This window comes from Odocoileus virginianus, chromosome 8, assembly GCF_023699985.2.
Source record: "Odocoileus virginianus isolate 20LAN1187 ecotype Illinois chromosome 8, Ovbor_1.2, whole genome shotgun sequence".
Lineage (NCBI taxonomy): Eukaryota > Metazoa > Chordata > Mammalia > Artiodactyla > Cervidae > Odocoileus > Odocoileus virginianus.
Window position 1 is genome coordinate 14,434,072 of NC_069681.1, and position 121,873 is coordinate 14,555,944.

The 121,873-nt window shown below is 44.7% G+C and overlaps 2 protein-coding genes and 2 non-coding genes across 7 annotated transcripts; 1 reads left to right on the forward strand and 3 right to left on the reverse strand.

Moving 5' to 3' along the window:
• Positions 1 to 10,260: 10,260 nt before the first annotated feature.
• Positions 10,261 to 10,390, reverse strand: LOC139036380 (small nucleolar RNA SNORA31). Its single transcript, XR_011489176.1, has one exon. It is a non-coding gene; the product is annotated as a small nucleolar RNA SNORA31 (small nucleolar RNA).
• A 209-nt stretch (positions 10,391 to 10,599) lies between these two features.
• Positions 10,600 to 14,696, reverse strand: TPT1 (tumor protein, translationally-controlled 1). The gene is made up of 6 exons (XM_070471206.1): positions 14,551 to 14,696; positions 14,224 to 14,297; positions 13,466 to 13,656; positions 12,995 to 13,100; positions 12,116 to 12,232; positions 10,600 to 11,351 (listed from the first exon to the last, which is right to left on the reverse strand). Exons 1-6 carry the CDS (start codon positions 14,576 to 14,578, stop codon positions 11,349 to 11,351), a joined length of 519 nt encoding a protein of 172 aa, XP_070327307.1. The 5' UTR covers positions 14,579 to 14,696; the 3' UTR covers positions 10,600 to 11,348.
• Positions 11,421 to 11,552, reverse strand: LOC139036379 (small nucleolar RNA SNORA31). Its single transcript, XR_011489175.1, has one exon. It is a non-coding gene; the product is annotated as a small nucleolar RNA SNORA31 (small nucleolar RNA).
• Positions 14,697 to 14,898: 202 nt separating the features above from the next.
• Positions 14,899 to 99,695, forward strand: SLC25A30 (solute carrier family 25 member 30). 4 transcript variants are annotated; one of them, XM_070471202.1, is made up of 10 exons: positions 14,901 to 14,979; positions 86,364 to 86,478; positions 88,535 to 88,682; positions 90,979 to 91,073; positions 92,066 to 92,151; positions 93,939 to 94,034; positions 94,692 to 94,816; positions 96,558 to 96,696; positions 98,062 to 98,142; positions 99,115 to 99,695. In XM_070471202.1, exons 1-10 carry the CDS (start codon positions 14,977 to 14,979, stop codon positions 99,154 to 99,156), a joined length of 930 nt encoding a protein of 309 aa, XP_070327303.1. In that variant the 5' UTR covers positions 14,901 to 14,976; the 3' UTR covers positions 99,157 to 99,695. The 4 variants fall into 4 exon arrangements, with proteins under 4 accessions (XP_070327305.1, XP_070327303.1, XP_070327304.1 ...); XM_070471203.1 differs by lacking the exon at positions 14,901 to 14,979 and adding an exon at positions 78,622 to 78,729; XM_070471204.1 differs by lacking the exons at positions 98,062 to 98,142; positions 99,115 to 99,695 and adding an exon at positions 97,416 to 97,827 and having other exon boundaries at positions 14,899 to 14,979.
• Positions 99,696 to 121,873: the final 22,178 nt, after the last annotated feature.

Below are 121,873 nucleotides of genomic sequence, written 5' to 3' on the forward strand. Positions count from 1 at the left end.
GAGGGCTATGCCTCCAGCTGTGTTCCTTCTGCTCATGATTACTTTGGCAGTTCTGCATCTTTTATGGTTCTATATAAATTTTAGGATTATATGTTCTAGTTCTGTGAAAAATGTCATGGGTAATTTGATAGAGATCACATTAAATCTGTAGATTACTTTGCAAATTTGAAGATAATTCAGAGAAATGGAAAGCTATTTTGGGTAGTATGGCCATTTTAACACAATTAATTCTTCCAGTCTCCAAGAGCATGAGATAGCTTTCCATTTCTCTGCATTATCTTCAAATTTGCAAAGAATATATTTAAATAATAGACATCCTCGGAATCTAGAGATAGCGTATCCCTCTGAAGAGATTTGAAGATGTAGCTCCTCAGAGATACCTTAAACTAGAGATATCTTCCCATTTCCTGCAGAGATTTGCCTATATTCCAGGTATGTAATGTGCTTATCCAGAGGGAAGGATGGGGAGATGTGTTCGTAGCCTTGTAAGCTCCTAATTTCTGCTGTGGTGCACCCCACTGCAAGCACTGGGACCATCTGGCCCTCACCACGTCACTCTGTTGGGGGTGGGGGATGGGACCCAGTGCAAGGTGCTGCTCTGGCCACTGTTTTTGCTGTGAGTGGTAAACTGTTATCTCTGACCTAGAGGTCTTGTGTCTTTTTAAGTATTTTATTTATTTACTTGGCTATGCTGAATCTTAGTTACAGCATGCAAACTCTTATTTGCAGCATGTGAAATCTAGTTCCTGACCAGGGATCAAACCTGGGCCCTTGCATTGTGAGTGCAGAGTCTTAGCTGCTGGACCGCCAGGGAAGTCTTTTCATAAAATGTACATGGAACTGTGGTAGGCTAACTTGTTAGCTTGAAAATAGGGTAAGATTCTTTTCAGTTTCCAACTTAATATACAGAAACTCCTCTGTCAGTAATGTGGCGAGCAAAGAGTTTCATCTGTATTTCAAAAAATCATACCAGGTAATTCTGAAGCAGGGATTAGACAAGGGTGCTACAGTTTTCAAGACTCAGCAAAATGCACATCTCCTACTGTGGAATCACACATGGGACATAACTTGGGAATCCAGAATGGGATAAGAAAAAGCCCGTCATGCAGTAGCCAATACAAAGAGCATAACCGTTAATTCTAGACACTAGGGGAAGCTAAGCATTTACACATGTGAGGTGCTCTGAAAAAGAAATATTTCACCATTAAGACAGAAAAGAAGCATTTTGCATTCTTTGCTATTAGGTACCTTCACCTTTGACTCCATTAGGGACTGCTGGGACCAGTGGCTTGTGATGAAAGCACTACAGGAAGAAGATACTGCTCTCCTACAGACCACACATTCTGGTCTGGTTATCCACTTTTCCAAACTTAGAGACTGCATTTGAAAACAGGAGCGACACAGGGACATGTGGCTCAGAACACTCAGGGACTGGTGAAAGCTCACTATTTACTCCATCAGCAAATCTGGACGGAATGCCATCGGCAAAGAAGGGAGACTGACAAAACCCCCTCCTTGATTTGAGGAATAACAGTGATGCAGAGACAAGGGATTCGGTGACTTCAGTAAAGTGGAGGACAGTTACCACACTGGAGTACTGAGGGTGGATGGAATGGTTGGAGGAATCAATAAACTCTTCCAAGATAAAATGCGGTGCAGTCTTTGAGAAAAGAACAAGACTTCAGTGCAGAGGGTCAGAATCGCGCCACCTGCGCTCCACCTCGAAGCGGAGGGTGGATAGTAAAGAGAGGCAGGGAAGCTTGAACAGGTAAGCAAATGGCCCAGCTATGAAGGGTTTTGTACAGAATTTCATTATAAATTTATATTGAAGGAAATGGTGGGTGGCTTCCTTAAAAAAACAACTTTCCATTGGCATCTTCCCGTTTTACACCCAGATGTAAAGTGCATGCGTGCATGCTAAGTTGCTTCTGTCATGTCCAACTCTGCAACTCAATGGACCATAGCCCACCAGGCTCCTCTGTCCATGGGATTCTCCAGGCAAGAATACTGGAGTGGGTTGCCATGCCCTCCTCCAGGGATCTTCCCAACCGGGGATCAAACCCGCATCTCTTATATTTCCTGCATTGGCAGGTGGGTTCTTCACCACTGGAGCCACCTGGGAAGCCCCAGACACAAAGTAGAAAGAGTACATGCAGTCCCCAGCTAGCAGGGTTTTTGTTTTTTGTTTTACTATAGATAACACTTTATTGAATAGTTGAAATTTGTTAAGAAGGTAGATCTTAAGTGTCCTTACCCCCAAAAATATGGTGACCCAGCTGGCAATTTGGACACACCCTCTTGGTGAATAACCCTGTGGGAATTCCCTATCAGTCATTCCATCAAATGGGTCATTGTCACAGCCTTAGCTATGACTGAGAAAAAAACAGAAGTTGGTCAGGAATGGGAAGACTCTGCTCAACCCTAAAACCCTCAGGTTCTTTGTAGGAGTCCACAGCTTTTCTCACATCTTGGAGAAGAGCCAAATGTCAGACTCCATCTGGTCAAAGCTCACACTTGAACTTTTAGTATACATGAGTGAATCTGATTATATATTGGCCAGCTGCCTACTGAGGAAGGCAATGGCAACCCACTCCAGTACTCTTACCTGGAAAATCCCAGGGACGGGGGAGCCTGGTGGGCTGCTGTCTATGGGGTCGCACGGAGTTGGACACGACTGAAGTGACTTAGCAGCAGCAGCAGCAGCTGCCTACTCTCTGCACAAGAGAACAAAATTCATTGGGACCAATAAGCCCCCTCCACTTCTGGCCATCTTACCCTGCTCCACCTGCCTGGTTACCAGCTTCCAACAGAGCACACACCTCTCCCATCCCCCTGAGGCATGAATGCAGGCAGATGGAGAGGGGGTGTAGGAAAAGGCTTCAGGCACAGGCACCCTGAGGGGATAGGACAGAATATCCAGCAAAATTACCACAGCATTTTTTTTGCCTTTTATTTTATATTGGAGCATGTTCATGCATGCTCAGTTGCTAAGTCGTGTCCAACTCTTTTGCGACCTCACAGACTGTAGCCCTCTGTCCATGGTGATTCTCCAGGCAAGAATACTGGAGTAAGTTGCGGTGCCTTCCTCCAGGGGATCTTCCCTACCCAGGGATCAAACTTGAATCTCCTGCAGGTGGACTCTTTACCACGGAACCACCTGGGAATAGCCAATTAACAATGTTGTGACAGTTTCAGGTGCCCAGCAGAGCAACTCAGCCATACATATCCATCTATCCATTCTCTCCCAAACTCCCCGCCCATCCAGGCTGCCACATGACAATGAGCAGTTTCCTGTGCTCTGTAGGTCCTTGTTGGTTACCCATTTTAAATTTATCAGAGTGTACACATCAATCTCAAACTCACCAAGAAATAGCTAGGGCATTTGACACATCCCACAGGATATTGAGAGAGGAAGCTTAGCAATAGTTGGAAGGGGTTTTGCACAACTCTCCGCTCCATAAACCATAGGGCTTAATAACTCCCTCAGAAACACAAGCTTCCAGGATGCTCTTGGGATGCTAAACTCTCTGCTGCTCCCACATTCACACTCAACCCTCCTCCTCCCTTGTCTGTGGAGCAGAGAACAGGTGGCACATTACTTAACCAACTTTCAAAAGCTTAGTCACTTTTGCTTTTAATAGATGCCAGCAGTTGGTACTTGCCATCCTGCTATTATAGCAACAACCAAGGGTTCTGCCACCCAGCCCTTGTTCCACCTGACAGAATCCATCCATGTGGCGTCAGTACAATGGAGGCTTAGGCAGGATGGGGTGCTTGCAAGGTGATGGAGAAAGATATAATGCATCACACCAAGAGTTGTTGACTCGGCTTCCAATTTTGTACTTGCCATCTGCTGATATACACTATTCCTCTTGTGTGTGGTAGTCAAGAGGTATATTTTCCTTTTAACTTCATGTGCAATAACTGTCGCCCTTTCACCTGCCAGTTTTCCCCCCTAGGTTGAATATTAGTTTAGATATCTGACTCAAACTATAAATTGGCGGTTCTTGAGGGAGACTTCCAAATTACTTAATAAGGAAACTGCATGTTTAGGTCTGCTTGAATAGATGTCCACAAAACACCAACTTTCTCTGTGATCTGCCGAATTTCTACCGGCTGCTCAGGGAATAGTAGATTATGCACTTGGTGGAGTAATTTGATAACCTTGTGCTGTTGTCAAGACCGTAGGCAAGCTGCGTTTGATAATAAGCTAGGGTTCTCCCGCTGCCTTTAAACATGAGGAAAATCACCAAGTACACAACTGGACTTCTGGTATCAAACTAAATGACACAAACTCGGGACTAAGTAATGGCTAGTTGCTCTATTAGACTATTTAAAATACTGCACACTTAAAAAAATTTTTTTGTTTTAAATTAATTTCTATTAGAAAGTGAAAGTTGCTCAGTCATGTCTGACTCTTGTGACCCCATGGACTGTCTTTTCCAGGCCAGAACACTGGACTGGGTAGTCTTTCCCTTCTCCAGGGGATCTTCCCAACCCAGGACTCCCGCATTGCAGGTGGATTCTTTACCAACTGAGCCACAAGGGAAACCCAAGAATACTGGAGTGGGTGAGCCTCTCCCTTCTCCATCGGGTCTTCCGGACCCGGGAATTGGACCAGGGTCTCCTGCATCACAGGCGGATTCTTTACCAACTGGGCCACAAGGGAAACCCAAGAATACTGGAATGGGTGAGCCTCTCCCTTCTCCATCGCGTCTTCCCGCCCCGGGAGTGGGACCGGGGTCTCCTGCGTCGCAGGCGGACTCTTCACCAGCCGGGCCACCAGGGAAACCCAAGCATACTGGAGTGGGTGAGCCTCTCCCTTCTGCATCGCGTCTTCCCGCCCCGGGAGTGGGACCGGGGCCTCCGGCGTCGCGGGCGGACTCTTCACCAGCCGGGAAACCCAAGAATACTGGAGTGGGTGAGCCTCTCCCTGCTCCATCGCGTCTTCCCGCCCCAGGAGTGGGACCGGGGCCTCCGGCGTCGCGGGCGGACTCTTCACCAGCCGGGCCGCCGGGGAAACCCAAGCATACTGGAGCGGGTGAGCCTCTCCCTGCTCCATCGCGTCTTCCCGCCCCGGCAGTGGGACCGGGGCCTCCGGCGTCGCGGGCGGAGTCTTCACCAGCCGGGCCGCCAGGGAAACCCAAGCATACTGGAGCGGGTGAGCCTCTCCCTTCTCCGTCGCGTCTTCCCGCCCCGGGAGTGGGACCGGGGCCTCCGGCGTCGCGGGCGGACTCTTCACCAGCCGGGAAACCCAAGCATACTGGAGTGGGTGAGCCTCTCCCTGCTCCATCTCGTCTTCCCGCCCCGGGAGTGGGACCGGGGCCTCCGGCGTCGCGGGCGGACTCTCCACCAGCCGGGAAACCCAAGCATACTGGAGCGGGTGAGCCTCTCCCTGCTCCATCGCGTCTTCCCGCCCCGGGAGTGGGACCGGGGCCTCCGGCGTCGCGGGCGGACTCTTCACCAGCCGGGCCGCCGGGGAAGCCCAAGCATACTGGAGCGGGTGAGCCTCTCCCTGCTCCATCGCGTCTTCCCGCCCCGGCAGTGGGACCGGGGCCTCCGGCGTCGCGGGCGGACTCTTCACCAGCCGGGCCGCCGGGGAAGCCCAAGCATACTGGAGCGGGTGAGCCTCTCCCTGCTCCATCGCGTCTTCCCGCCCCGGCAGTGGGACCGGGGCCTCCGGCGTCGCGGGCGGACTCTTCACCAGCCGGGCCGCCGGGGAAGCCCAAGCATACTGGAGCGGGTGAGCCTCTCCCTGCTCCATCGCGTCTTCCCGCCCCGGCAGTGGGACCGGGGCCTCCGGCGTCGCGGGCGGACTCTTCACCAGCCGGGCCGCCGGGGAAGCCCAAGCATACTGGAGCGGGTGAGCCTCTCCCTGCTCCATCGCGTCTTCCCGCCCCGGCAGTGGGACCGGGGCCTCCGGCGTCGCGGGCGGGCTCTCCACCAGCCGGGCCGCCGGGGAAGCTGCCAGTTTCTATTACCGTGTTGTTTCTGCTCTACAGCAGTGAGCCAGTCACACACATGGCTTCCCTTGTAGCGCAGTCGGTAAAGAATCTGGTTACAGTGAAGGAGACCCAGGTTCGATTCCCAGGCCGGGAAGCTCCTCTGGGGAAGGAAGTGGCAACCCACTCCAGTATTCTTGCCTGGAGAATCCTATGGAGGGGAGCCTGGCAGGCTAGTCCATGGGGTCGCAATAGTCAGACCCAACTTGGTGACTAAAGCACCACCACTCTTTTTTTAGATTCTGTCCCAATGTGGGTAATTAGAATATTGAGTAGACTTCTCTGTGCTATACGGTAGGTTCCTAGTAGCTATTTTCTGTCAATCCCAATCTCCTGGTTTATCCCTCCTGGCCTTTCCCCACTGGTAACTGCAAGTTTGTTCTTTGCACCTGTGACTGTTTTGAAAATAACTTCATTTACACCATTTTTAAAGATTCCACATAGAAGCAATGTCATGGTATTTGGCTATTAGTTCATTCAGTGTGATAATCTCTAGGTCCGTTCATGTTGCTGCAAATGGCATTTAATTCTTTTTATGACTAATATTCCACCGTGTATGTATAGATACACTCATATACATACATTATGACATCTTTGTCCATTCTCCCACAGATGGACATTTAGGTTCCTTCCATGTCTTCGCTATTGTAAATAGTGCTGCATTGGGGTGCATATATCTTTCCAAGTTTGTTTTCTCTAGATATATGACCAGGACTGATATTGCTGGATCATAAGGTAGCTCTAATTTTACTTTTTTAAGACGTAGTGCGATTTTTTTTAATTGTCTTGGCCACACTGCACAGCATGTGGGATTTTAGTTCCCCAACCAGGGATCACACCCTTGCTCCCTGCATTGGAAGTAGTCTTAACCACTGAACCAACCAGGGAAGTCACAATACCGTAATCTTCTGATGGGTGATTGTGGCCGTGGCCCTCTCCCAGTGAGCTACTCCTTTGGATATTTGTTTCTTTCTATAACCTTTAACACGGCACTACTCCAAAGGAAAAGTCCTGTAGTAAAGGACTTCAGCATACACAAGTGAGTTGCCTGGTATGAATTCTCATTTCTCCTAACTGTGAGTCATATATGCAAAGCACAGCTTATGGTAGTCCCCCTCCCTACTCTACCTCAAAGCTCAGAAAAGAGCACCACTCATACATAAAGGAAAACAGATGTCAGGTGTGCCCTGGAGCAGGAGCCGGGAGGTCACTGAAGGAAACATCTTTGAGTAAGCAGTTACTTTGGAAAGAATCCCAACCCCTCCCCCAGGCTCATAGTTGGCATTTTTCTCACTGAATTGTATGGACTCCTGCTAAATCCACATCCACTTGAGGCTTTCAGTGATTTTTAGCAGCACAAATCCACAATGTGCTGTGCTTAGTCACTCAGTAGTGTCTGACTTTTTGTGACTCCACGGACTGAAGCCCACCAGGCTCCTCTGTCCGTGGGGATTCTTCAGGTAAGTATACTGGAGTGGGTTGCCATCTCCTACTCCAGGGGATCGTCCCGACCCAGGGATTGAACCCGTCTCCCGCATTGCAGGCCGATTCTTTACCAGCTGAGACACCAGGGAAGCCCACAGTGTACAAGCTCTCAAGAAATAAACTGGAGTTTGCTGGCAGTTGAAAACATGCCCCCACCGTGTCAGAACTCTGCTCTGGACAGCCAGCAGGCGTGCAGTCCACCAAAGCACCACCGAACCAAAGGATGGACTTGAAGGACTTCGGTGGGATAAACATAAACTACCAGCATTATAGGCATTTTAGACTTTATCTGCAACATCTATCAAGATGGCTGTCACAGCAGCTGCTTTAATTCAATGAAAGGTGCGTAGCATCTTTTTCTTGTGTATGTTAAAGTCCTTTAGTGAAGGACTTTTCCTTTGGAATAATGCAATGTTAAAGGTTATAGAAACAACCAAATATCCCAAGTAGTGCACGTTTTTATACAGTATCAAAAGAAAACTTTTTCAATGCAGTGATTTTTAAGTATCATCCACACCCCCAGATGGTCATAAATCTAGCCCCAACCAGCAAGTTGGGCCCTCAGTTCTTTTGGACAAAGTCTGTGGTAACTGGCACCAATTGCCACAAAATGAGCTTTTGCAAGAAAAGGCTTGTGGCCTACGAGGGGGTCATTAGCCAGGCTTTTCTCATAGAATTAAGAGTTGTATGGTATGACCTAAATGCAAGTCACCAGTCAGTAAGATGTCGTGTCAGTTAATTCAAGTACCCTGGTTTAAATTCCATTACTGAGAGGGTTCTGGCTGCTAGCCCAGGTCGCAGCTCCAAGCACATGCACACAGATGGTCAGAACTTTACAAGGAGGCTTTGTTACCAGGATTTTTTGCAAGTTGGTTGAGATTTTTGCTGCTCTTCTTGCAGTTTTGCCAGTATAGTTGTAGTTATTGGTTAAACCCTAAAGCCTGAAGTTCACATGGAATTTACATCAATGCAATATTTACCAGTGACCTAATTAGTTTTTTTTTTTTTTTAATATTTATATGGCTACTCTGGGTCTTAAGTTTCAGCATGTGGGATCTTTAGTTGTGGCATTCGAACTACCATAAGACGTCTGGGCCACCAGGGAAGCCACTACGTACAAGCTCTCAAACAGTAAATTAGAATTTGCTGGCAGCTGAAAACATGCCCTCACAGTAGCAGAAGACATCACTTACAGGATCAAGTTCCCTGACCAGGGATCGAATCCGGGCCCCTTGCACTGGGAGTGAAGTCTTAGCCACTGGACCACCAGGGAAGTCCCCCAATTAGATTTTAAGAAAATCATGTCTAATGGCTCAAATGAGTTACTTCCGTATCTATAGCTTAAGCAGATGCACACGTAATACAAACATGTACTGCTTGAATTATTACATCTCATGGGCACTGTGCTGCCTGAGTTGGATGTTCTCTTGCGCCAATCTTGTTTTCGTCCCTACAACTGAAACCCAACCCCTGCCAAGTCTACCATTCTCAGTCCTCATCTTACTTGACCCATTAACAACAGGTAACCCTGTGGACCTGCTCCTTCCTAAAATGCTGTCCACTGGGCCTCCAGGCGGCCTCTCCCTTGGTTTCCCTACATCAAAGGCAGTTCCCTCAATCACTCTGTAGGTTCATCATGTTGACCAATCTCTGCATTGGAGGGCTGAGTCCATCCCGTCTAGGTCACCTCACTCAGTATTTTAGCTTCAAATGTCATACATTTGTCCAAGCAGACATCCTTCTAGACAACTTTGCTTTTAGAAAAGATGTAGCTACACTAGTACCTGATTTCACAAATCGAACAAAATCCAGAGAAAATTTCTTCTCTAGGAAAAAAAAAGGTCACAATTCAAAACAGCATTCAGCATTTCTTTTGCAGTGAGCCCTCAATAGAGACAGCATGCACCCCAGAACTACACTCAACATCTCTGTATCAAGCTGCCATAGCTTTGAGATATGAGCATCTGTGCTTATCTCAATTACCACCTTAGACTAAGCCACTATCTCAGGTATTATACATCACTGTTCTCTTTGCTTTTACCTGGCCTCCCAGCACCCAAAATGACCCTTTAGATCAGATCACATCGCACTTCCACACAAAGCCCTCTTGGGGGCTTCTGTGAGATTTGGTTTCTTTTCCTGTGCACTTCTGTAGCTTAGGTCCTCCTGCTGTCTTGGGCCCAGCATCCTGGCCACCTTGTCCCCTGAACCTGTCAACCACACTCTACTTCTGCATGCTGCTCTTTTGCCTGGCATGCTTCGCTCCCAGATACCCACATAATCTCTTTCCTTTTCAGCTTCCGCTTACTAGACATGACACAAAACACATGCCTTCTGATGTGTACAGTACCTACCACCTGTTATTCTTGAACACTATCTTGACCCAGATGACACCAACTAGAAAATGATCCAAAATAAGCCTTCTTAGCCTTCTCTTCACTTCCTACAGTCTCTATATTGCTATTCCTGTTCTTCCAGCCTTTTCCATGCAAGCTCACAGCTTATGTTACTTCTCCCACTACCTTGTCACCTTCCTAGCACTGACCCCTGCCTGAAAAGTCTCCCATTAGTACATTTCAGAGGTAAGTGGCCTCCTGTATCACTGGCATGTTATCTACACTACTTATGACAGAATGCTTAGAATTGCCCTCAGCATGACTGCAGTTTCCAAACAATTATTTGGACTGTCACCAGGGGGCACTACCAACCTGTCTGAGACTCTGCACCTAACACTGACTCTGGATGTCACTTGGTTGTAAGGTTCCAAGTTTCGCCCTGTATTCCCCCATTCAATCTGGGCTGCCACAATCAAGACAGGCAGAAAGCGCGAGGATGTTTTTCTTGCATCTGTAGTGGAAACCTTAGCAGACAGTAACTGCTTCGGGTCTGTCAAATAGATGCATTTTCATATTGATACCCACACCTTTTTACAGATAAAACAGAGCATTTGCTTCTCTGCCCACCGACTACTCCACAGTCCATTTATATACTTCATCTTTTCAAACAAAGGCCCATAAATCTTTCCTATAAAGGGCCACATGGGTACCTCAGGGCTCGCAGGAGACCCTTAGATCTGTCACTGATCTGTTCTTGCAATGTCAGAACCAGCCAATACAGGGCATGGTAGTGCCCTAGTAAAACTGGACACAAACTTTATTTTTTCATGTCCCATAAGCTACTATGAACCACTTAAAAAAATGTAATCACCACCTTAGCCACAAAACAGGTGGTGGGCGAGCCAGTCTGTCATCCCTGTTCCAAGGAGTTTGACAGAAGTATTCCAGATGTCTAGATTTCTCTAGAACTCAGCTCTAAAATAAGCTCAGACAGTACTTTGCTTCCAACTGTGTTAGTCTCTCTTTATTCTTTAGTAAACTTCCAGATTAACCACTTCCATTTGTAGGTGATGAAATGTGTAAACAATCCACTTCAAGTGTTGGTTGGCACTGTCATGAGCATGGTCTTTCCCTTTACTCCACTCAGTTACTTCTGATTCTTGTATATTCCAAGTCCCGGAAGTGGTTTCACTGCAGACGTTATCTGAAGGTGCTTTCTAGTGGTAGGCTACAACCAGACTCTAGCTGCTCCAGGAAGGCTACAAGGATGGATTTAGACATGACATATTAAACTAAGAGGCATTCTTTCCAATGAGTTTAAATGCGTTTTATTTTTAGACAACCTACATGACACGTTTTTCTCAAAAACAATGCCTCCGCTCCAAATAAATCAACGTTCAAAACAAATGAAGAGCTCGAGATGACATCAGTCCCATCTGTCTAAGTCCTGGTGTTGTGTGGATGAAAAGCAGTGGCCAGCCAGTTATGACGACAGGTGATTGATCCAAAGTAACTGTCAGCTTTGTTACTGGGAAAACAAGGAAGAGCCCATTAACACACCTTTCTGGCATGAAAGTAGCTCATGTTTCTAGGTTTCAGATGTACTCCCCTATTCAATCCGAGCTGTCATACACACAGACAGACAGAAAGCGCGGGGATGTTGCTTTTGCATCCTAGTGCAAACCAAAGGAACAACTGCAGATTGTTCAAGGTCTATCAGTGGATGCACAACCATCCTTACCAAATCAGAGAAGCATTCTGAGAAGGCTCACCCACCCTATTCCAACAAAAACCTCACACATTCTTTGAACAATCCCTTTGGCAAGACATCTGTACTGTCCTTTGACATTTGTGGTCACTGCTGCCCCAACCCTGTTTAGGGTAGATTGTTTTTGCACCAAGCAGCTTGTTTTAGTTTCCCAACCCAGTGCTAAACCCTGGCCCTTGGCAGTGGCAGCCCAGAGTCCTAACCACTGGACCACCAGGGAATTCCCTAGTGTAGCCTTAAATTTATCTTACTCCTAATTTACATGGAAGCTGCTGAAAGCCAAGATAAATTAGTGGCTTCATTTCTCCTTTAGCAGTTCCTTGCCCAGCAGACATTCATTTAATTTTACTGAAGCAACTAGCATATCAGGTCAGCAGCCTGCTCTAAATTGTATTTACTAAAAGCGAGTAACATCATGGCCTTTCCAACCAGCTGCCAATATTATCATTAACTGGTTTATTTGTTAAAGGTTGTAATACCTCCATTTTTACATGACTGATTTCAACCCACTTCTTTATACTTACACATTTTTCCATCTCTAAACCATCCTTAAAGAATATCATATATGGGGTTACACCATCCTCACGGTAGTCCAGCAGAGCAACCATGCCATCTGGATTCATGTTTTCACCAATAAAGAACTTAGGAAGCAAACAAATACACAGAATTAGATTATACAGGAATGCACTGTATCAAAACACAATAAATCAAAGGAATCAGAACACCAATATCTAATCAAGGCACTATTTAGTCAGCAACTAATGAGTTCTGATGAGGAAAATGCTCACTAATCAAACTTCGGTTCATGCAAAGTACTAATAACCTAATGTTAGGAGTTCAGAGCAATCCAGGGACACTGCGCTCCCTGGAAACCTAACCCCACACATCTCAGTCTAAACCCTACAAACAAGGCTGTTTACAAAGTCAAGCACAAGAGAACACAAGGCCACCAATGAGAAGAGCACATCCCATGAGAAGTTATCTTATGGCCAGAGGATGTGTGAAAACCAGGTTGTGTTCAGCAAAAGTCAGTCACTGGAGTTTCTCCATAGGAAAAGCTCAGATCAGAAAGAGCTTCAGTGGCAACAAGACACACTGGTATCGTAAAAAGAAAACCAGAAGACTAGTTCGGAGTAAACAAGTAATTCCAAAGAACTGGGAAATGTTGAGTCGAATAAGATTTTGGAAGCAGAAGACAAGATCTGGAAACATTCTTGCTTGGGAGCAGAGAAGGCAACTCGCTACAGCCCAGCCTGCTGAAGTAAAATCTGTGAAGTATTTAAACTGCTGAAAACACAGAAAATAACTCCAACTTAATTACATCAGAGGCTCATCAAGTAACTCATGTTTTGCTCAGTTAAAATTATACAATCCTTTGATCCAAATATGTTAAAGTTATTTACCTGATAGTTTTTGAAATTAGCAAGGATGTGCTTGATTTGTTCTGCAGCCCCTGTCATAAAAGGTTTTACTCTTTCTGGTCTCTGTTCTTCAAGTTTCCCTTTAATTCTAAAACAACATATTGACACATTAATCAGTTCTGAGCAAAGTTTCCATTCAGTAAAAATTCCAAACTGAAAACCACCAAACTAGCAAGGAGATTACTAACTCATACGAGTGATGTTTTAAGGCTGTTCCTAACTTTGAATTTCACCTCAGCTTATTCTGTACCAAAGGACTATTCTAAAAAAAGTAAAACCACACAGCACCCTCCAGTATCCTCGTATTTATAAAAAAGCAGCCCCCCTTCTGTGCTCATCAATAGGAAAAAAGCCTTTGACAAGCACGCCTGCTGTTAAAAATCTCAAAGGAAGCCAACCCCTAAAATCCTGTAGGATTTTCAGACATCAGTTGGGTGTGTCAGTATCACTTACGACTTCATGTAATCTTTGATGTACTTCTTGTAGGCTTCTTTTGTGAAGCTGGTTTCCTGCAAGTGATGGTTCATGACAATATCGACACCAGTGATTACTGTGCTTTCGGTACCTTCGCCCTCGGGGCCTTCAGCGGAGGCATTTCCACCAATGAGCGAGTCATCGATGTTACCCTCTGTCCTACTGACCATCTGCATTAAGAAAAGTTTAGTCGCTAACACATCCTCGACCTTACCATAAACGCATAGAAGAATCTATGCTGGCAGCCCTTTCATCCGTCATCCTTCAACACTTAATTCTCATTCAAAACCATGAACAATATGGGGGGAGAAAAAAATCTATGCCCTTCTTTCCCCTCAAACATCTCAGTTCCAGTTCCACAACTCTTCGTTGGCTCAAACGAAAAACGGGTCATTTTACAACCCGGTGGAAGTTTTGCATGGGCTGTCGGGTTGCTGAGCAAAGAAAAACCGGGCAAACGATAAAACGCTTGGGTCGCCCAAACCGGAGACAACCTGTCTGTCCCGGACAGCCTGGGAGGGAGGATGGGCGTCGAAGCGGCGGACCTATTTCCAGGCTCAGCTCCGCCTCCAGTTTTCTAGAAAAACCCGAGCCCGGAAAGAGAGTCTCCTCCGCCAGGAGGCAACGGAGAGGATTGCACAACCTCGGGCGGGGGAGCGGCGGAAACCCGAGCCCGCCCGCCCTCGCCTCCCCCCTGTGCCGCGGACGGGGCCATGGCCCCTGCCCGGCCGACTCACCTTCCCCTCCACCTCCAGACACAGCCCGTCCGCGACCTCCCGGATCTTGTAGATGTCGGAGAACATCTCGTCATCTGCTCGGGGACACAGATCCACCCGTCACGAGGCGCCCGCGGCCCGAGCGGGCGCCATTTCCCGCGCCGCGCCGCCCCTCCCCGGGCGCCCCGGGCCCCGGCGCGCGCCCCCAAACAGCGCCCCTCCTCAGACCCACGACAGCGGCGGCAGAGGCGGCGGCGGCGGCGGCGGCGGCGACCGGCCCCCCGCCTCCACCCATATGCCGCCGCGTGCCCTGCGCGCCGTGTGAGGAGCAGTGCAGTCCCGACTCACGGCTAATGAGGTCCCGGTAGATGATCATGATGGCGACTGGAGGGAGGCGACAGCGGCGCTGGCTTAGCAGGAGCCCGGAGCTCAGAGCGAGCGCAGTGCGGCCGGAGCGGCGCTCGGGGGGAGGGGGGAGCGGGCGGAAAAGGCCGACTCTGCCGCTCCCCGACCTCATATAGAGGGCACGTCCCCCTACGTCATCGCGCGCGGCGCCTCCGGAAGCGCCGCGAGCGGTGACGCGTCACGCAGAGCTGCGCGAGGGGCGGGGCCGCGGTGCGGGCCGTGGGGGAGGGGAGGGGCGCATCCGGGGACTTGGCATCGGGGTACCAGGCCGCGCGTTCCACCCCGGGCTCGCCCGGCGGCCCTGGGAAAGGGGAAGGCAGAGGAGGGGGTGGGGCGGAGGGAAAATGCCGGACGGCGCGAGGGAGAGGAATGGTAGGTGAGGAGCGCGCGGGGGGAGGGAGGAGGAAGACGCTCCCCGGCCCTGAGTGGTGGAGGCGGCGCCTGGGGCCCGGCCGCTCGCGACACTCCAGGGTCGGCCCTGGTAGGTGCCGCCCGGGTGGGGCTTAGATGAAATCTCAAGTTTCCGCCCCAGGCCTGGTGCCGCGCAAGCTCCCGCTGTTTCTGGGAACTGAAAGCGTCAGCTGCTGTGAAGGACTTCGCGTTTACGGAGGGTTCCCTTGACGATGAGGGCAGAGTTCTTGGCTTGTGACCAGCCCCTGTGATCTCCGAGGACCTCGGAGAACTTTTCAGCGCTTGTCCCAGGGCTGCCCCACTTCGAGCTTCCTGATTCCTTTGTGGGGCGGAGCCAAGTCCGGTCTGTGGGACCCACCTCGGCCTGCCTGCCCCCTGGGAATGATCGTGGGGGGCGTAGAGTCTGGAAAGGGGCTTGAGAAGGAAGGAAGTTGTCAAGGAAGTTTGCGCAGCTTTCCCATCTCTCAGTTTGGTCCCATATTTGAAAGCTTGTGGTTCCTAAGGCAGCTAAAGAATCTTGCTGTTTCTGTTTTGCGCTTAGTCCAGAATTAGGTCCTTTGTTTGGAAAAAAAGGATGTGTTGTCACTTCAAAGTGTAGTTGAAGTAAATTAATTTAAAAAATAAAAATAAAGTGTAGTTAAGATAATAACCCAGGAGCTAGGTTAAACATACAAAAAAGACGCTTTCCACCTGCCCAAATTTTATTTGGACTTTAGACTCAATTACTCGGTACTGGGGGAAAAAAAAAAAGACCGGTTTAGTGACATCTTTGGTTTAAAGGCAAATGAGTATGAAATCGGAGAGATTCTTCCATTCCACAAATATATTTGCTGTATCCCTAGCACTGAGGTCCCAACTGTGAACAAGTTAAATCCAGTTATACCCTCACAGAAAATTTCATTCTGATAAATAAAAAATCAGGCAGTTATAACACATTAACAAATTTCCCCATATGCAGCAATAAAGCATTCCACAGAATAAGGGAGGGCAACTGTTGGAGTAGGGCACAAATCAGTGATGGAGGAGTCAAAATGAAAAGGAGCCTCGAAAAGTGATCCTCCCTGGAAGAAGGGGTTTGGGGCTGTACTGGACACCCCCAGGGGACCCTGCGGATACCTGAAAAAAAGCTAAAACTGGAATGAAGGGAATTTGAAAACAAACGGATGTCTTCTGATAAATGGTCCACTAAAGATCGCTGAAACCTCTTGATTATTTCTGAGATGTGTGAATGGAACATTATTATCACAGTTAAATTATTTTCCTCAACTTTAACTTTTCAAATTATTCAGAACCATTCCCATCATTCATACAGTACCGTCAAACATTGGTTTTATGTTCAATTAAAAACTGCCCCCCCCCCCCCCGCGCCCAAGTTTTGTAAGACAGCCACAGTGAAAAAGAGTACTGAAGAGATTAGAATCAAAGCACCCTACCCTGAAGTCTTGGGTTTATCTGGTACTTGTCCTGTGGCTTTGGGAAAGTCAGACTCCCTAAGTCTAAGTATAGAATGCAATTTTTGTGAGTGAAAGAGTTTTGGGAAGTTAAATAAAATAATGAAAAATGACTAGTATCCTCAATAGTTTATCAGTAAATATTGGTTGAACTTGGGTGCAAATTTTATTACTTTTCAAAATACTCCTGAAACTATTCCATTAACCCTATTTTATTTGGAAATATTTGGAGGATTTAGTCGATGTATACTGTACTAAAAGGATTCCCAGGTGACTCAGTGGTCAAGAATCTGCCTGCCAATGCAGGAGACACAGGGTAGACTCCTGAGTTGGGAAGATCCCCTGGAGCAGGAAATGGCAACCCACTCCAGTATTTTTCCTGGAAAAATCCCATGGATAGAAAAGTCCCTGGCAGTCCTCAGGATCACAGAGTCTGACACTACTGAGCGACTGAGCACACATACTGTGCTAAAAACCTTTTATTAACTCACAACAGTCATAGTGGATTCCTGAAAGAATTCAACTTGTGTCCATGAAAGCTTTCAATCTCAGGGTCATATTTGGTCATATTTGATAATTCTGTGACTAGATAATTCTAAAAAATCTTTGGAAAATCTGATTTGAATTTCAGAATATTTTCTAAACTTCTTATGGTCTACAAAATCTTTGTTGTACCTTGAAAATATCTGCTTAGAACACCAGTGATACCGATAGTTGTGAGAAGATTAGGCACCACTTACAAGCCACTGACAAAACTGGGAGAATTTGACTTTTATTCCAGCTAATTGGCTTTTATTTAGGCATCATTTGAATGTTTTTTATTGCATTTCATTCCTTACAGCAGTGATTTCTAACAAATCTAAGATTGTCCGAAATTTTACAGTTTGGCATCTCTTGCAATTAAAGAGATTTCAAAGACAATGTCTTTTGATCTCTTCACACAAGTACTCACATGAAAAAAGCAGCTCACGAGGGTCCTCACTTTTTAGGGATGGACTACATAGCTTAAGCACATGAGAGTTTATTCTCTCTTATTAAAAAAAAAAAAAAATCAAGGGTATTGGCTGAAAAAAACAAAATGCAGAACCTGAAAGCTAAGAATTAGGTTTTGCTTGGCCAACTAAACTGAAACATTAAGCCTGGGACACAACCTCTCATATAGCTCTGACAATCTGCTCCAAAGAAGTAAGGGAGGAGCCAGGATCAGTTCTGTTCAGTTGCTCAGTTGTGTCCAATTCTTTGCAGCCCCGTGGCCTGCAGCCCACCAGGCTTCCTTGTCCATCACCACTTCCTGGATTTTGCTCAAACACTTGTCCACTGAGTCGGTGATGCCATTCAACCATCTCATCCTCCCAGCATTTCACGTTATGTACTCTGCATATATGTTAAATAAGCGGGAGCCAGGATAGGTAGGAGTTCTTGCAACAAAGACCAGTTAGTGGGAACATCAAAAGATTAGTGTTAGCTAAAAATAGCCAAGTATCTCAAGGAAAGTAGAGCTTTTCTTTTTATGGGAAAGCTCACATTCCCCATCTCTTCCTGCCTTCAATCTTTCCCAGCATAAGGGTCTTTCCCAGTGAGTCAGTTCTTCCCATCAGGTGGCCAAAATATTGGAGCTTCAGCTTCAGCACCGGTCCTTCCAATGAATATTCAGGACTGATTTCCTTTAGGATTGACTGATTTGGTCTTCATAAAGTCCAAGAGACTCTCAAGAGTCTTCTCCAACACCACACTTCAAACGCATCAATTCTTTGGCACTCATCCTTTGTAGTCCAACTCTCACATTCTTACATGACTACTGGAAAAACCATAACTTTGACTAGACGAACCTTTGTCAGCAAAGTAATGTCTCTGCTTTTTAATATGCTGTCTAGGTTGGTCATAGCTTTTCTTCCAAGGAGCCAGAGTCTTTTAATTTCATGACTGCAGTCACCATCTGCAGAGATTTTGGAGCCCAAGAAAATAAAGTCTGTCAGTGTTTCCACTATTTCCCCATCTATTTGCCATGAAGTGATGGGACCAGATGCCATGATCTTAGTTTTCTGAATGTTGAGCTTTAAGCCAGCTTTTTCACTCTCCTCTTTCACTTTCATCAAGAGGCTCTTTAGTTCCTCTTCACTTTCTGCCATAAGGGTGGTTTCATCTGCATATCTGAGGTTATTGATATTTCTCCTGGCAATCTTGATCCCAGTTTGTGCTTCATCCAGCCAGGCATTTCACGTGATGTACTCTGCATATAAGTTAAATAAGCAGGAGCCAGGATAATAGGAGATCTTGCAACAATGACCAGTAGTGGGAACATTAAAAGATTAGTGTTAGCTAAAGATAACCAAGTATCTCAAGTTAAGGAAAGTACAGTTTTTCTTTGTATGGGAAGATGCGTGAGTTCACTCCAGGTTCACTGTTCAAGGTGGCTGTAGTGGCTTGATGACTGCAACATCCTTTGATTACTGAAGTGGTAGTCAACATTTTTTCATTGTTGAGGGGTGCAGTCAGACTGAAATTATGAAGCCATGGTGGCTTCATAGGCATCGCAGATCCAGTCTCTTCCTTTCTTCTCCATCATCCATATGGTCTATAATAGGTGCTGGAACTCCAGCCATCACATCCATCTTGCAGGCAGCCAGTAGAGAGGAATGGCCTCAGGAGTACATCCGAGCTTATGTTTTCTTTGTTTTAGGGTGGAACTGTCCAAAAGAACTTTATGTGACGGTGGAAATGTTCTCTATCTGCTGTGTCCAGCACCACAGCCACTAGACCACAAGTGCATTTGAACTGTGGCTAGTGTGACTGTGCAACCAAATGTTTACTTCTGTTTCACTTTAATTAATTTAAACATAAGTATCCATGGCTAGTAACTTTATTGGGCAACAGAGTTCTATAATGAAAGCTCTGTGAGGTGGGGGACATCATTTTGCTAACCCCAGCTCTCAGAACAGAGCCTCACTTGATAATTCTTGATGAGTGAATGGATGAGATGAAGCTTTCTTCATCTCTCTCTCTCTTTTTATAAATCCCTTGTTTATTTTTGGCTGTGCTGGGTCTTCGTGGCTGTGCACAGGCCTTCTCTACTTGCAGCGATCGGGGGCTACTCTCTAGTTTTGGTTCATGGGCTTCTCATTGCGATGGCTCTTATTGTGGGGAAGCGGGCTTCAGTAGTTGTGGGATGTGGGCTCAGTAGCTGTAGCTCACAGGCTCAGTTATTTGTGGTGCATGAGCTTAATTGCTCCACGGCATGTGGCACCAGGGATGGAACCAATATCCCCTGCATTGCAGGGTGGATTCTTAACCACTGGACCACCAGGGAAGCCCTTCTTAATTTCTCTTAATTAGATTACGGCTAATTCCATTTCAGTTAATTAATTGAATTTTGCATATGTCCAAAACCTGGTATCACAGTGCTTTTCAAACTGAGAATTGAGAAACAATTTAGTGAGTAGTGACCAACTTTATTAAAAATGAAATAAGATACAAAAGAAAATAGAATCACATGTAGTAAAGATGAGCATTGTTTCATGGAACTTTTGTGTTAAATTTATACGTGTATATATGTATTGGGTCTCAACATAAGATGTATTTTTTCATGTGGGTCTAGGCCCAAGAGGTTTGAAATCCTTTGATTTAGGCAAATTTTCTCTTCAAATATATTTCTTGACAGCATCAACTGTTCAATTTTAGTAGTACATGTCCCAAAATTTGGTGAACACTTATTTTTGACCCTGGCACCCTTTTGGACGGGGTTCTTATTGCCTTCTGTTTTGTGAAATTCTTTATGCTTAACAGGAGAATACCAAGGCCAGCTCCTAGCAACATCTAGGCCTAGCTGAGAGTACAGATTCCTGTCCCCTTAAGTGAAACCAAGCAACATAACTAGTGTAACTTCTATTGTTTTTGTTTTTTAAGTTTTTATTTTGTGTTGGAGTACAGTCGATTAACAATGTGTGATAGTTTCAGGTGAACAGCAAAGGGACTCGGCCATAATCCATTGATGTTTTTGATTAATGTAAAATGATCACTAAAATTTAAGATATTTTTAGGCGTTTGGATATTTCTTTTTGCTTTGAAAAATAGAACTTTGTTCTGATTATAAAAATAATAATACACATCATAGAGTACTTATAAACCATAGAAGAAGCCACCTATAGCTATAAGTGACATGTTAATATTCTCAGTCAGTTTGTAGATTAATAAAAAGGGGGGTGTGTGGGGGGGATCCTACTGATGTTAAAGCAACTTCTCTATCAGACTTAGGGCATAAGTCTCTTTTCTTTTAGGCCTACTCTAAGAGAAGAGATCTGTTAACAAGCCAATTCAAAGATCTCCTGGTTGAAACTACTTTTAATTATTTTTAGACTGGATTTTTGAAAATATCTAGTAAAAGATTATTGGGCTAATCAGTGAGCTAAGTGGGTAACTCCAGCTTTCCCATTCTTAATCTCTCTTAGGTCTATCAGAAAATTGTTCAAGTATTTTTTATTTATTATGAATATTTCCCCATATCAGTAGCTATTTATCTAAAATGTCATCTAAAATTAATATAAGTAGTCCAACTGATGAATGTACTATAATTTATTTTTAAATTATACATCTAAAAATTGGAAAACACGGAGATGCACAAAGAATTTTTAAAAATATATATTCAGGTACCCACACAACCACAATGAATAGTAGCTAACATTTTTCATATTTGCTTAAAGTTTTTTTTAAGAAAAATTTTACAGGTAAACTTCTTTATCCACCTTTATCTCATTCCAGAGGTTCATCCACCCTCCTCACTGATACCCATTCAGGTAACAACATTATCCATATCCACATTCCTGTAAGAAAGGGATAAACAGAAATTGGAGGGTCTATTCCTTCCGTCTAGGGCCTGACTCAGCAGTTGCACAGGTCACTTCTTTTGTCTTATTTCCAGAACCTGATCACAGAACGCTCAGCTCCCAGAGTGATCAGGAAATATATTCGTCACACTGGTTGGAAAATTGATAAGGAGTTGAAAGAAGAAGCAGTCTCAGTCACAGGCATTATCGGCATTTCTGTGTTAGGTGGCATGAATGTGTGCTCAGTCACCTCTTTGCGACCCCATGGACTGTAGCCCACCAGGCTCCTCTGTCCATGGGAATTTTTAGTCAAGAATACTGGAGTGGGTTGTCATTTCCTCCTGGGAGTGGAAGGAGGATATAGAGCACAGAATTACGTCAGAGGAAAATTTAATGGCTGTGAAATAGTGGCTGTCTTTTCCCTCAGTTTCTCCATCTTGCCTCACAGATGTGTAAGCCCTTTTTCATTATGAATGAATGAATGAACATGAATAAATCAATAGTAGAGTTATTTCCATACTTATTTTCACCTTCCTTCCAGATTACTAATTTGTTGGCCGTCTTACTTCTCTTTTCTACATGATCTTTCCTTTCCTGGTGCATCCGGCCTGTCTGCCCATCCCTTCCCATAATAGTCATGGAATTCAGTGCCTAGTAGGAACCCAGTACAATTTTAGAAGATCAAAGAAAATTTAGGATTTTAAAATAAAGGGCCTGAAAGCAGTAGAATCTCATCATTAGGACAAATCATGTTACAAAGTAGTAGTATCACTATCCCCTCTAGGAAATGAATATATAACTGTTTGCATAAATGTAACAATTTCTCAGATATTTCATATTAAATTACTAATAGTGATTACTGTGGAGACCGTGGTTGGGGTTAATGTGGAGAAGAGTTAGTTTTATTTTTAATTTTATACCCAATAGTACTGTTTGAATCTTTAACACATGTATGTTACTTTTACAATTAAAATATTATAGTGCAGTGCTTCCCAAACTTTGGGAGTTTATATACTAAGAACATTTACAAGGGATTCCTGGTGGACCAGTGGTTAGGACTCTTTCACTGCTGTGGCCCAGGTTCAACCCCTGCTCAAGGAACTAAAATCCTGAAAGCTGCATGGCACTGCCAAAAAAAAAAATATTTCCAAGAAATTTGAATCTCAATATAAGTTTGCCAATAAACCCATTAGAAATATAACCATGACTGTGGCCTACGATTGCCATTTCATAAATGAAAGGGCATAATCTCTAAGTAATGGGTAATCCTCTAAACTGAATACATTTAATTCTGTGAAAAATTCGTTGCTGCTGCTGCCACCGCCAAGTCACTTCAGTCATGTCCGACTCTGTGCGACCGCACAGATGGCAGCCCATCAGGCTCCCTCATCCCTGGGATTCTCCAGGCAAGAACACTGGAGTGGGTTGCCATTTCCTTCTCCAGTGCATGAAAGTGAAAAGTGAAAGTGAAGTCACTCAGTTGTGTCCGACTCTTAGCGACCCCATGGACTGCAGCCTACCAGGATCCTCTGTCCATGGGATTTTCCAGGCAAGAGTACTGGAGTGGGGTGCCATTGCCTTCTCCGGAAAAATTTGTTACATTGTCCTTATTTTTCTCATTTTTGGTTTGGATCTTTTAAAAACTTTTTAGTCTGGCTTTCCCTGTGTATTTATACTTGGCACAGATAAGATGAGTGACTTGCTCAAGGACACATAGCCAGTGGATAGCAGAGGGGAGGAATCCAGGTTTATGGACTTCTGGCTCTCCAGGGGGTCCTTTTGGTTGAATATGCGAATGAATACAGCCAGATACTTTGAATTCTGACACCAGAATTCAAGCTTTTTTAGAATGAATTAACCCAACACTTATGTTTAGGATATGAACAACAATGAAAAAAAAGTGAAAATCCAAAAGAGGATGTTTTGGAGGCAGTATTTAATCGATCTAAATCGTTTTTGAAATTTCTTGCAGAGTTGAGACAAACAGGGAAGAAAACAATAGTAGACCTCTTCATTAAGCGGTTGGCATGGCAACAGTAATTTTTCAAGACTGCCTTAGGTGGAGTCATTGGAATGTTAACAATGAAAAGAGATCAATTTTTTCTTTAGGGTTCTTAGAGCATACTAAGGCATAGTAATTTATGACTGCTTTTAGAGCAATTCTATTTGACATATCAGATATGTAAAAATGTAGTCAGAAGCCCAAGAACTAAAATTATAGAAATATATATAGTCCTATGTATGATATAAATAAATAAAATCTATAATTTAAATATGTAAACTGAAATATAGCATAAAATATAAATGTATGTGATGTAAAATGGAAATATTATAAAAATATATCATGTATGTTTCTATCCATATATTTCATATACAGTATAAACATATTTATAGAAATATAAATGAACATGAATAGATAATTTTTTATTGGCCCATTTTTGTCCTACCCTGTATTGTGTATCCTTTAGTATAGATAGAGATGTCAGAGATGTTGGTACCATTCTCAGAAACTGTCCCAAAATGAAAAGAATTAGATTTGTAACAAATAGCTTTATGGTGATGAGGAAATCATCACACATGCTAGTAAAGTAATGCTCAAAATTCTCTAGGCCAGGCTTCACCAATACGAGAACCAAGAACTTCTAGATGTTCAAGCTGGTTTTAGAAAAGGCAGAGGAACCAGAGATCAAATTGCCAACATCCAATGGATCATTGAAAAAGCAAGAGAATTCCAGAAAAACATCTATTTCTACTTTATTGACTATGCCAAAGCCTTTGACTGTGTGGATCACAATAAACTGTGGAAAACTCTGAAAGAGATGGGAATGCAAGACCACGTGACCTGTCTCTTGAGAAATCTGTACCACGTCAAGAAGCAACAGTTAGAACTAGAAATGGAACAACAGACTGGTTCCAAATACGAAAAGTAGTACGTCAAGGCTGTATATTGTCACCCTGCTTATTTAACTTATATGCAGAGTATGTCATGAGAAAGGCTGGACTGAATGAAGCACAAGCTGGAATCAAGATTGCCAGGAGAAATATCAATAATCTCAGATATGCAGAAGACACCACCCTTATGGCAGAAAGTGAAGAAGAACTAAAGAGCCTCTTGATGAAAGTGAAAGAGGAGAGTGAAAAAGTTGGCTTAAAACTCAACATTCAGAAAACTAACATCATGGCATCTGGTCCCATCACTTCATGGCAAATAGATGAGGAAACAATGGAAACAGTAAGAGACTTTATTTTCTTGGGGTCCAAAATCACTGCACAAGGTGATTTCAGCCATGAAATTAAAAGACGCTTGCTCCTTGGAAGAAAAGCTATGATCAACCTAGGCTGCGTGTTAAAAAGCAGAGACATTACTTTGACAACAAAGGTCCATGTAGTCAAGGCTATGGTTTTTCCAGTGGTCATGTATGGATGTGAGAGGTGGACTGAGCACCGAAGAATTGATGCTTTTGAGCTGTGATGTTGGAGAAGACTCTTGAGAGTCCCTGGACTGCAAGGAGATCCAGCCAGTCCATCCTAAAGGAGATCAGTCCTGAGTGTTCATGGGAAGGACTGATGTTGAAGCTGAAACTCCAGTACTTTGGTCACCTGATGTGAAGAACTGACTCCTTGGAAAAGACCCTGATGCTGGGAACGATTGAAGGTGGGAGGAGAAGAGGACAACAGAGGATGAGATGGCTGAATGGCATCACTGACTCAGTGGGCATAAATTTGAATAAACCCGGGGAGTTGGTGATGGACAGGGAGGCCTGGCGTGCTGCAGTCCACAGGGTCGCACAGAGTGAGACACAACTGAACGACTGAACTGAACTGATGAGGAAATATAGTTCCAAGTAGTCTTTCTTGTCCCAATTCTGGGAAGGTGTCTCAGGAAAACAACCTTGTGTTCGTTCTCCTTTATCCTCACACACAGTACTTCTGACACCAGGTGTGTCATTTTTTTCCCATGCCAACCAATTCTCCAACACCAGCTGGATGTCCATCAGTTCAGTTCATTTCTGACACTAATGACCAGAATCCCACATGTTAAGGGCTCAGTACCACAAGACTCAGATGCACCCCTCTTCAGTTGCCTGTTGTAAGCAGTAGGTCCCCAGATTACGAAAAGCTTCTGTGCAACTTGACTACTCATCAAAGGTTCCCTACAAAGGACTACAAATGACCTGCTCCTTGGATTCAGTCATTTGTGAGAGCAGCTCACAAAACTCAGGAGAACAGTTTACTTAATTCTTGCTGATTTACCTACTCTCAAGAAAAGTATGAGACCTCATTTTCATCTTTATGACTCTAGACTGTAATAAAGGTCTCTAATTAGTAGTAGTAGCAACTGGCTGATTATAGGATATCCTAGTCTTACTTTCTGGCTGAACTGGCCTTTAGTTGGGAACCTGTGGTCATTTGTTAAACACTAGAGCCAGTGGGCTGTAAAACAGTAGTTTTCATCCCTGGCTATACATTAGAACTGCTTGGAAAACTTTTTAAAAATCCCAATGCCCAGGCCATTCTCCAGATCAATGAAATTTGGTTCTCTGTGAGTGAGACACAGGCATCAGAATTCTTTTTTTTTTTTTTTTTTTGCTGTGCCTTATGGCTTGGCAGGATCTTAGTTCCCCAACCACGGAGCAAAACCGTGCCCTCTGCAGTGGAAGTGAGGTGTCTTAACCACTGGATCGCCAGGGAATTCCCTTAAGAGATTTTAATAAGGATTTTTCAAGATAATAGTCAAGAGAAGTACTTTGATTCCTTTTAAAAGTGCGAGTGCCCGACAAAGGAAGCCAGAAAGAGAAAACAGCTAAGTGGTTTGGGGGCGTGCTGTCTGCAGTGTGACCATCCTGACCCCTCAGAAGATAATTGCTCAACAGTCAAGTTGGGGAGGCTGAGCCAACTTGGGAGGGCTGAACGATGAGAAAGACTGTGGGAAGTGCCTCACTTAACTCTTTTCTCTCTCTCTGAGAAAGAAGCTACTAACTGTCTGTACAAATTAGAGGCACAGTTGGGCTCAGATGGTCCCTTTCTCTGCAGGGCTTCCGTCATCCGTGTTTAAATCTGATTTCTTGGAAATCCCCACTCTTCAGTTCTCTCTAATTTTTCTCTGTAACATTTATCTGTAACCAACATACTATTTGTTTTATTTATTTTTAATTTAAATTTATTTATTTTTAGTTGGAGGATAGTTGCTTTACAATATTGTATTGGTTGCTGCCATACATAAATATGAATCAGTCATGGGTATATGTATGTCCCTTCCCTCTTGCACCCCCTCCCACCTCCCATTTTATTTATCTTTTAATCTTCTGCCTCCCCTCAAGACACCAGAGAGGTAGAGATTGCCCTTTTTGCTCATGGATATATCCCCAGTGCCTGGAACAGTGCCTTGTAGAGAACCAATCAATAATTGTTCAAAGAATGGACCTCAGATCAAGACTACTAATAGTGCAACTTCCTGGTGGTCCAGTGGCTAACACTCTGCACTCCTAATGCAGGGGGCCCTGGTTTGATCCCTGGTCAGAGAACTAGATCTCTGTAGCAACTAAGACCCAGCACAACCAAATAAATATTTTTTAAAGGCTAATAAGAGTAACTAATATAGATTTAGTCTCATATTCCAGCATAGCAACCCTATGAGGTGGTCACATTTGTGTAGTCAGCTTTTCTGAATCCCTTTATGACCTGCAGTTTAGGTTTTTGGCAGTGCCATTGACAAAAGATGAAGGTGGAAGAATAGCAGTTAGGGGCTAGAAGAGGCTGTTTGGAGAAGTTAACCTAGAAAAGAGCTCTTCCTCTGAAGCAGGAGAAATGCTCTAAGACATTCTGTTCAGGAAAAAATGCAAGAGGTGGAAGAGTAGGACATGTACAGCAGAAAGCAAATTTAACACCCATAATACAGCCAGCACGTTGCTATAGATAACATGCATGTATTTGCAAAAGTATAGATGACAGTCTAGAAGGATATGCAGCACATTGATAACAGTGGCCAGCCCTGGGAGGCAGTGGAGTGGAGGAAAAGCACGGTTAAGGGGAACTTCAGTGCTCACTGTGATGCTTAGATTATAATGTATCACAAGAATGTTTTCCTATATAATTTCACCTCTAATTTATAAAACATTCTTTGTCTCATAGATACCAAACATAAGAAAACAAGCAAAGTAGGGGGAAGTACTTACATTTTTTATAGACAATGTGTTACAAAAATGCACTACAGAAATAAGAAGCATACACACCTGGAAGAGTTAAGGGCTTTGTATTTCTGAATCCTGCAGCAGGAGGTAATGGATTTTCAGTTCACTTAATAAGCAGAGTATGTGAGTGTGCATGCACACTAGCATGATTTTGATCCAAAACACTGCCCCATAAATTACTTTGCTAAAAACAGCAGCAAGTACTTATTAGGGAGCAGTGAAGGAGGGGTGGGTGGAGGCTTGTCAACACATTGCAGGAGGAAGATAGCTTATCTTCAGCTTTCCATTCTTTCAAGTGAAAAGCACACTGGCTTGGAAATTAGAGATAATATAACTTGGTGAGTGGATTCATTTCTTTTCCTTACACTTTGCCCTGCTTGAGAAGTTACTGGTGGCAGCTTGTAGAGCTGTGTAGCATCCAGCACCTTTCACAATGAATGAGGCCATTGTTGCAAAAGGAAAGTGAGAGTAAGACAAGATGAAGCCAGAGGTAAGTATGCTGTCAAACTGAGGGTCACAGGTGTCAGAGGTGGCCTCCAAATTTGCCCAGGAGCTTTTAGCAACCAACAGGGTGGTGGTGGATATAAGTAGTTATTAGTTATAAGATTCATTGTCACTTTTTATTAAAAGATCATTTTTTTCTAGAAGAAACTTTTTTTTTGGCTCCATCAAGTCTTAGTTGTGGCATGTGGAATCTAGTTCCCTGACCAGGGATCAAACCTGGGTCCCCTGATAGGGAGCTTGGAGTCTTAATCACTGAACCACCAGGGAAGTCCCTAGAAGAAAACTTTTATTTTAAAGTGTCCAATAGGGACTTCCCCTGTGGTCCAGTGGTTAAGAATCCACCGTGCAACACAGGGAACATGAGTTCAATTCCTAGTCGGAGAATGAAGATCCCACATGCCATGGGGCAACTAAGACACCTTGCTGCAAGTACTGAGCCTGTGAACCACAGCTAGGGAGTCTGCGTGCCACAGTAAAAGAGCCCTCGTGGTGTGACCGAGCCCTGAGGCAATCAAGCAGTGTTCAGCAGTGAGACACACAAGGCGTTTCTCCCATGAGCCCCCGTCAGTAAATACCCCTGCAGCAAATCAGGAAGTGTAGTAACGGGTTACACATACAGTTGTTTGTGTTTGTTCGTCTTGCCACATCACATGGCCTGTGGGATCTTAATTCCCTCACCAGGGATTGAACCCAATCTGGCAGTGAAAGTGTGGAGTCCTAACCACTGGACTGCCAGGGAATTTGCTGTGGCTTCTTTCTTACGGTCTCCTTAAATGCAGCCCTAATGTTCCAGCTCAACTGCATAGCAGTAATTCTGCTAGCCAAAGCCTTTGACTGTGTGGATCACAATAAACTGTGGAAAATTCTTAAAGAGATGGGAATACCAGACCACCTGACCTGCCTCTTGAGAAACCTGATTGCAGGTCAGGAAGCAACAGTTAGAACTGGACATGAAACAACAGACTGGTTCCAAATAGGAAAAGGAGTACGTCAAGGCTGTATATTGTCACCCTGCTTATTTAACTTATATGCAGAGTACATCATGAGAAATGCTGGGCTGGAAGAAGCACAAGCTGGAATCAAGATTGCTAGGAGAAAAATCAATAACCTCAGATATGCAGATGACACCACCCTTATGGCAGAAAGTGAAGAGGAACTAAAAAGCCTTTTGATGAAAGTGAAGGAGGAGAATGAAAAATTTGGCCTACAGCTCAACATTCAGAAAACTAAGATCATGGCATCTGGTTTCATCACTTCATGTGAAATGGATGGGGAAACAGTGGAAACAGTGTCAGACTTTATTTTTGGCGGCTCCAAAATCACCGCAGATGGTGATTGCAGGTATGAAATTAAAAGACGCTTACTCCTTGGAAGGAAAGTTATGACCAACCTAGATAGCACATTTAAAAGCAGAGACATTACTTTGCCAACAAAAGTCTGTCTAGTCAAGGCTATGGTTTTTCCAATAGTCATGTATGAATGTGAGAATTGGGTGGTGAAGAAAGCTGAGCACCAAAAAATTGATGCTTTTGAACTGTGGTGTTGGAGAAGACTCTTGAGAGTCCCTTGGACTGCAAGAAGATCCAACCAGTCCATCCTAAAGGAGATCCGTCCTAAATATTCATTGGAAGGACTGATGCTGAAGCTGAAACTCCAATACTTTGGTCACCTGATGCAAAGAGCTGACTCATCGGAAAAGACCCTGATGCTGGGAAAGATTGAGGGCAGGAGGAGAAGGGGACAACAGAGGATGAGATGGCTGGATGGCATCACCGACTCGATGGACATGGGTTTGGGTAGACTCTGGGAATTGGTGATGGACAGGGAGGCCTGGCGTGCTGCGATTCATGGGGTCGCAAAGAGTTGGGACACGACTGAGTGACTGAACTGAACTGAATTCTGCTAGCAGGCTGATCCTTCCTCTCAGCTTTCTGAGGTCTGGATTGATTCAAAGATAAAATTATTTAATGATCTGGAATGGACAGAATATTCTTCAAGCAATTTAACACACGTTATTGTTTCTGTAACACATATGTCTGCTGGGGACTCCTATCCCCAGGAAGCCCAGATACGGTTGGCATGTACCCTCCAAGGAAATCCAAGACCCGCCCCAAGATTCCTAGTAATGTGTTTCTTCTCACAGCCACTGACAAAAGTGAAAAAAAGAGAGAGCATGACCTTCCAGCACTGCAGTTGTGGGTGTCCCTGTGTCTACAGTATCCTCAAGCCACCAGCTTCAACTTCCCTTATCCAGTAGCTCAGACCAGCTCCTGGCTGTTCCCTCTCCTCCTCCCTGCTTCCTGTCTTCCCCATTAGAACAGAGAGAGAGAGGCAGCTTAGCCATCTCTTCTCCTTCTGTCAAGGTCTCTCACTTCTGTTACAAGCTGATTTGTTGAAGTCGGTTCCCAAAGGCAGTTCTTTTCCAAGAGGAAAAACAGAAGTTATTAGCATTCGAGCTTTGGGGAAGACAGGTAGTATTAGCGTTTTATTTGTTCATTCAGCACGGCTCTGTGTACCACATGCAGAGTCTTTGCCCTGAGGGAAAAGGGGAGCAGATAGGAGATTAAACATGCAAATTACAATAGTGTCCCAGCCCTCTCTGTAGGGGAGGTCACAATACCACTGACAGCATTTAACTCAGATAAAAGTCAATCAAAATCAACTCGTGGGCGTTAGCTGGCAGTCCAGTGGTTAGGACTCACTCCTCTCACTGCCAAGGGCACGGGTTCAATCCCTGGTCACGACCCCCAGGCCGTGAGTCATGGCCAAAAAAAAAAAAAAATCATTTATTTACAGAATACCAGAAGTGTCTGAAGATAACCCTCATAGACGCCCTTTAACTTAATAGCTGTCTATTATTTATGCGCTTTTGGCGGCCCCGGGTCTTGGTTGCAGTGTGCGGGCTTGCTCTAGTTGTGACAGGGCCCCAGGCGCGTTTCTGTGGGTGCCGCGCGGGCTTCCCTGCGGTGGCCTCTCCTGTTGCCGCTCGAAGGTACCAGAGCACAGGCTCCGCTGCGCCACAGCGTGGGACATTCCTGGGCCAGGGATCGAACCCATGTCCCCCCCAGTGGCAAGTGGTTCTTAGCCACTGCACCACGGGGAAAGTCCTGTAACTGTCTTTTAGCAGGCATCTAGAATTACTAATACATATTCGACCATGTTGGGTGTTTGAAGGGGCACAGGTATTGGAGTCCTTCTGCCTCATTGGGGTTCAGCATCAGTTAAGACTAAAATCAAGGAGTTAGGGAGCTGGGACCAAAATGTCACCTTTGTTGCTGACAGAGGCCCAGTTGGAGGTCATAGATTCTATCAGTGCAAGGCTTCCTAATACTTAACCCCCAAACGAGGCCTGTAAACCACACTGCCTAGAGGAGAGAGTGGTAAGCCAGGTCCCTAGAGGTGGGTGGGGGCAGGGGGGTGGATAGGAAGGGGTGAGACCACCTATGTCCAGTGGGTTCTTCCAAACGCACCAAGTGAGTGGGAGAGGCTGGGGCTAGAGGATTTCTTTGCATTTTGGTCCCTTATAGGATGTCTGTGAAGTTAGGGTATCTGGTGCCATATCTCAGGAATTTGACTTGTGAATTTCATTTGAATTGGTTTGAATAAGAATGCGTGTGGGTCCAACCCCTGCTCAGGAAACTATTAATAGATCTCACATGCCACAACTAAAGGTCCGGCATGCCACAAAGAAGGCTCAAGATTCCGCAGGCTGCAACTAAGACTTGGCGCAGCCGAATGAATAAGTAAATATTGATAAATAAATAATTTTGTAAAAAGTGGTCAGGGAGGAGGCCTTGAGTGACTGTACTGCATATGCTGGGACTAGTCAGGGGGATGGGTATTCTTATCCTTAGGGACAAATCTGTTCCAAGTGGCTGTGAACCTACTACATGTGAGCCTGGGGTGACAAGAGGGTGAAAAAAAGCAGGAGTCAGCTTTTGAGATAGGGCATGGGTTATCTTAGGCTTCCCAGGTGGCGCTAGTGCTAAAGAACCTGTCTACCAATGCAGGAGACATAAGAGACACAGGTTGATCCCTGGGTGGGGAAGACCCCCTGGAGGAGGAAATGGCAGCCCACTCCAGTGTTCTTAACTGGAGAATCCCATGGACAGAGGAGCCTGGCGGGCTACAGTCCATAGGGTAGCACGGTTTTGGACGTAGCTCGGCCTGTGTATACCACTGTGGTTCACAAGGTGTGGTCCCAAAGATCTTTTCAGGAGTCTACTATACCAAAACTATTTTCAAAATTAATGCCAAGCTGTTAGTTGCTGTTTTCATTCTCATATTTTCACAATGTTCCATAGAGTTTTTCAGAGGCTACATGATGTGTGATATTGCAATAGATTTAATAGAGAAGTATGTACTCAGCTGTTGAAGGTATTTGAAAAAAACGTAAAATAATGCTTCTTTTCTCACTAACTTGTTTTGGAAAATATAGTTATTTTTCATAAAATGCTATTTATCTTAACATGTGAGTGAGTGAGTGAAAGTCGCTTAGTCGTGTCTGACTCTTTGCAACCCCATGGAATAGTCCATGGAATTCTCCAAGCCAGAATGCTGGATTGGGTAGCAGCTTCCTTCTCCAGGGGATCTTCCCAACCCAGGGGCTGAACCCAGATCTCCCGCATTGCAGGCGGATTCTTTACCAGCTGAGCCACCAGGGAAGCCCAGCCACCAGGGAAGCACATCTTAACATGTAGTGGGCTTATTATTGTTATTTTAGATAAATACATATTTTAAAATTTAAGCATCTGGTATGGTAAATATCCAAAGACATAATCCACATAAAGAAAAGCACTGAGTCCTCAATACTTTTTTTAATTGAAATACAGTTGATTTACAGTATCATCTTAGTTTCAAGCATAGTGATTCAGTATTTTTACAGATTATACTCCACTATAGATTATTATAAGGTAATGACTATAATTCCCTGTGCTACACCGTATATTCTAGTTGCTTATCTACTTTATCCATCGTAGTTTGTATCTGTTAATCCCATATCCCTAATTTGTTTCCTCCCTCCTCCCCTCTCCTGTTTGGTAACCACAGGTTTGTTTTCCTCAGTAATATTAAAAGTGTACAGAGTTAAATTCAATGCACATTGGATCTTGGAACAGAAAAAGAATATTAGTGGGAAAATTGATGAAATCCAAACAAAGTCAGTAGTTTAGTTAATAGTATTGTATCAATTCAATTTCTTAGCTTTGGTAAATGTATTTTGGTTACATGAGATATGCACATTAGAGAAAGCTGGGTGAAGGGTATATGAGAATTCTTTGTACTATCTTTCTATTCTTCTGGAAATCTAGAATTACTTCAAAGTAAAGAGTTTTTGTAAAAAAAAAAAAAAAGTGTAAAAGCATCTAAAGACCAAAAGTTTGAGAGCCACTGACTTACTATATGCCAAGCTCTGCGTTGGAATCTGAAAATATAAAGATAGGTTACTGATTGCACTCACTAACTATGTACACACAAGCAGGGTTTAATACTGTCTGACTTGTGAGCAACTAGTCTTTTGTGTATGGACATGGTCTTACAACTCTTCCTGTTTCCCTTTTCACTTTGACTTCTAGGAAGCTCAGAGCCAAATGTGGGCTCATTTCCAGCAATAGGATCTTCTGGAATGCTTTTATGTTGTAATTTTTTCCTGCTTACACCCAATTTCTCTACTTTCATTTTCGCTTTGTCCTGATTCCCTCACTTTGTATTTTGATTTTTCTCATGTGTATTTTATTTGATGTACTACCACACAGCCCTCTGTAGGCCACATCAAACCTCTTTTGAAACAAGGCAGGACACTAACAGAAAACACTTAGGGTTAGAGTTCGTGGCATCTTCTAAAAATGTACTTTAAAATCTTGAGAATGTGTTAGAAACCATCCCCATCTTTGATGAGATGACAACCTATTATATTACCACATATTCAAACAGCTACTGGAACCAGCAGAACTTAATAGGTTACAAAGGTGGTACAGGCCAAGTAGGAATTCAGGAGAAGAGAGGCCCATTTCTGTCTTTATGGGAAAGGTGCGGCCCCACTAGTCCTTGAAATATGGGTAGTCTATCATTGAAAAGGTAGGAAGGGGGGAGTCCCCTGGAGCTGGTTAAGACTTCACCTTCCAATTCAGGGGTTGAGGGTTCAATCCCTGGTCTAGGAGCTAAGAACCCGCATGCCTGGTAGCCAAAAAACCACAACATAAAACAGAAGCAATATTGTAACAAACTCAATGAAGACTTTAAAAATAATCCATATTAAAAAAAAAAAGAAAAGGTAGGAATGGTGGGCTTGTTTAGATATATATGTGCAGTGTTTATATATATATGAAATTTGAATACTCAAACATATACGCATATATGGTGGCAGAAAAACCATGGCTGGAATACAGTTTACTAGCCTTTTTGGCATTCTCATTTACTTTAAAACCAGTTGAGCTGTGATTACGTCATTTTGTTCTTTCAGCTGCTGCTATATCTGGATTTTATCTCCCTTCGTAAAGTATTCCAAATTTACCCTGGTTATCCAGTAACCAGTAGAAATGTTAAACGGGCACCTCAATGAATTCTAACTTCCTCTTAGAGGAAAAAGTGTCTCTAATTTTATTTTATGGCAAACTTAAGTAGAAAACACTGATTGGCAAACAGCTTGAATACAAATTGAAAACTTCATATTATCAATTCTAAAGTGAAAGAAAGTGAAAGTCACTCAGTCATGTCCGACTCTTTGTGACTGTGTAGTCCATGGAATTCTCCAGGCAAGAATACTGAAGTGGGTAGCCTTTCCCTTCTCCAGGGGATCTTCCCAACCCAGGGATTGAACCCAGTTCTCCTGCATTGCAGGCAGATTCTTTACCAGCTGAGCCATGAGGAAATTATCAATTCTAAGGTGATTATTTTTGTTGTGTTTTTTCTGTTTTTTATTTTTTGTGGGTTCTTTTGGTTGTTTGGTTGCTTGGTTGGTATTGATATGGAGATAGGTTTTTGCTTCTTTTTTCTTTTTTTTTACATGTTATTTATTTTTTGTTTTATCTTTTGGGCATGCATCTTTTTTAGAAAACATTTCTGATATTGGGGTGCATTTTATGGTATGTCATGGTACTTGGCAGCATTTTTTTCCTAAATGATACGTAAAATAATGATGCTTTTTATGATTGATAATGAAAACCAGTATTAATTCAAAGTAAAAAATGGACAAGGAAATGGCAACCCACTCTAGTATTCTTGCCTGGAAAGTTCCATGGGCAGAGGAGCCTGGTGGGCTACTGTCTGTGGGGTCACAAAGAGCTGGACATGATGTGATACTGAGCACCAAAAAGGAGATAACTGTGGATAAATTACCCAGGGCTGGTAGGGTGAAGCAGGACCAGCCCTCACTGAATGGAGTAGCGGGGGCAGGCTTACGGAAGGAAATTAATCCCTTCAGCTTCCACTTCTGGGTTTCACACTCAGACTCCCTCCATGTCAAAGACTGTGCCCAGCCCAGGAACTGGGGCCACCCTGCTAACGCTTTCTCTGCCTCTATGAACATCCTCCCCTCCCAGGCTACCTTGGCTCGGGTCTGAAGAAATCCCTTCCCCTTTCTTTCAGCAAGACAAAGATCGACATTTTAAAAAGGAACGTGCAGTGGTTACAACAACTAGCTCCCAACAGGGGTTCCATGCCTGGTTGGGGAACTAAGATCCTGCACACAGCTCGGCCTAAAAAAAAAAGTAACTTAACCAGAAAACAAAGGAAAAACAAATACAAAGGAAATACTGCAAGGTAGGAACATGGATTTCCAAGCTGATTTTACAACTTCCTTACCCTCAGGGACCCGAAGTAGACCTTGGTTTTGATACAGCTAATAGAACTTGCTGGCACCTGCCGGGTGTCAGGGAGGGAAGTGTGCAGAGCAGGCTGTGGGCTAAGGTGGATTTGGGTTGGCACCCGGACAGGCGCAGTTTGGTCCCTGCCCAAACCACGTGAGGTCCCCGCAGGGCATGTTGCTGACGTGGGTCAAGGTGCCTTTGTGTGTGCTAAGTCACTTCGACCGCATCCGACTCTTTGCCACCCTAAGGACTATAACCTGTCAGGCTCCTCTGTCCATGGGGATTCTCCAGACAAGAATACTGGAGTGGGTTGCCATGCCCTCCTCCAAGGGATCTTCCTGACCCAGGGATCGAACCCACGTCTCTTACATCCCCGCTGCCTTTGTTCCTGAGGCCCTGGAGGAGTTGTCAGCTCCCCTGCCAGCCCCCTAGATACTTCCCTGGATCCCAGCTTCCCCCCTTCCGATAGCCCTCCTCCCCGCAGGATGTGCTCCCAAAAGGCCCCTTTTCACCCACCGCCGCTTCTCCTGTGTCTCACGGACTGGCCTGAACAAACGTGCCCTCGCCGTGCCTCCCTGCGCCGGGTGCGGCTACGTTTCCTCCCTGGCTCTTGTCAACCAGAAACAGGGATGACCTTACTAGCACTCACATGGCCCGTGGTGGCTGCTCCCGCATCTGGAACATCTTGGGGCAGGCGAGGCTCTGGAGGGGGTTAGCACATGCCTCCTGGGGCAGGAAGTGTGTTCCAGTGGAAAGAAAATGGGCTTCGGAGCCAGCCAGGTGTACTTTCAGATCCTGGCACAGCCGCTTACTAGGCACCTGACCCTCGAAGCCTGTCCGAACTTGAATTTCCTCTCCTGTCATGTAGGATGTAACTTTCTGGGTGTTGTAAGGCATGAGTGGCATCAAGCAGGTGAAAGCATCTACTTAATACCCGATTGGGTGGCCATCCTATTATCAAAACACTGAAAATATGTCGGTGAAGATGCAGAGAAATTAGAACTCCTGTACATTGCTGGTGAGAACATACAGTATGGTAACCTTCATATAAGTCAGTATGGTAGCTTCTCAAAAAAAAAAAAAATGAAGCACAGAAACACCATATAATTCAGTAATTTTATTTCTGGATGTATATCCAAAAGAATTGAAAGCAGGGACTTGAACAGACAGTTGTATATCAGTGTCCACTGCAGCATTATTCATAGTAGCCAAAAAGTAGAAACAGCCCCCGTATCCATGGACAGATGAACAGATAAACAAACTGCAGTCTATAGATATAATGGGGTATTATTTAGCTTCCAGAAGAAAGGACGTTCTGACACACGATAGATACAACACGGATGAAAATTGAAACCCTTATACCAAGGGAAGTAAGCCAATCACAAAAGAACAAGTGACACGATTCCACTTTTTTTTTTTTTTTTAGGAATTTAGCAAATTCATAGAAACAGAAAGTAGAATAGAGGTTACCAGGTGCCAGGGGTAAGAGGGAATGAGCAGGTATTGTTTAGTGAGTATAGAGTTTCAATTTGGGATGATGAAAAGGTTTTAAAGATAGACGGGGTTGGGGACCTCCTTGGTGGTCCAGTGGTTAAGGCTCCAAGATTCCAATGCATGGGGCAAAGTTTCAATCACTAATTGGAGAATTAAGATCCCAAATGCCTCATGGCATGTCCCCACCCCCTAAAAAAAAGAGGGGGTTGATGGTTGTGCAACAACGTGAATGTCCTTAATGCCACTGTATTGTACACTTTAAAGTGGTTAAAATGGTCAATTTTATGTTGCACAATTTCACACATACCCAACTATACAGTGCCTAAAGTTATTCAATGCATTTATCAAATGGTAGTTCCCTCCCTGTTTTTGTAAGTGAATTTGTATCTTTGTATCATCCACTGTTCTGTTATTTTGGCTAACATACAAACAGAACATCATCCAAAGGTGCTTCAGTAAAACTCAACTGTACAGTGACAGACCCTGAGGGATCTTGCTGCTGCCGCTGCTAAGTCGCTTCAGTCGTGTCCGACTCTGTGCGACCCCATCGACGGCAGCCCACCAGGCTCCCCCGTCCCTGGGACTATCCAGGCAAGAACACTGGAGTGGGTTGCCATTTCCTCTTCCAACACATAAAAGTGAAAAGTGAAAGTGAAGCTCAGTCGTGTCCGACTCTTCGCGACCCCATGGACCGCAGCCCACCAGGCTCCTCTGTCCATGGGGATTTTCCAGGCAAGAGTACTGGAGTGGGGTGCCGTATTCTCCACGAGGGATCTTGAGTCCTGTACTTTTTCATGTCTTTCTCCCTTTCAGTTCAGTTCAGTTGCTCAGTCATGTCTGACTCTGTGACCCCATGAGCCACACACGCAGGCCTCCCTGTCCATCACCAACTCCCAGAGTCCACCCAAACTCATGTCCATTGAGTCAGTGATGCCATCCAACCATCTCATCCTCTGTCATCCCCTTCTCCTGCCTTCAACCTTTCCCAGCATCAGGATCTTTTCAAATGAGTCAGCTCTTCACATCACATGGCCAAAGTATTGGAGTTTCAGCTTCAACATCAGTCCTTCCAATGAACACCCAGGACTGATTTTCCTTAGGATGGACTGGTTGGAACTCCTTGCAGTCCAAGGGACTCTCAAGAGTCTTCTCCAACACCACAGTTCAAAAGCATCAATTCTTCGGCGCTCGGCTTTCTTTATAGTCCAACTCTCACATCCATACATGACCACTGGAAAAACCATAGCCTTGACTAGATGGACCTTTGTTGACAAAGTAATGTCTCTGCTTTTTAATATGCTGTCTAGGTTGCTCATAACTTTTTTTCCCAAAGAGTAAGCATCTTTTAATTTCATGGCTGCAGTCACCATCTGCAGTGATTTTGGAGCCCTGAAAAATAGAGTCTGCCACTGTTTCCACTGTTTCTCCATCTATTTACCATGAAGTGATGGAACCAGATGCCATGATCTTACTTTTCTGAATGTTGAGCTTTAAGCCAACTTTTCCCCTCTCCTCTTTCACTTTCAAGAGGCTCTTTAGTTCTTCTTCACTTTCTGCCATAAGGGTGGTGTCATCTGCATATCTGAGGTTATTGATATTTCTCCCGGCAGTCTTGATTCCAGTTTGTTCTTCTTCCAGCCCAGCGTTTCTCATGATGTACTTTGCATATAAGTTAAATAAGCACAATGACAGGGTGACTTTCTTCCTTTAAGTTACATCTAAAGATCCCAAGTGCAGCCAAATAAATAAATATTAAAAGGAAGAAGATGAAGAAGCATCATCCTTTTCTTTCCAAGCAACCTGCTTCGGCTTTAGGAATCAAGGATGTTAGTTGCAGCCAATCCCAGTAGGTAGATGCTTCCCCCCCGAGCCTCTGTAGTCTCCGAGTTAATGAGCTAAGGGCGTTGAGGGGAATTCCACTGAAGTGCTGTCTGTCCTCTCCATTGGGCCTCCCTGGCAGCTCAGCTGGTAAAGAATCTCCCTGCAAAGCAGGAGACCTGGGTTCCGTCCCTGGGTCGGGAAGATCCCCTGGAGAAGGGAAAGGCTGCCCACTCCAGTATTCTTGCCTAGAGAATCCCCATGGACAGAGGAGCCTGGTGGGTTACAGTCCATGAGGTCACAAAGGGTCGGACACAGCTGAGTGACTAAGCACACAGCCTTTCCTCCCCATTAGGTCAGTAAAAGGTAGGGAGGTACACACTTTGTGGGAATATTGGAACCTATAGCTTAGAGATCATTATTACAACAGGCAAGGGGTAGATATCCTTTTATTTACATTCTCTACAGTCTCCTCTCTTCTTCCTCCCTCCGTTTCTTCTCAGAGCGTGCCGTGGGTGAGATTTCTTACAACTCCCACCTTGCACCCATTCATTAGAATCGACTCAGCACTCAGCAGCCGTGGCTGTTCTTGGGTTCCAGGCCGGGGACCAGGCTGTGAGTGCTCCCAGGCCCAACACCACACAGGTGGAGTCACCAGTGTCTCCCTCCTGCGTCAGCAACAGGGGAGTTGATGAATCAGGTCTAATTTCCTTTCCTGGATAGTGAGTAGAAAGGACTAGGATTCCAGTTCTGCATGTCAGTATGCATTCTCTTAAACAAACTAAATAAGGATTGGGAATTTCTCTAATGTAGAATCTGAAGAGTAGAAGCAACTTTAAATTTTTTAGAAATGTTTTTGTTCAACATTCAGAAAAGTGCCTGTTTTTTAAGTGTACAACCCAATCATTTTTCACAGAGCACCCAGATCTATAGACAGATTGTTATCAGCCCCACAAAGCCCCCTTTGTATTCCCAGAAGGGCCTCTGAGAGGTTATTTTATAGGTTCAGTCTGTCTTTTAAGTAGGCCCATGCCTGAATCCACCTACATAGACAGGCAAATACCCTCCCTTTTTACTTTATTGATTTCTATGCATAAAGCTGCTGCTGCTAAGTCATTTCAGTCGTGTCCGACTCTGTGCAACCCCATCGATGGCAGCCCACCAGGCTCCCCTGTCCCTGGGATTCTCCAGGCAAGAACACTGGAGTGGGTTGCCATTTCCTTCTCCAACGCATGAAAGGAAAAGTGAAAGTGAAGTCGCTCAGTGGTGTCTGACTCTTAGTGACCCCATGGACTGCAGCCTGCACCAGGCTCCTCCGTCCATGGGATTTTCCAGGCGAGAGTACTGGAGTGGGTTGCCATTTGCCTTCTCCTTTTCTATGTATAAAACCACACCTAGTTCACTTAGGAAATGCATTCATGTTACTGTATCATATGTGCTTTTCGTGTTTTTCTTTTTTTTCTTGGCTCTCCCGCCCCCAGCCTCCTCCCTGTGATAATCCCGCCACCCTGCAAACACGCTCCTAATCCCTTCCCGGGACAGGAACTAGAACAGTTTTGAGCCACCCCCAAAGTTGCACCTTGTGCCCCATCTCTGTCAAGCATTTACCCTGCCTTTCTCTGTGAGCCCTCCCCTGGCAACCACATCAGAGATGTGGCAAAGTGTCTTTTTATAAAAGAGCTCCAGTGAACACATTTTTTTTCTTTTTTGGCCGCACTGCATGGCATGTTAGTTCCTCAACCAGGGATTGAACCCAGGCCCTCTGTAGTGGAAGGGCAGAGTCTTCACCACTGGACCGCGAGGGAAGTCCCTTAGCGAGTACTTTTTTTTTTTTTTAATGAATACATTTTAAATAAGAAATGGTAGAGTTTCTGTTTGTGACCACATGAAAGGACAGAAATGGATAGTGGTGTTGGTTGTACAGTATTGTGGATTACTTCCAGATACTACATTATACAAATAAAAATGGTTACAACAGTGAATTTTATTCTATGACTATTTTTGCTAACATAAAAAAATCACCATTTTACAGCCCTCAAAGTAATCCTATCCCGTCTCACCCCTCCCTGCCTTTTCCTTAAAGTAACCACTCTCCTTATTTTGTAGTGATTACTTTCTTATATTTTTTTTATAGTGTTATCAGCCAAATGGCATCCTTATACATAATAGTTTAATCTTGCTTTTTAAAAAGATTTGATGGGTCTTCTAATTTTTCATTTTAACCTGTAAGTTCCCCTCTGTTCCTTTCTTTTTATTCATCTGTTGGTGAATCAGATCATGTGGCCTTTTTCCTTCTATAACAATTTCTCAGATCAGTCTTTTCTGGGGGCTTCCCTCGTGGCTCAGTGGTAAAGAATCTGCCTTCAACGCAAAAGACCCGGGTTTGATGCCTGGGTTGGGAAGATCCCCCAGAGAAGGGAATGGCAACCCACTCCCGTATTCTTGCCTAGAAATTCCTATGGACAGAGGAACCTGGCGGTACAGTCCCTGGGGTCTCAAAGAGTCGGACACGGCTGAGCGACTGAGCACAACGCAGCACGCACCCCAGTGTGGAAAGTCTCGGGCAGAGAGGCCTACAGTCTTAAATCAAGATGAGGGCTTTCCCTTAGTCCTCCCGGGCAGGACTGAGAGTATAAGGAAGAGGCTAGAATCTCCCATCCTCTCCCTGGAGGGGCGGGTGGAGAAGGGAACCCCAGCTCTGATCAGTCCCTCTTGTTGACACAGCATTTCACCTGCCTCTTGCCCTGCATCCGTTTCCTTTGAACCTGAGGATCCCTGCCTCTGACTCACCTGATGAGGTGGCAAAGCATCAATCGTCTCCAGCAGGACCACACTCCTTCCCCGACCACCCTCTCACGTCTGCACCCACAGTTCAGACTGCTCCCTGCCTCCTAGGGGTGCCTCATTGCCTGTCCCAATCTATTCCCTCTCTGGCTTCTTTGGGTGATGTTGGGGGGTGGGGGCTGGGAGTCCTGAGCTATCTCAGCATGGAGGTATGAATGGAGAGCAAAATGTCCTATTTGAGAGGATGAGTTCACAGTTGATTTGTGTTATCCTGGTTATTTTTTTTTTGCTTGTTTGTGTGCTAAATCCTTGATATTCAAAATGTGGCTCATTTGCCAGCCATCTCAGCATCACCTGGGAGCTCGTTAGAAATGGTGCATCTCCGTGCCCACCCCAGACCTCCCAAATCAGAGGCTGCATTTTAACAAGATCCCCAGGTGATTGATCTGCTCATTAAAATTTGAGAAACCAGTTCTACAATGAAATACACTTTTAAAATTAAAGAGCATGATAGACTTTTAAAAAGAGGTAGACTTCCCCAGTGAATCATTTACCCGATTTCTGGACCATTAGGCCAGAGGCTGGAGACGTCTCTGCATAGAGTTGCATCTCCCTGTATGATTTTTTGGAACTAAGGGTGAAGATTTACTTTCCTCCATTTACTATGGAGCCAAAAACCTCTTAAACATTTATGTCAGCAAGTCTCAAGCCTCCCAAAGGCCTGTGAAAGAGAAAAATTTTGCCCCTCCCAAAGCGTATTAATTAACAATGAGATGATTATTATCATGGGACAATGGTTTCTGGAGGAAGATAATAAAGTAAAAAGAGAAGTGGGTGAAATCAGGGGCAGTGGCAAGGAAAGATTAAAAAAAAAAGGAAAACCACCACAGGAAATGACAGCAAGGCTATGACTAAGGTAATGCCTCAGCCCCACCCTCTGCGGGCACGGGCACCTGAGCGGGCACCCTGCCCATGCCTATATGCACCCTTCCTTGACCCAACAGGAGACTGAGGACTTACGGCAAAGTGTTGAGACAGCTTTCTACTTCAGGGCATGCCTCCTACTTCCTGGTACAGAGTGATGGACGGGCTTAGACAAGCCTATGGTGCCGTAAGAGCTAGCCTAGACTGGGCGCTGATCTCTCTGAGTCTGGACGGATTCCTGTCCTCGTGGAAGGAAACCGGAAGGAGGTGTCTTCCTTTCTCAGAGGACAGTGAGCCCCGGGCTGCTTTGTTTTGCAGTTTCATCCTTCCAACTGGCTCTCCTCAGGCACTGGCGCGCTCTCTCTCTCCCACCTCACTCCTTTCTCTTCTCAGATCCGGCCTCCAAAAGGCTGGCGTTTCTGAAAGTTTGGTCCTTGGAACGCTTCTCTCCCCAGGGAGCAGCACCCGTTTCTAAATAGCGCCGATGAGGCTAAAAACGACACATTCATTTCCACGTCTAGCCTAGATGTCTCCTCTGGATTTCAGGATGAGGTCAGTGAAGAGCTCACTTTTACACACATGAAGTCTGAGCTGCCTGTGAGTTTTTGTCTTGTGCTTGACTGTTCATTAGGTATCACCGGCCTCTCACGCTCAATGTAACCGAGCTCCCCTCACCCTCCCAGGCATGTTCCCCTCCCGGCTCAGCCTGTGCTCCACAGCCCAGCTTCCTGAGCGTGGACTGCCCCTTCCCGGCTTCCTCTCCCGGGCCCCACCTCCGTCTGTCCCCAGTCCTGCCACTTCTGCCCCCCCATCCTCACTGCCAAGCGCCTTCATCTCTGCCTGAACAACTGAATGTGTTTTCCATTCCATCCTCCTCTTCTCTTGCCTCCCTATCGCCTATTATCCATTTACCACAATCTTGTTAAAGCACAAGAGATCACTCAGAGCCCCTGCTTAAAAGCTTACAGAGATGTCTCATTGTATATACTTAAATTGGGGCTAAACTCCGTAGTTGGTGATGGACAGGGAGGCCTGGCATGCTGCAGTCCATGGGGTCGCAAAGAGTCGGACACAACTGAGTAACTGACCTGAACTGAACTGAGACTGGGGCTTCCCATGTAGCTCAGTTGGGAAAGAATCTGCCTACAACTCAGGAGACCCAGGTTCAATTCCTGGGACAGGAAGATCCCCTGGAGAAAAAAGGAAATGGCAACCCACTCCAGTATTCTTGTCTGGAGAATCCCATGGACAGAGGAACCTGGCAGGCTACAGTCCATGGGGTTGCAAAGAATTGAACATGACTTAGTGACTAAACTACTGTATGATTAGATAATAAAACCCAAGCTCCTTATCAATGCCCCAAAGGCAATGTAGAATATTGAGGCTGAGTGAGGCTGTACCACTGGAGTTTAAATTCTAGGTTTGCTACCTACTATCCACGGAAATCGGAGAAGGCAGTGGCACCCCACTACAGTACTCTTGCCTGGAAAACCCCATGGACGGAGGAGCCTGGTAGGCTGCAGTCCATGGGGTCGCGAAGAGTCAGACATGACTGAAGTGACTTAACAGCAGTCCACAGAAATATATACCTCAATTTTCACTTTTATGCATTGGAGAAGGAAATGGCAACCCACTCCAGTGTTCTTGCCTGGAGGATCCCAGGAATGGGGTCGCACAGAGTCAGACATGACTGAAGTGACTTAACAGCAGTCCACAGAAATATATACCTCATCTCAATTCATACCCCTACCCACAGCATTACTCAGAATGCCCCTGATTTCCTTTGAGAGCCTCAGAAAAGAACTCCTTAAGCCACCTGGAATCCCCTCCCTGGCTTTCAAGACTCATTCCTTCTCAAATTTCAGATCTTGGCTTCCAGTCAGCTCCAGCGAGAAGATGTCCTTGGCCATCCTTCCCAGAATAAGGAGCTCTCAAAACCTAGTTCTTTCCTTTAGAGCATCCATACCGTTTATAAGTAGATACTTAAGATTGTTTATTTTCTTAATACCTGTTGCCATCACTAGACTGTAAACTCCACAAGCAGAGAGTTTGCTGCTGTTATTATTATTATTATTTTGGTCTTGTTTTGTGCTAAGAAGAGTGCTTGGTATTTATTAGGTATCTAATACTTGTTGGGGGAAATGAGTAAATCAATCAAGTTTGGGCAACTACTAGGGAAGCAATTCTTTACCCATTGGTTCCCCAACCCATTGAATAAGCCATGTCTGTACTCGCCTCCCCCCGCCCAAATGTGTGTGGATAGTACTCCTGGTGGCTCAGATGGTAAAGAATCCACCTGGAACACAGGAGACCTGGGTTCCATCCCTGGGTTGGGAAGATCCCCCGTAGGAGGACATGGCAACCCACTCCAGTATTCTTACCTGGAGAACCCCATAGACAGAGGAGCCTGGGGGGCTACAGTCCATGGGGTTGCAAAGAGTCGGGTATGACTGAGCTTAGCTGCTTAGCTTAGCTTAGCACAGTACTATTCTAACTAAAAGCAAACTAATAGAATATGATCATTATGCATTTTCTTGATCAACGGCTATTAGTAGTATTCACTCCACATCACGGGAGGGAACTGCATAACATTTTGTGATATTGCAAAGAGGCTGGGGAGCACACCCTGAGCCCCGGTACACATCCCCCTGAAAGGAGTTGGTTGCACTTTGGGTCTTTACCGTGTGTACAGCAGAGGGCGCTGCGGAGACACCGCTGCAGGGGGCGCAAGCGCAGCCCTGAGGGAGGGGCGGGGCGAGAGAGGAATGACGTCCTAAACGAAAACGGTGGGAAGTGTTAGCAAGGTCACTGGAGGCTTTCTAACTGCGAGGCAGCCAGGATCATGCAGTGGTTTCGGAATCCAGCTGAGTTATTGGGATCCAGAGAGATTTTGAAAAGCAAAACAAAACTGATTTCTGGATGGCTGGTCAAGTAGGACCTGGGCAGGCTTTGGACCCTCTTGAAGATGTTCCGTACGATTTTGATGATCAAGAGATTGAGACCCATGGATGGGAATTCCCCAGGGCCAGCTCCGGGAGAGGAAGGGGTGGGGGAGGAGACAAACCCTGTTGCCTTTTAGCTGTGACCTTTCTGAGTACTCCACCCTAACTTGTAAAATGGAGGTAATAAAGATGCAGCAATAATGCATACCTTGTAAGGTTATTTTAAGGACCAAAGGACATCCAGGTGTAAAACTACTAACAATAAGTGTTCAAAGTAAGGTAGTCTGCTCTGGATCAAAGGCAGAAGAGGTGTTGTGGTCCCTCTGTTGGGTCTTTACCTCCTTAGGGAAGAGGAGACCTATGCAACCTAATAATTTGAAAGCTGACTTAATATTTATTCTAGAACCTCCAGGCCCCCTCTGTTTCTGCCAGTCTTTAGTTCTTTCATTTGTCCTCCAGAAGGCAGGCAAGAACAATCAAGTGAGGAGATAAAGGACAATGCTTCTAGAAATTAAAAGAGATCTTATGCAGCATTTAATGACCCCCTATATTGCTCAGATTTCTCAACAGGTGCAGAGAGGTTGAGACTCTTACCCAAGGTCACGCAGCAGCTGAGGACAAAACCTGGGAGCCCTGAGTGCTTTCACCAGTATTCAGTGCTTTCTCAGGAAGGTTTGTGGTAAATCTTTCTGGGTCTTGCCTCTGTCCTCCAGAGAAGAGAAATCAGTGCTTCCTACATTCCTATTTCAGATATAATAAGGTAGGCTCATTATTACTGCCTTATCCAACAGATCAGACTTGCAATAAAAGAGGAATGACAGTAATAGTGATAATAATGCCATTGTTAAGGTGCCTGGCACCCTCCAAAAGCTTAGGAACACCGTCCTCCTGTAATCCTCATCTTATCCTTTTCATGCATTTATCAATGATTGGTCAAGACTTCCAAGGGTGGGACTTCCCTAGCAGTCCGGTGGTTAAGAATCTGCCTTACAGTGCAGGGGACATGGGTTCGATCTCTGGTCGGGGAACTAAGATCTCATGTGCCATAGAGCAGCTAAGCCCTCACATCACAACTAGAGAGGCTGTGTGCCACAACTAGAGAACCTGGACCCCAACGAGACATGACACAGTGAAGATATCTAGTGCCACCACTGAGACCCAATGCAGCCAAATACATTAAAAAAAAAAAAAAGACTTCAAGGTGTTTCAGGCGCTGGAAGTACCACAATGAGCAAACATCTCCCTGCTCTGGTGGAGCCTGCATTCTGCTGAGAAGTGAGGGGGGTGACAAAGACAATCACACATAGAAGGTTGTTTCAGAGAGTGTTAAGAGCCTGGAGAAAAACAGTGATGTGATGGAAAGTGCCTGAGAACAAGGGAACTGAAACTTAGCAGGACCCCCTTCGGGGGAGGGGCCTCCCCGCCCCCTGATTGCTTGTAGAAAGTCTTAAGTCTCCAGGGCCTTCTGGGAGTTCCAAAGAGCAGACTGGAGCAGTTACTAATTAGAGAAGTGAGGGAATGCAGAAACAAAGGGTAAGTGGTCAAGAAAGGACAGCTCAGGGGTAAAACTGAGGCCTAGCTCGTCCTCCAGGGATACACAGAACAATCTGATTCAAATCTTTGAGCTGCTTTGCGGGGACTAAGACCCCATCCAGGTGGAAAATGGTCTGCTGAGACCTCAGACTTGTTGGAACCAGAAGACTGGTTGGATTGAGCTTCCTGGTCACCTCACCACCAACCAGAAGGAAGTCAGGCCCCCGCAGCCCTCACCCCACGTTTCGCCTTTAACAACTCTTCCTTGAAGCCGTCAAGGTTTGGGTCTTCTGACCTCAAGCCACCTGTTGTCCTTGCTTCAGTTCAGTTCAGTTGCTCAGTTGTGTCTGACTCTTTGCGACCCCATGGACTGCAGTATGCCAGGCCTCCCTGTCCATCACCAACTCCCGGAGTTTACTCAAACTCATGTTCATCGAGTTGGTGATGCCATCCAACCATCTCGTCCTCTGTCGTCCCCTTCTCCTCCTGCCCTCAATCCTTCCCAGCATCAGGGTCTTTTCAAACGAGTCAGTTCTTCGCATCAGGTGGCCAAGGTATTGGAGTTTCAGCTTCAGCATCAGTCCTTCCAATGAACACCCAGGACTGATTTCCTTCAGGATGGACTAGTTGGATCTCCCTGCAGTCCAAGGGACTCTCGAGAGTCTTTTTCCAACACCACAGTTCAAAAGCATCAATTCTTTGGCGCTCAGCTTTCTTTATAGTCCAGCTCTCACATCCATACATGGCTTGGCCCTTCGATAAAACTTTCTCTGCTCCAAGCTTTGACATTTTGGTTTATATGGCCTCACTGTGCTTCCGGCACATGGAGGACTTGGCTTCAATAACAGGACTGAAGGCTTGTGGGTCCAGAAAGGTGTCCTGAGGAGGTAACATTTGAGCAGAGCCCTGGACAGTGAGAAAGAGCCAGCCTCACTGTGGTCTGGGAGGAGAGCTTTCTGGGCGGTGAACAAGGCAAGTCATCAGAAGCCCTGAGAGTGCGTTTGGTGTGATCCATGAACTGGAAGGAGGTGGGTGAGTGAGGACAGAAGCCAACAACAGCTGGAGGGCAGACCCATCTGGAGAAGGCAGGGCAGGCCACCCCACGCTTGTCCAGCCTGCCTGTCCAGACCCTGCCCCCGGACTTCCCAGTAAGGAGGTGGTTACTTCCCCTCCCTTGGGAAGAATGTCAGGGAGGCAGGGCGGGCTTTGGGAGAGGGGCAAGGGAAAGGCCTTTGGAAAACAGTTGCATGACTTTAATAAGAGGTGAGTTTTTTTTCTAACTTATAATATGTAAGTTTATGATTTCTTTACTGATTTTTGGCTGCACTGGGTCTTCATCACTTTGCTCAGGCTTCCTCTGGCTGTGGTGGCTTCTCTTGTCGTGGAGCACAGACTCTGGGAACACAGGCTGCAGTCGTCACGGCCCTGAGGCCCAGTAGTTGAGGCACACAGGCTTCGTTGCTCTGAGGCACGTGGGATCTTCCCGGACCAGGGATCGAACCTGTGTCCCTTCCACTGGCAGGTGGATTCTTATCCACTGTGCCACCAGGGAAGTCCAGAAGTGAATATTATTTAACTCATTTCACACTTGAGCCAGCGCAGGTTGAATGGTGGCTTCTGTTTCCTTCCAAACCATGCCTCTCATTTTCCAGCGTCTGTGCCATCCTGTAAACAAGAGGCTGACCTTCCTCTCAACTCAACCCCGCCCCTCCCCTCCGTCACCGGGCTCTCCCCCTCTCATCTCTCCGATCTCAGGGCTGAGCTCTCCAGGGGACTCTGGTTGCTGACCTCATTCTGAGGGCTCTGTTCCTACTGGAATTAAAACCTACTCCTTTTCTTGATCTTAGTTGCAGTACACAGGTCTTCAGTTGCAGCATTTGGGCTCTCAGTTGCTATGTGCAGGACCTAGTTCCCTGACCAGGGATCGAACCTGGGCGCCCTGCCTCGGGAGCTGAGCCGTAGCCACTGGACCGCCAGGGAAGTCATGAAGCGCACTCCCTTCTGTGCGCGCATCCACTGCTAGTCTGTGCGGGGTGCCGTTCTCCTCTCTGGGTCCTGACTGACACCAGCGGCTTCCCGACCGCCTGGGCTCACGCTTCCCCTCGAAGACTTCCCGAGGCGCTGCTGGCGGGGAGAGGAGGACTTCCGGGGCAGCACACCAGTCAGGACTGTACTTCACTCTGAATTCTGCAAGGAAATGACGGCAGCTTTGGTCTCTAAAGGAGAGGAAGGCAGACCCTTCCTCTCAGACTCGGCTGAGTGGTCGTGTCCCTCACACAGCAACCTCCGCCGGGAAAGCGCCTCCTCATCCACGCATACGTTTACACCCGCCCTGCGAGTGCTGAGCCTACTCTCTCAGTCGGGTCTGACCCTTTGTGGCCCCGTGGTCGGCGGCCCGCCACCAGCCCTGCTGCGTGCCAGGCCCCGGGACCAGAAGTGAGGCTCTGAACTTCAGGGGGTCACAGCCGAACGGCAACGTCAGGCGCGGTCCAGAGAGTCACAGCCGAACGACAACGTCAGGCCCGGTCCAGAGTAACGTTCCTGTGTGTTCCCTCACGTGATGCTCATAAGCAGCCTCGGAGACAGGCGGGGCGGCTGTGGTCTCCTTGTGTGTTGTCCAAGGTCACAGCAGGCTCCTGGAAGAAGTGGGCTTAACCCAGGCCCCTCAGGTCCGTTTTTATTTCTCTGGAATCTTAATTCTTTTGACTTTAGAGGGTGAGTTCAGCGCATGAGGGGTTTTATATATATATATATATTCTGGTTGTGCGGGGCCCTCCTTGCTGCTCGTGGGCTTTCTCTGGCTGTGGCCGGTGGGGGCTGCCCTTCCTTCTGCTGCTTGGGGCTCTCGCGGCAGTGGCCTCTCTCATTGCAGCGCTCTCAAGCTGCAGTAGTTGTGGTGCTCAGGCTCCGCACCTGCCACTTTAGTTGCTCAGCAGCGTGTGGAATCTTCCCGGACCAGGGATCGAACCCACGTCTCCTGCATTGGCAGGCGGATTCTTAACCACTGGGCCACCAGGGAAGCCCAGGCGTGAGGTTTTTACATGGATTTCAGGGGCACAAGCATTCCGTCCGTACCATCTCCCATCACTCCATTTCCAGCCTCCGGTCCCCTCGCTGTGTTCTCAAACAACTCAAGCACACTTACTGCAGGACCTTTGCACTTCCTTTGGCCCGCATCTCACATTCTTAGATGTCTTGTTCCCTCTGCTCTTCTCCCAGAGGTGTGCGGCGTGTGCTTTCATCTCATCCAGTCTCCTCTCAGACGTGCCGGGCCAACTCCTCTTAACATGGCACCCCACTGTTGTTTTCTCTCTCTCTCCACCCTGCTTCCCTTTTCTTTGTGACGCGTCTCTCCTGACATTATTTCCCGGTGTGTTCCTTTATTATCTGTCTCTTCCTGAGCATGGTGTTAATATCAGGTCTGAGAGGGTAAGGATTTTGATTTGCTCCATGCTGCGTGCACCGTGCCCAGTAAAGTACCTGGCATATCAACAAAATTAATGAGTATCAACAGAACGGAAGAGCACACACATCATCCGTCTGGAAGAGTGTTTTTAAAAATATTTGTAAAGAAAAATATTTGTTTATTTGGGCATGTTGGGTCTTAGCTGTGGTATGGGGATCTTGGTTACGTCACGCGGGATCTTTTGTTGCGACACATGGACTCGCTAGCTATGGTGATGGGCTCAGGAGTTGCGGTGCTCAGGCTTAGTCGCCCTGCAGCAAGTGGGATCTTAGTTCCCAGCCAGGGATCTAGCAAACTTGTGTCCCCTGCATTGCAAGGCAGATTCTTAATTGCTGGACCACCAGGCAAGTCCTGGAAAGAATATATTTTTTGAAACTACAACTAAATGGATGTCTTAAAACCAGACTGTCAGTGTATTTTTTTTTCTCCCATTCTACATATCCCAATTCTACATATATTTAAATCGGTTTCAATCAAGAATAAGATTTTATGAGAACGAAGTATTGAGGAAACAGGAGGTAGACAACTGCTTATCTGCAAGTAATTCCTTTTCTCAGTGCCTAATGAATTTCCCATAAGTCATAAAAACAGGTCATAAAGGAGATTAAGTGTAATACTGCTGTGTGCATTAAGCTCCGATTTCTAATTAGAAGCCACAGAAAGTGATTGCTTCAGAACCAGGTGGACCTAGGCAGCAGAAAAGGAAGTAGAGTCTGGTAGGATAAGCATCCTATCTAGATAAAATCAGGGCATCTGACTCCAGATTGGTCACATTATTTAGGGAATTGCCAAATGTCTGTTTCATGCTGTGGCAAAGACAAGCTCTCAAAGACTTCATTTAAAAAAAAACAATTAGTTCTTTATTTGGCTGAACCAGGTCTTGGGACTTCCCCAAGTGGTTCAATGGTAAGGAATCCATCTGTAGTGCAGGAGACAGGGGTTTGAGCCCAGGACGGAAGACGCCCTGGAGAAGGAAATGGTAACCCACTCCAGTATTCTTGCCTGGAAAATCCCGTGGCCTGGCAGGCAAAGAGTTGGACACGACTTAGCGACTAAATAACAACAACTGGGTCTTAGTTTTGACACCCAGGATCTTTAGTTGCAGCATGTGGGATCTTGTTCCCCGACCTGGGATTGAACCCCAGGCCACCAGGAGGACCCACAGTCCTGCTGACCCCTCGATTTCAGCTGGGTGGAACTGATTGTAGACTTCCGACCTCCAGAAGGGTCAGAGGACACCTTTTTGTTTTTGTCTTTCTTTTATAGAGAGATTTTTTTCATATGGGCTATTCAAAAAGTCATTATTGAATTTGTTACAATATTCTGTTTTATGTTTTGGTTTCCTGACTGAAAGGCATGCAGAATCTTAGCTCCCTGACCAGGGATGGAAGCCACACTCCCTGCACTGGAAGTCTTAACCACTGGATCACCTGGGAAGTCCCTAAATTCATGTTGTTTTAAGCCACTAAGTCTGAGACAGCTTGTTACAGCGGCAATAGGAAATGAACGTAAGTGCTGTCTGGGGATTCCTGGCTTCTGAGGAGTGGGAGCCAGGGCATCTGAATTAGAATTGAGCTTCCTCGATGTGATGTGTGCACAGTGGCCACTGCCTTAGCAAAAAGCAGAACTGGAGGTTATTAGGAGTGGAAACCTGGGCCAGCGAGGGGGGTGAAGCAAGGAGAAAGAAGCGCAGACTCCTCACTCTGAGACAGACCTGTTCTGTTCCACCTGGCCTCTGTTCACCAGGGAGCTGTGAATGGATACAGCAGATCGTTCAGTGGCTCATCTGCTCAGATATTGTTGTTCAGTCGCTCAGTCGTGTCCAACTCTTTGCGACCCCATGAACTACTGCACACCAGGCTTCCCTGTCCCTCACCATTTCTTGGAATTTGCCCGTTTGTTGTCCACTGAATCAGTAATGCCATCCAACCATCTCATCCTCTGCCACCCCCTTCTCTTCTTGCCCTCAACCTTTCCCAGAATCAGAGTCTTTTCCAATGAGTTGGCTCTTCGCATCAGGTGGCCAAAATATTGGAGCTTCATCCTCTACATCACTCCTTCCAATGAGTATTCAGGGTTGATTTTCTTTAAGATTGACTAGTTTGAGCTCTTTGAAATCCAGGGGACTCTCAATCTCCTCCGACAGAGGCTTGCCAAGAGTAAGGCTGCTTCCTCAGAATGGCCCGCCGAGAGACGAAGGAGGGAAAGTGAGTCTGGTGGGCTCCCTCCGGTTTCCCTTTCCCAGCTGGTCAGAGCTCATCCATGTTGGGGTCGGGGCGAGGTTAACGCCCTGGAACCCCGAGTTGATTCCATCCGGCCCCCAGAGGCTGCCTAGGACATCCTGCCCGCAAGCCTCAGCTTCTGCTGGTTCATTTACATGCACGGATGAAGTTCAGGTTCTCGCTGTTGGCTGGGTAAGGATTCAAGAGAGTGAACAAAAGCTGGCGGCCTCTGGAGGCCCGGGCTCGGAACCTCCACAGCACACTTCCAGAACAGTCCATGGGCCAGGCAGCCACAACCGGTCCGGAATCAGTGGCCGTGGAAATCGACGCCCTCTCTACGGGAGAAGCTGTAGAGGGCCTGGCTAGCAAGAAAGGAAGGATTGGGGCAGTTTGGGCAAAACCTTTACCACGGGGGTTAGCGGAGCAAAGGAGAGGAGGCAGGGGGCGGAAGATTCCGGAGCCGGGAGATGGGAGCCACAGGTGCCGCAGGTTGAGCAGGGTGGAGCCGAACCCCGCGGCCGCGATGCGGCGGAAGGCGGGCTGGAGCGGGGAGCCGCATCACCGAGGTCCCGGCGGCGCTGAGTCAGGGCGCTCGCATTTTGTTCTGAAAGCAGCAGGGAAGCGCGAAGCCGAGGCAGGCTTGCGGGGTGTCTGTGCTGAAAGCCCTTCCGATGGGACGTGGAGGGTAGGTCAGGCCATCCCAGCGGGCCTCGAGGGTGGAGCGCGCAGCACAGGCAGGAGATGACGGGGCCTGATGGCAGGATGGTGGAGAGGGACAGGTGGATGTGTGCGGGGATGCGGAGGAGAGAGACACGCTCGGACGTGGTAATGGGAGTGAGGGCGCCGATGGAGCTCTGGTGGACAGAAAGCAACGGGATTGAGGCTAAGATGCTGGATGGAGAAATGGGCACCACGTCAGAAGTTAAGGAAAGGAAGTAGAGAGGAGGATATTCAGACAGAGGAAAGAGCCCCACGCTGGTGTGGATTGACTGAAGGATGCCCTTTTTAGTTCATCTGAACACCAGGCTGATCAGAATTTCATTATCCTGCATCATCCAGGAAAGGGAACGGGGGTGATTCCAACCCCAAGCCCTCTGAAACCCCTGTCTGATGTTGTTGATGCTCCTGAGCACAGTCCATTTCCGTGTGTATTTGTGTGGTTCTAACGGGCCTTTGAGGAAGAGGTGGGGTGGGGCTTGGAGCAGGGGGCTTTGACGTGGTTCCTGCCCTGTAAGGCTTGAAAATAAACTCACAGGAGCCACATCTATCAAAACTCAGAATATCACTTCATGTATGTTCAGTGAAAAATACAGAGTAGATGGGAAACTTGTACTCACTGCCCAGAACACTCTCTCCCCCAAAGCAAAGCTATGCAGGAAGTTAAGTGATTGCCTGGGTGCTCGGTAAATCCATCTCCTGAGCCTCAATTTCTCTGTCTAGAAAATGGGGGCAATGATTCTTACCTCCCATGGGTGGTTACAAGGATAAAATGTATAGGCATTTTGTACACCTCAAGTCCAAGGGTCAGTTGTGGAAATAACATTTTAAAACTGACTATATATAATCTTATAATTAATAACAATGTGAACAGACCTTTTGCTTTTTAAATTAATTTGCTTTTGGCTGCACTGGGTCTTTGTCGCTGCTCATGGGCTTGCTCTGGTTGTGGAGAGCTGGCTTCTCATTACAGTGACTTCTCTCATTGCGGAGTGCCGCAGCGTGCACACAGGCTTCCATGGTTGCAGCTGGTTGGCCGTAGAACTCAGGCTCAGCAGTTCTGGTGCTTGGGCTTCGTTGCCTCAAGGCGTGTGGGATCATCCCCAACGAGGGATCAAACTGGTGTCCCCCGCCCTGGCAGGTGAATTCTTAACCCCTGGACTGCCAGGAAAGTCCTAACTGAATTCCTGATAATCAGATCTGTTTAGTTCAGAAGTTAGGAAAATCCGATCCTTACTGCAATGGACTACGTGTTCGTGTCCCCTCCAAATTCATATGTTGAAACCCTAACCTCAATGTGATGGTGTTAAAAAGAAAATAAAAAATTAAACACAAAGACACACACACACACACACACACACAAAATCAATGTGATGTTGTTAGGATGTGGGAATTGATCAGGTCACGAGGGTGGAGCCCTCCTGAATGGGATGAGCACCCCTATAAAAGGGACCCTACAGAGCTCTGTTACCCTCCTTCTGCCATGCGGGAACACAAGAGAAGCTGGCAGTCTGTACCCCAGAAGATGGCTTCACCAGCCGCATGATCTCAGAGTTCCAGCCTCCAGAACTAAAAGCAATAAATATTTATTGCTTATAAGCCACCCAGTCCATGGTATTCTGTTGTTTATTTGCTGAGTTGTGTCTGACTCTTTTAGAACGCCGTGGACTGTAGCCTGCCAGGCTCCTCTGTCGGGAATTCCCAGGCAAGAACACAGGAGCGAGTTTCTATTCCTTTTCCCGGGGATCTTCCTGACCCAGGGACCAAACCTGGGTGGTCTTGGTCGCCTGCGTTGCAGGCAAATTCTTTGCTGACTGAGCCCCTAGGGAAGCCCCTGGTGTTCTTCTAGAGCTCCCCAGGCGGCGCTAGTGGTAATGCAGGAAATGTAAGAGATGCAGGTTCCATCCCTGGGTTGGGAAGATCCCCTGGTGAAGGGCATGGCAACCCACTCCAGTATTCTTGCCTGGAGAAACCTACGGACAGAGGAGCCTGGCGGGCTACAGTTCATAGCGTCACACAAGAGTCGGACACGGCTGAAACGACTTAACACGTAGGCACGCAAACTAAGACAGTTACCAAGGTGACTTCTTAAGTATCTTAAAAAGGCCACACTTAAGATACAGAGTGGTAAATGCAGTCACTCAAAGCTGTCCTATAAAATTCCCCTCCAGGCAACATTTTACTTGGTGCAACGTTTGTATTCCTGGTATCAAGGCCTTTAAAACTGTATGCTTTCACTTTGCTTTCTACTAATTCCCTGGAAATCTTTAAAAGCATAGCCTCGTGAGATGAATTTCCTCGTAGCTTTTGCATTTTACTGTCTTTGTCAGCTCTAACTCTGTCCTTTATCAAGGTCACCTCCCAATGAATAGCCTCTCAAGATCCCGTTTACAGTCCAAAGTGGTTATTCGGCCTCAGGACTTTTTCAGTTTGGAAGAATTACGCTCAGCGGGTGTTCTTCAGTCATCCAGAATGTCAGCCCAGGGAACCTTAATTCCAGTCAATTGCCCTCCCTGAATCTTGCTGTTTTTTCTTGAGCGTTCTGAGTTTGTCGTGAAATGAGAAAGTTTACTAGAGGAACGTGTTTAAAGTCAGAGGGAAAACAGATGCCAAGTCAGGATGAGTCTGGAGGGAGTTGAGGGAGAGAAAACTCTTTGGTAAAATTCTAGATTCTCTGTCAAAGAGCAAGCATCATGGAGCAGCTGTTACAGGACGCGGTGCTCACAGATGGTGAAGTGAAACACGGAGATATGACAGCAAGGGCTTCCCTGGTGGCTCAGTGGTTAAGAATCTGCCTGCCAATGCAGGGGACTTGGGTTTTATCCCCGGCTGGAAAAGATTCCTTTTGCCATGGAGCAACTAAGCCCTTGGCCACAACCACTGAGCCCCGCCTCTCGAGCCCCGTGCTGCGACTGCTGGGGCCCGCACGCCCTAGAGGCAGTGCTCTGAAGCTAGAGGAGCCGCCGCAATGAGAAGCCTGCAGCTGGAGAGCCGCCCCGACGCCCTGCAACTAGAGAAAAGCCCTCCCAGCAACGAAGACCCGATACGGCCAAAAATCAATCAATAAAATTATTTTTAAAAGATGTGACATCAACTGTAGATTTGAGAGATAAACTTTCAGTTTACGATAAGTTAAATAATACAGGAGAAATACCAAGCTAGGCTGAAGGTCGTTGCTATTTGTTAGTGAAGCAATAGTATCCACAGTCATTCTTTTTTTTATATATATATTTGTTTGGCTGCATCGGGTCTTAGCTGGGCACATGGGACCTTTGATTTTCATTACAACATGCAGTATGTTTAGTTTCTGCATGCGAACACTTAGTTGCGGCATGTGGAATCTAGCTCCCTGACCAGGGATCGAACCCAAACCCCTTTGCATTGAGAGCATGGAGTCTTAGCCTCTGGGCCACAGGGAAGTCCCCTACAGAATCATTCTTTCATAATGTACTTGGTCCCAGCTACTGGTATGTAACGGTGAACAAGCCACTAGGGGAGGCCTCCTGGAGGACCGGCCATCCATTCCAACTCAAGGGAGAAGAGAGGGAAATGATGGTGTGAACAGCCACTGAAATCCAGTATCAAGTCATAGGACCGTGAGTCCGTCACTTGAGTTATTTCTCCCAAAGCAATCAGCTGGGCCTGGATCCCTTCCATAGCTCACTTGAGCTTGCTAGAAGGCTTAATTTTTAATAGAGCAGCTCTGAACTCTCCCCCAGTTAGGTCAGTCACTTTTGCTTTCTGATCAGATGAGGCCCTGTTGTGCTGGAACTTGCACCACATGCAGAATAAAGGTCTAGGACAAGCCTGGGGCATGGTTCTGGAAAGCTGGAGGGGCGTGGGAGCTGATGCACTTGTGTGTGAACCCGGCAGACCTGGGGCCTGTGCCATCACCGTGTGCCCCAGGCTCACCTCTTTGCTGAAAGATGATAAAGGCACAAGATCACCCAGCTGGATAGGGACCCAACCGGCCCACAGCTCCACCCCGCTTCCCATCTTTTGTGGAACCATGATGTCTGGTGGCTCAGACAGTAGAGAATCTGCCTGCAATGTGGGAGACCTGGGTTTGATCCCTGGATTGGGAAGATACCCTGGAGGGAAGCATGGCAACCCCACTCTAGTATTCTTGCCTGGAGAATTCCCATGGACAGAGGAGCCTGGTGGGCTGCAGTCCATGGGGTCGCAAGGAGTCGGACACGACTGAGCGACTAAACACAGTGTCTTCAACTCCTGGGCTGTTCCAGGTGATCTCAACTCCCATCTGTCCCTGTCACTATTACTTGCCTTTTTCTTCCTCTCTGAGTCATCTTTTTATTCTCCTTTGGTCCTTCACTTCTTTCTCAGAAAATAAGATAATGGGACTTCCCTCATGTCCCAGTGGGTAAGACTCTGAGCTCCAATGCAGGGGGCCTAGGTTCGAACCTGCATGACGCAACTAAGACCCAGTGCAGCCAAATAAGTAAATAGTGATAATTTTAAAAATAGGTAGGGCAGAAAAGAAGATAAGGCAGTGTCCTCCACCCCCGAGTTCCTCTCATTTGTCCTCTGGTAGGTGATGTGCTGGCCACTTCCTCCCGGGGCGCTGGCCCACCGCCGGCTCTCCAGCCTGTGTAGGCTGCCCCGAGCTGGGTCCTTATCCACTGCTCATCTCCGTGTCCCTGGGAGCCCTCAGAGAGAGCTAAGGACTTCCTTGCTGCTTGTGTAACTTCAGTTAGTCTCCATTCGTTTCTAGCCCTCACTTATTTCCTGAGTGCTAGTTCCAAATGGGCTTCCCAGGTGGCGCTCACGGTCAAGAACCCACCTGCCAATTCAGGGCACAGAAGTTTCGATCCCTGGGTGGGGAAGATCCCCTGGAGGAGGAAATGGCAACCCACTCCAGGATTCTTGCCTGGAGAATCCCATGGACAGAGGAGCGTGGTGGGCAGACACAACGGAACCGACATATCACGTGGGCAGCACACGCGCAGATCCACACAGCAAACTGGCTCAGACACTTCCAGGTGAAGTCTGTCCGGCAGCTCAGCATTTCTCAGACGGAAGCCTCTCCTTTGCCTCTAACCACCCTCTTCCCCAGTCTCTGTTCTGAGTGGCACCGCCAGATGGACACGAGCCAGGAACCCGAGTGTCCGTCTCAACTCCCTCCCCTCCACCTGCGTGGTGGGGCAGTCAAGTTCTAGGCTCTCTGCCTCCTTCACCTCCACTGTTCCCACCACTGCTGTCTTAATTTAGCTTTTCAACTGGGAAACCTACATTCACGCTTCAGGACTTGGGCAGTTCAAGTGTCATCTCCCCCAGGAAGCTTTCCAAAATCCGGTTCAGACTGTTATGTAATTGTTAGGTTCTTTTTTAAATTTTTTTCCTTTCATCAGACCATAAATCTCTAAAGGCAAAGGCATTTTCCCCCCTTTGTACCCAGCATGGCATTTAGTGATGGCTCAGTATATGAATACGTGAGTATATAAATGACCAAGATGAGGAAATAATACTTATTTTCCATAGCCGCCCACAGGATTCATGGTCAAATAAGGACGTTTCCATTTTTACCTACCATTCTCCACAGGTTTTATAGTTATTTTCTTTTTCCCTAGGCATATTTTCTCTTGTTCTATTTCATTCTCTGCTCTACTAAATACAAAGGGAAGTAAGTCCCAAGACTCAGAATATAAAGCAACTATATACTCCAATAAAAATTTAATTAAAAAAAGACTCAAAATAACACATTAGTGACTGGAAATTTAATTCTAGTTTCCTGGACCAGAGAATTAAGTGAATATAAATCTTCAATGGAAGTTAAATTTGCTAACCATAATTAGACCAAATTAGCCATCAGAAACCTCATTGTTCTCTACTGGAGAGTCTCTTTACATCCTCTCATGGCTAGCTGTGGAAACACCACCTGTAGACAATATACCTCCCAAATCCCTCCTTGTGGGATAGTTGGCTGTTATGTCTCATTTTAAGGTAAAGTGTTGTTGGTGGGTGAGAGCAGATAATAAAATGTGAGCTTGGAGACATTCGTTATAGATAAGCCCTGATGGGATTCTTGTGATAATCTCACAGAAAATGGAGGCCCGGAAACAACTGTCAGCCTAATCTTGTGAATTTCCAGATTGGCGTCACTAATTATAATTTACCTGTGTGTGTGTGTATTAGTCAGTCAGGTCCAACACTAATTACTCACATCATACCACGTATCACATAGTCACAACTGGGAAAACCACCTAGTCATCACCAACATTTTTTCAAATGGAAAAAGAACAGTGAACATCACACACACACACACACACACCATCCTTAGTTTTTATTTTTCTATGAATTCTGATTAAAGGAAATATATCTGGGAAAAGGGTCATCCTGTTTGTTTATGTAGGACTTTTTTCTCTTTTAATTTGGAAAAGAGATGCTGAGTCGAAGTGTGCAGGTCGTGCTCTCGGACAGATCAATGTGCTTCAGCCAAGGTCTAGTTATCCTCTTTAGGTACGTAGGTGAAGGGGTCACAGTGATAGTATGAGTGCTTGTAGCTTTGGCTGTAGAATCTTCTCCAGGCTGCTGGAAAATCTAAATTAAGGCCAGGGGTTCCTGATCACTTCCTTGGTGACTCAGACGGTGAAGCGTCTGCCTGCAATGCGGGAGACCCAGGTTCAATCCCTGGGATTGGAAAATCTCCTGGAGAAGGAAATGGCAACCCACTCCAGTATTCTTGCCTGGAAAATCCCATGGACGGAGGAGCCTCGTAGGCTACAATCTATGGAGTCGCAAAGAGTCGGACACAACTGAGCGACTTCACTTTCCCTTTCCTGGTCTTATATTTAGAGGCTGCTGTCAATTTAAAACCCTTCTGTGGTGCTAGTAGACAAGTCTGGCCTTCATCCAATCTGAAAGGAATGCAGGTTCATGTGACTCAAACCACCAAGTAAGAACTGGCCTTGACCTGAGGGGAAGGACGGTAATGATGACAGAAGCCCGACAGGATCTGTCGGTTTCAGCAGAAGCCTGGGTTGGAGGCGTGGCTGCTACTTGTTCTGCCTTCCGCAGAGGAGTTTGTTAGTTAACCAGCCCTGGTTGAGCGTCTGCTTCATTTAGAGCTCATGCTTTGTGAACTGCCGAAACATGTGCTCTTCAGCTCATAAATACAGTTTTAAACAGGCAGCATGTCTTAAAGCCTTTAAAAAGGTTTGTGTCACTCTGGGAACCACCCACTAATTATTTTATGTAGGGTTGCATTGGTTCTGTGATGGTTCTCTTTCACATTAGCAATGATAAAGTGTGCTTCACTGCGTTGACAATTCAGTTCTTTGCGTTCTGACTGCGTGAAACCACATCCGACAGCCGACGCAGGCAATGTCTGTGTAAGACGCACAATCAGACATAAACTGTTCCCTTTCAGATGGTTCCGTTGAGCCTGGGCACTGACCTGTGCAGTGGCTGGGTCTCTGTCATGCATCTTCTTAGCAAAACCCAAAGTGATGGTTAGAACTGGAGATTATAGAAGTTGTTAGAACAACTGGATGTATCTGTGGAATAAATAATGTGCAATTTTGAAAAGTTTACTTAAGGAAAGTATAAATCTATAAGACTTATTTTGTTATAAGTTCTGTATATATACTAGTATGCACATTAGTGTTATCAGGTAGGAAATCTGCAAGTAACGCTGTCTGCTCATAGGGGAGTTTCCTGGTGGTCCTGGGGTTAGGACGCGGGGCTTTCACTTCAGGAGCCCAGGTTTGATCCCTGGTCAGGAAATTAAGATCCCATAAGCTGCATGGGCTTCCCTGGTGGCTCAGATGGTGAAGAATCTGCCTGTGATGTGGGAGACTAAGGTTCCATCCCTGGGTCAGGAACATTCCCTGGAGAAGGGAATGGCTACCCACTCCAGTATTCTAGCCTGGAGAATTCCACGGAGAGAGTAGCCTGGCAGGCTACAGCCCATGGGGTCACAAAGAGTTGGACAGGACTGAACGACTGACACTTTCACTTTTTCACTTCAAGCTACATGGAGCAGCCATAAATAAATAAATCTTAATAAAAAAAAAAAAAAACAGCTGTGTGCTTAACAGTGGTATTTTTCTCGTAGAACAAGAACTCTGGAGGTAAGAAGCTGCAGGCACTGGCATAGCTTCCCAACAATGCTAATGAGGACCCTGACTCTCTGTCTTCCTCTCCTCCTCTTGGCCACCTGGTCTTTTGTTTCTGAACTTGTCCCTTTGTGATCGTAAGATGACTGCCATGGGTCGGGGTACCGTGTCTGTCTTACCGACGGGAGCGTGGAGAAGGGCAGTCCCGTGGCCACTTTTTTTGGGGGCCTGGTCCTTTTATAAAGAAGTAAAAGCTTCCTCAGACACTCTCCCTTCCCTGCAAGAGTACCAGCTTTGTCTTGGTGGTTGGAACTTGTAACTTGGCCATGCTTAGCTGCAGAAGGCCTGGGAGAGGAAGTATTAATGTTTTCCAGCTTCTATAATGGAGGGCTGGCAAAGCAGAGGAGGGGCAGGAAGACGTTATCTTACCAGCAGTATCAGAGCTTTTTTATCAGAGCAGCTACCGGCTTCCCTTAGGCAAGCAGGGAGTGGCCAGGATCCTTTCAGTTGCTTCCTTTTGTGGCGCTTAAATCGAATTCTACCCAGTTTGGAGCTTCCCAGGTACCCAGTGGAAGGCCTGGATCCCTAGTCCTAGGCTACTTAATAAGCTGTGTCAAACTGGCATTTTTGTGGGTGCAGGTGGGGGTTGGAGCTGTTTTACTATTTATAAAGAGTTATCTGCCTTTCTACCTTCATTTGCTCAAAGCTAAAGCCCTACAAGTTTTCTACTTTGACTACCCATGAGTGGCTTTTAGGATCTTAGTTCCCAACCAGCAATCGAACCTGGGCTTTTGGCAGTGGAAGTGCGGAGTCCTAACCACTGGACTGCCAGGGAATTCCCTTGATTTGACTCTTAGAAGCAGTATGTTTCAAATTTAGAATAAATCAATAAAACAGCAACAAATCCCACCCCCTCCTATATTTTCATTGCTCTGATGGTATATATTCTTATTTTTTTTCCATTGAAGAAAGTTTGGGTGAAATTCACATAAAGCTAGACCTAAGGTGATGGACAGGGAGGCCTGGCGTGCTGCGGTTCATGAGGTCACAGAGTCAGACATGACAGAGAGACTGAACTGAACTGAACTGAACCATTTAAAAGTGGCATTTAGTGTATTTACAGTGCTGTGTAACCACCACCTCTATTGAGACCCAATATGTTTTTGAACAAGTGATCCCAAATGCGGGGGAAGATGTGGTCCTCTGTGCTGAAAAGACTGCTGATGCTGCCTGCAGGATGCCCCCCACCCCTCCTACCCCCACCCAGGGGCTCTGGGCTCATAGACTTAACTTCACTATAGGTTTCACGTGAGAAAAAACGATCTCTCCAACGAACACTTACTGGACATCTGTCCCAGTTCTCAGAACACTCTTGGCCTTGCCCTCTCAAATGTCAAAGGTTGCAGTGAGAAGCTCTTTGTTTGCTGAGGATTTGCTGTTTATGGTGGCTTAGATAACAGTTCAGTTCACACAAAAACAAACAAATGATGATCCAACCCGAGTCAGGTACAAGGCCATGAGTGGACTCGGGGGCGGGGGTTGGGGGGGGGTGACGTGAAAGTAGAATCTCTCCTTTGACTCACCTGCTGGGAGAGGAATTTTCCAGGTTAAGTCCTTAAGATGAGTTATTATCAGAGGGCCAGGTCACTATTTGTAGAGCCCCATACCCTTCCTTGGAACCATCACAGAATCAGCTCATTGAATCCTTGCAGCAATCTGATGGAGGAGGCTGGGCAGGTGTTGGCATCTTACAGCATCGCCCTCTTCTGAGCACTTACCTCCTCTAACTGTAGAGATAGAAAGGAGGGCCACAGAGGCCCCTCTAATTACAGAATAACTCGGAAAGAGTAAGATTTGATTTGAATTTTTTTTGGCTGCACCATGCAGCTTGTGGGATCTTAGTTCCCTGATCAGGGATCGAACCTGCAGTGGAAATGCAGAGTCCTAACCACTGGACCACTGGGAATTCCCTGATTTGACTTTTATAACCAGTGTTTTTCAAACTGTTGATTTTTCTATGTAGCAGATTATGAACAAAAATGAAAGAAAATAGAATAATAAATGTCGGTGTGCATTGTAGTCATAGTAAGTATTTTTTCCTGAAATGTTTGCCTTGCTGGGGGGTGTGTGTGTATGTGAGTGTGTACTGGGTGATGATGCAAAATATATTTCCTGATGTGGGTCACAGTTTAACCAATTTGAAAGCCCTGGGCAGGAATGGCTGTGGTCCCTTTAGCACCACTCAGATTTGAACATTGCCAGCCTCAGGCTTTGCCCGCTGACCCTCCAGGTCAGGATGGTGATGTCATGTGTGTGTGTGTTCAGAGTCCTTTGCTCTTTATCAAAAGCAAAAATTGGGCGTCTGCCCCAAAGGCAAGTTCCAGGAACCGAAAACATGACTCTCACTGGTTGTACAACGTTTCGACTTTCCCGTGGTAAGAACAATGTCAGTCCTGGCTTTGCTGTCTCCATTTATTTTTTGAGTGTTCTCGAACATTTTAGGGCATTTCTACAGCTTCAGGTCAGTGCACTGACCTGCCTCCTGGCCCCAAGAAGCACACCACAGGGAGCTCTGGCTAAAATTACCCCACGGAGGTCACCTGTTAACCTCCTTTATCCTGTGCCTCTCAGCATCAGGCAGCCTGGATCACTTACAATTCCCCCATTTCTTTTTCATGGAAAAAGCCATTTATTCCATCTGTTGGAGATTGCATTTGGTCCCTTTATCTTGCTTCTGATACACTTAAGTCTGATAGTTTTCTTAGGCAGTGTCTACATGAAGGCACCCAGAAAGTTAGAGAGTAAAATATTTAGCCAAATAATTGGTTTAAACAATGCAGATAAATCCACTTAAAGCCCACTGATTTTTTTTTTTTGCATGTTGCATTAGCTAGTTTTCATAATGTCCCATAGATATAACTTACCATAAAAGCAAATAAAAAGCCATTTTTGTTTCTGTTCCCATGTATTTTTGAAACTGTATCATTCAAAAATTAATTGGAAGTATTGAGTATAAGTCTTGGGGACAAAACCACTAAGAAATATGAGAAGCTTTAACTTTAGGCTCTTACCTAGTTGGCTATACTGGTTTTACATTTTTTGGGTTTTTTGTAAATTTTCTGGCCACACTGCAAGGCTTACAGGATCTTAGTTCCCCCACCAGGGATTGAACCTGTGCCCCCTGCAGTGGAAGCATGAAGTCTTAACCACTGGACTGCCAGGGAAGTCTGGGTCCTTTGTATATAACCTGAGTCATTTGTAATGATGGTCATAATAACAAGGGCAACAGTGATGTTGATTATATGCAGGGCAATGTGCTCATGATTTCATTTATTCCCTTTAATTCTTACAAAAACCCTCTGGAGAGAGTTTGTGATTTTACTTTTAAGAGAACTGAGACTTATAAAAAAGATCAATAACTTTTCAAGTTCTCCTGAGTTGGATGCCAAATCCCCAAGCTGCATCTTTGTGGAGGGAGAGAAATTAGCCAGGAATGTGAATCCTTTCAGCCATTTTCATAGAGGTATTCATGTTTTCTGTTCCCCCTCCTCCCTGTTCAGCCTATCAACTCACCAGGTGCATAAACTGGAGGGGAAAAACCTCAACACATTCCTGAGTGTTTATGGGGAGACTGGGAGAATGAAGGTAATTTCCCAAGGAGCAGACCCCAGAGACCCAGGCATGGACCTGCCTGAGATCCAGACCTGAGAGGGAAGAACAGAGGGCTTATTGTGGAGAGAGGTTAGATGCAAACCCAGCTGACAGGGCTGGAAGGTGGGGTGGTCAGGGGAATTGGCAAGTGTGGATGAGTGTTGTATTGCTGCTATGATGAGTTACCACAAGCTTGGTGCTATAAAACAATACACAGTTATTATCTTTTGTTCTAGAGGTCAGAAATCTGGAATGGAACTCACAAGGCAAAAATCAATTGATTGCCAGGGCTGTATGCCTTCTGATGACTCCAGGGGAAATATCTGTTTCCTTGACTTTTCCAGCTCCTAGAGGCTGCCCACATTCCTTGGTTTAGGGCTCTTTTTCATCTTCAAAGCCAACAATGGCAGGTTGAGTTCTCATCAGATCACTCCAGCCTACATCCACAGTCGCATTGTGTCTCTGACTTTTCTGCTTTCCTTCTTCACTTAGAAGGATACATGTGATTATGTTGGACCCATTCATTATCTTGGGTAATCCAAGATAACCTCCCCACCAAAAAGTCAGCTGATTAGCAACCTTAATTCTATCTGTAATCTTAATGCTCCTTTGCCATATAACCTAACATAGTCACAGTTTCCAGGGATTAGGTCATGGAGTTCTCTGGGACTATTATTACGACTATCACAGTGGCCTCTTAGATAAAAGCAACATTTGACCTGAAACTAAAAAAAACGAGTTGATTTCAGGTTGTGAAAAGAGGGAGCAGGTCAGGTAGTAGTCCAAGCAGAGGTGACAGTCTGCGCAGATGGAAAAGAGCTTGGCACCTTGGAAGAACCAGCATCATGCTGGCCTCCAAGGCCAGGGTAAGGACTTGGGGGCTTGTGCTAAGGACAGTGGGGAGCTTTTAAAGGCTTTTGGGCAGCAGGAAGTCTTGATCCAGATCACTGTGCTCTATGGAGATGGATGAAGGAGGCAAGAGAGGACATGAGAGGCTACTGCTACTGCTGCTAAGTCACTTCAGTCGTGTCCAACTCTGTGCGAACCCATCCCTGGGATTCTCCAGGCAAGAACACTGGAGTGGGTTGCCATTTCCTTCTCCAATGAGAGGCTAGTGATCATCAAATACCTTCCTTCCTGGAAGATCATCCCACCAAATTTGGACAGGGATTCACCAGATATTCACCAAAATCCATTTTTTTTCCTGTGCTAAGTTGCTTTAGTCATGTCCGACTCTGTGACCCCATGAACTTCAGCTCACCAGGCTCCTCTGTCCGTGGGATTCTCCCAGCAAGACTACTGGAGCCGGTTGCCATTTCCTTCTCCAGTTTGTTTTCCTAGATGTACACTTCCCAGCATCCTGGTATTATTAGTGAGGCTTTGAGACTAATTCTTGCCTATAGACTGTGACCAGAGACAGTAAGAGCAGGTGGGCCCTCTCTCTCTTCCTTTTCTGCAGAGATCTTCGATGCCATCTATGAAGAGGATCACTTTGGGGGAAGGGAGGATCCTGGGTTCCTGAATGGCACTATGGAGCACAGCCCCATTATCATTCTGACTGTTGTGTGGGAGAGGAGGCAGTTCGCTTCACTGTTCCAGCACTGAGATACGGAATTATCTTTTGCAGTAGTTAGCTAAGCCCAGCTAATGGACAACCCCTGCATGCTCAGTCACTCAATCATGTCCAACTCTTTGCAACCCCATGGACTATAACCTGCCTGCACCTCTGTCCATGGATTTTTCCCAGCCAAGAATAATACTGGAGTGGGTTTCCATTTCCTCCTGCAGGGGATCTTCCTGACCCAGGGACTGAACCTGCATCTCCTGGCACGGGTGGTAGGTGGATTCTTTACCACTGAGCCACCTGGAAGCCCAGTAGACAACCAGACAGACCAATAAATTAAGCAAAATAATTTTGAGTTTTAACAAGAGCTCTGAAGGAAATTAACGTATGAGGTGATGGAGAATAATTAGGTGTTTCTCCCTCAGAAAGGATGGTCATGAAAAGCGTTTCTAATGAAGTGGCATTTGATCAGAAGCTTAAAAGATGAGAAACAGTGGCCCTGAGCAGAGGGAGTGGAGATCTTTGTGGACAAAGAAATTAATAAATGTGATAACCCTGAGTGAGGAGACACCGGCTGTGTTGGTAGGAGGAAAAAGGTGGCTACTGTGGCTGAAACTTGAAGCATGGTCAGAAACTCTCACTGGGAAAGGATTCATGAAAAGGCTCCAGCCTATAAAAAAAAAAGAAAAAGAAAAGGCAAGGGTCAGAGTTCTAGAAGCATGTCTCTGCTGGACCGTGTACTCACTGAGACAGTTCTCTCTTCCTAGCTATTGCCACTGCCTGGGGCATAAGTAAGTTCAGCCAGAGTGGAAGCAGGAGGACTAGTTAGAGCAAAAGTCTCGATCAGACATTTTGGTGACTTTGACTAGGTTGCTGGCAGTGCTGATGGGGAGAAGTGACTAGATTTGAGATACGTTTTATCTCGTTTTTAAAGTTTTTTTTTCTTGTGATGAGAACTTTATAAAAAATGAATTTATCTTTGCGCTGGGCCTTCATTGCATGCTTGGGTTTTCTCTAGCTGCAGCGAGCGGGGGCTACTGTCTAGCTGTAGTGTGTGGGTTTCTCTTTGCAGTGGCTTCTCTTGTTGCAGAGCACGGGCTCCAGGGTGCATGGGCGTCAGTGGTTACGGTTCACGGGCCCAGTAGTTTCAGCTCTGGGGCTCTAGGGTGCAGATTCAGTGGTTGTAGTGCCTGGGCTTAGCTGCCCTGCGGCATGCAGAGTCTTTCCAGACCAGGGATGGAACCCGTGTCCCCTGCACTGGCAGCCACAGATTCCTAACCACTGGACCACCAGGAAAGTCCGAGATGCATTTTAAAGACAGAGGTGACAGGACTCACAGAGTGGATGCTGCAAGTGAGAGCAAAGGAAAAATCAAGGATGACGTCTGGGATTTTGGATAGATCTTGAATAGGCAATAGTGACGTTTACTAAGAGAAAGACCAAAGAAGGGACAGGCTTCAGGGATAAAATTAAGAGAGCTCTTTGATTTTGTGATGGTTGACCTTATGTGTCAACTTGACTAATCCTTGGGGTGCCAGATATTTGTTTATTTTTTTGCACTAGGTGTGTCTATGAGGGTGTTTCTGGATGCAGCTAACATCTGAAGCAGTCGACAGAGTGAAGGGAATTGCCCTCCCAACATAGGTGGGTTTCACTAGTCAGCTGAAGATTTGAAAAGAACAAAAAGCCTGAGTGAGGGAGACCTCTTTCTGCTTCATTGCTGTGTTTCCTTTCCCCGTCTTGGAGCTCAGACTGAAGCATCGGCCCTTCTTGGATCTAGAGCTTGTTAACTGCAGATCTTGGGACTTCTTAGTCTTCATTAACTGTGTGAGCCAATTCCTTATAACAGATTTCTTTAGCTATCGATATATCTGTTTCTGTATTTCTGCCTCCTGTTGGTTCTTTTCTTTGGTGAACACTAACGTAGATTTGATAGGTTTGAGTGGCTGTTTCCATCCAAGAGAAGGTATCCTGTCAGGAGCTGGAGATACAAGTCTGGGGTAGCAAACAGAGCAGGGCTAGAAATACAAACTCAGGATCTTTGGTGGTATTTGGAGCCTGTGGTCAAGAAGAGATCATTAGAGAGAGGGTTTGATATGAGAAGAAAAGAGGTTCAGGCTAGAGCCCAGATGCATTCTCATCCTTAGAGAGCTGGTAGAAGAGAAGGAGCCAGTGAAGGAGATAGGGAATGGTTGGCCAATGAGGATGGATGAACCCTAGGAGTAGATTTCTTTTTTTTGTTAAAAAGATTTTTTAATTTTTAAAATCAAAGTTGTACACTGTCATGATTTTTAGAGTCACGTTGTTCTACAAGAGTTGCCCTGAAAAATAATAGTGAGCAGCCCCATTCTGGCCCATTACTGACCCCTCTTTCCCAGAAGCAACTACTTTCAACTCTTTCTTCTGACATTTACCTCCTTCATTTCTCATAAGCTGGTTTATCTGCCATTTCTTAAGTTTTCTGCTTGGATATGTATAGACGTCCTTCTTCTAAAGATTTACTCTCTATGGCCACCCACACTCACCCTCACACCCACTCACACAAAGGTACTCACATAGACACACAGCGTTCTTCACTGTCCTCTAATTACAATTATATTGCCTGTTTTGGTTAAACCAATATATAGTGTTTTAATTATTCTGACTTTGCAAATGTTATTCGTAGCTGAGTCATGTAGCATACTATGATTTAGTTCAGTTCAGTCCAGTTGCTCAGTCATGTCCGACTCTTTGCGATCCCATGAACTGCAGCACGCCAGGCTTCCCTGTCTATCGCCAACTCCCAGAGTTCACCCAAACCCCCCATGTCCATTGAGTCAGTGATGCCATCCAACCATTTCATCCTCTGTCGTCCCCTTCTCCTCCTGCCTTCAATCTTTCCCAGCATCAGGGTCTTTTCCAGTGAGTCAGTTCTTCCCATCAGGTGGCCAAAATACTGGAATTTCAGCTTCAGCATCAGTCCTTCCAATGAATATTCAGGACTGATTTCTTATGATTATGTTTCTTTTTTTTAATATGACCTCTGGTTTTCCCTGGAATTAGTAATTGTCGACATTTAAGGCCTTCCCTGGCAGTCTTGTGGTTAGGACCCTGTGCTTCCACGGCGGGGGACAAGGGTTCAATCCCTGGCTGGGGAATTAAGATCCCACATACTGCCTGGCACACCTCCCCCCCACCCCCCGCTTCCAAAAAAAGAGAAAAGAAAGAATTGTCTTCATTTAAAAGGTTTGGGGGGACTTCTGCCTGTTTCTAATTCATCGCTAGACTCTCTGTTAGAAGTTAAAGCCTCCTGTCACTTTCACAAATGTCAGGTGACTCATGAGTCTCCGTTTTCCTCTGCGCTGTATTTCTGGGATCTCTATGTACTCCTGCCCTAATCTAGGCTAGTTGCTGTTGTCCTGAGATTGACTTTCATGGTCATTTTAGGAAGTCCCTTCCCCACCTTCCTGTGTTAGAGCTCCCATTTCTTGGACCCCATATTTTCCTTTATTAAAAGTTTATTCCTTAGTTTTGAGGAAATATATCCTCTATTAACTTTTCTGAAGACACATACATGAGAGGCCAGTTCTTTGTGACCTTTTATGTCTGTAGCTTTAAAAGTTTTTTGGTTCGATATGATGTTAACAGTTTGGCAATAGTTTTCCCTCAAATTTAAGGCCTTGCTCCATTATTTCTAGTTTCCTGTATTGATGTTGAGAAGTTTCTATTATTCTCTTTAAGTGTCACTTGCTTCTCTCTTTTCTGTCTGTCTATTTCTCTCTCTCTCCACCTAACCAGTCCCTAAAAGTTGAAATGGAACACAAACAAATTGGGTTTGTTGGGGGGCAGTGAGCAGGGATGAAGCTAGAGAAACTAAAAGAAAGACAGACTTGAAGTCCCTGCTACAAATCAGACACAACTGCTCTATAAAAAGGGAACACACAGCTGGAGTGTAGCTCACAGCACTTCGAGATAATCTTATCAATGTTCTGATTCTTTTCATTATGCGATTACTCAGCTGACCTGAGCTAGTGAACCTGCTATTAGTTGCGTACCTTATTATATGATTACATAACCCCCAGAAGGTTTAGAATTAAATATAGCAATGGTGAACTAAATCAAACCCATAGTACTAATATTTTTAGTACCAACCTTAAAGTGTAAGACAATCTGCATGTGTCTGTTATTTATGTGCGGTGTCTGTAATAAAAATAGAAGCTATACTCTAGACAATCTGACAGATTACCTTGTGATTTCAATTTGACATGTGTAATTAATTTTATATTTATGATTTTAATGTGACGGTGCAAGAGAATTTGCTTAAGTGTGTAAGCTGCATTGATTGTGTTAAGAGAACCGCGTTATAGATCTGTTCTCTGAGGTGGCAGGGGTCTCTGTGAGGGTCTCATGATCGTTCCTTCTGCTGCCGTCAGCTGTTAAGGGCTGTGCTCCTCTCCTTTTACCAAATGAACCCCAACAGGCTAAGGGCACAATAGCCAAAGCACAGTGGAGATTGTGGAGAATGAAACATTTAAATGCAAATGTGCTAAAGGCTGGAGTAGAGATCAATCAGCACATTTCTTCTGTGAAGGAACAGATTATAAATATTTTACTCTTTTCAGTCCAGGAGGCAAAACTGAGGCTATAGCTATGAAAAAGTTAACCACTAAAAAGTGTAACAACCATTATTAGCTCTAGGACTGTATAAAAACAGGCAACTGTCTGGATTTGGCCTACAAACCATACTTTGGCAATTTCTGGGTATAAAAATTAAAAGGATATTAAAAGGATAATAAAAAGGAAATAAACACAGAAAATAGCAAACAGTTAAATACCTGAGATTCCTAGTATAACTCACTGGAATTCATATGAGATTCCCTGTAGGGGAAGTATTTTTTCTACTGAATACTGAAACACAACTAGGGAAGCTTTGATCAAAGCCCGCAACTGATACCAACTTGAGGAAGGTGGGTGGACCATTTGGAAAAGGTTTTTATCTTTCAACCAGATCCCAAATTATACAGACTCTTCAAATGTGTGTATATTCACTACCTACAATTTCATGTGCTGTGCTGAGGACTAGAAATACAGCAGTGAGCAAGACTGGGTCCCTGCCAGAAGGCGCTTTACACTGGTTGGGAGAACTGGGACAAGGACACAAGTTATTTCTACGGAAGTGCAGTGACTGTTCTGATAGCAGGAGGGAGGTGTATGGGGCATCTCCTGTGTCTAGTGTTTAGGCATCAGGAGAGACTTCCTGGTGGAGATGATGTCCAAAACTGAAGCCTGAAGGATGAGAACAGAGTAGCAAGAGAAAGAACTTGGGAGGTGCAACTTAGCGACTGCAAGGTTCCAGAGGTGGAGGGAGCAATAGCGCGTTCAGGGAGCTGTAGCTAATTCATACAAACACTGGGAGACTTGCACAAGAGATGGGCTTTCCACAGAGGACCTGTGGGACTTCCCTGGTGATGCAGTGGTTAAGACTCTGCACTTCCAATACAGGGGGTGCAGTTCAATTGCTGGTTGGGGAACTAAGATCCCACCTGCCGCCCTATATGACCACCCCCCACCCCTTAAAAAGAAAGTGCCTGTAACCAAGAAAAACATGCCAAAAGCCACATTTCCATGGAATATAATTTCTGAAACCTCAGCACTATTGCCATTTTTGATAATTCTTTGCTGTGGGAGGCCTTTTCTGGGTGTTGTAGGGTGTTTAGCAGCATGGCTGGCCCCTACCCCATAGATGCCTGTAGTATCACTCAGTTGTGACAATCAAAAAGCATCTCCAGACATTGCCTGTCTCCTGGGGGACAGATCTGCTGGTTAATAACTACTGCTGTGAGATATAAGGTTAAAGCATTTTACTGGCTCATTCCAAGCATACCGGTTGGGAACACTGCCTATCCAGCTGCTGTTGTTAGGAGTAGCTGTGGCTCATTACTGCTCCACTTTGCCAGGGGGCAAGGTGACCAGATGTCTCTGATACAACCTCTTCCTCCTCTCCTCCCACCACCAATCACTGAAGTCCACCCTGAAAGTGGTCTGATTCAGGCCTTTCATGCTGCATGGCACCAAGCGTCCAAAAAACCCAAAGAGAAATCCTTCCTGACAGGAGGTAGGGTCACATGACAATGTATCAATATCGTTCCTGTAGCTTAAGGTAGTTTCAGACACGTTTATTAAATTATAGCTGATTCCAAAGCATTTGTTCTTCCTTGTTACTATAGCAGTGCGAGTGCGACTGCCAAGGTGATGAAGAAAACCAAGACGTCAGTGAGGAATGGTCCTTGCTGCCCGGCTCTTCGTGGGGTCTGGCATAGCCCAAGTCACAGACTGTGGTGCTGGCTTGTTGAGGACCATACTCTTCTCAACGGGGGCTAATAAAGGGCCTCCTGCCCAAGAAGGGGACAACAGGGGATGAGAAGGTTATATGGCATCACCGACTCAGTGGACATGAGTTTGGGTAACCCTGGGAGTTGGTGATGGACAGGGAGGCCTGGCGTGCTGCGGTTCATGGGGTCACAAAGAGTCGGACACGACTGAGAGACTGAACTGAGCTGAACTGAATAAAGGGCCTGATGGAATTACAACACAGTGTCCAGCTACTTGAGCCGGACAGGCTTTAGAATGCAGGGTTGAGAGGCAGGTGAAGAGAGGAGGACGGGGAACAGGATTCCTGTGACTGGAAGCTCTAAGGGCCACAAGGGAAAGGGCTTCTCTGTTAGGCTAAGAGGTTGTCCTTGATCTTGAAGACACCGGGAAGCCAAGGAAGAATTTTAAGCTCACAAGTGACAGAGCCAGATGAGTGTATTTATTTATTTTTATTTTTAAAGAGTTATTTATTTTTGGCTGTGCTGAGTCTTCATTGCTGCAAGAGGACTTTCTCTAGTTGTGGCGAGCGGGGCCCACTTTTCGTCGGGCGTCTCTCTGCGGTGGCCCCTCTTGTGGCGGAGCACCAGGCAGGCACGCGGGCTTCAGGAGTTGTGGCTCCGGGGCTTAGGTGCTCTGCGGCATGTGGGGTCTTCCCAGACCAGGGGTCAAACTCCTGCCCCCTGCATCAGCAGGCGGATTCTCAACCACTAGACCACTAGGGAAGCCCCACCAGATGAATTTAGAAGATGTTTCCAAATCATTTACATTTTACAGAGTACATTTTTGCATGTCACTTCATTTAACATTCTGTAAGGTAGGTGTTGTCTGTACTTGGCAGCTGAGGACTTAGAGAAGTTAATTAATCAAGGTCAGAGAGCTAAAACAGTTGTGGCCAGGGCTGAATCCAGGTCTCCATTTCCGCATTGCCTCTCATGTTTTGACTGTAGTCAGATAAAACACACACACAGAAGGCCGTTACAGGGCAAATGTGAAAGCAAAGAATAGGTGAAAAATTAGTTGTGTTTAGCAGGGACTGGCACTGGGTAGTTAGTAGATTTGTTTCTAGGCTTATCATTTTATTTGTTATTCTTGTTTTTTTCTAAACTGGTTATGATGATGTCACCATGTTAGTATTCCCTAGCGCAATAATTTCCAACATGTGGATCAAGACCCTTGGGGGAACCCAAGGTTATTCAGAGGGTCCTCAGTTCAATGTGAATTTTCTTGATAGATGCTGAAAGTACTACCATTTATTTTACAGGGATTCCAGTCTTTTTAAAAATTTAGTTTACATTACAAAGGGATCTTTATACTTGAAAGGGATCTTCATGCTAAGTATAAACGATATTATGGTGTAGTACTAAAGATGATGTGCATATTAGCAGAGGCTGGTGGGGCACAGGAAAACAGTGGAGTTTGGCTATCTCAAGAATCTACAGGAAAGGACGTGTCACACAGTCGTGAGACTGGAAAGGACTTGGTGAGATGACAGTGGAGGTAGAAGAAGTCATGTTATTTTTTCCCTGCCTTAGAAAGGACAGCATCCCAATGACTGTCCCCACAGGCTGGGGATTACCTTTGTCTTTATGGCAGGAATCATGTGATACCTCAAACAGGTCCAAACTGTATTGACATCAAATCAGCGAGTGGACAAAACTCCAGGGTCTCACTTAGAACTCAATTTGGAGCGTGGAAGTAGGGTTGTTGAAGCCCAGCCTGAGGCTTGAGCTAAAGAAAGGAAAAGGGATGAGAGAGAGAGGGTTCTGGCATAGACCAGTTATCTCCTGCAGCCTCAATTTCCTCATCTATAACATAGAAATAATATCTTTCAGCATGAATGAACCATTGAATATAAAGATTCCTGGAAGAGGGCTTTGCATCAATAAATGCAGGGTTTTTTAAAAAATTAATTGATTTATTTGACTGCGTCTGGTCTTAGTTGTGACACTCAGGATCTTTGTTGAGCTGTGCAGAATCTTCTGTTGCAGCGCAGGGAATCTCTAGTCATGGTGCGAGCACTTCAGTAGTCGTGGTGCATGGACTCGGTTGCCCTGAAGCTTGTGGAATCTTCCCTGACCAGGGATTGAACATGTGTCCCCTGCATTGCAAGGAGGATTCTTAACCACTGGACCATCAGGGAAGTCCCAAATGCAGGTTTTATACACAGGCATGTGCCTTTGGGGGCTTCCCTGGGGGCTTAGGGGTAAAGAATCCACCTGCCAATGCAGGAGACACAGGTTCAATCCCTGGGTCGGGAAGATCCCCTGGAGAAGGACAGGCAACCCACTCCAGTATTCTTGCCTGGGAAATCCCATGGAGAGAAACCTGGTGGGCTATAGTTCACAGGGTTGCAAAAGAGTCAGACACGACTTAATGACTAAACAACATAATACAGTGGCTGGTGTCTTAGCAGAGGGAAATTTGAACACAGACATACACACACATAAAAAAATGCGAGGTGAAGACAGAGGCAGAAACTGAAGTTATGCAGTTACAAGCCAAGAATACAAAGGATAGCTGGTAAGTGCTAGAAGCCTGAAGAGAGGCAAGAAAGGATTCTTTCCATATTTCTGTCTTTCCATAGAAAAAGCCTCAGGAGAATGTGGTCCAGCTGACACTTTGATTTTGAACTTCTAGCCTTCAGAACTGTGAGAGAGTAAACCTCTGTTTCTTTTTTTTAAACTATCTTGTTTGTGGTAATTTATTAAGGCAGCCCCAAGAAACAAATTCACTGGCTGACAGCCTGTGGAGACCAGAGATATGCCAACAGCCCTGTGAGAGAGCTTGAAAGAGGATAGTCCTACAGCCGGTTGAGTTTGGAGGCAGATCTCCCCTCAGTTCAGTCTTGAGAGGACTGCAGTCCAGAGTGCCATAGTAAATACATTCTTGTGAGAAACCTGGAGCCAAAACTACCTACCTAAGCCTGTCCTGGATTTCTGATGCACAGAAACTGTGAAGTAATATATGTTTGTTGTTTTGCAAAACATAACCCTACAGCAAATGATAACAAACAAATGCATATTCTTAATTTTGGGGGGAGTGGGAGAATAAACTAGAAACTAATGACAGTGGTTAGTGATAGGCGGTGATGGGACCAGAGTACAGGGAACAGGAAGGGAGGCTTCCTCCTCTGAAAACGTTGGAAGATTTGATTTTGGACCAAGTGAACGCTTTATACATGCAAAACTTAAAGCTAGATAAGAAAGATGAAAAAAGCAAACTAAAATTACGCAAATAAAAATAACAAACCTAACACTATATCACAGTGTATCACACAGATAACACAACCATATTGCAAAGCAGATGAATTCAAGTAACTTTTGATCACCATCCTCTCGCTTTACACCTTTGGGAAGAGATGTATTTACAAAGATAAAAAAGTGCAAAGAAATCTTAAACTTAGGTTTGCTACTGGTGTTAGTATCGAAGTCACAGCTCTTTTGTCTATATTGTAGGATAGAATAAACCAGTAAATATATTGATGCTGACGAGAACCAGTTTTCCTGCATTTTTACCTTTCCCCACCATGTTTACTGTTTTTGACATCATATTTTACATCTTTTTCTTAGTAACCAGGGTTTTTCACTGTGGGAGAAGAAAAATATAAAATGGAAAGAGGAAGGCTAGAATGAACCTCGAAATGCTGACTTTTTAATTGGAGGTATCAATATGAACTCATGATTTTAAAATATATCTGGGTAAAGAGTATACTGTTTAGTGTTTTATAGTTCTTTGAATATATATACACTTGGTCCACTGAAAGGGCCTAGAAGAAATAACGTCCCAATAGCAATGAGCACCCTGGTCACTAAGATCTAATTTTCCAAGTACCATTTCCTACTAAAAGGAACTAAGATTTCTCTGCATCAGGCAGAGAAAATGCAAGGAGAGCTAGGAGGTTCTATGTCAGAAAGCAAGATAGTGTTCAAAGATTGATCGATCGATCTATAGGATGGGGACTTCCCTGGTTTCCAGGGACTAAGACTTGGCTGATCACAATGCAGGGGGTCTGGGTTCTATCCCTGGCCAGGGAACTAGATCCCACAGTCTGCAACGGAGACCCAGCACAAACAAACAAATAAATAAATATTTAAAAAAAAATAACAGGATATATGTAAGGAAAGCGCGAGAAGGGACTTTCACAGGTCACAAAAAATTCAAACACCACAAATAATATTGGTAGTTGGTTATAATAACTGGATTAAATTGAATTTTAAAGAACACCAGAGTTCATGCTGTTATTCAAAAGAAGAGGAGACTCGTGAAGGGGAAGGGAAGGAGGAGAAACAAAATACAGGTATCATCTGTTGCAGAGGGAGAGAGGATCTTTGTGGAGGACTGCCAGACCACCATTGACCAAGTGATCAGGCTTGACATGGACGCAGAATATGGTGTCTCTGGATGGAAATAGACAGCATCACCTCTGACTTCTCTTACTAAAAAGTTTGACTTGCATCTAATCATAAACAATTCAATAACCCCATACTCTTACAATCTACTATTGGCCTGGACTTTTCAAATTGTGAAAGTAATGAAAGATTTTTTTCAGAGAACTGGAATTCCCTGGTTGCCTAGTGGTTAGGACTGGGTGTTTTCACTGTCGGCCTGCTAGGTTTGGATCTAAGGTTGGAATAACAAAGATCCTGCAAGCTAGCTTAAAAAAAAATTGAGAGTATTAGTACTCGGGTAATCCTGGGTAGATCTTGAACTGAAAAAGTAAAAAATATGTGTGTATTTGTGACCTTTAGGGACAACAAAAGAAATTTAAATATGGACAGTATATTGGGTTTGACTGAAACGGTAATACATTTCTTGCTTGTCCTAATGATGAAGTATTTAGGGGGTGAAGCAGGGTTGTTTGCAACATTCCAATAATTCAGGGTGGAAAAAAACCCCTATACAGTGAAAGAGAACGCAAGTATTGTGAAATGTTAGCATTAAATTTAGTGCAGAGTCTACTGTATAAGTCTTCATTTGGTTTATAAATTTTCACATTAAAAAGCCGGGTTTTAAGTAAAAAGGGAGCAAGTTTACTTTTGATTGCAGAGGGCTCTTTCATGGCTCTTAAGTTCCTGTTTCACTGCGGCGTCGATCTCGAGGCCGTAGGAGGCGTCACCGCGACCAGGGCAGCTCCCACCCTCGCCAGAGACGAAGCCCGGGGTCCAGCCCGCCTACAGCCTGGTGGCCCCCTGCTGCCTGGGACGCGGCCTGGGCGTGGCCTGTGCCGGGAGCGGCCAATAGGAGCTTAGCCGGCGGGCGGGCGGGCCCGGGGCGGGGCTGCGCGCAGGCCCCTGGGCCGCCCCCGCCTCTCTGCTGCCTCTCTTCCAGCTACCGCGCGGCCGCCGGTTCCGTCTGCTGCAGACCCCGGGACCGAGAAGGGGCAGGGCCGCCGCCGCCGGGTAAGTGCCTGGCCTTCCGGCCGCGGCCGCGCTGGTCCCCCCTCCTCCGGCCCGCCCCCTCATTGCCCCGCGGCGCACAGAACCACCGGCGCCGGACTCCCGGGCCCTTACGCGGCGACGCTGCCTGGTGGGCCGCGGCCAGGGGGCTGGGGAGCGGGGCCGGGTCCTGGAGAGCCCCGGAGCGGGTGGGGCCTTTCTGGGGCTGCTGCTGCTCTCCGGCTCGGTGGGGCGCGAGGTTCCGGGGTGCGCCCCCCTCCTGGTGGTGCCGCTGTTGGGGTCGGCCCGATGCTGCAGGAGGGCCGGTTCCTGGCTCTCATCACTCGGCGGCATGGGGGTTGATTTCTCTCCCAGCGTCGCCGAGATCAGGTGTGAGGCCCGTCTTGCATCCCGGCGTGTGCGCCCTCGCAGCCGCGGTGCGTTTCACCTGCCTCTGCATGGCTCACACCTGCGGTTCATTCAAGAGTGTGCAGCCTGGGCCGGGCGAGCTGCGTACTCTGGGAAAGGGCCCTCTCTTCTTTGAGTTGCTCCTGGAACACGCCAGGTTGTCTCACGTTTTCGTGGACTGGTGGAATTCATTTGCTCGAAAAGTTAGTGTAGCTAAGGGTTTTAGCATAGTTTTAGGTGTGATTAATTTCGTGTACAGCGGTTGCAATGACATTGTTCCTGCGCAAGAACTGCTAAACCTGTCGTAGCCCTGCGAGTCTACCTTCGTGCTCCTGTTGCGAGAAAAGTTGAAAGGCGTCAATTTTGCTCTTGATTTTGCTGCTGCCAAGCTCTGTGACTCAGTTGATTCATATGAGACAAGATAGATTCCTAAGACTCTTTTAAAATCCCACGTTCCTTGAATCTGATGAGCTTGTTTTTCGTCCTGTACCTTTAAAAAGAATGGGAAATAGGAAAAATTCCATGGAAGATAGCCCCCCTGCGGGGAACAAAGCTTTCTGTGCGCACCGAAATTGAGAGGCTGGATTGCGGTTTAAGATTGGGAACTGAAAAGGGAGCACTGTAATACTGAAAGAACTTACCCAGAGTTAATTATATAAGAGAAACTTGGAAAGCTTTCAGAAGTTCCAGCAGCAGTTGCGGTATTTAATTACCTCTCTTTGCAGCTATATAGATGCCGTAAGGGGAAGATAAATGCTAAAGTTATAGAAAATGTAATAGGATATGTAACCTACCTTAAGTGTAGAGAGAATGCTTTGGAATTCTTAATTTATATAGGCATTTCCGCTCAGGAAACACTTTTGTTTGTTAATAGTTAAGAAATGTTTATATACCCCCCCCTCAGGAAAATCATACATTTATTTTGAGTATGTTGATTTCCTACCCTCCCACCGCCCCTCTCATCTGGCTTTTTATTGTATTCTTATTAGTTGCGCCAATGTTTTTTTAAAACAGTCTTTGGAAAATAGTGTTTGGCTTTGTAGTTAAGTAAAGGAAGATCAACTTTCCCTCGGGGAGAGCTCATTTCGAGTCTAGAGCTGTGTGACTTGGCAAAGTCACTTTCCTTCTCTGAGGCTGGCTGTCCTCAGTTGTGAAACGTGATGATGCCTATTGCATAAGGTCATGGAGATTAACCAGAATCTTTTATGTGGAAAACAAGAGTGGTGCCTGACATTAATACATGTCATGTCTTAATAATGGCAGCCATTGTCAGTACTGTGTTCACAGCTTAGAGAATTGGTCTTTGGGTTTTAGTTTAGCTAGAAAGCAGGGCCCGATAAAGAGAGCAAAGTGATCAGTGATTAACAGCCACTTCCCACGCAGGACGCTGGAAGTTTTGCAAGTTGTAAGTCCCTCCCCGACTCTCAGGCTGAACTACTGCTCACACACTAGTGATTGCGAAGGGACACTTCAGCCTCCCTGACTGTGTTGGCCTTCAGTCTTGGCACTTGAGTAGAGTTGGGGTTTTGCCAAAAATTGAACTAGCAAGTTAAGGAATGTGTGTGAGGAGAATCCCTCCAAAGAGAGCTCCAAAACAAAGAAATGGGTGAAATGCTGAAGAGAGGTTTCAGCCCCAGGTAGCTGAAGCCCTGTTACAGCTAGCTTTGGCCAGTGTGCTTACTGGACCTACGGACTCCTGTTCCAGTTATTAACCAGAACCTGTTATTTGGATGCTTGCCCAATTGCTGATTCTCTTGGGTTGTTCTTTAAGCTGAGTTATCTTTCTTTGACTGCAGACAATACTCTGGGAAGGCACGATAGTCTTAACTGCTCAGGCATCTAGCCCTGGCTTTGGGAAAGGAGAAGAGAAGAGCTCCAAAGTTATTTTTACCCTACTTTTAGTTCACTTTTAAACATCTTAGTAGTAGTTGAATAGAAAGGACTTTGGTACAGTTTAACCAGGGATACCAGAGGGGCTCTGGTTTGTGGAAGATAAGGTATTGTGAGGGTCCATCTGAATGGGAACTCACGGGTGGGTGTGTGCCTCATCCATGCTGATTCAAAACCGTGGGAGGCAACTCCATTGCAATGTGGCACCCTAGCTGAGTATTTGCATATGAGTATAACCCAGAACCTCTGGGTTTTAACATTATAACTAAAAAACCTAATCTTAAAGCCCGACAGAAAAAAAAAAGCCAAATCTCATTAAAACTAAACTAGCATAACAAAGTAGACAGGAAACCAGAAGATTTAAGGGGTGAAATGGCATGAAGTCATATACAATACAGTTTTTTAAAAACATTTTTAATTAGAGATCAGGTAAAATCCATTTCCCATACCATTTTGCTGACGTTTTAGAGGCTATCTTTTGTGTTTGTGTGTGTGTGTGTGTGTGTGTGTGTGTGTATTTTGTATGTATGCATTTCCACTACACTGTAGAAAAAAAATCACTGCTAAATAAGATGAATCAAAAGAACTATCTGTAGTGTCATCACTATCTGATCAACTACCTAAGTTATTTAAGTGATAAGTATTAGCATCACTATTTGACTCATTGATGCTTGGGGATGCCCCTGAGGTCCTCATTCAGTGGGTGGAGCCCTAGTATCTGTACTTCTAAGAAGCTCTTCAGACAGGTTAAGTGCTAAGTGAAGTCTCTCAGTCGTGTCCGACTCTTTGCGACCCCATGGTCTATAGCCTGCCAGGCTTCTCCGTCCATGGGATTTTCCAGGCAAGAATACTGGAGTGGGTTGCCATTTCCTTAGGAGCTGCTAAAAAGGAGTCCTGTGTTCCACTCAGCACATGTAGTGTCACAGCCAAGAAAATAAGAATCCTAGAGGCCATGAGGGGTGGGGAATGGTTAATGGTTTCCTTTTGGAATTGTTAGTTGCAGCAGGCAGGTGGTTAGGTGTGATAGAGAAATGGGGTCAGGGGCCAAGTGCAGGAAATCAAGCATCTTGTGAACAGCAAGGGCCCATCGGCAGGTAAAGGAAAGCAGGAACCTTCAGACTGACAGGAAGTGACACCATTTTGGGTGATAAGGGTCAGAAAAGCAGACAAAGAAATGTAGGAAAGATGGGAATCACCTGCATCCAAATGTAATCCTTTGCTCTCTGTGCTCTCTTTACAATAGGGCTTCCCTGTGGCTCAGTAGTAAAGAATCTGTCTGCCAATGCAGGTTTGATCCCAGGTGGGGAAGATCCCCTGGAGAAGGAAGTGGCAACCCACTCCAGTATTCTTGCCTGGAGAATCCCATGGACAGAGGAGCCTGGTGGGCTGCAGTCCATGGGGTCCCAAAGAGTCAGACACAACTGAGCAACTCAACAACAGCAAAGTCTTACAGATAAGAAGTACCCATCTTGCACTAATGCCATGACACTTCTGATCTGAGCTAAATCCCTAAGACAAAAATCCTTCTTCCCCTCAGGAAAATGGGGCTGGGATGAAAATCAGGGAATATGACCCGCAGGCTCGTCCTCCTCCAATAAATATTCCGCCCCTTCACTTGTATGCTCCTCGAGACCAGCTTGCCAAAGAAACTGTGGGTGGCAGCTCTTCACCTGTAAGCCTGCTCTCCTCTTTGCTTAAATAAACTTTCACTTTACTTAAGTTCTCTGCTTCATCTCCGAATTCTTTCATTATGAAGAAAGAACCTCCAATTCACTGACCACAGGGTGATGCTATATTTTGGAACTAGATAGAGGCGCTGGTACAACTCTGAAGGTACTAAGTGCCACTGAGTTGTTTGCCTTGGTGCTTTGTTTGCAGTATGTGAATTTTGCCTCAGTAAAAAACACTCTGGAAAAGATAGTGCTATCTGTATATTGTGTATTGGAAAAATTAATTATCTCTATTCAAATTGATTGAGAAATAGCAATAACCTCAGATATGCAGATGACACCACCCTTAATGCAGAAAGTGAAAGAGGAACTGAAGAGCCTCTTGATGGGGGTGAAAGAGGAGAGTGAAAAAGCTTAAAGCTCAACATTCAGAAAACTAAGATCGTGGCATCCGGTCCCATCACTTCATGGCAAATAGATGGGGAAACAATGGAAACTGTGACAGACTTTATTTTCTTGGGCTCCAAAATCTCCGCAGATGGTGACTGCAGCCATAAAATTAAAAGACGCTTGCTCCTTGGAAGAAAAGCTATGACCAACCTAGACAGCATATTAAAAAGCAGACACATTATTTTATTTTTTTTTCCACTTATTTTTATTAGTTGGAGGCTAATTACTTTACAGTATTGTAGTGGTTTTTGTCATACACTGACATGAATCAGCCATGGATTTACATGTATTTCCTATCCCAATCTCCCCTCCCACCTCCCTCTCCACCTGATTCCTCTTTATTTTGCTGACAGGTCTGTCTAGTCAAAGTTATGGTTTTTTCCAGTAGTCATGTATGGATGTGAGAGTTGGACCATAGAGAAAGCTGAGCACCAAAGAATTGATGCTTTTGAACTGTGGTGCTGGAGAAGACTCTTGAGAGTCCCTTGGACTGCAAGGAGATCAAACCAGTCCATCCTAAAGGAGATCAGTCCTGAATATTCATCGGAAGAACTGATGTTGAAGCTGAAACTCCAATCGTTTGGCTGCCTGATGCAAAGAACTGACTCACTGGAAAAGACCCTGATGCTGGGAAAGATTGGGAGGGAAAGGGGACGACAGAGGATGAGATGGTTGGATGGCATCACCGACTCAGCGGACATGAATTTGAGCAAGCTCCAGGAGTTGGTGATGGACAGGGAAGCCTGGTGTGCTGCAGTCCATGGGGTCACAAAGAATTGGACACGACTGAGCGACTGAACTGTTTCAAATTGACTACCTTCTGAGTGTTGTTAGGAGCTTCCCTGGTGGCTCAGATGGTAAAAGCGTCTGCTTGCAATACAGGAGACCCAGGTTCAGTCCCTGGGTCAGGAAGATCCCCTGGAGAAGGAAATAGCAACCCACTCCAGTACTCTTGCCTGGAAAATTCCATGGATGGAGGAGCCTCGTAGGCTACAGTCCATGGGGTCTCAACGAGTCAGACAAGTCTGAGCGACTTCACTTTCACTTGAGTATATATATTTCTGTTAAGACTTTTCTCTTAAATTAAGCACGTTTTTATTCTTTCTGTGATGTGTCTCATCAGTACTATTCAGAGCTGCTTAGTAGTATTTTCTGCTTAATTAAAACAGCACCATTCCTTTTGATCATGTATAGCCTCAGGTAGTAGCAGAAAGAACAGGAAACTTGGGCTCAGGTTTGGGGGTTGTAGGTCCATTTCTGCCCCCTTGGCCATGTGGCTTTGGACAAGGCACGTTCCTGAAACTGGCTTTCCTGGTCTGTTTTTGTGTCCCACCCCAAACTTCTTGTGGGGGGATCCACTGAAATCATTTATATTGAACACTTTTGTAATGGCAAGCTACAGTACTTCTGCATGTCACTGTTATGTGGTTATTGTTTTGATTTTTAACTTGAAGTCGGCAAAATTCAAGAACGGGTTGAGGACAGTACATGGACTATTGGATTTATTATTAATATGTTTACAGCTTGTAACTTATAGTGTTAATCATTATCTTACTTATGGCTTCAGTAAGGCTAAGAATTAGTTAAGTACAAATATTAAACTTTAAGGATATTAGATGAGTTTTTGGGAGCAGTGCTTGTTCTTTGCTATAAAAAGACATTAAACATGATGATTTTTAAGTTCCATGCTTAGGGAGCCTTCTATCTTACCCATGTGTAGCCACTCTGAATTTAGTTAACGTCCATAAATGAGGAATAGATATCAGTTTATCAGTCTACCAGGGTCCCCTTTGAGTTCCTGTGTTTTCTCTTGGTTTAAGCAAGCCGATTGGCCATCTTGTGGACTGACATTAGTGGTGACTTATGTGAGGTCTCCTGGGAAGTACAGGCCTGGAAGACTCCCAGGACCTTCAAAGCAAAAACCTTGGGCATGTTGCTTGCCAATGACTATAGTAAATTACTGGCCCAGAAAGTCATTCTGGTTTTTCCATAACTTAACAAGAAACCCCAACGAACTTTTTGGTCAACTGAATGCAATTTTACTTTAAACTGACAAGAATTGAAGTCGATAGCATATACACAAAAGTGGGCTAGTTTCCGTGTCTCCTTTCAATGGGCGCAAGCCCAGATTTGCCAGCTGAAATCCCATGAAGCTGCAGAACATATAATGAATGTGGGGACCTGGCTGCGCCAGGTGCGTGCATATGTGTCACAGTGAGTGAGGGCGTGTGGACTCAACGGAGGACGGAAGGCAACCTTTGTGAGTGTCTTTTTTGTGTTGGTTTTAAAAAATATACTTAATTTCCACAATAGGCCTAAAAGCTGGGCATTTTATTTCGCCTAGTGGAGAAAGGTATGGGCTCTACCCCTGACTGGTTGTCTTGGATGTTTTGACGATGAAGAGGGTGGAGAATTGAAAAACCTAGAGGTTAACTGGAGCTTTATGAACAAGGAAGGAAGTGATGAGGCTCTCACCCCATAGTCTGTCTTGATTCTTCATCCCAGGCCTCCTCACAGCTGGTAACATACTATGGGTAAGAGAAGAGAGGTCACACTTATACACTGGAAGTATACTGTGGCCATTTTAGGTCAATAATTACCATTTTAGCTTGAGACACTCACTGGGTCGCAGCATTTCTCTACTTCTGTGAATCTGAAGGACTTCATTGGCTCCCAGGAGGGACTCACTAAGACAGTGGCAAGCTAATAGCAAATATTTATTTAGCAAATATTTATTGAGTGTTGCGAACAGGTTGAAGATAACATGGGCCACCCAGAAGATTGCCTTCATTGTATCACACTATACACATAACACGTTTCAAGTTATTATTTTATTGGATTATTTATGGCCTATTATATAAGGCCATGTATAAAGTGATTTGGGGTTTAGGAGATAGGGTGCTTCACTTTATAAGGTGAGGATCACTTTGGGAATTGTGGGGTTTTCCATGGGAGCGTCTGGTGGCGCCATCTGACTCTTTGCAACCCCATGGACTGTAGCCTGCCAGGCTCCTCTGCCCATGGGATTCTCCAGGCAGGAATACTGGAGTAGGTTTCTGTGACCTCCTCCAGGGGACCTTCCCGACCCAGGGGTTGAACCTGGGTCTCCTGCATTTCAGGCAGGTTTTTTTTTTGACCATCTGAGCTACCAGGGAAGCCCATCTCCAAGTGAAACACAAGTTTAAAAAAGAAACTGCCTGTGTGAGACGTTCCATTGAAACGTCTTACTTTTGTGTCCAGGAAAAACCCCGTTGGAGGCTATGCTTCTGTGAACGACAGACGGCAGTGAGCATGTCGGCCCTAAACTGGAAGCCCTTCGTGTACGGAGGCCTGGCCTCCATCACAGCAGAGTGCGGTAAGTAAGGAGCCCAGAGTGGAGGCTGGCCAGCTGCCCACTGCATCTGCCAGGCTGACTTTGGTCACGATAATTGGATATTGGATATTGGAAGACTGGTGTGAGTGTGGTTCAAACACAGAATGTGAGACTTTGAAACACTTCGTCTTAAAATTCAAAATTTCTTTCTCCTCTTGGGAATCTTTTAAGACAAAATAGGGACTTTCTGGGTGGTCCATTGGTTGAGAATCCACCTTCCAGTGCAGGGGACATGAGTTCGATACCTGGTCTGGGGACTAAGATCCCATACGCCATGGGACAGCTAAGCTCACTTGTCACAAGGAAAGATCCTGCATGATGCAACTGTCATAAGACGTGATGTAGCCAAATAAATAAATATTAAAAAAAAAGAATAGGTAAACAATGACTCTCACTGCTTATTAGCAGTTTAGGGTTCAAAGTTCAATGGGGAGAAGGTTGAACCTGTTGCTAACAGAAGCCTCGTGAATCATTGTTGGCTGACATCTGTCCCCATTCTCCTTGTTGTCCTTCCCACTCTGTCCCTGTGAACACATTTGACTCTAAAGAGGTTCGGGGCCCCCACGGTCTTCCCAAGCCAGAGGTGAGCAGCCGTCACCGCATCATCGTGTTCCCATCATGCTCGTCCATGTCCTGCTGCTGACTTCATCAGCTCCGTCTCCCATCACGTTCCGTGTGCTCCTTTCTTTATTCCTCGATTCATTCATTCAACACATGTTGGTGGTTGGTGAGAATTCCCTGGCAGTCCAGTGGTTAGGGCTTCCTGCTTTCACTGCCTGCGGGACCCAGGTTGATCCCTGGTCAGGGAACTAAGATTCCACAAGCCTCCTGCTGTGGCCGAAAGGAAAACAAAACAAAGTGAAACACACGTTGACTGAGATGCTGTTGCGTGCCAGGTGCTAGGTGAGTCCCTGCTGACCTGGGATGGAGGCTGCCCTTGAGGTGACCGCAGGGCCTGGAGCCGATGGGCTGGGACTCCGACCACTCACCCACCCGCCCCTGCCTTCGGTTTCCTCTGGACTCATTGACACAGTGACTCACAGTCACTGTGTACGGGTGTGTGTATTTGGATGGACGCTCTCTTAGGTACTACATTAAACATTTTAGCTTATATTAAGAGTCACTTTTGGAGTAGGAAATGGCACCCCACTCCAGTCCTCTTGCCTGGAGAATCCCATGGACGGAGGAGCCTGGCGGGCCGTGGTCCATGGGGTCACAGGGTTGGACATGGCTGAGCGACTTCACTTCACTCACTTCTTACTTTTTCACTGGAGGAGGACATGGCAGCCCACTCCAGCGTTCTTGCCTGGAGAATCCCATGGACGGAGGAGCCTGGCGGGCCGTGGTCCACGGGGTCACAGGGTTGGACACGGCTGAAATGACTAAGCAGCAGCAGCAAGAGCCACTTTTAAGCTGTCACACACAGTAAGAAGCTCCTTTAGAAAAGGCCTTTGTCTCCACTCATCGTCAGCACAGTATTAGCCTTCACATGTGTGAAAGATAGTAACTTTTATCTTTATCGTTCTATTATAATTAGTTTTTGGCCATGCTGCACAGCTTGCAGGATCTTAGTTCCCCGGCCAGGGGCTGAAGCTGGGACATAGCAGTGAAAGCCAAGTCCTAACCACTGGGACTCCCAGGGAATTCCCAGTCACTTAGAGTTTAGAATGGATATCCTGTTCGTATAAAGCATCCCAAGTACCTACTTTAGACGGCAGTGCAGCCTCTTCACATCCTATGTAGAAACAGATGGGACATAAATGCAAATATCTGGAAAAGAAAATAGTTACGTGTTTTGATTCTTAAAACTTTTTGATTCTTATTTTTAATTTTAATTCTTTTGATTCTTAATTATTAATTTTAATTAAAAAACTTTTGATTCTTAATTTTTTTTAAATAAGTAGAAGACTGCAAAGTATCAAATTCTTAATTCTGCTTCTTAGTCTGAATGTTTCCTCAGTAATAAGTCACTGTGTACCCTTTATTTAGTGGAATTTCTTTCTATTAAGTGAAACCTTTCCTTCTGAAAAATTTTAAGGTACCTTTCCAATTGATTTAACCAAGACACGGCTCCAGATTCAAGGCCAGAAGAATGATGCAAACTTTAAAGAAATCAGGTATCGAGGAATGTTGCACGCATTAGTGAGGATAGGCAGAGAGGAAGGCCTGAAAGCGCTATATTCGGGGTAAGTAGATGTTTCAAATGGACAGACTTCACACTGAGACTTCACAGAGAAAAAGTACAAGTTTGGAGTGTATTTGAAAAGAGCAAGTAGCAATGGTTGATTTTTTTTCATTTCAGTTTGGTTTTCTACGTGTTTTTTTTTTTCTTCTCTTTTTTTTTCCATTTATTTTTATTAGTTGGAGGCTATCTACATGTTTTATATAGTGAATGTTGTGGTAAAACTTTTTACTATAGTCAAATACAGATAATGGTGCAAAAATTACGTTTGTTTCGAAGCATTCTGTAGTTTATTTTTTTCCTCTCCCCCTTGGTTATTACTGAGCTTTTTACTATAATGAAAACGATGTTCTGTTCTCCATGGACAAGAATTGCAGTGAACAGCTTATCTTTAGTCCAATGTTTAGTGAACATTGTGCTGTAGGTGCTGGATAGGAAAGTGGTTAAGATGGGACCCTGTCTCTGTCAGAGGCCCTGCAGGAGCTCATTCATTTGGATGATTTAAACGAAGGGAGATTTAATGAAAGGGGCTTCCCTGGTGGTTCAGTGGTAAAGGACCTGCCTGCAATGAAGGAGATCTGGGTTTCATCCCTGAGTCGGGAAGATCTGGGGAAGAGATTGGCTACCCGCTGCAGTATTCTTGCCTGGAGAATCCCATGGGCAGAGGAACCTGGCAGGCTACAGTCCATGGGGTCACAAAGAGTCGGACATGACTGAGCAACTAACACTTTCACTTTAATAAAAGGGCTGCTTAAGGGTTAAGGGAACAATCGAAGGGTTACCTAAAAGCTGGCAAAATGAGAAATGGTTCCACAGGCTGGGACCAAAGGAACAAGGACAAAGGAGTAGTGTTCTCAGAGGCTACCAGAGCTGCAGCCTTGAAGGAGCCTGTAGGAGGGGTCGAGGGATGCTCTGCTAGTGCCACGGAAGAGGAGGAAATCCCTCTGCTGCTTCCTCCCCTCCTCCCCTCTCCCACCTTCTCCCTGCTGAATCCTCCTGGAATCAGCTAGCAAGGGAGCCGGCTGGTAGTGTCCAGCGGCAGCTCCTGCCCTGAAGGAACCGTTTAGGGCAGAGCACCCACATAGCGTGTGACCTCATCCACGGAGGTGGAGGGGAAGGAGGAGACGGGCTGACGTCTCTTCCGGTTCTGGCCAGCATGCGGACGGAGGTTCCATTCCTTGGCCTAGGACCCAGAAGAGGAGATCGGGTCGTTTGGAAGTCGGGGTAATTAGCTCAGTGTGGACTCTGCTGTGGTGGTAGGTGCAGGGCATGTGAGTTGAGAAATCTGGGAAGCAGGTGGAAATGCATCCTCGAATCAGGGTTGGAAACACGAGTTTAGGAGCCAGCAGTGTTCGGTCAGTTGAAGCCATGCAAGTAGATGAGCTCATCTGGTGAGTGTGTGGAGGCAGGAGGGAAGAGAGGAAGGACGGAATCCCCTGCCCCCCCAGAGGACAGAGGTAGGATGTGCAGAGAAAGAAGAGGGATGGAAGAGGGTGACTTGCAGAGATGATTGCAGGCAGGGTCCAGGGTGGGCTGGAGCAAATACCACAAAGGCAACAAGGCTTCATAAGATGCTGATTGAAAAGCATCATTTGATTTAGTAATTGAGATGTCCCCTGGGTCCATTTTGGTGGGGGGAGGTTACTGATGGAGAAGTTGGAGGGAAGCCCCATTGCAGCCTAAGAAGGAAGTGGTAAGTGCGGCAGGAGAGCCTTCGAGTATGAATGCCACAGGGTGGTTCTGGGATCAGGGAGGGTCCCTGGAGGAAGAGGGAACAACTGGAATAGGGCCCCTGGGGAGGCGGGTGGTGAACTTCAGAGAAACCCTGGAGGATGCTGGCAGAGGCCAGATTTCATCAGGGGCCCCGTCCTGAGGAAGGAAAGCCCACCGTGATCGGAAAAAGAGAACTCTGTGTTCACGTATTTGTGTACATTTTCACTGAGGATAAATACAGTGGGCTGAACTATCACTTAGGGAGCTAATAACTTGCACACATTTGACTGAACCTGCCTGTGTTTTTGCTGAATTTTGAACTTTATTTATTTTTTTTTTCCCATTTATTAGTTGGAGGCTAATTACTTTACATCATTGCAGTGGTTTTTGTCATACATTGAAATGAATTAGCCATGGATTTACATGTATTCCCCATCCCGGTCCCCCCTCCCTGAATTTTGAACTTTAAGAAAAATCCATATTAGTGTAGTTTGCGGAAGGCAGATAACATGATTGTGTCCCTTGTGTGCACCCTCTAGAGGATTTTCAGTGACTTTGAAGAATTTCTCTGTCCCTTGGTTTGGCAGGATCGCCCCAGCAATGTTACGCCAGGCTTCCTATGGCACCATCAAGATAGGCACCTACCAGAGCTTGAAGCGGTTATTTGTCGAGCGTCCAGAAGGTGAGCGGGGAATCCTTTTTCCACTTGTGGACAGGAGGTGGGTTGTTTGTCTTTTTACTCAAGTGGTTTACAAACAGAGGAGAACTTTGGGCATAAAGTCTAAACAAATTCTGCCGAAAGCACGTCAGCTATCAGCTGAATTTAGGAGGGTAACAGTTAAAAGGAGCAATTTACAAGGCTCTTAATGAGTTATCGCCACAACATCCAGACTAGAGTATGTCGTTATAGTTCTAGCCTACTTAAAATTCTCTGAAGTCCTAGGAATTATCACCTATTTTTCAGGAAAGCAGACTGTATTTCTTAGTATTAAGAACTCTTATTTTATTTTATTTTATTGCTGGTTGATTCTTTGGCTTTGCTTTAATCCGTAGAAGTTCCTATCTCTTCTTACAAAGGAGTGAGCACCAGTCACCGTTGGGTGAGGAGCAGAGATGCTTTAAAAGTGCTTCAGTGTATTCCAAATAAATATGGTGTGCTTGGAAATTTTATCCCCACGTTGTCTCATAGGGTATCTTCTATTCTTCTACCAGGTGGTGTACTACCTCATCTTAATTACAATAGTTACGTTTATACACACGAGTGAATTGATGGATGGTTACTCTTCCATGATAATTCACATTCCTTTTTAGGTATTAAGAAATTTTGCTATGGGACCTCCCTGGAGGTCTGGTAGTTAGGACTTTCACTCACAGGACTCAGGTCAGTCCCTAGTTGGGCAGCTAAGATCCTGTAAGCCAAGTGGTGCAGTCAGAAAAAGAAAAAAAAAAAAACAATAAAAAGAAGTAATTAAAAAAAAATTAAAAGTTTTTCCTGAGCAAAATCTCTTCCGCCAACAAAATCCCAAATTCTTTTAAAATCACTTACTTCATTAAGCATATATTTCTTTATTCTCTTAAGTGAACAGGTGGTGTGTACGTGAATTTCATTTGTATATTCATTACTCACATGAAGAGTTCTATATATGTGAAAAGTCAAATAATGTGTCTTTGCAGATGAAACCCTTCTGATAAATGTGGTCTGTGGGATTCTCTCTGGAGTCATATCCTCAAGCATTGCTAATCCAACGGACGTTTTGAAGGTAGGCAGCCCTATATCTTGGGCTTCCCTCATAGCTCAGTTGGTAAAGAATCCGCCTGCAATGCAGGAGACCTGGGTTCGATTCCTGGGTTGGGGAGATCCCCTGGAGAAGGGAATGGCAACCCACTCCAGTATTCTTGCCTAGAGAACTCCACGGACAGAGGAGCCTGGCAGGCTGCAGCCCATAGCGTTGTAAGAGTCTGACACGGCTTCGTGACTAAACCACCACCACAGCCCTGTATCTTATAGGCACACTCTGCATTTTCTTCATGAGATCAACACTCAGATCATGAAAATTTGTGAATATAACACACTGTGCACGTGTGAATCTGTTTACAGTTTTAGTGCCTTGAAGCCTCTGACTTAGAAAGCTGTACTCGGTGGTTTTCCCACTGATGCAGGTGAGCTCACGAGTACAGCCCGTTCTTGGAGACGGTGATGATTTGGGAGGTTTTGGTGACTAACCAGAGAAAAACGTTTAGGCTTGGATGCATTTCATCTGCCATTGAAGATCGCCTGTGTTTTATTGGTTCATGAAAATAGGTGGACTGCAAGTTTTACACCTGTCGAGCCTGTACATTGGTGACCCTTTCTGAAGGTGTTACGTTAGCCATTAATCTGACTACAGGAAATAATAAAGAAAATATTTACTTAACCACAAGTAGACACACCTTATTAGATGACCTTGCCGACAGTACCAGGATACTGCCTTCTTAAATCCCTTGGGGCTAACTAATTAAAGTCACAATTAGGTGCAAGTCCTTGTTTGAACCCTCTCAAGTTTTCCCTTTCCTTCCCTCCCTCTCCTTCTCCCCCATTATTACAAGCAGCATTCACTGCGCTCCTGCTTTGTACCAGTTGGTGCCCTGTGTGCTTAGATCCAAGGATGACTAAGGCAAGGACCCTGCCTTCAGTCCTCAGCCTAATAGGAGATTCTGATAACATCAAAGTTGTATATGGCAGGGACGCTACAGTTACACGGGTGCAAAGAGAACTACCAGGCTCTAAGTTTACCCCGTGCCTGGGTTAGATTGCTAGAGAAGTTTCCACACTCATTCACCTCTTAAATGTTCAGAGAGGCAGTTCCTGCATTTTGTCTTATTTTCACATGTTACCATGGCAGTAGCAATCACCTTTAGAGTTCGAGGTAAATGCATGTGTTCTCTCAGACAAAATAAGGTACCAGTTTTTAGTGAAAAGTCCCTCTTTATTTTTAAAAATGTGGAGAGCTACATCAAACGTTATTTTTATGTTGACATCTTGGTCATGTGAATTCCATGGCTGTGGTAAAGTTCACTTGTAAGTTCAAGTGTAAAAGAATGTGACGGTGTCACATGCTGTCCTTTGGCCAGCACGTCCACATACCTTTCGGTTTGGCTGGAGTGAAATAATAGTGGCTTGGAGTAACTAATTTAAGAAGAGTGCTTGCCCATGCTTGATGCTGCCAGGCACACTGGCATTATGTGAAGTCTTCAGAATTAACACTCAGAGTCTCTTTTTCCTGCTACTAAGTAACCTAGAGCAAAATATGCCACTTTCTTTCCATTTCAAAAGACTATTAATAATAATAATAGTTTTGTTTTGACACTTAATGAGCTACTACCTGCAATACTCTGGACTTTTCTCGATGCTTTTTGATGATTCCAAAGTGCCTAAGAACCAATCCATATAAACTTAAGCTAGCTTTATAGTAATATATATGGTACAGTTTTTTTTTTCTTTTAATGGTTATTAAACAGCAGATTTTTTTTTTCTAGTTTCTTTCTCACATTAGTCTTTAATCTCTAGATACGGATGCAAGCTCAAAGCAGCACCCTTCAAGGAGGAATGATAGGCAACTTCATTAACATTTACCAGCAAGAGGGCACGAGAGGACTGTGGAAGGTGAGCTGACTTGGTTCTTCTTCTTTAAAAAAAAAAAAAAGGTTTTGTTTTCCCTATTTCCATTATTTTATCTAATCCAAATGGCATAATGAAGTAACTGAAGAATGACATCTGCCCTTGAAGGGATCTTCTTCCTTAATTTCCTTAATTTGTAAAAGGAAAACATGTCATGATTTTACATCAGGAATGTGTCATGATTTTATAGTAACTTTTGTGTAATTCACATGGAAGAAATGCTATGAAGGCTGAATTTTTGTTTGTTTTTTTCTTTTTTAAGTTCTTAGGGAGAAGGGCTTACAGTTATGTTGGGTTTTTTCAGTGGTATGGTTTCATGGTTTCTGTGAAGACCGTTAATCAGGCGCTGGTATGGAATGCTATTTCCTAGTATTCTAGGGACAGTCAGTTCATAGCATGATCCGAAAGGTGACCCAGTCCCATTCTCTCCGTACATACAAGGAAACTGGAGGCGCTGAGCGGTGACTTGTCCTGGTGAAGGTCGTACAGTTAGTACCAGAATCAGAATTAGACTTTGGAGCTTCTGAATTCTTACCCTCTGTCACTCTGCATTTCTGCCCACCAGCAGGCAGACGTATAAAAATTGGCCATCGTTTGTGGGGGAGAGATGTCTGAATCTTCATTATGGATGTTTTTACCCAGGGTGTGTCCCTTACTGCTCAGAGGGCTGCTATCGTGGTCGGCGTGGAGCTGCCAGTCTACGACCTCACCAAGAAGCATCTGATTCTCTCAGGCCTCATGGGAGACACGGTGTATACCCATTTCCTGTATGTTTATGGATTTTCTTTTTTTAATGAATGTTTTAGGTATGCATGACTTTAGAGTGGAAATTGGCTACAAATGTATAGACATTTTAAAGTTTATTATAAAAGTATTATATTCTCATATTTGAAAATTACGGTACAGAAGTAAAGGGAAAAGGTATAATAAGCCTTCATCCTTCTAGCCATTGTTAACTGTTTGATAGGTACCTTCAGGTTTTTCTATGCACATGTAAGTACATCTACAAAAATATATTGCTGTGTTGTGCTCAGGCGTGTCCGACTTTTTACGACCATGTAGACTGTAGCTGCCCTGTCCATGGTTTCTCCAAGTGAGAACACTGGAGTGGGTTGCCATGCCCTCCTCCAGGGGATCTTCCCAACCCAGGAATCGAACCTGAGTCTCCTGCATTGGCAGGTGGATTCTTTAGCACTGAGCCACCAGGACAGCTCCACAAAAGTATATCACATGTGCTTTATTATGCAACTATGGTCGTGTTTAGCATTCTTTTACTTTTATATTTAAAATTTTTTTTCAACTTTATTGAGGTATAAGTAGCAAGTAAAATTGTAAGATATTTAAAGTGCACAATGTGATTTGATACATATGTATGTTGTGAAATGATTACCCCCATCCAGTTAATTAACACGTCCATCATTTTGTGTGTGAGGACAAAATTATTCTACTCTGGTAGCAAATTTAAATTATGTATGATACTGTTATCAACCATAGCCACCATATGATATATTAGACCCTCAGACCTTATTCATTTATTATTTTTAAAATTGATTATTTTGGAGTATAGTTGCTTTATAGGGCTTCTCAGGTGACTCAGTGGTAAAGAATTCACCCGCCAATGCGGGAAACTCTGGTTCGATCCCTGGGTCAGAAAAATTCCCTGGAGAAGGAAATGACAACTCACTGCAGTACTCTCGCCTGGGAAACCCCATGGACAGAGGAGCCTGGGGTAGCGAAAGAGTCAGACCAGGACTGAGTGACTAAACAACAAGTTGCTTTATAAGACCCTCTTCATCTTAAAACTGAAAGCTTGTGTGCCTTTCCCAACCTCTCCCCCGCTTCCCCCAGCCCCAAGCTCTCACAGTCACTTTTCTGCTCTCTGTTTCTATGACGTCTGGCAACTTTGGAGACTGTTCTGATTCTCACGCCTCAGCTGGACAGGGAGTGCTAATGCCATCATCTGGGGAGAGGCTAGTGAACCACTCACATCTTACATTTCACAGCAAAGACGTTCCCAACAAAGACTTATCTGTTCAAAGTGTTAGTAGCTCCGAAGCCGTGAAACCCGACTCTTGAGTTAGTTGATGCCAGAATGGGTCTATGGTCCAGGTATCAGTTTAGTAGTCCCATGGACCCCCGGTGGGCATTATATTACAGATAGGAAATCTTTTTCTCTGATATCTTAGGACAGGACAGTTATGATACAGCTAAAGTTACTCTGATGCCTGTTTATAGGTGGATAGATAGATAAATAGATCATCCTTGGAAGATGCTCCTTGTATGTTTCTGTATTCCTTCCTGTTTCTACGACAGCCCAGAACCTCAAAGGTACTGTCGGCCGGGACTGGAATTTATAAGCCAGGATAAACAGTGCTGGTGTTTAGAAGTCTGTAGCTCTCAGATGAGGTCCTGATTCGCGTGCGTTCTGTTGCCTGTTACACATTAGCCTAACCTGGGGGGAGGCTGTCTCCTGCCTTTGACATGCTTCTCTAACGGCCTCCTTTGTAGCTCAAGCTTCACCTGTGGGCTGGCGGGGGCCCTGGCCTCAAACCCTGTGGATGTGGTGAGAACACGCATGATGAACCAGAGAGTCCTCCGCGCTGGCGAATGCCCCGGCTACAAAGGTACCCTGGACTGCTTGTTACAGGTGAGTGGGGCTGTCCGTCTCTGCGCTGTTGTGAGTTCTTTCTGTGGCTTCCATGTTATCCTCTGAAGAGTTTCTCTTCATGATTTAAAAACCCAAGGGCTTAGAGCCCGATGACCCTCTGGTTCTGTCACTTGTAATCCTGTGACTCTGGTCTATGTACAGACAGTGTACACCTCGATTTCCTCACAAGTAGCACGGTGATACCACCTGTGTCACAGAATTATTATAAAAACATCGCGATAATACTGCCGAAATGGTTACTATGGTGCCTGGAATAATGTCATGTAGAAATATTGTATATATTTATAGTAAGTATAAGCATAATAATAAAGCCTTGTTCATAGAATATAATATATTAATATAAGGGACACTGGTGAAATAAGCACATTTACTTAGTCTTCAATATTCTGTGGATTGCTTCTGTCTGTGAAACTGCCCCCCAAATATATGTATACATATATATATATATTTTTAAATTTATATTTATTTAATCAAAGAAGTATCTAAGTTTTGAGGACTTAATATAACTACGATGAGTGATGCTCTAAAGCCTTGAGATGGTACAGAGTATTTGCCTAACACAGGGGCTTTTATAAATACAAAATCTAAATGAGTATTTAGAAATGAAAGTTCATTTTTCTTCTGTCTCTGCTCTGCTGTGAGGGGTGAGAAAATACTCATATTTTCTGCGATGACAGTAGAATTGTGTCTGCTTCCAGAATATATCGCCTTCCTGTTGAGTCAAACTGGAATGAATATCCTTCATTCAGACATCTCTGAAAGGAACCCATGAATCGTAACCTTAATTCTCAGTTTAAATAACTGGGCCTACTGTTGATGAGTAGATGACAGTTTGGGACTGTCTCTGCTACTGGACTGCCAGCAGCCAAAGATGAGGGACCTCTTCTACGGTTGCTGTTTCCGTCATGATGCTGGCACACCCCTAGATTTCAAAATATTGCTTTAATGAAGCAAAGATACTTAATGTTGTCCATCCAACAACATGAAGTAAAGGTACCCTGAATTATATGTTTATCACTGTTGCCTCCCTTTCTAATTTATGACCTGTTGTGAGTCCACATGGCAAGGAGGCAGTAGACTCTAGTTTGGAATTAAATCTCACTTCATCCAGCTCCTGTTTGCTTTGTGTGTGGGATGGTTTGGTACAGAGCCCGAGTCCTCACCTAGGCAGAAAGCTTTAAAGAACAAAGAGAGGCAGTGGGCAATGATTTCGTAGATAGTCCTTCCAACAGAACTGTATTTTTAAGAAAAATAGACCAGTTCAGTCTGGCTACTAATTATTAAGGCATATTTGACATAATTGGAAAGTTGGGCGCTAACTTTTTCCCCCCTCCCTTCTAACAGACATGGAAGAATGAAGGGTTTTTTGCTCTATATAAAGGGTTTTGGCCAAATTGGTTGAGACTTGGTCCTTGGAATATTATTGTATCCTTTTCTGTTGTAGATCTGAACAAAGATATACCGAAAGAATGTTGTTTGCATAAACTATCGGGTTATTAACTATAATTAAAAGGAGATTTTTTTCTCTTTTGAATTCTTCTCATTCAAGAAGTTAACTATTTAGTTTCTTTATACACAGGTATAAAGTCTCTCTGCCAGGCTCTGTGAAACTTGGTTTAATGATGGTGTTCTTGAAAGCCAATGATATCAATGAAAACCTTTATTTAGACTCTGCTCTAGGAGCTGAGTGTGTTTATGATTTCAGAGAGAGACAAGGATTTATTTATTTATTCTGTAAATCCCTGGCCACCCTTGGGCAGGATGTGGTTTGGCAGCTATGTTTAGAATGCTTGAGAGTGCCCAGTGATAGGAATTAGCTCCAGAATTATTTGCCTGATAAGCAGTTTGTCCTCCACACCAAAGTGAGAGGCAGGAAAGAAACAACAGTTTATTAGGAATGAAAGAATTGTAAAGTAGGAGATGTTGGTTTCTACCACCCTTGTTCTACTTGAAAAAAAAATTTTTTTTAATTGAGGATACTTGCTTTACCACCCTTGTTCGTCATCATCTGCTTCCCTCCCATGGAAGCTTGCCTCCTGGCCACCCTGGAGGAGAACTTCCAGGGTTCCTGCCTTCTCTTACAGACTTGACTATTCTGTACAGTCTTCCCCAATGTTAGAAAAGCTAGCAGTGTGGATGTACTCCCAGAAGCTGTTGCAGCTGATGTGAGGGATTTGTGTGCCTCAACTGTGGTCTGTCTCTTCCAAGCCGATCCTGGGAAGGCTCCTGGGGAGCTCTTCTGGGGTGTTTGAGGATGGAGCCCCTCATATTTCATCATGCCCACAGCACATTGTCTGCCCAGACATGTTTGTTAGGAGTTGTGCTATTTGTGGGTCTGTTTTGATGGGTCAGGATTAAGATGGCATAAAATGTCAGCCTTAACGAATACACCTGCAGTTTTTTGTGACCTATGAGCAGCTGAAGAAACTGGATTTGTGACAGGTCAAGACTGCATGAGACATCCTCTGAAAACGCTCACTTCTGAAATAGCGAAGCTTCCTGTCTTTCCCACTGCTTCTCACTGCTTGGCCCACCACAGATTGGGGTGTGAGCAACAGGTGAGGGCTGGGTTAGCTCAGATCATTTCATTGTGTCCCGCATCGGACGCCCTGCACCAAACTAACGGCCTCGACTGTAACATCCAGACACTAGTCCTTACCGTTCAAGTGCCCTTCGACATCAAAGATAACAGGAAATGCATGTTTCTTGCTAAAGAACACTTGCATGAAGATCAGGAACTGTGGACTGTTTCCTTCAGGCGAAGAGTAAGTCCTGGTGCACCTCAGCTCATAGCCGAGACTCCCAGACTGTTCTGAAGAAGCTCTTTGGAACGTGGGATAGAACGTCTGAGAAGGTGTTACTGTTCCTGAGCTTCTGGGGGGGTGGCTTTGGCTTCGTGTCCGCTGAAGAAATTCACACATGGAGACCTGGTGTACCCCAAGTATAAACAGGGCAGGATAGAGATCCCTGGAACATTGCACTGCTTTGTAATTTTCTATTTTGGCAGGATCTTTCACTTATAATAAGTGATTTTTAAGCCTTTCACCACTCTACCTTTGTGGGGAATTGTTACAAAGTATTACCATCTAAGCTCATGATGGTGTGAGAGGTTGGCTTGGAAGGTAGCAAAGTCGGTGTTGTGGGAGGTGTGTTTAAGCAACTTGGGTTCTGTCCTAGGTGATGGTAGTACTGGCTTGGCCAAAATGTTTCTTCAGGTTGCAAGAGTGTGGGGAAAATCTGAACGAACTTTTTGGCCAAGTCAATAATTTCCCTGTGATATTAGCAGAGTTTCTATCTCCCAGTCTGTACAATAGGGATAATAACATCTGTTGATACTGAATGTCAGGTGAAGAAAACAGTAGCTCCTACTACTAAACTTGTAGGATGAGTGTCTTTATATCGTGGTGTTGTATAGCCATAATTCCAGAATAAATAGTTCCTATGTGTGAGGAGAGTCATTTTATCATGGACTTCTCCCAAGTGAGGTCCTGTGATAAAACTCTTGTGAAAGAAAGGCTAACATGCTGTTGTGTTTCCCGTAGTGAAATGTGGCAAGTTAATTGAAGAGTTGATTTTTCCAGATTTCCCGGGTTTTACTTTAGTTCTGGTCACATTTGTTAAAATATTTCCTGTCTTGGACTTCCTTATCAGTTTGGATGGAAAATACTTGCTTGAAATTTGAAAAGCAATATTTTTGTATACCTAGAGTCTGATACGGAGAAGGCAATGGCAACCCACTCCAGTGCTCTTGCCTGGAAAATCCCATGGATGGAGGAGCCTGGTGGGCTGCAGTCCATGGGGTCGCAAAGAGTCGGACACGACTGAATGACTTCACTTTCACTTTTCACTTTCATGCACTGGAGAAGGAAATGGCAGCCCACTCCAGTGTTCTTGCCTGGAGAATCCCAGGGACGGGAGCCTGGTGGGCTGCCGTCTATGGGGTCGCACAGAGTCGGACACGACTGACGTGACTTAGCAGCAGCAGCAGAGTCTGATAAGAGGTATATAATAGCTTTCTTCTTTTCTTCTAAAGACAGGATATCATTCTTCTTTCTCGTCTTCATCTTACTCTTTTCAAAATAAAAAGTGACTCTGAGAGAGTCCCAGAACCTTTATACTTCTGGAAGACATCCCTAGGAAAGAAAATATATTCAACATTCACTTGGGTAACTTTGGTTCTACCCTTAGAGTGTGTTCAGTTGTGTCCAACTCTTAACTGCCCCATGGACTGTATCCCGCCAGGCTCCTCTGTCCATGAGATTTTCCAGGCAAGAACACTGGAGTGGGTTGCCAGTTCCTCCTCCAGGGGATCCCCCCGACCCAGGGGTCGAACCCATTTCTCTTGTGTCTCCTGCGTTGGCAGGCAGATTCTTGACTGCTGCGCCACCGGGGAAGCCCTGTGAGAGTGACAGTAATACGTACTTGCTGGGGCTCCAGGACAGGCACCTTTGCGCTATATGCAGGTTCCCAGTCCGTCCAGCCCCTTGGACTGCTCCTCCTTCGAAGCAGAATAGAAGGCACGCAGATTTTTGGGGGGGATTGGGCAATTTTTCTCCCGGTCTCTCACCTTGCCTTCTGTATTAATGCTGACTTTGAAAATAAGATTTTGTGAAGCAGGATTTCTGTTCCAAAAGTAAGAGCTAAGACAAGAAAGGAGGAGGTCAGAGGGGCAGGTAGGTGTTGATTGCTTCAAAATTCAGATGGAAGTCTAGTTCTCGCTGACCAGCTCCAAGAGCTGACCCTCTTCAGGCCTCGTCCCTCGTAACAAACCATATATTTCGAGAGGAGACTTCTCTTCTTACCAGAACATTCCATTGATGTAAGGGCTTTATATAGAAAGGCTTTCACTTTTGGGTTCCTTCAGTTTAAAGGATGACTTTTTATGAGCCACTCTTTGTTTTTTCCCCTTAATGTAGAAAACATTATAAGTGTACATATAATTCCTAAAACAGTAGAAGTGAGTTCATTTTGAAGACCGTGAAAAGATTGAATGTCATGCACTATTCATTGTATCAGTTTATTCCAATATGTTCATGTTCATACCAGGATGAAAAGAAAACCAAACCTCTCTGTAAAAGGTAAGCACATTTTTAAGACAAAAATGCTGTATTTCTTCAGTGCAGACTTATTATAAATACCTTACAGAACCGAGTCTTAACCTGTTTTGATTTTTTCTTTTTCTGTTCCCTCAACGAGTTATGCAGTTGTTGAAGCTTCCAACCAAGGAAGAACTTGAAGGACTGGGAGATTTGGTCTCCTTGTCTCCGGGGCTGTGACTATAAGTTCCCTCCCTCCACCCCCGAGGGTATTGTTAAATGTAGCAAAGGGATTTTTAGCTTTTATAACCCAAATGAAGAAAGTGGATTTTGTTTTTGTTTGCTTGTGGATTTGTGTAATCATTGATGGCTAAGTTTGGCTGATTGTGATATAAAGAACGGCTTCTGTTTTCTGTATTTATTCATACACAAGAAATAGTGTTTATTATTATATAGAGACTATAAAAGTTTTCATAAGCCTTTATATTTTGAACTCTTTATTTAAACATTGTTGGAAAATGTGGCATAAACCTTGTGTCATTATTTAATAAACTATAGTAATATAATAAAAATGATTTGTGGTTTTTTCAGATGCATTGAAACATTTGAACAAAAACAAGCTCTTAAAACGTCCGGGAAGTTGGAGTAGATCTTGCATTTGTGAAGGTAGTTGCAGACATTTCTCTCTGCTTAGAGAAGTTGTTGAGATCATCTTACTAATTGCCTGGAGAGGTGTGTGGCCTCTCCACAGTCTGCAGCTCAGTAGAGGCCAGTGAATTTGGCTCGTTGGGTTTGCTGGGCAAGGCAGCTTTGAGATTACGGAACACAGGTGGGGCGCCATCAGGGTCTTGACATTTCAAGACCCTCGAAGTCCTTCTAACGCCTGGTGTTGGCAGGATCCTTGGTTAACTGTTGGCTAGGCGGACACCTCTGGTTGTGATAAAACAACCAGGGGATGAAATGCAAACCTGGTTCATTTTTTTTTTTTTTACTTGAACATATTTTCTAGGTGCCTGTCTTAACATTTGAAATAAATTCAGTGGTCTATTGAAAAAACGGAATTGGCAAAAAAAAAAAGGAAGCCTTGTGGTCTCTGGTCCCCTGCCTAAGAGATCAGATGACACACCTTTATGTGATCGAGTTCACGTGAAGGTCAGTGGGAGGAGCTGGCTGCTGGTGAACCTTAAATGCTTGGGGAATTCACATCCCACTGGATCCGGGCACCTGTTAGACACACTGGGCGTGGAATCCAGGCTATCTATTTTTAAAGGCACAGCTGAGAAAATCTGATGGTAAGTTTTTGGTAGATGACAGCTGCTCCATCCTGAAGCAGAGTATGGGAATAGAAGACAAAGGCAATGGATGGATCAGTTTCTTGCAAACTTGATGCAAATCGTGGGACCAAGAGCAAAAAACTGGAAACTCCCTATGCCTATATGTCTCTTGCTGATAAAATAATCTGTACAGTAGCTTACCCCGAACTCAGGAGAAGAATGAGTTATATCTCAGTCTGCTGACCTGGGGAGATGTGCATGATATGCTATCATATAGGAAACAAGATGTAGACTTCTATAGGTATATCATGAACTCATCGCTTAGAGGAAAAAGCATAAGCTTACGTCAGTAGGGAATGGTTGTAAAGGTTGTGGATTAGGCTTCTCCAGAGAAAGAGGGACCAGTGGGATCAATGTGTGTGCCCATTCATGGTTTATTTTAAGGAATATGCTTATGTGACTGTGGGAGGCTGGCAAGTCTAAAACCTGTAGGGCAGCTACGCAGGACAGCAGACTGGAAACTCAGGCAGGGTTTCTAGTTGTCTTTTTTTTTTTTCTCTTTGGCTGTGCCATGCAGCTTGAAGCAGTGAATACACTGGACTGCCAGGGAACTCCCTCTGTTTTAGTCTTAAGTCAGAATTCTTTCTCTGGAAAACCAGTTTTTCCCTCCTAAGATCTCTAACTGATTGAATGGGGCCCACCCATATTATGGAGTGCAATCTTTTTTTTAAGCGCTTTTTAAAAACTTTTGTTTAATTTTTGGCTTTGTTCCTGTACGCAGGCTGTTTCTAGTCTCGATGAGTGGCAGCTTCTCATTGCGGTGGTTTCCCTTGTTGCGGAGCACAGGCTCCAGGGCTCACGGGCTTCGATAGTGGTGAGTCCTGGGCTGTGGAGCTCGGGCGCAGCAGTTGTGGAGTACAGACTGAGCTGCCTCAGCACGTGGGATCTCTGAGCAGGGATAGAACTGTGACCCCTGCATTGGCAGGCAGATTCCTGACCAGGGAAGTCCAGCATGGAGTGCAATCCTAATGTCAGCTGATTGTAGATGTTATTCACAGCTGCACGTACCTTCATGGCAACATCTAGGCTAGTGCTTGCCATATATCTGGGCACTGTAGCAAGGTCAAATTGACACAAAATTGAATCATCACAGGGTCGAAAATTATTAATATTTTCTTTATGCATAATTGTATTGGTTGGTTTGAAAACTGATGTTTTGCCATTTAAAGAAAAAATCTTAAAAAGGACTAATTTGGAATACAAATGTTCAAGGTACATAGAAGTGAAGGGAATTGGAGGGAGTGAGAGTTGCAGTGTATCTAATAGTCTACTTGTATTTTAACTATGTTTGTAAAGTATACCTAATGCCTGTCAAACATAAAATTGAGCTAAACGGTTAAATGGGAAACTTGTTTATTTCAGTTTTAACTACTTCCTGTTCCTCAGTAAACTTAGTACTTTTATAAGTTAAAAGTTTTTTTAACTTTTTTTTTTTTTGGACAGTGAGGGAAACCTCTAGAAGAGTGTATCATGTACACACGTAGCCTCTAAACTACACAGTATGTTATACAACTTTTAGACTTACTCTGTGACATAATGATATGCAGTTTCATTGTATTATATGGTAGAGTGACCACTACATTTTTAAGAGGTTTTGCTTCATCAATTATAATCTTGCAAATAGATTTCTAAAACAACCCACAATTCTCTACGGAAAGAGAAGCTGACAAAATGTAAGCTATTACCGCTGGGCTGAATGTATGTATGAGAATCCCAGTGATTCTTGACTTAAAAGTAGGTCTGCATCTAGCAGTTAATGCCAGGGTTATGAACATCCAAGAACTGTTTCATTTGAATTGTCACTACTTTACCTCTTTTTTTGGTGCAGGGGAGAGAGGGCTGTGTGACACCCAGGATCTTAGTTCCCTGACCAGGGATCAAACCTATGCCCCCTGCAATGGAAGTGTGGCATCCTAACCACTGGACCACCAGGGAACTCCTGCATCATTATTTAAATATTTATTTGCTTTTTTATTTATATGGCTGCACCGGGTCTTAGTGATGGCATGCAAGATCTTTAGTGGCAGCATGAATTCACGCTTAATTGCTAAGTCGTGTCTGACTCTTTGCGACTCTGTGGACCGTAACCCACCAGGCTCCTCTGTCCGTGGGATTCTCCAGGCAAGAATACTGGGGTGGGTTGCTGTGCCCTCCTCCAGAGGATCTTCCCCACCCAGGGATCTATCCCATCTCTTACATCTCCTGCAGTGTCAGGTGGGTTCTTCACCATGAGTGCCACCTGTCTTAATTGCGGCATGTGGGATCGAGTTCCCTGACCAAGGATGGAATCTGGGCCCCAGCATTGGGAGCGTGGGGTCTCAGCCACTGGATCACCAGGGAAGTCCCCCTGCATCACTATTTTAATTTGCTCTAATACTTGATGCTGTTTTAACATCATAATTTGCAGAGTATTTGCGTGCATGTGTGCTCAGTCGTGTCCAACTCTTTGCAACCCCATGGACTGTAGCCTACCAGTCTCCTCTGTCCACGGAATTTTCCAGGCACGAATACTGGAATGGCTTGCCATTTCCTACTCCAAACTTGCAGAGTAGATAATACCAGAAATACTTGCCATGTTAAATGGAAGCAACCTACTAAGGTTTGTTCATTACTTTTTGGAATCTTATGTGGTAAATGTTATCTTAAGGTCACCAAGGAGTCTGAGAATTGGGGTGAGAGCCCTGTGTGTGCTGTTTCTTACTGAGCTCGTTATTTACCCAGTTTCTCTTAGGACACAAAGATTTGTCAGTGTTCAGTTCAGTTGCAGTAAAATATGCATTTAAAAATTTGCCATTTTAATAACTTTTAAGTGTATAGTTCTGTGGCATTAAGTACACCATCATCCATCCCCTTAACTGTCCCATCTGAACTTTATACCCATTAAAGGGACTGAACTCTATACGCATTAAGTAAGTCTGCATTTTCTCCCCTCCTCCCAAACCTGGCAACCCCCATTCTATTCTCAGTCTCTAGGAGATCTTCCATGTTTTAGCATATTCACAATTTCCTTCCTTTTAAAGGCTGAATAATAATTTTGTTATGCATATATGCCACGGTTTGCTTATTCATTCATCCATCAATGAACACTTGGACTGTTTGCATGTTTGAGCTATTATAAATCATAGTGCTATAAATATGAGTGTACTAATGTCTCTCTGAGACTCTGCTTTCAGTCCTTTTGATTATATACCCAGAAGTGGAATTGCTGGATCATACGGTAATTGTATTCTTAATTTTTTTGAAGAACTGCATACTGTTTCCCACAGGGGCTGTATTATTTGACATTCTCACCAACAGTGCCAAAGGGTTCCACTTGATCCACATCCTTGCTAACACTTCTTGTTTTTGTTTTTTTTTTTTGTTTGTTTTAAATGGTAACTATCCTAATGGATGTGAGGTGTTATCTCATTGTAGGTTTGATTTGCATTTCCCTAATAATTAGTGGTGTTGAGTATCTTTTTTTGCTGTTCTTGTTGTCCATTTGTACATCTTTGGAGAAATGTCTATTCAAGTTCTTTACTTGGTTTTGAATTGGGTTGTTTGGTCTTTTTATTGAGTTTTAGCAGTTCTCTATATAATTTTAGATATCAATCCCTTATGAGATATATGATATGCAAATCTTTTCTCCCATTCTTTGAGTTGCCTTTTTACTTTTAGATAGTGCTTTTTGCTACACATTATAAAACTTAATGAAGTCCAGTTTGCTTCTAAGGGCTTTATTGCTTTACTTTATTTATTTACTTTAATAATTTAATAATTATTTAATATATAATTTAATATATATTTAATTTAATTTAATTTAATTTAATTTAATATATAATAAAAATTTAATAATTTAATAATTTACTTTATTGCTTTATTTATTTAGGTCCTTGGTCTATTTTTTAAATTTTTATATATAGTGTTAGATAAGGGTCCAGCTTCCTTTTTTTTGTGTGTGGATATTCAGTTTCCCCAGTACCATTTGTTGAAAAGACTGTCCTTTCTCCATTTAATAGTTTTGTCAAAAATCATTTCAATATATATGTGAGGATTTATTTTTTGTATCTTCATAGGTCTATCTATGCCAGTACCACACTATTTTGATTACTGTGGCTTTGTATTAAGATTTGAAATCAGGAAATGTGAATCCTGCAGTTTTATTGTTCTTTTTCAAGATGGTTTTGGCTTATTTTGGGGTCCTTTGAGTCTCCATATGAATTTTAGGATGGGTTTTTCTGTTTTGCTAAAACCATCATTGGGATTTTGATAGAGATTGCATTGAATCTGCAGATTTCTTTGGGTAGTATTGACATTTTAATAATATTAAGTGTTAAAAGCCATGAACATGGGATGTATTTCCATTTATTTGTCATCTTCAATTTCTTTTAGCAATGTTTTTATTGTATAAGGTCTTACAAGTCTTTTTTCCCTTTGGTTAATTTTTGAGTATTTTATTCTTTTTGATGCTATTGTAAATGGAATTGTTTTAAATTTTCAGATTATTCATTGTTTGTATAGAGGAATGCAACTGATTTTTCTGTGTTGATTTTGTATCATATTTGCTGAATTCATTTATTAGTTCTGATAGTTTTTTTTTTTTTTAGAATATTTAGAGTTTTCTACACTTAAGATCATGTCATCTACAAACAGATAATTTACTTCTTCCTTTCTAATTTGGATATCTTGTATTTCATGCCTAATTGCTCTCACTAGAACTGCCAGTACAATATTGAATAGAACTGGTGAAAGTGGGTGTCTTTGCCTTGTTCCTGATCCTAGAGGAAAAGGTTTTCAGTCTTTCACCATTGAGTATGATATTTGCTGTGGATTTTTCATATGTGGTTTTTATTATGTTGAGGTAGTTTCCCTTTATTCCTGTTTTGTTGAGTGTTGAATTTTGTCAAATGCTTTTTCTACATCAGTTGAGATGGTCATGTGGGGTTTTTCCTTCATCCTGTTAACGTAGCATATTACATTGATCAATTTTTGTATGTTGAACCATTCTTCCATTCCAGGAATAAATTCCACTTGGACATAATATACAATCCTTTTAATATGCTGCCGATTCTCCTTGCTAATATTTTGTTCAGGATTTTTGTAGCAATGATCATAAGGGATATTTGTAGTTTTCTTGCAGTATCTTTGTTTGACTTTGTTATCTGGGTAATGCTGGCCTCATAGAATGAGTTAGGAAGTGTTTCCTCTTTAGTTTTTTGGAAAATGTTGAGAAACATTGGTATTGGTTCTTCCATAAATGTTTGGTAGAATCCACCATTAAAACCATCAGGTCCGAGGGTTTTCTTTGTTAGATTTTTGATTACTGATTCAGTCTCCTTACTTTTTTTTTTTTTTATTGCTGATTCAATAATTCTTCTTCTTTTTTTTTTTGATTACGCCTTACTGAATAGGTCCATTCAGATTTTCTGTTTCTTTCTGATTCAGTCTTGGTAGGATTTGTGTTTCTAGAAATTTGTCCATTTCATCTGTATTATCCAGTTTGTTGGCATACAGTTATTCATAGTAGTTTCTTATATTTCTTTTTTTTTTCCTCTAGAATTGGTAGTAATGTCGCCATTTTCATTTTTGATTTTAGTAATTTTAATCTTCTGTTGTTTTTTTTTTCCTTAGTCCATCTAGCTAAAGGTTTTTGTGCATTTTGTTAATCTTGTCAAAGAACCAAGTTTTGGATTTTTTTATTCTCTATTTAATTTATCTGTGCTCTAATCTTTCTTATTTTCCTTCATTGTGTTAGCTTTGGGTTTAGTTTTGTCTTTTTCTAGTTGGTTAAGTTGTAAATTTGCATTTCACTTTCATTTGTCTCTAAGTATTTCTCATTTCCTTTGTGACTTCTTTATTGATACCTTGTTTGAGAGTGTATTGTTTAATTTCCACAATTTTGTGAGTTTTCCAGTTTTCCTTTAGTTATGGATTTCTAACTTTATCTCATTGTGACCAGAGACCCTTCACAGAGACTCAAGCAAGAAGCAACCTGAAGTTCTTCTCTAAGAGTGATGGAAGAGGATCTCCTTGGTCCAGGGTTTGAGGATCTGCCTGCCAATGCAGGGGGCACGGGTTTGATCCCTGGTCAGGGAAGATTCCACATGCCATGGGGCAACTAAGCCTGTGCGCCACAACTACTGTGCCTGAGCTCCAGCTAGTGAAGCCTTTGTGCCTAGAGTCCATGCTCTGCACCTAGAGAAGCCACCTCAATGAGAAGCTTGCATGTCACAGCTAAAGAAAGCCCAACTGAAGCAAGGAAGACCCAGCACAGCCAAAAATAAAATGAATACTTTTCTAAAAAGAGTGATGGAAGAGACTGTGGAGTTTGAATCAGGGCTGGAAAGGGTCCAGCAATTTGCTTATAACTACAAATGGCTGAGTGCTCCTCCGTTCTCAACCAGGGAGGTCTTTCTTTCCCAGGGAGGTCTTTTCTGCATCCTGGGTGAGATCCAGCCTACCTTGTACTTCCCCTCGTTAAAGGATAATTTTCAGGAAAATGTAAAAGCATGATTCATACAAATATAAATTAATGAAACAGAAGGAGTGAAACAAACAGGGAAGAAATCTCAAAAAATGCCCAGGCAAATTAAAAATACAACCAGATCTTTAGAAAATTACAGTATTTTGAAAATCTTTATAACTGAAGAACATCATTAGAATTAAATAGATAGGCAATTTGCCTTTAAATCCTGATGTCACTTTTCTCCCCAAGATTCGTAATTAAAGAAAAAAAATTTTAGCTAGTTTAAAAAAATTAATGAGATGGAATTAGTTCAGGAAATTAGAGCTTGAAGCCTATACTTGTGTTGATTCCTTTTTAAAGAGCAATAAACTTTATATAAGATAAAAAAATAGACAGTTCTTTGAATAGAGCAATAGTAAACTGTAAAATCAGTTCAGTCTCTCAGTCATGTCTGAATCTTTGTGACCCCATGAATCGCAGCACACCAGGCCTCCCCTGTCCATCACCAACTCCCAGAGTCCACCCAAACCCATGTCCATTGAGCAGGTGATGCCATCCAACCATCTCATCCTCTGTCATCCCCTTCTCCTCCTGCCCTCAATCTTTCCCAGCATCAGGGTCTTTTCCAATGAGTCAGATCTTCATCAGGTGGCCAAAGTATTGGAGTTTCAGCTTAAGCATCAGTTCTTCCAATGAACACCCAGGACTGATCTCCTTTAGGATGGACTGGTTGGATCTCCTTGCAGTCCAAGGGACTCTCAAGAGTCTTCTCCAACACCACAGTTCAAAAGCATCAATTCTTCGGAGCTCAGCTTTCTTCACAGTCCAACTCTCACATTCATACATGACTACTGGAAAAACCATAGCCTTGACTAGACGGACCTTTATTGACAAAGGAATGTCTCTGCTTTTCAATATGCTGTCCATGTTGGTCATAACTTTCCTTCCAAGGAGTAAGCATCTTTTAATTTCGTGGCTGCAGTCACCATCTGCAGTGATTTTGGAGCCCAGAAAAATAAAGTCAGCCACTGTTTCCAGTTTCCCCATCTATTTCCCATGAAGTGATGGGACCAGATGCCATGATCTTAGTTTTCTGAATGTTGAGCTTTAAACCAACTTTTTCACTCTTTCACTTTCATCAAGAGGCTCTTTAGTTCTTCACTTTCTGCCATAAGGGTGGTATCATCTGTGTATCTGAGGTTATTGATATTTCTCCTGGCAATCTTGATTCCAGCTTGTGCTTCCCCCAGCCCAGCGTTTCTCATGATGTACTCTGCATATAAGTTAAATAAACAGGGTGATAATATATTGCCTTGACATACTCCTTTTCCTGCTTGGAACCAGTCTGTTCTATGTCCATGTCCAGTTCTAACTGTTGCTTCCTGACCTGCATACAGGTTTCTCAAGAGGCAGGTCAGTGGTCTGATACTCCCATCTCTTTCAGAATTTTCCACAGTTTACTGTGATCCACACAGTCAAAGGCTTTGGCATAGTCAATAAAGTAGAAATAGAGGTATTTCTGGAACTCTCTTGCTTTTTCCATGACCCAGTGGATGTTGGCAATTTGAACTCTGGTTCCTCTGCCTTTTCTAAAACCAGCTTGGACATCTGGAAGTTCACGGTTCATGTATTGCTGAAGCCTGGCTTGGAGGATTTTAAGCATTACTTTACTAGCGTGTGAGATGAGTGCAATTGTGTGGTAGTTTGAGCATTCTTTGGCATTGCCTTTCTTTGGCCAGTCCTGTGGCCACTGCTGAGTTTTCCAAATTTTCTGATATATTGAGTGCAGCACTTTCACAGCATCATCTTTCAGGATTTGAAATAGCTCAACTGGAATTCCATCTCCTCCACTAGCTTTGTTCATAGTGAGCTTCCTGAGGCCCATTTGACTTCACGTTCCAGGATGTCTGGCTCTAGGTGAGTGATCACACCATTGTGATTATCTGGGTCATGAAGATCTTTTTGTATACAGTTCTTCTGTGTATTCTTGCCACCTCTTCTTAATATCTTCTGCTTCTGTTAGGTCCCTACCATTTCTGTCCTTTATTGAGCCCATCTTTGCATGAAATGTTCCCTTGGTATCTCTAATTTTCTTGAAGAGATCTCTAGTCTTTCTCATTCTATTGTTTTCCTCTATTTCTTTTTTTTTTTTCCTCTATTTCTTTGCATTGATCGCTGAGGAAGGCTTTCTTATCTCTCCTTGCTATTCTTTGGAACTCTGCATTCAAATGGGTATATCTTTACTTTTCTCCTTTGCTTTTCGCTTCCCTTCTTTTCACAGCTATTTGTAAGGCCTCCTCAGACAGCCATTTTGCTTTTTTGCATTTCTTTTTCTTGGGGATGGTCTTGATTCCTGTCTCCTGTACAATGTCACGAACCTCCATTCATAGTTCATCAGGCACTCTGTTTATAAGATCTAGTCCCTTCAATCTATTTCTCACTTCCACTGTATAGTCATAAGGGATTTGATTTAGGTCGTACCTGAATGGTCTAGTGGTTTTCTCGACTTTCTTCAATTTCAGTCTGAATTTGGCAATAAGGAGTTCATGATCTGAGCCACAGTCGGCTCCGGGTCTTGTTTTTGCTGTGTGTATGGAGCTTCTCCATCTTTGGCTGCGAAGAATATAATCAGTCTGATTTCGGTGTTGACCATCTGGTGATGTCCATGTGTAGAGTCTTCTCTTGTGTTGTTGGAAGAGGGTGTTTGCTGTGACCAGTGCGTTCTCTTGGCAGAACTCTATTAGCCTTTGCCCTGCTTCATTCTGTACTCCAAGGCCAAATTTACTTCAGGTATTTCTTGACTTCCTACTTTTGCATTCCAGTCCCCTGTAATGAAAAGGACATGTTTTTGGGGTGTTAGTTCTAGAAGGTCTTGTCGGTCTTTATAGAACTGTTTAGCTTCTTCAGCATTACTGGTCAGGGCATAGACTTGGATTACTGTGATACTGAATGGTTTGCCTTGGAAACGAACAGAGATCATTCTGTCGTTTTGGAGATTCCATCCAAGTACTGCATTTCAGACTCTTCTGTTGACTATGATGGCTACTCCATTTCTTCTAAGGGATTCTTGCCCACAGAAGTAGATATGATGGTCATCTGAGTTAAATTCACCCATTCCAGTCCATTTTAGTTCACTGATTCCTAGAATGTTGATGTTTACGCTTGTCATCACCTGTTTGACCACTTCCAGTTTTCCTTGAGTCATGGACCTAACGTTCCAGGTTCCTAGGCAGTATTGCTCTTTACAGCATTGGACCCTGCTTCCATCACCAGACCCATGCACAACTGGTGTTGCTTTTGCTTTGGCCCCATCCCTTCATTCTTTCTGGAGTTATTTCTCCACTGATCTCCAGTAGCATATTGGGCACCTACCGACCTGGGGAGTTCCTCTTTCAGTATCCTATCATTTTGCCTTTTCATACTGTTCATGGGCTTCTCAAGGCAAGAATACTGAAGTGGTCTGCCATTCCCTTCTCCAGTAGACCACATTCTGTCAGACCTCTCCACCATGACCCGTCTGTCCTGGGTGGCCCCACATGGCACAGCTTAGTTTCAGTGAGTTAGACAAGGCTGTATTCCATGTGATCAGATTGCCTAGTTGTCTGTGATTGTGGTTTCCATCTGCCTGCCCTCTGATGCCCTCTCTCAGTGCCAACCATCTTGGGTTTCTCTTACCTTGGACGTGGGGTTATCTCTTCAGGGCTGCTCCAGCAAAGCTCAGCCGCTGCTCCTTATCTTGGATGTGGGGTAGCTCCTCTTGCTGCGGTCCTGTGCCGCCCGTCGCAGCCTGTAAAATAGATTGTAAGAAATTTCTCTGTATACAGCTTGAGACAAGGAGATGGGAAATATGAAAGGTTAAGAGACTTGGGGGACAGAATGAAAAGGTTGTATTTGGACAAGTTCCCATCAGGAAGCAGAATTTATGTAAAGACTTGAATGGCGTTAAATAGACTGACTATGGTTGTTAGACAACCTAGATATGAGCTGCGGTGGGAAACGGTTACCACCCCTAAACTTGAAGAAACAAGGCTAGGAAGTTATTTTTTAGCAACATAATGTAATAATGGTTTTTTTCCCCCATTTCTTTAAATTTTATTACTAGTAAACATGCAGTTCATAGCTTTTTGAGGTTGAAATCTTGACAAGTGCTTATGTCTTTATTCAAAATATGCCTTGATTCTAAATTGGAAGCTGGGGGACCATATGTCTGATCTAAGGAAGCAATTCTGTTGTGAAATAAAGCCTAACTTACTATTTAAGTAAATTGTCCAGATTTAAAGTGATTTATACAGATCACTGATGTGTGAATGAGAAATTGATACAGTGAGTAAGCAAAGAAATACCTTGAAAAGTCAAACAGATCTTCAAATACTTGTTGAAGCTATAAAACCAACACTGAGAGAAGTGATTCTGATAATCAATTAGGGATCATGTAGGAAGAAATTCAACAGTTTCAAATTACCGTGCTCTGAAAAATGCAAGAGGGAGTTGCAGACATGCAGGTGGCATAAGAATATTTTCTTTCAAATGATTTCATCTTGTGACTTCATTGTAAGCCATGAAGTGAAGGCATAAATCTGAGAAGCCAGATGTTTAATCTTTCCTCCTCACCAATGCTATGATTTAATGTTTTGGCACTTAAACTTCACCTACTGGGTAAAGTAAGGAGCAGATGAGAGGTACTTGATCCTACAACATTGGGTGTTCTTGCGATGTTACATTATTAGCTGGGATCTTGGGCAGTGGTCAGATTTTAGTCACTGATTGGGGCTGACCAAGGTGAGACCTTGAAGTGGACCAGAAGGATGTCTTGGGATCTGTGTCTCCATCTCCTCCACGTTCTCATCCCATCCTTGATCTGGAACACCCTTGACTGCTGTCCTATAGACAGTTTTCCATTTCCAGCGGCCTATTCTAAGACATTAACAGATGAAAAGTCTTAAGAAGCAAAGATACAGCTTTAGAATGTTTAGTTACAGACATTTATAGCACGTAATAGGGATGTTCACCATTATCTGTGCCTTTAGAGCAGCAGGATACAATGTGTGGCTTTTTTCTTCTTCTATTTTTTGCTACAGTGCCTGGCAAGCAGGATTTTAGTTGGGTGATCAGGGATCAACCCATGCCCCCTACTATGAAAGTGTGGAGTCTAAACCACTGGACCATCAGGGAAGTTGCTGTGTGGTGTTTCTTGAACCAAAGCCTTTGATCAGTGTTTTTAATGTGTGTTTTCATTTCATATACATATATGTATATATTTTTTCTGAATCATCAGCATGATTGTCTTAGGATTACCACATGATTTCAGCTTCTACCCCACCTCCCTTGCTATTTTTATTAAGCTATAGAAGAACAGGGGTTGATTTATATGCAAATGGTATATACAAGCTGGATTTAGAAAAGGCAGAGGAACCAGAGTCTGCCAACATCTGCTGGATCATAGAAAAAGCTAGAGAATTCCAGAAAGACATCTGCTTCATTGGCTACGCTAAGCCTTTGGCTGTGTGGATCACAACAAACAGGAAAATTCTTAAAGAAATGGGAATACTGGACCACCTTACCTGCCTCCTGAGAAGTCTGTGTTTCTCAGGAGGTCGAGAAGCAACAGAACCAGACATGGAACAATGGACTGGTTCCAAATTGGGGAAGGAGTACATCAAGGCTGTATATTGTCACCCTGTTTATTTATCTCATGAGCAGAGTACATCATGTGAAATGCTGGGATGGGTGAAGCACAAGCTGTAATCAAGATTGTGGAGAGAAATATGAATAACCTCAGGTACACAGATGACAGAAAATGAAGAGGAATTAAAGAGCCTTTTGTTGAAGGTGAAAGAGGAGAGTGAAAAAGCTGGCTTGAAACTCAACATTAAAAAACTAAGATCATGGCATCCTGTCCTATCACTTCATGGCAAATAGATGGGGGAAACAATGGAAACAGGACAGACTGTTTTCTTGGTCTCCAAAATCACTGCTGATGGTGACTGCAGCCATAAAATCAAAAGATGCTTGCTTCTTGGAAGAAAAGCAATGACAGACCTATACAGCATATTAAAAAGCAGAGACATCACTTTGACAACAAATGTATATCTGGTTAAAGCTGTGGTTTTTTCAGTAGTCATGTATAGATGTGAGAGCTGGACAATAAAAAGGCTGAGCGCCAAAGAATTGGTGCCTTTGGATAAGACTCTTTGAGAATCCCTTGAACTGCAAGGAGATCAAACCAGTCAATCCTAACGGAAACCAACTCTGAATATTCATTGGAAGGACTGATTCTGAAGCTGAAGCTCCAATACTTTGGCCACCTGATGCTAAGAGCCAACTAATTGGAAAAGACCCTGATGCTGGAAAAGACAGAAGGCAGGAGGAGAAGGGGACAACAGAGGATGAGATGGTTGGATGGCATTGCCGACTCGATGTACATGAGTTTGAGCAGACTCCGGGAAATGGTGAAGGACAGGGAGGCCTGGCATGCTGCAGTCCATGGGGTCACAAAAAGTGGGATGCAACGGAGCAACTGAACAGATGTATAAGCCATTTAAGGACATGAAGTTTGGGATACAGCCTGCGTGAAGGCTTCCTGGTGATTCAAATGACTGAGTGTATTGCTGGTGTAACATGAGTGTGAGAACCCCAGAGCAGCTCTGTGGCAGGAATCAGCACCGTCTTCATGTTGTCAGCAGCAAGTTCGTTTTCCAGCAAGACAGTATCATCCAGGTCTTTATTGTTACTTTGAATGTTATTGGTTTTATATTTTTACTGATATGTAGCTTATAAATCCACTTTGATATAAATATGCAACGCTTTTAGGTCAAGTTTTCTTTTTCTTTTTTTCCCCATGCTTAAATAACATCATACAGTTGTTTATGTCAGAGTTGGGACTCTGCAAGTTTTTTTAAAGGCTTTGTGTATCACTTGGACACAACTGAGCAATTGATCACTCACACACAACTTGGAAAAACTCTGGGATAGTACAAACAGCATCATCCCCAGGTTATCTGAGTTCTAGTCCTAGTTTTGACATTAATCATCCATAGGACTTTAGACTGGTCATCTTCTCTCTGTCTACCTCAGTTTGCTCATCTGTAGAATGGAAATAGTTTGATTTTAGGCTCTCTAGGTTTTCTTCCAGCTCTTAATCCCATTCTTACAAGGTCAAGAGCCCTTACTTGGGAACACACCCAGGTCCTGGTGTGTGCTGTTTGCTCTCTGAGAATAAAGTCTGAAGTCACTGTGCCTTTAAGCTAAAGACTGTCAAGATGACCACGAAGCTGCTTCTAGCTGCTCTGAGCCTCATGGAGGAGCAGGATGGGGCCTCATTAACTGTGTGGGCTGAGACACAGGCACATGCTTTGGGTGTCCCTGGTGTGTGATGTTGCTGGTGTAAGACAGTGATTCCTTATGGGCCTGGGGACCGTGGACTGTCATGAGTATCAGGGCTTCTCAATCCAGTGAACTTCTGGAACCCCATCCCACTTGAGAACTAGGTGGAAATAGACGCCGATAACTGTTGGCAGTGGGTCCAGTCCTCGAGGTGTGGCACAGAAGAAAGGCTGGAAAGCAGGTGGGGAAGTTGTCCTTGGCACGTGCTCGATGGTATTACTGGGAGGTCCCCACAGGCAGAGGTACAGCTGCCATCAAGTCCTAGAGGCTTTGGAAGGTCAGCCTGGAAAATCCCAGAGGTTAAAATAAAATCTAAGCCACATGAAAGTCAAAGTTCCTCCTCCTTCCTCTCCCCCTGCCCCCCATTCCTCTCCAATACCTAAGCCTTATTGAGCAGCCACCCTGTGTGATGCTAAAGCTTCCACATTAGAGCATCTCATTTCATCTAAGGGCACGTACTTGTATTATTTTAATCAGTACACCTTTCCACATCAGGACGCTGAGGCACGGAGGTTACAGTCCCCACATTCACTCGGGGAAGGTGGCCAGGGTCTAGCCCTGGTGGTTGGCCTCTGGGACCCGGCTCTCAAACACCGTTCTGTATTGTCGGCACAAACGCAAGGACAGGCAGAGGATGGTGAGCACCCTGGACCGACCCTGGCGCCGGCCTCGGGAATGTGAGTGAACCGGCTTAACCATCATCCATCCCGTGTGCAGCGAAGCCTCCACAGAGACCCCAGGCTGGGATGCTGATGCTCTCCGGCGGGGAGCTTGGTTGTGGCCGCCTGGGATCCAGCTTCTGTGGCAAGAACGGGAGTATCCCCAGGCAGCCTGGTACAGATACGCGGGGTCCGGGTCACTATTCCGGCCCCAAAAGGAGCGGGCCCTGCGTGGCTGTCGCGGTGTTAGGGTGAGCCGGCCACTGGCGCGCGAGGCCCCCAGGCGCCCGCCTGCCCGCCCGCCTGCCGCGGCCACCCGGAGGCGCACGTGCAGACTTGGAGGCGGGGACGGAAGGGAAGCCCTGGCTGGCCCTGAAGCTCACCCACAGTTGTTCTTTAGCAAGCTCACAACCCAGTAAGGAAGTGAGGGGGCAGCGGGGTTGTGGGGGGAGGAAGGAGGGGGGGTCGCGGGGGTGGGGGGAGAAACAAAAGTGGCAAAAATTTTTTCCTCTTCCTTCCCCTGTTTCAAGTTTACAGTTCGATTCAACAAAATGCCAGTCACGCTTGATAAAAATCTGCAGATGAAAATTTTAAAATGCAGGATCTAGGTTATTTCACGTGAATATCTGCCTGTTATGCCATGACATAATCATGAAACTTATTTAATTTGAAAAAGAAGACATGCATTTTTGCTTTTTCGTTGTTTTGTTTTTAATCATCAAAACCAAACAAAACATCTGTCATTTACCAACCAGAAGGCTGGCGAGCATATTTCCACCCAGAGGAGTCCTCCAGAGGTGACCAAAGGTGACCAGTACCTCCCCTCCCCACATCCCAGCCAAGGGGAGAAGGAAGGAACCTTCTTTGGGAGGTGGGGATAACAACTTACAACCTTGTGTTAGGGTTCGGTTATTTTAGATTTACTGCTAGTACATACGGAGAAGGCAATGCACCCCACTCCAGTACTCTTGCCTGGCAAATCCCATGGATGGAGAAGCCTGGTGGCTGCAGTCCATGGGGTTGCGAAGAGTCGGACACGACTGAGCGACTTCACTTTCACTTTTCGCTTCCATGCACTGGAGAAGGAAATGGCAACCCACTCCAGTGTTCTTGCCTGGAGAATCCCAGGGACGGGGGAGCCTGGTGGGCTGCCGTCTATGGGGTCGCACAGAGTCGGACACGACTGACGCGACTCAGCAGCAGCAGCAGCAGCTAGTACATGTTTACATGTTTTACACCATAACCTGCTGGCCCCTGGCAGGGAGTCACAAGCTGAATGAGCACCACATGGGGAATTAATACCACCAGAGGCCAGTGGAGGTGGCTTCCAATTCTTGGTCCATCCCCTGAGGTCCAAGTCCCTCTAGCTTTCCTTTCTTTCCTCTACAGTTGGCCCGGCTGTTGCTCAATTTCCAGGCTGCTGTGGTGTTTATGCTCACGTTCTTAATTTCAGAAAATAGTCACAAATCCCTTTCAGAAAACGTCTTTTCCTCTACCCTTTTCTGAAAGACTCCTCAAACCATTGCCATTTATATTTTGGCCATGCTGTGCCATGTAGGAACCCCAAGGACTGAACTCGTGACCCCTGTAGTGGAAGCATGGAGTCTTAGCCAGTGAACCATCAGGGAATTCCCTGCAATATTTATATCCCACAACCTAACTCGTCTCTGCTTCTTTATGGCAGGTCCCCAAATAGTTGCACATATGTGTAGAACTTTATGGATTCTCAATCGAACACTAATTAGGGACTTCCCTGGTAGTCCAGTGATTAGGACTCCATGCTTTCACTGCCAAGGGCGAGGGTTCAATCCCTGGTCAGGGAACTAAGATCCTGCAGCACAACCAAAGCAGAAAATAAAAAACGCTGCCCATTCTTAACTACTCCTCCCATTAGGAAGGGGGTCAGTCCCTCCCCTTGAATCTGACCTGACTAAAGTGACTCGCTTGGCAGAGTGCAGCAGAAATGACCTTCTGTGACTTCTGATGCAAGGTCAGAAGCTGGAACAATGTCTTCAAGCCTTGAGTCACATCCAAATACTCTGAGGTCTTCACACATGAGCGGCCTCATGGAGAGACCTTGTGGCTCCAGACATAGTGAACAGAGAGGAGTCTTTTCTGATATGCCCTCTAGAAATTCCTGACCTGCAAGATTATGAAAGATAATGAAGTGGTGGTTCATGTAAAGGGCATGATTTTGGGGTTAGTTTGTTAGGTAGCAATACATAATAGGAAATAAACCATTCCCTCTATTGAAAAATATTTAAGCTGTGTCCATTTTTTCCCCACAAAATTATCCTATGTATGTACTTTTTTTGTGTTAAATACGTAAAAATTTCTCAGGATAGATTCTCTCATATAAAATTGCTGGATAAAAGGGCTGTCTTCTCTTTCCATTTCTCTGGCCTGTGCTTTGATAGGTGTTGGCAAGTTTCCCTCTAGAAAAGAGTGTATTAAAGTGGCATTTTCCTTCAACTTCACAAATATCTTTGAGGTCTCACTTCATCATCCTGTGTTTCATTTATTTACATCTAAATGGGAGAAAAACCTGCCTAACTTACAGGGTTTCGATCTAGAGGTCAAAAGGGAAATTTGAATAACATGACTGAGTGACTTCACTTTCACTTTTCACTTTTATGCATTGGAGAAGGAAATGGCAACCCACTCCAGTGTTCTTGCCTGGAGAATCCCAGGGATGGGGTCACATAGAGTCGGACATGACTGAAGTGACTTAGCAGTAGCATAAACGAAAATGTCATCTACGATGGTATGGGGATGAGACTCCAGTGACCTCATCTTTGTCCTTTTCCCAAGATCAGTTTAGTTCAGTCGCTCAGTCATGTCTGACTCTGCGAGCCCATGGACTGCAGCGTGCCAGGCTTCCCTCTCCATCACCAATTCCTGGAACTTGCTCAAACTCACGTTCAGCGAGTCAGTGATGCCATACAACCATCTCATCCTCTGTTGTCCCCTTCTCCTCCTGCCTTCAATCTTTCCCAGCATCAGGATCTTTTCTAATGAGTCAGTTCTTCGCATCTGGTGGCCAAAGCATTGGAGCTTCAGCTTCAGCATCAGTCCTTCCAATGAATATTCAGGGCTTATTTCCTTTAGGGTTGACTGGTTTGATCTCCTTGCAGTCCAAAGGATTCTCAAGAGTCTTCTCCACCACCAAGATAGCCTATGCAGTCCTGTCTTCTCATTTCTGTCTATGCACACATTGTATGAATACATAGTGTGTGCTCAGTCACGTCTACTGTTTACAACCCCGTGGACTGTAGCCCGCCAGGGTCCTCTGTCAATGAGATTTCCCAGGCAAGAATACTAGAGGCTGCTATTTCCTTCTCCATATGAATACATATGTGTGCTTTATACATACATGCATATATACACATATATGTGATATGAGTGTTTATCAATTTGAATGATTTTATGGGAACACTTGTCAATACTTGAATCAAATAAATATATTGTTAAAAATTACAGTAGAGAGAGTTCCCTGGTGGTCTAGTGGCTAGGAGTTGGTGCTTTCACCATTGTGACTTGAGTTCAGTCCCTGGTTGGGCAACTGAGATCCTGCAAACTGTGAGGTGAGGCCCCCTCCCCCCAAAAAAAACTCCATTAGCAAAGCTGCAGTTGTATTTGTCATGGCATCTAGTGCATCTGGGAATAAGCTAATCATCAGTTGGAAATAGGAAGAAATTTGACTTGTGATATAGAGTATAAAAGTGGGTCCATTATAAGAAATTTGTACTTCTGGAGGTGAGGGACCACTAGGTAGTATTTGCCCATACAGAAAAGAGCACTAGAGTCTGAAGCAGAATTCAGCATACTATATTCCATACTTTTCACTGAATTTTGAGCAGTCAGTGCATTGCTCAAATGTATATACTTCTGTGCTAGTGTTCTGCATTGAAAATACCCCAGGAACACTGCAGTTACTATTCCATTGCCCTTGTCTCTCCCCAACCCTGCAGGGCCGGCTGGTGACCACTGGTTCTCTGCTGTCTTCTCTTAGCTCCAGTTCTTCAGTTCAAGAATAGTCCAGTCATTGTGTTGGATATCTACCCTTTTCTCCCCTCATTTGCCTCATTTGCCCTCACAGCAGCTGATTAAAGATTCAGCCCTTGTCTAAATCATTTCTGTGAGTACCACAACCTGCACTGCATCCCTGTAGCACTGTGAACCACCAGTTGGTAAATTATATTTTAAGAAATTTAGCATAATATTTAAAAGAAAGTAGCATGATTATGGGGCTTCCCTGGTGGCTCAGTGGTAAAGAATCCACCTGCAGGAGCCTCGGGT

Coding starts and splice junctions, on each gene's coding strand:
- TPT1 (XM_070471206.1), bottom strand. CDS start 14,578: ATGATCATCTACCGGGACCTCATTAGCC. Junction 13,657..14,223: donor GTCTGGAGGTGGAGGGGAAG/GTGAGTCGGCCG, acceptor TTCTTAATGCAG/ATGGTCAGTAGGACAGAGGG. Junction 12,233..12,994: donor CTAATTTCAAAAACTATCAG/GTAAATAACTTT, acceptor TTGCTTCCTAAG/TTCTTTATTGGTGAAAACAT.
- SLC25A30 (XM_070471202.1), top strand. Junction 86,479..88,534: donor CTCCATCACAGCAGAGTGCG/GTAAGTAAGGAG, acceptor AAAAATTTTAAG/GTACCTTTCCAATTGATTTA. Junction 98,143..99,114: donor TTGGTCCTTGGAATATTATT/GTATCCTTTTCT, acceptor ATACACCTGCAG/TTTTTTGTGACCTATGAGCA.